At 40.1% G+C, this 122,204-nt stretch overlaps 2 protein-coding genes across 8 annotated transcripts; both read right to left on the bottom strand.

Moving 5' to 3' along the window:
• Nucleotides 1-319: 319 nt before the first annotated feature.
• On the bottom strand, nucleotides 320-109,082 carry IDE (insulin degrading enzyme). Of its 7 annotated transcripts, none has more exons than XM_060405006.1 (25): nucleotides 109,042-109,082; nucleotides 64,215-64,399; nucleotides 62,185-62,392; nucleotides 58,940-59,109; nucleotides 45,424-45,546; nucleotides 37,670-37,782; nucleotides 36,945-37,107; nucleotides 36,140-36,232; nucleotides 35,627-35,718; nucleotides 34,615-34,695; nucleotides 32,758-32,861; nucleotides 27,795-27,897; nucleotides 25,775-25,897; nucleotides 23,807-23,889; nucleotides 20,555-20,699; nucleotides 17,984-18,094; nucleotides 16,941-17,061; nucleotides 14,009-14,100; nucleotides 12,934-13,045; nucleotides 11,152-11,319; nucleotides 9,827-10,099; nucleotides 8,814-8,875; nucleotides 4,030-4,102; nucleotides 3,263-3,330; nucleotides 320-2,606 (listed from the first exon to the last, which is right to left on the bottom strand). In XM_060405006.1, exons 2-25 carry the CDS (start codon nucleotides 64,372-64,374, stop codon nucleotides 2,511-2,513), a joined length of 2,937 nt encoding a protein of 978 aa, XP_060260989.1. In that variant the 5' UTR covers nucleotides 64,375-64,399; nucleotides 109,042-109,082; the 3' UTR covers nucleotides 320-2,510. The 7 variants fall into 7 exon arrangements, with proteins under 7 accessions (XP_060260989.1, XP_027816321.1, XP_014958813.2 ...); XM_027960520.2 differs by lacking the exons at nucleotides 20,555-20,699; nucleotides 109,042-109,082 and adding exons at nucleotides 19,924-20,068; nucleotides 97,632-97,795; XM_015103327.3 differs by lacking the exon at nucleotides 109,042-109,082 and adding an exon at nucleotides 97,632-97,795.
• On the bottom strand, nucleotides 41,092-45,484 carry LOC101102687 (large ribosomal subunit protein eL6-like). Its single transcript, XM_060405008.1, has one exon. It carries the CDS (start codon nucleotides 42,685-42,687, stop codon nucleotides 41,827-41,829), a length of 861 nt encoding a protein of 286 aa, XP_060260991.1. The 5' UTR covers nucleotides 42,688-45,484; the 3' UTR covers nucleotides 41,092-41,826.
• Nucleotides 109,083-122,204: the final 13,122 nt, after the last annotated feature.

Here is a 122,204-nt window from a genome sequence, read left to right on the forward strand (position 1 = left end):
AGGACAAATCTTTCTGGATCTGGGGTCAATGACAACACTCACAGCAAGGAGTTCAGCCTCTAACATCAATATTTCTATTTTACCAGAGTGATCTGCTCTTAAGATTGTGAAATTGACTCAAGAGGTATCAGTAAATCACTGTTACCTAGATTCACTTAAAAAAAAAAACAAAAACAAACAAAAAAAACAACCAACCCACTGCTTTTTGCATTAGGAACAATGAAAAAACAAGAAACATTGTCAAATTGGGATGTTGAGAGGCAGGTTGAGGATCGGCCACCGAAAACTGTAAAAATAATACAAATGCGAACTCCAGAGGTGAAAACCAGGCAATTTATTGTAAACAGGGTCACCCTAGCCCTCCGCCCCTACTGGCTGCGTCACATGCTCTCCCTGCACATCAACTCGTGAAAAAGACGTTTTAAAAAGTCACGGGTAATGACACCTGAATGTGTTTCACAAACCTCCTTTACACTGAGGAAAGAGTAGTGTCCAGGCAGTCTGTTATTGCTCATGGACTACAATTTGGACCTATTTAGCTGAAGGTGTAAGTCAGCCTGAGTGAGCCAACAGTGGCTGGAGGTCGTACGTGGACAGCAGACAAGACTGGAGCACACTCACCAGCAGCCACACTTTCCTGGATACTACCTGGGATGCCTTCCAGAGCTCTTCACGTGACTTTCCCATAAAAATGACACTCAAATTTCACCCCCCACTTTTGTAAAGAGCCAAGCTACCCAATAGCACATAATTTTCCACAGAAAAGGTTTAGGTGGGTCATTTACTCTTCCAGTGGTAGATTTATACACTCAGGACTCATTTTTGATCCCTCTCATATATATTTGCAGTTTGATGAAAAGCTGCATAGTCTACAAATGCATAAAACCAGAAGGGAGTGACGGTGACTCACGCACCTTCTGATGGACAAAGACAAGCTTCGTATAAGGAAGCTCTTGAAGGTAGGGATAAAAAGACAGTTACAGCACCACATTTATCTGACAGTAGAAATGGAGCCCCGCTTTCAAAAGCAGCCTCCACGGTTGTGATTATCATTCTTGCCCCAAATTCAGATTATTTGGAAAAATGGCAAATGAGAAACGTAAGCTGTGAAAGAGACGTGACTCTACAGAAAGAAGTCCTGGCAAATCGACTCTCATGGAGGTAAAATGTCCCTGGAAAATACTATTCTTTACTTCGCCTGAGTTAGTCAACAACAGGACCACTTACTCTTGCTAGTGCCTGTGTGTTTGCAATTTCTCTTTAAGTTTTAATAACAGTAAATATTTCAAAATGGCTGTTAAATATACAGTAACAATTTCATCTATAATTGTATCTCATGAAGAAAAAATATTTTTTAAAAGCTCACGCCAGTCATCATCTGTGTGTTTGTATTTATATATTCAAAAAACAACTTAACACTTAAGGCAATATTAGACTGGGAGCAAAACGGGGATTAGTGTCTCTATGGAGATCACACTATTTAAGAATCCAAGGCTTTCCTTTTTGTACCCCTCAAAAGGTGTCTTTGTACATGTGGCCTTTTATATTCACAATGGGACAAATATTTTGGTTGGAATACTGACTGCGATTTTGCCATAGTAAAAAGTTACAGACATTTAGAATAGCTGATGTTGGAAAAGCATGTCACACACTCAGTGGGATCTGAAGTTGACCCTATCTGTCTTTGTTAAATAAATACAGCAACGTGTTGATGGGAAAAAAGTTGACACTGATGGAACACTGCAAACCAACTATGAATAAGAATGTCAATATAATTCAATCAGAAAGAAACAAATCACAGTAATCCTGAGAAATTCAGTTTGGGACAAAATTGATGTCAGGTAAGTCTATTTCTAGCACTGTAAATAAGTAGGGTGTTCTAGAGTTTTCCAGCATTTTACTAGTTTGAATAAAAAACATGTTCAAATTTTATAAAAAGATTAAAACCATGCCTTAATCAGCAATTTCACTAATAAAAGAAAATTACATTGCTTTGTTCATTATCTGCCAAATGTAACGTTCTCCATTATTTACATGAAACTATTAAGTAGAAAGCAAAATTGAGAATCAATTTTTAAAAATGTATTATCTCTCTATATGTTTTGAAGTCTTTTCTGTCAACCTAGGAGGCTTTTAGAAAAAAGCTAACATATTTTTCTCTGACAAGTGACTATCTTACAGAATAAGGAAGGAAGATTCTATAGGAATATCATTCATCATTTTAAGTATTGTTATATAAGGGACATTTCTCTTAGTAATGAAAACTTTTAAAATATTTAAGAGGCATGTATTTTAAAAATATTCTACATCTATAAGATTTTGTAATTTAATTACTCTGGATTTTTAATATTTCTACATAATGACATTTGACAAGTTTTTTTTTTTTCTTTTTTTCCTCTGTGTCTCTCTAATAGTGAACAAGAAACTATTAAAGTGGCCAAGATGGTTTTCCTAGCCCTTGGAAGACTCAGGAATGCATCCACTTGCACTTTCCCGCTCATGGGGAATCTTCAGAGTTTTGCAGCCATGAAGTTAATATGCGGTTTCACAAGGGGGAACAGCGGCAAACCACGCTTAAACTCAGTCATGTTCTGAATCACTTCAGGCTGCAAAAAGAAAACAACAAACAGTTTTCCCTTAGTGTATTTAAGCAGACTGAACAGGATATAAACTTTATTTTTGCATATACACACTAGTTTCTGCACCATGTATGACATATTATACCTGCTGACTCTCTTCCTGGATCAGTAGGGTCAGAGGGTCTATACAGACCTATGGTGAGAGTTCCCAGTGAGTCTCTGGGTCAGAGGGAAGACCTCTGGCTTCCCCTAGGTGCTCAAGGTCGGGCACATCAAGGGCTCAGGACTGTGGCCTGGGTGGAGTGGCAGAGGCCAGTGTGCCCACCTGGCGAGGGCCTGCTTATACTACCAGCTTCCTCCTCCTTCAAGTAAATGCCAACTGGTCAAAATGATTAAAATGCACAAGCACCAAGGAAAACGCGGGGACAAACGTGGCTGGAGACGACTCACTGCAGAGTAACACAACTGTTCAAGCTAGTAGAGGAGGCCGACAAGGGCAAAGCCACCGGTCCTCCCCGATGGAGAGTGAAGGGACGGCAGCCTGGCCTTTGAGGGTGCCTGAAGCACGTGCCCCGATACCTGGTGCCCCGAAACCTCTGGTCTTATGTGTCCTGGCGAACAAGCTCCTCTTAGGTAGGAAGTCCTCTAACAGTGCAAGCTAACACGACACTTATGTTTCTTACTTGTGGCAAGGCTGGTGCTTGTGACAAATTTATGTCATTTTGACATGGGAACTCTCCAACCACAGGACCTGTTTAAAAAAAAAAAAAAAGAAAGGTTTAATGCTTTGCACTCACTGCTATTTGTACACAAGAGCAAACAAACAAAACCAAACCAGACTCAGCTCACTAAAAAACTGCCTCAGGCCCAGTTCATGTGCCTCTCAGATCCTTTCAGGCTGTCTGCTCCCAAGGCCTGACAGCTTGTCCTGCCTCTTGTCCAGAAGGTCCCCAGTGATGGTTCAGGACCTCACTGTGCTTGAAGAGCCTTGGCTGGAGCTGCTTTACTGCCCAGCTCTGACCTCACTGGTCCCTGAGGCTCTGGCCACCCAGAAGGACCCAGTAAAACCACAAAGAAAGTCAGGGGAGTCATCAGCCAAGCCAGTCAGAGACAGGAGATGGGAAGAACTGAGCAGACAGACTGCTCACCTCCCTCCCCACGTGCCGTGGCCCTATATCGCCCCCTCGGAGACGTCCTGCCAGCGCTGGCGTGCTCTCTGACAGAGCTGCGGCCAGCTCGGCACTGTGCCGTCTGGTGCCGGCGCGCCCCTGCACGGCTTTGTTTCCCTTTTCCCCTAATTCTTGCCTTGACAGAGCAGACCCTGTCTCCAGGTAGCTCCCCTTCTGCACCCCTTTACTTCCTGGTGCTCTCTAAGGGATGTGGCTACGGCATGGGATAGCTATCATGTGCCTAAAGACACCCTTTTAAAAAGTCAATTCTCAGTACTTACAAGAATCCATTTCTCTGGCAAGAACATGAACGGATACCTTATGTCTCCTCGGGGCATCCACCGCCAACATTTCCTGGGTGGAAAGAAGAGCAAGGTCACCCTTTTGCCCCACCAGGGAACGTAAAATGAGGTGCTGTCTTACGACCATAAAGAGTTATCTTGCACACAGTCAGAAACAGAAAAGCTGCGTCCCTTTCTTTCCCCTCCCTTACAGCATTTCCTGCAAACTCTACAAACATCAGGAGGGCAGGCAGGAATTACTCTTAACCCCATCGTACATTGAGAAAACTGGAGTGCGCCTGCTCCTGTGGCCAATAAGCACCTGGACTGGGATTAAAAACCCAGCCTAGTACTCATCAGGGTGTGACCAGGGCTGCATCCAGTGATCTGAAGTGTGTGCGGAGACAATGGCCTGAGCTCAGTTAAGGGACGACCACAATGCCTGCTCCGCAGGAACCTCCCCAGGTTCTGCACCAGGGCACTGCTGCGGCTCCTCCCCTACCAGAAGAGAAGAGAACTGACATCTCTTGACTGTCGCCTTGTATCAGCCTCTTCCCTGTGTTAGACCACTTGGTTTTCTTAAGCTAAGCATCACCATGATTCCAATTCTAGAGACTCAGACTCTAAGACACAGAGACACGTAACAACTTGCTGAGCCACACAACTCATAAGGGGACGGGGCCAGAAGTGAGGCATGTATGCGTGTTCTCTCAATTCCACCACACTGCCTGGAGGGACTCCCCTTAGTCATTACCAAAAATGCCAGGAGCGGCACACTGGCAGGAGGATCCTGTGGGGAAGTGTCTCCTCACTCTTCCCTTAATGACAGGGCCATATTTATGTCTTTTCCAAAAGGGGGACTCCAGTTGTGATGAAGCTTCCCCTGATGCCTCAGCCAGAAGTAATGTTTTGTATCCTTAGAGGAAGAGACTAGCAGCAAAGTCAGACTGACTCACAGTTATTTACGGAACAGTTACTGTAAGCCTGGTCCTGTGCAGCTGAAATGGAAGCCTTGCTGAAGCTGCATAGCAGAGCTGGCAGAACAGCCTCTTTTAGGAGCTCAGCCCAGGTTTATCTCATCTGAGAGCATCTTACTTACTGGAGTCAAGTTTGCTTCCAAAGATGTAGTCTTTCTTTGTTTTAATTTAAATTTATTTAATTGGAGGAAAATTGCTTTAAAATATCATGTTGGTTTCTGCCATACATCAACATGAATCAGCCACAGGTGTATATACATATGTCCCCTCCCCCCCGAGCCTCCCCCCAACTCCTACCCCACCCCACCCCAAAGATGTAGTCTTGATCTCTTTTCACCCAAACCCTCATTGCCCTCTTAACCTATGTCGGTTAAGAACATCCTCCTCAGTTTCAGACTGTTCAATTTCCTAACCAACTTTGGACAATCCGCATTTTTCTAAAAACCAACCAATTGCATTTTCTTGCAAACTCTACTCTAAGGAACACTAGAGCCCCAAGAGATATTTACAGGTATTCTGAAAAACAACAAAAAGTGTCCATAGTGAAATCAGTTTAGGAAATATTTTGTTAATCAAAACTAAACAAATATTGGGCTAAATAAATCTTTACTGTGGGGTTCCTAGAACTTTTTTTTTTCTGCATTGCACGGTATACAGGATCTTAAGTTCCCCAACTAGGGACTGAACCCATGCCCCTGCAGTGGAAGTGCAGAATCTTAGCCACTGGACCACCGGGGAAGTCCCTCTTGGAATTTTTTAAAACCTAACATGCTCTGTGATTCCCTAAGAATGAGAATAAAGAAGAGTCATTCTCAAACTTCCATGGTCACAAAACTCCTTTTTCTAGGCACCCCATTAGTGTCTTACAGAACACAAGTGTATTAGGGAAACCCTGTTCGGGACTTAGCATAAGCTTGGTAATAAATACTCTCACTTTTTAAGACAAGAAAGTCATCTTATAACCGTTATTTTCACAAATTCAACAATCAGGTACCACTTGTAATTTCAAATAATAGAATTTGTGGAAGCAAAGACAAATCTTCATTTCTTCTGGAAACATCACAGTATATTAGTTATCATGCTTTTTGAACACACGTAACTAATAAACATCTTAAAATAAAAGTCTTAGAAACCAAAAAGTGCTGAACATGAGCATCCTCTTTTACAGGCAAAATGAGAACAAGTAACCAACCTCACAAAGTGTAACTGTCTTAAATAGTAAATCAATCACAATAGCTACTTTATAACATCAAGGAGGAAAACATACTCTTATTTGAAGCATTTTGATTAAACTATTTAAAACCCCTAAAGCTGAGTATTACTAATAAAGTGATAACAACAATAGAGACTATTTAATAAATGCTGCTAAGTGCCAATCACTTTACATACCTCACTTCAATGAATACTCCAATTAATCTCTATTTCATAAATAAGGAAGCTTATAGAATTTGGCCAGGGTCACAAAACTAGCTAGCTGGTGATGGAGCTAAGCCCTGCCGTTCTGAGCAGAGCTCGGGATGGCTTTCTGCCTGGCAGCCGACACGTGTCCTGGAGCCCTGCTCCCACACCCAACTCTGTCCCTCACAGTCCTACCGCACTTCTCTCTTCACAGACACAAAGACTACTTGCGGTTATACTGAGTTGGACGAAAAGCATAAGATGTTATGGGAAAAGCCATACAAATTTTTTGGCCAACCCAATATATCAGAACAGAATCTTATTTTATATAGTTTTTATTTTTAAAATATGTGTTTTTACTACATACATACACATATACAGATATTTTAATAGATTTTATTTTTTAAAGCAGTTTGGGTTCACAGCGAAACTGAGTGGAAGGTACACAGGTTTTCCAGATATGCAATATTCGTTCATAGGCCTAGCCTCCCTCTTGTCAAAATACATGTCTTTTAAAAGACTATCACTGCAAAAGAGCAAGAGTTGTTTAGATGAGAGTCGTTTTGCTCTACACAATGCAAGGGAGCTAAAGATGATGGTAACTTGATCAGTCAGCCATCTCCACAGTCAGAAATGGCTCAGATCCCATTGCTGAGAAAGGTACATTCAAAATACTGTTAGGAAAACAGTAAACAGTCATTTACTGTCAAATTTTGAACCTAAAATTGCAACTTTCTTTCTTCTTGCTAAGGTGTTACTAACTGTATGAGTATCTGTTTGCACATACAGAGACCAGGAGCCTTGTCTTTTGCACAGGCTCTGGGGGGGAGAATAGGTATAATAACTGGTAGACGGTGCAAAGTCACCCTTTCCTCTACGGAACTATCGGCACTTCCGACTCAGGAGTCGTTTGCTTTTCCCCACTCTCCCACACAGCACCAACAGCAGGGGATTAGAAATGATTAGCCTTCACTGCACAATTAATTTCACAAAGTCACTCTAATAAGAACTACAAATACGACTCCTGTATTGACAGCTAAGAGATACCCCTGAAAAATGACCTTGAAAAGCAGATACTATCCCTTCCAGAGATGACAGCACAAGGCAGGACTGAACTCCTGATGAAAACCGTTTGTCTAACAAATCAGGTATGAACCAGGAGATGTGGCTCAGGACACCAGCTAAGGTATAATTCTAAGGCACTATGGTAATTACAGAGTAGAATTTTGTTCCTTGCCCTAAAAAATAGACATAAAAGTATTTTGCACAAATTAGATGCCCCAGTATATTACAAACAATATATGTAACCCTTTAGGTACAGCTCAATTGCTACAAAAATTTTTAATCTCTGCACTTAGCATGGTTATTACACACATTCTATGCCCATTTAAAATTTATGCTACTCTTCTATAAATTCTGTTACGGTGGGGAAAATTTAGACAGTATGAACCTCTTAGAGCAGCACTGGGTTAACTTTAATGGCAGTACCTCTCTTTTCTCCTGATAAACTTTATTAGGCACTTAAAACTTACAAGATCTCTAGTGTGGAATTAGCAGATATAAATTACTAGACAAACAATTAAGATCCTACTCTATAGCAGTTAACCTGTAATGGAAAAGAATATGAAAAAGAATAACTGAATCACTTTACTGTATACCTGAAACCAACAGAAGGAAAGAAGAGGAGAGAGGTGATTGCTAAAGGCTTTGGGGTTTCTTTTTGGGGTGAGAAAATGTTTCAAAATTGTTAGGTGATTATGGTTATACCTTGTGACTAATGAGTGACTATGAATATATTAAAAACCACTGAATTACACATTTTACATAAATGACTGTGTGGCATGTGAATTAAATTTCAAAAAAATAAAAAGCAGCGAAGTGCCTTGGGAAAAAAAGGGGAGTGGCCATTTGTTTCTAAAAGGAGCCATGCGTGCATACTCAGTTGCTTCAGTTGTCCCCGACTCTTTGTGACCACATGGAATGCAGCCCACCAGGCTCCTCAGTGACACCCAAATCAGTGGAGAAGATTTATAGTTGGCAGAGACTGGAAAAGACTCTGATTCTCAAGTTCTATTTGCTTTCCTTGTTCTTTCTTCCCGTGATAAGCTCCTCAATGCTCTCTGTGGGTTGGCGTGGGGAACAGAGAGAAAAAACAAGAGGGTAACCTAAGTAGGTGGGTCTGGAAGCTGGGAAGGGCCACCACAGTCCTCGGTTCAGATGGAGAGGACAACAGTACTGAGTTCAATAGGACTGTCTCTTTTTCCTAACAGTAGTAAGTCTCGAAAATACTTAAATCCATAAAAATGCCTTCATAAGTCCTGCCTGAATGGGTTCAAAGTGGCAACACGCAACACAAAGCATGTAACATTTTCTTACTGGTCAAAGTCTAAATATGTAAAGTGAATTTACCTTATAGAATTTGATAATATCTTCCTTGGTAAGTGTCTTCAAATAGGCAACTTCTATATTATCTGAAAAAGAAATCAAACAAGAATTTATTAATATTTCCATTTTAAGCAGCCCAGAATACTACACTAAATGACAATATTCTTCACTCCAACACTCTTAAATATCCATCTTTTTGAGTGATCAATTGCTCCTGCAAGTAGTAAGGGAAAAAATTTCAAGTAAAAAGTAAGAGGATACACTGGCTCTCTATGGGTGAGCTGCTGGTTCCTGGTCTAGTCACTTCAGGTTTTCTGAGCCTCAGTTTCTTCATCTGGAAATTGGGTATAAAAACCACCTAACTGACAATCACATAATACCAGGGTACAGGGCAAATGCTCAGTAATTGGTAATTACTATTATTAACAATGAATCCAACTGCTAGAAAAATTATAGGTAAGGAAACGGAGGCCCCAAAAAGGCAACCTGGCCGAACTTTGGCTTGTCTCTGTCAGAATGAGAGCACGACCCAACCCTTCTGACTTCGAGTGTAGCTGAAGTTAATCTCTGCTCTAAGGTAAAGGACCCTGAGAAGCAGGAGACTTTGGGGAGTACAGCTCTGACAAATCTGGGGAGATCCTTAAAGGCAGATGTTTGAACCCTGATGCCTCTAGGACAGCACTTGTCTCAAGAGAGTTCAACCTGCACATTTTCTGTTTAGAGCTATGAGAAATAGATGCCTACATATCTGCTCAGTCTCAGAGGCATACTGAGTAAAGTGAAATCAGATTTACTATTAGTGCACTGTGATGAGATATAGATAGATTCAGCTCTAGTTTTAGAAAGAGAGAGAGAAAAAAAAAGTTCCTAATAGGAAACTATTGTTACATTAAATATAAGTCCTTTAGAAGTACTACCACCTCATCCCAAACTGTCCTGAAACATCACCTATGAAATGAACACCATTTTGCAGAATGGCATCAACACCCTCAAATGTTTCACTTCCATGCCATGTGGGGGCCCTGATCATGCCTTACCTCTGTCAAAATTGTACTGCTGGGAGATGATCTCCCCCCAGTACTTAGCACACTCTGCAGATAGCTTCTTTGGTTTGTCTAGTCGACGGATTGCTAATGCTTGGATGTGTTTTTGGAAGGCCTCTTCTGTCATGTCCTCTATGGACTTTTCCATGGTAATTAAGAAAGCTTCCACTCTGCTTTCTAGGTAGTGAGGTGGCTTTTCTGACTGGATGATAAACCGCAAGCCCTGTATGCCATTGGCTCGGCGTGGCCCGCTGAAGACGATGTAGCCTGAAACACAAAACACCAGCCAGTCGGGACCACAGCATCTCAGACATGGGTTACTTTTAATCTTTCAAAAATTATCCCGTCAGAGCAAATACAATCTACTTTAGGGCTTTATATCAATCACCTCTGAAGAAATCAGCAATGAAAATATCTTCGGTGCCTAAGGACAGGGCAGACAAGCTCTCTGAAGAACAGTTGGAGGGCTGGAGGTCACAAACCCCTATTCATTAGTCAACATTCCCAAGCGCCTCACTGTCTGTCAGTTAATCCCCTTCAATCCATGTTAAAGTTATTCTCACCCCTATGAAATGCTGGACTCATTTCATCCCCTAACCATTGACCTAGCTTGGTGTCCTTTCACATCCAAGTTCCTTATGTGAACTTGCCTTCACTATTGCATTTCTTGTTAGATAACCTACCCCTGGATTGACTTCACTCAGGCTGCAAATCTTTAGAGACCAAGTAACTGAAGGTCATTTCCCATTGTGAGCTCCTCTGCTACCTCCCATCTGTATCTTTCCTAAACGCACCTGGGGCTTGACTCCTCCGCTCTGCCCTGAACCACACCTCACTACCTTGAGCATCGCCTTTAGAGTGTGAACACTCTTAGCAGCATCTGCCACACTGTACTACGATTATTCCTTACAGGTCTGCCTTCCTGATGAGACTGAGTTTCATGAAGGGAAAGACCATCCAAAATTTACCCATTTTTGCAGTCCAGCATCTATCATGGTGGTAGTTTAAGGAACCCAAAATTCAGTAAATCTAAGCTTCTCTGGATGGCTTGCTTCCCACCTTGTCACCCGCAACAGCCTGCCCTTCGCACCCTTCTCCCCCACCCAAAATGATCTTTATACAGACACGTATGTGAGGTAAACACACGTCATCTCCTTAAGAACTGCTCTGCTGTCCGGGAGACAGTAACTGCTCATCTTCTAGAAGTGGAGTCCCCACAGGCATCATGACGGGGGGCTGCACATGTGGCGGATGTTCCTGAGGATAACAGCTGTTCCTCAAGGAGTGAGGTGTCCTGCTGTACCCCGCTGCCCACTCACCCAGTTGCTCCTTGGTGCGCAGGGTGTTGAAGCAAGGCTCGGAGATGATCTGACAGAAGAGCTCCAGAAACATGTTCTCTGAGGTGCTCTGCATGTCGGTTTGGTAGTATATCTCAATGCCACAGTTATTGTGGACTTCATTCCTCTGCTGATACACAAACCATCCTCCTAGGAAGTTTCAATAAGAGAGTGACATGTTCAAAAACTTCTTTAGGGTTTAAACAAACTTACTGTTTTGTTTGTCTGTATGAAATTGTTCAGTTTGGTTGGTGTCTTTTGGCAGTTCCAAACTGCAATTAATTCATTAAGAATGTGAAACTCAACTTACCCAAGGGAATCCTAATACAGTGATCTGTACTTGGGAGGCCCTCATAAACATTCAATGACTTTAAAGGGCAAAACACTTGTAAAAGACCCACTTTATGACTAAGTAAATTTTAATGCTAATTGAGATCATAGTTAATGAAATCTACAATGCAGAGAACACACTAAATTAGAACTAGCTAGTATCTATAAGACACTCAATAGAAATACAACCTATGTTTTAGAACCATGCAAAACAATTTTTTAAACCACTAGTTGTGCCATTATCTACTTAGCATTCAATATTGTTTACCAACACCCATGCTGAAGGTCAACTCACAAATTTATACATATATGTACAACGTGTAGAGATGCCCCAGTCTGACATCTCACTTTAGGGATAAAGAAACTGAGACCCTGAGAAGTGAGAAACTTATCCAAGGACATACAGTTGGATGATGGAGAGCTGAGATATGCTGATCAAGTCCTTCATCAAAGTTATAAACAGACAGCCATGCTTTACGATCTGATAACTATCTCATGAGCAGTAAATGTGACTAAGCAAATACAGTGTTTAGTAATTGCCTGATTACCACGTTCAATGGTTTCTGAATGGCAGTTCCTGATTCTTCCTCTCTGCCATGCTGTAGTGACTGAGGAAGAAGCTTAAGTTCAAAATGAGCCATAACCTGGTCTGTGATGACTGGCTATGCAAAATAGTAGCACTGTGCTCAAGGTGTCTTGGAGCATTCAACAAAGAGATCCTGAGGTAATGCTTTAGTAGTGACTCAAGCGAGCTAGACACAGACCCCAGCCCTTAGGAAATGCACAGCCTACCAAGGGAGGCGGAGATGCACTTCAATGCCAGTGTGAGAGAAGTGCTGAGTAGCTTGAAGAAGGAAGGTTCAGAAAACTTGTGCCGGGAGGTCAGAAGAGGAAGCAATTACTTTTAGAAAAAAGTTTAAGGAAAAAACCAATGCTTCTCATCACTGGTCTAACATACTTTCCACTATACAATTCTGAACAACATTGAAAATAATGCTTAATGAGTTCTATACCAAAAGAAACCACTGTTAATGCAAAAGTAACCCAACACTGAAAACTCCCATATATTATTGTCAATTCTTTATGTCAATTCCTATGGGCTCCTAATTCTAATTTCCATTTTTTATAAATAAATTTTACTACATGCTTCCCAGTCAATACTTCTCTAGTTTTGTGATTTTTTTTTCCACTTCTTCACTCCTCTATGCTCAATTACCAGACACTTCCAGTATCATTCAATTTCACCTCTTTGGCCCTCCGATAGATAATTTTCTTGCAGAATTATCTATCTTTAGTTATAAATTAGTAGAGAATCCCAGCAGATCTTTACCATAAAATTATATTTTATCATCCAAGTGACTTCAGCCCACCTGTAATCACACACAATATTATGTCAAAGCAGTCCATTCCCAAAGACAGAACATTTCCACTTACTGTCCGGAAGCTGAACTTCTCTGTACCGAACGAGCTGACTTGGAAGAAGTGGTTTCGTATGAGCGTGTTCAATAAGGGTGTCTTCAACCATCTGCATGATTCCTAACGCAGCCTAGAAAGGCAGGTCATGGCACATTACAAAATCACAAATGTATCCTGATTAGACAGCTGCCCATGCAATAGGAAAACAACGTATGTGTGAAATAAACTAACCGGCTTTATCAAAGTGGGTTTTTAAAACCTTAAGTACATTTGATCCTGCTCAAATAGATAAAAACTGAACTTGCTGATATGCAACAGAGTCAGTAAGGTGGTAGTGAGGAGAAAGAGAGACCCGAAAAATCATCGGCACCAATCTCGATGTTGGAGCCGTATCGCTGATGGGAAGTTGGTGTCAAGGGAATGGCCCTCACCACAGATATTTGGGGTTACAGCAGAGTAAAAAAGAGGTAAGCATGAGGCTTTATTCTGAATAAAACTGACACAGGGAAGAATCCTTTCTCAGCCACCTAACGGCACCTGACCTTGGCATATTGTTCTGGAGACAGTGGGGTGGCAGAGAGTATGGGCTCTTGAGACAGACTACCACGGGAATTCTAAATTCCGTTTAGCTTTCCATGTGCGAAACACCTGGAATGTACTATTTAGTTTAATCCTTGTACACAATATACTGATAAAGAAACTGAGCATAGAGAGATTAAGACACTTTCAGAAGATTACATAACTTGTAACTGGCTGAGTCAGGATTTGAATCCGGGCTGATTCCACACTATGTGCTCTTATCCACTATACAGTCCTGCTGTTCTAGAGGAGGGACCATTATTCCCATTTCCTCCAGGGACCGCACAGGGCAGACAGCAACAGAGAAGGCAGCCGTGAAAGTGGTCCAGTCAACCAGGACCATTCAACTCTTCGTATGCCCTCCCCTACCTTCCTGCAGAGGGCAGAGAAGGCCGAGTCAACACTAATGTGGATACAGCCACACTGTGGTGGTTAGTCAGTAGTCTTAAAACAAACAGGGTAAAACTTCTGTTGCAATGCTCTATAAAAGACTGCTAACACCTCAATCACCCACCTGCTTTGTTATATTTCCATGGAGAAGGGCTTCAATATGCAGCCGTGACAGGAGCTGAGGTATGAAGGCCTTAAGGCGAGGAAGGGTGACATCTGCAAACAGGGGTGAGAAATTGTAAGCTCTATCTACGAGGTCTTTAAAAAAAAAAAACAACACTGAGATGACTTGAGACTTACAGAAGAGCTGCAAAGATAGCATAGGGAGTCCCTACATCCCCCTCACCCGGTTTCCTCTAACGTTAACACTTTTCACACCATAGGATGCTGATCAAATCTAAGAAGTTAACACTGGGACACCACTATCAACTAAAAAATCTACTTTATCTGGATTTCAGTTTTTCCACTAGTAACCCTTTTGAACTGGTGGTGTTGGAAAACACTCTTGAGAGTCCCTTGGACTGCAAGGAGATCCAACCAGTCCATCCTAAAGGAGATCAGTCCTGGGTGTTCATTGGAAGGACTGATGCTAAAGCTGAAACTCCAGTACTCTGGACACCTGATGCGAAGAGTTGACTCACTGGAAAAGATCCTGATGCTGGGAAAGATTGAGGGCAGGAGGAGAAGGGGACGATAGAGGATGAGATGGTTAGATGGCATCACCGACTCAATGGTCATGAGTTTGGGTAAACTCCGGGAGCTGATGATGGACAGGGAGGCCTGGTGTGCTGTGGTTCATGGGGTCGCAAAGAGTCGGACACGACTGAGTGACTGAACTGAACCCTTTTCTGTTCGAGGATTTAATCCGCGATCCTACCTTGCATTTAGTTGTCATGAGTCCTTAGTTTTCTCCCATCCTGAACAGTGCCTTGGTCTCTCTTTGTCTTTCACAACCTTAAGATTTTTGAGCAGTACTGCTCGTTTTACAGAAGGCCCTTTATTGGGGCTTTAATAACTCAATTATTAAATTGGATTTATGTACTCCTGGGAAGAACACCCGGGAGGTAATGTGTCTTTCTCACATTGGGGGCACGTGATGCTGACATGCTGTAATACAGATGATGAAAACACTGATCACCTCATTATGATGTTGTGTGCCAGATGTCTGTCCTGTATGTCCTATAAGTCCTGAACCTATAAGTCTTTTGGTTGTAATTAAGTAACTAATGTCTACTTTTCAAGCAACTAGGAGAAGCCACCAGGGAAGCCACCCTACCAATGCCTACTTTTCCCATTATAATTTAAATATTTATTTTGGAGGAAATACTTTGAGACTATACAAATATCTTGTCCTTACTTAACTTTTATCCACAAATTTGGTGTTAGATGGCATCACCGACACAATGGACATGAGTTTGGGTAAACTCCGGGAGCTGGCGATGGACAGGGAGGCCTGGTGTGCTGCAGTTCATGGAGTCGCAAAGAGTCGGACACGACTGAGCGACTGGACTGGACTGAACTTCAGTAAAGAAGAGCTGTCCTTTTTCCGTTAGGACACTATGCTAATTAATGCTTAAATGGATGCTAACGCTAGTGATTAAACTTTAGAGACAGACATAGGAAGCGAATTAACAAGTGCTTACTATGTATGTATGCATTTTATAGACGTTATAAACTGTAAATTATATGCAATTATTCCCATTTTAAAGGTAAGAAAACTGGAATTCCTTGGCAGTTCAGTAGTTAGGGTTGCATACTCTCATTGCCAAGGGCCCAGGTTCAATCCCTGCTCAGGCCACAAGCTGCACAGTGGCCAAGAGGGGGAAAAAGGTGAAGATACTAGACTTGAGAGAATTTAAATTTCTTGTCCAAAGTCATTAAGCTAGTAAGCTGCAAAGCTGCATTTGCATCCTGGCCTAGTTCCAAAGTTCGTATGTGCTCCCCTCCACTGCACTGCCCTAGAAGGCCCTTTCGCTGGACGCCCTCGGCACTCAGTCTCTGTGCCTCTACAAAAATAACCTGCTTACATTTATGCTTTGCCACTAGACTGGAGCGCCTTGATCCAAGAAACCCCACCAAACTGATCATTTTTAAATCTCTAGCACCTGCAGTCTGGTACCTGGTGCCGAGCAGGCAGTCAGTAAATGCTGTTTTAGTTAATGAACTTTATAATCTATATGCCTACCCTGTGCCTGAGGCAACCAATAAAATAATGACCTTCAATACTTTGCTCTTTTTGTCACTGAAGACATCAAAGGCACAGTGATACATAATAAGTAAGGATTTGTCATAAAAGATTATTAAAAATTCAACAGTATTCTTTTTTCTTACTACTGAGCATGTAGGAAGGAAGATTAATTGGTAGTGCAATGCTGAGAAGTGGAAAAGATAAAACAACAATAAAGGATGATATCAGTCTACATTCTTTCCAGTAAAACCCTGAAAGTAATTTCATTCCACTGAACAGACATTCATTAGACACACACTGAGGGCATAATATAAATACTAAATAAAAAGAACAAACGGAAGGCATAATTCACTACCCTTGAGGAATCTAGGACTTTCAGGCAAAACCTCTGAAAATTAGATTTAAGATTTTAGGAAAACAGCAACAAAAGATGACTCTTCAGGTTAATTTACACAGTTTCCATTTTTTAACCAAACTGAATAGATCTACAGATGCTGAAGTATTCTTTCTATGGGATAAGGCTTTTAAGCTCAGCCCTTTTTTCCTTTTCTGAAAACTTCAATATTAACAAGGTAAATTCTTGGGTCAAAACACTGTCATTTGCAGAAATCTATGAACAGTAATAACTAACTGTTGTGGGTCCATTTTGAAAAGAGCAAATGTGGTTAAACTGCCTGAATACAAAAGTCACTTCAAAGGCTACCACTGTTTTTGTTGAAAAAAAGAAAAAGAAAAGAAAGTATACACAGTTGGCTTCTTTAATGGAACTATGTTATTAGAAAGCATAAACAGTAGGTAATAGGATAAACCAAAATGACTTTAGAAAACAATGAAGAAAGCATCAAGCTATAAGTAGAAAGAGTCTCACCATCCAAGGCTTCTTTTAACTCATCTTTAGTCCAGGCCACTTCTGTCATCAGCAAGCGAAGGTAGTACATGGCGTGCTGGTGAGGCTGTTCAGCTCGGAAATTGTTAAGAGATCGCATATACTAGTGAAGGAAGACAGGGGTCTGTTAATTTTATTCCATCCTTTTAAAATCATTTCCAAAGAGCAGCTATAATCAAACTTCAATTTGCATAAATTATGTGCTACTGGGATGTGGGATATTGGCTTCTTCCTCCTTTTTGAAGTTTTGTGATCAGACAAATTCCCCTCTGATCCTTAAGGAGCATGCTTTTCCTTTGTCTAGCCTGCTCCCTTACCCCTAGCATCTGACATGTACTTCCTCCACATGTACAGCCTTCACTGTGGGACCTCATTCATCCCTCAGAAGCTATCCCCAGTTTTCAGGACCTCCATCTCTTGGCACCCTTTATTTCTTCACTACAAGGTCATCCCCAAAGCCTAATCAAGAAACATGGCTATGTGTGTGTATATACATATACTACTGAATCTTCATTTGAAAATTGATGATAATTTCTCTGGGTGTACAATGAAGGTCATAGTTTAGCTTTTAAAGCAGCTATACATCCCATATATCCACTACTGGGTCAGCCATGAGTTGAATTTAAGTGGAAGATACATCAAGCCTAACTAGTCTGCCCTAATGTGACAAAGCTATCATGTCAGGCTGAAGTCCCAGCCTGTAGAATCAAGTTTCTTCTTCAGTGGAGGCTGAAATCTTAAAATCTTCAAGGAGTCCCTGAAAGCCACCAGATCTACCTCAATTTCCCTTCTGAAAGAAAGTGCTGTTCTAGCTCTTGCCCTACAGAGAAGGGGGCCAGGTGTTCCCTAGACTCTCCCAGGCTTTCTTTCTGCGAAAAATATAGGATTTAGCAAAGACAGGATGAAATGACTGATACAGAGTTATGAATGCTTCTCTTCCTCCTCACCTCTTTCTCAAAAATGTTCATAACATGGCAATATTACCTGATGAATTAAAAAAATAAAAATAAGTTCAGAAAACTTACTGCCTCTTTGATAATTTCAAATCTTTTTTCATCAATCTCAAAGGTAGCCATTTTCTCAATGATCTTCTTTAGCAAAATTGGCTGCTTGTCATTGTAACCTTTCACCGAGAGCTACAGAAAGAGTTCAGGATATTAAAAGTCTAAAAATACCATGAAACAACTTAAATTTGACTTTTAAACATTTAGGAAATCCCCAAACCAGGTGTATCAAAATTAAAATAAAACAAATTTAATGAATTTCCTTTCTCATAAATATAGTTTAACATTTAGGAAGATAACATTAACCATCTTTATTTACTAAGACCCAAAAGCATATTTTTGCTTTTCCTAAACAATAACAAGAAAACTTACCTGGTGCCAAACTATGGCAACACACACTATATCATCAAAATTCAAGTTCTCATTAAATCACATTAATTATAGAAAGTATTTTAAGTTTAATGTTCTAAAAGAATTTCTAAGGAAAGGCAGGCTTAAGGTTTTTATAGGTGTGTTAAGAAGGTAAACATCACAGGGGAATGTTATCTAGCAAACTATCAGATATGCACCCAAAGTGTTTATATTTAAATATTTTTAAAAATCATCTTTTAAGAAATCGGGCAGTCCCAATTTTGTACTATGTGGCATTTTGCCACTTTCCTGTCCTGAGCTGCCCAATAAGGATCCATATGTCATACCACTTGCTGGTTTAATGAGTTCTGCTGATGTACCAAAAGCCAGTGGCAAAACAGATGTGAAGTAAGGATACTCTGTATGTACCACCTGGATCTTGCCTGAGGACAATTTAATAGTTCCTGAAACCATAACATTTTGAAAAGTAGGGAAAGCCCATTTTCTACTGTTATATTGCCACATGGTGGCATCCACAGCAGTAGAGAACACGCTGCAACTAGAATACCTCTGGAAGTCTCTACCTGATGAAAACTGATAGGCAAGAACCTCAGCAAGAGTGACGGTCACTGACCATGGAGAGCACATCATGCACTGTGGGCACCGGACTGACAACCAGCAGGAAGCCCGTTTTGTCACAAATTAAAATGATTAACTGAATGGTAATGTGCTACTAAAAGTCAACAGTAAAAAATAAGCCATAGGTGATTACTTTCCTATTTGAGTTTTACTTTGTTCACTGGGCTCCAAATTTCCTGGGTCTCTGAGAATGGTTAAGTTACATACATTCTTATACACTAAACAGAAACTACCAGAAAAATTACTTGTGTGAAGAAAAAAAAGTCACTGCAAATAAAATTTTAAAAATCCAAGACCTTTTGTATAGAGTTAGAGCACACAGCACATGCGCTCATTTTAGTTTTTATGGAAACATACATTTTCAAGAAAAGTGAAGATGAATGTGCCAGAGGAAGAGTGTTAATTTGGAAGTGAGGTGTAGGTTTGGAAACCTAAGAGAAATGATTTCAACAGAAAGGATCTAGTTATTTCTTGTGATGCATTTAATAATCCGTATTTTAAAACACATTTAAAAGCAGTTAATGCTACAAAATAAATTAAATAAAAACGTCAGATGTGTTTGAACACAGGAACTTACTACTACTGTCAACAGAAAAAAACCAACAACAAAGAAGCTTATAAGTAAAACTGAGCACCACAACAGCAACTACAGGTATCTTTCACTTACAGATGCTAATATATTCAAATACATGGGAAGACCAACATGCTTTCAGGATTAACATGTTAAATGTTTCAAGCAGAAGAACATGCAAATACATGTAGCACACATACATGTTCACAAAATGCACTAAACTAGACTAAATCGTTTGTTAGTGGAACTAATACTAACTTGAGTTCTCCAATCATTAAAAAGGTGCAAGGAAAAAACCATCAATCTTCTTGGTTTAAGATGCAGAAGTTAATAGTTTTCCCAAGCTCAACATAATGCTTAAACGGGGTGACGCCTTTTCTTTGGTTTTCATTTTACTTACAAGTATTGCATTCATTCCTGATGCAATGCCATAGCTCAAACCTGAGAGGCGTGCTGCATATGTATACTCTTTTAAATCATCCTTCAATAACCTGATAAACAGGTATGTCATGTTGCAATGGAGAGGATCAGCATAAATGTAGCGACTAACAAAAAGAAAAACAAAAGAAATGCTTTGATACCTCAAGCAGTGGCATGGTAATGAAGAAACATGACCGAAGAGTATGAATATGCAGCCTCGTGATCGGAATCTCTAGGGAAATAGCATAAGCCAGCCTTCTGTCTTACAGTGGCAGGAAGACTTCATTCCCTACTGTCAAAGACCAAGACTTCAGATACAGAATGGGTGAGATCTAAACCTAAGTCAGGGTCCGATTTTGTTTTGAGGAGAAAAATATGATGATCTGATGAAAGATGTTTAAAAAAAAAAAATCAAGGAAAATTTGCATAATATGAATGGTATATTGCTGAATACTTAAGAGCTAACTTAAAAATTAAATGATAAGAAAATATGATTAGCCACAAAGATTTTTTTAAAAGAAATTAAACTCATACCCTCAATCAAAAATGCTTCCATCAAATCAATATAAAAAATGTTGATGAGTGGAAGGCTCTAAGACGTGGGTACTTACATACATCCCATAGATGGTATTTTGGAGGTCATAGCTCAAGCCTGCTAGCTCTGCTGCATATGCATACTCGTTGAGTGAGTCTTTGAGGAGCTCAAGGTACAAATAGGCCATGTTACAGTGCAAGGGGTCCACATAAGCAAATGGGCTGGAAGAAAATGTTGACAGTAAAATAGCTGATTTATTACTTCCCAATGTGATACGGCCTTTCGAGATGGATCAAGGAACTGAACACTGGTTAAAATAACTTCCTGAAGATACGCTTTGAATTCTTGAATCTGTCTCTTCTCATGAGTAAAAACAACAACAACAACAAGATGTCTAACAAAGAAGCTTGAACTATGCCATGTGTACTGGTAGTAGTGAAGAGGGAAAAGGAATTATTACCCCAGATGGCGTGGTAGCACCGACAAGTTAGAAACACTGGGCAGGTGGGGAGTAGGAACAGGACAAAATGCATGTCCACGTTTAGGCTGGTAGGAAAAGGCATGGCCGACAGAGCTGACTGACACAGCATCTGCACGTCCTCTTTCTTCCTCTGAGCAAGCCATACATACCCATGGTGGACAGAAGGATGGGACTGAGAACTTTGCGCTACGATTACATAAACTTCAAAGAGACAAACTGAGACTTGAAAGAGAAAAACTGACACGTGTGAAAATGTTAGCGTGTCTGAGTTTCCACCTAAACCAGCGGACTAGAACACTCTCAGTAAAGGCATAGATAATATCCATCATATAATTGCAGCCAGAACCAGGAAAAAAATATTAACATAGGAAATTTTTTTAATATAAAACAGGGAAATTTTTAAGTGAGAAACATCAACAAGAGAGAGGAAACAATTACAGAGTGCAAGACTGCAGAGATCACCTAATTTTAAACCTTCATTTATCGAATAAGAAAGATAATTTTCCTCATGTCACCTGGGCTGGTAGCAGGAGAGTTAGGATTCGGATTTAAGTCAAATGACCTATTCATTTGACTATGTGACACTGCTTACATTTATGACCAGCAAGTAAAAGATTCCTTCATTCAACAAACATGTACTACATTCTTACTACAATATTACACACTCCTCTAGGTACTGGGAATAAAGAGGGAACAAGTCAGGCAGAGGAGGCAAATAACACATTTAAATACGATACATCAGGTGGTGATGGTGTTATGGAGAAAAATTATGCAGGGTAAGAGGAAAAGGAGTGATAGGTAGGACAGGAAGGCTACTAATTTCTATAAAATTGCTAATCAAGGCCTCTTTGATAAGGTGACATCTGTGCCTGAGAAGCAAAGGAGCAAGCTCTGGGGATATCTCAATGGAGAACTTTCCAGTCTGAGGAAACAGCCAGTGCAAAGGACCTGAGGCAGCCTCTTGGCTTAGTTTGTCTGGCAGCAAATTATAAGTTTCATTTTATCCACAGCACCGTAAATATAACCAACGCACTGAGAGCAAAGCAACAGTTTTATCAAAAGCTGATAACGAAGTAAAAACAGAGGTAAAATGCTTAGCCCAGAGAAATTAATATCAAAGAGACTATCATAAAGCTATACAAACATTCTCCACCTGGCGAATCTAAATAGTACCCTGTCATTTCATTTTTTAAGTATTTATTATACACAATGACAGATCTCCTTCTTTAGGTAAATAGCAGTTCAGAAACCTTACTGGCACAGCTCACAAAAGCAAAAGCACCAAAACAAGAGAGGATCCTCAAGAGGGCTTGTCCCTGTAACCACCCTTAGGTGGAAGTGAAAAGCCAGACAAAGCCAGATCTGGGAGTTCAAAGCCATAGGGCTAAAGCTCAGAACACAATTCCAAGAAGTGTTATGAAACACCAGTCTTGCTGGTGAACTGGAGAGAGTAGTAAACGAACTTTTAAAAGAGAACATGATTCAAGTGGAATGCTTAAATCCTGATTCACTTGTTAATTTAAAACATATTATTTTGTAACCAGATGTTATGTGCTTAAATATGGATCGCAGAGTTTTAAAAACTATATGTACGCATGATACTATCCTACTTCTGAAAAGATTAAAAGGATATATACAAACAGAAAATTTCTATAAGAATGTACAAGAAACTTAACAGTGTTTATCTCTAGAGGGACCAAGACGGATTGGTGGGAAGCAGATATTTTTAATTCTGAGAGCTGTGCTGGAAGTTTAGAGAATGCGAAAATGTCAAATGGTCTCTCAAAAGATATTCTGAAGCCAAACCACAGAAGCCAAATGGCAAAGTGTGGCAAGCTGCTTAGAGTGTTAAAAAATATCACTTTTAACTATTAAAAACTAAAACCAGCTTTGTAATATTTTCTGCCAATAGTAAGCCATAATCAGAAAGTCCAGGTTTGATATTAAAAAAAAAGGCAACAATCTCTGTGCAGCTCTAGATAATCTATGAATCTCATGCTATAAATAAATAATGTTGCTATCTCTACAATCTCAACATACTTGTTGGTGAACTATTAACATTCTACTTAGAGATTCTTTTTCCCTCTTCGGAAACATTTAAAACACATCTCAGCTTTAATTTCATGCCAAGCAAACCAAACAAAAATTAATGAAAAAGTTGATCATCATAGTGAACATTATTAGATGATGATAGGGTTTTTCAATAAATAAATAAATAAATAAACAGACCACTGAATTTTAGAAATATAAAATTACACAGTACAGACTCAGAGTTAAAATCTGAATTGAATGATAACATTATCACACAAATAAAGAAGACAGAGATGAACTGAAGATTTATACTGAGGAATCACTGAAACCGTAGCACTATTCATAAATTTTACTAAACATCTCCTACCAAGTCAGAAATAGAGAACGCAATATCTAAGGACCCCAGAGAATTAAAGGACTGGAAGGGACTCAAGATCATTTAATAACTACTCTTTTTCTGGGCAAGCTCTAGGAATACAAAACCAAAACCATAACAAAAGACTACCCTGGATTATTTCATCTTTTTTCAGTGAACTTCTGGTGAATCTACAGCCTTCCCAGATTCAAAATCCTCAAGGTTAGGAAGATCCTCCTAATAGCGAACATAAATCATTTCAGTTGAAGAGTGTACTCCTCAAAGGAAAGGAAGAATTAACAACCTTGGCTCCTAAAATACCATTTAACAGAAGACGCAGCCTTTCCTGGTCTACACTAAATAATTCTAAGTCCTTTTATTTCCAGACATAGGTACTTAAGGAAGCAAAGAAAACTTTTAGAAATGTTAGGAAGCTTTGTAGCTAGATTCATTTTACATACCTGAAAAATTCAAAGTTCAGACAGGCCTTGGGCAAGAAAAACTTATCATCTTGCTTGAACCAGAGTTTGCTCATAGCTGTATCCTGTGATGGAAACACAATATATTTAGGGAAATATAGGCACATTTGACAAAGATCTTCAATCAAATCTCTCTTCAAGAGGAGGAGGACAGAGGCAACAGCTGAGTTTTGTTCTGGAGAGGCTACTGTCCCATGGCTCTGAAGCACTCTCCAAGAGACAGCAGATGTGAAGCTGGAGAGATGACTGGTAACTCTAGCAGCCGAGAGAAATTACCCTCTTATCTCACCCTGGGTCAAAGAGATGGGGACCCAGCGGAGGAAGAGACAGACAGGAGAAACCAACACCAACTATCCTGTCCCTATCTTTCTCGACGCTAGGAGGCAGATGCAGGAGTCCTTGGGAGGTAGGTATGAGGCAGCCAGCCTCCAAGGTGGGCCACGTGGATCCCGGCTGCAGGAATTCACACCCTTTTATGGCCCTCTCTCCTGCACTAGACCAGGGTTGGTCTCTGTCTGACCAAGAGAATATGGCAGATATGATGGTATGACACTTCTGGGATTAGATTATAAAAGACTCTGCGGCTTCCATCTCGATCACTCATTTTCCCTCTTGGATCTCACATTTTAGGGGAAGCCAAATGCTGTGTCAAGCAACTCTATGGAGAAGCCCATGCAGTGAAGAACTAAGATCTTCCCCAAACCACACAGCTGAACTTGGAAGAGACTTCTCCAGCCCTAGTTGGGCCTCCAGTCGACCAAAGCTCCATCCAACAGCTTGACTGTCTCTCTCATGGGAGACCCTGAGCCAGAACTACCCAACAGAGCTACTTCCAGATTCCTATCCCTTGGAAGCTGCATGAGAAAGAAAAATGTTTGTGGTTTTAAGCTGCTGAATGTTAGAGTAATTTTTTACACAGCAATAGATAACTAATACAGGCAAGGATGAATAAGTAAGCCACTCCCTCAACTCTCTACTCACTCATTCATACCAAATTATATAAAGTCTTAGAGTTCACTTGAAACTACCTTGAAACTCTGAGAAGAGACATAAATGGTTTAGTGTTCTCCTTACTTTATGCTAGGATGGCCTATTTAAAACACACAAAAAATTAGGAAAAGTAAATAAGCTTTCTCTTTGAATAACCCAACCTTTAACTCATTAAAATGTAATTTTTAAAAGAAAAGTGACTATCTCACTAATAATCTAGTTACTTGAGATAAATTTCATAGTCCTAAACACTAACTCTTGTCTCAATGACTTAACGTTAGGTCTTTTGAAGGGACAGAAAGATGTTTGTCTATGGAAGTAAATTTATAAAGAGCTAGTTTTGAAGTTTAGAAAAGAGGATGTGCCGTAATAATCTGATCCCTTTTCCCACACAGTCTACCCAAGGTGCGAGATAATGACATGACAAGAACACCTGGAGAAAGAAGACTCCCTTCTCAGTCATTCATCCCACGGACTTACAGCTCCACTAACTTCATACAGCCACTCTTTCAAAATGAGAAAAAACTGTCTGTAAGGGCAGGAAATCCAACAGCTTCCCCTGGATATGCTCTCTTCCAGGCTTTAGAGATTCTTTCTTATCTTTAACTTTCATGATGCAGCATAAGTCTACTTCCTTACTGGGTCTTCAGTGAACACGGAAAAAAGGCTCTCATCACTGAGTTATATCTTTCAACAGACGAATTAGTCCAGACTTACTACTTTATTTTCTGCAAAGCAAACAATTCCCTAGAGTCTATGCTATACAGCAGTTTTGTTTGTTTTGACATTTCTAGCCTTTTAATTTTTTTTTTAGTTATTATCTCTGCAACTCTTCTGTTATCTCTGGGGTGGGAGCCCCCTAAATCAATATAGTACCAAATGCAAGAAACCATCTTTCTAGTCCCCTCCAAGTAATAGGTCTGTCCCCTAACTTTAATATCACTGATTCTAACATATTACCTTAATAAGAGAAGGGTATGGCGTTGCTTCTTTTTCTAATGATAAAATTTCAAAATTTGTAGGAATAAATTCATTCTTCGTTGGAAGTTTAAATTTCCCATTCAGATCAGCATTTTGCCATTTCTGGATGAAGAGTGAAAAAAAACAAAAGTGATCAGAATCTGATTTAAGGGTTTAAAAGACTCACTTTGCTTAATATCCAGGCAAACAATAAGGGAATAAATGTCAACATTCTCTGCCACCCTACATAGAGGCTACTTCCAAAATCTAGCAATGACTTTTCATGAAACTTGAGTTGGAATCTCTGGAACTAATCAAGGTTTTACACTTATCTATCTATCTCTATCTTTCTTCTTTATACCTCTCTAAAATGATCGGCCGACATGAAGGAACAATCGGAGACTAAGGAACGCGGAGCCTAACGTATGAAGAGCACATCTGCTCTAGCTCTTTAGAGAATTGGAGAATAACCTGCACAGAGACATACGTCCACAACTGCCAGACAACAGGTGGTTAGTCTAAGAGTTACTTTTCAGCTATACTAAGTTACTTGCATGTATGGCTTGAAAACTAGGTTAAAGAGGGTTTCTTTCACTTTACTTCTGAAGCCTGGCCAACTCCTCTCCCAGATGACCATGTGAATTTCCAAGTGGACCAGTATTTCAAGCCTAGGGTTAACGACAAAGTTGAGATTTAAGTCAGCTTAACTGTAGAATAGGACTGATCCAACCTGCAGGCTGGGTCTGTTCCATGGGCTACTTCCAAAAGTTAAGTGAGACTGATCAGGCCACAACTTACGAATTCTGACTTGTAAGACTTTTTATTATTAAAAAAAAAAAAGCAACCAACTGCCAGTGCTTCTGGGTTCAGTAATCTGGTCTCCAGCTGATGTCGCATAGCTGTGCAGCTCTTGCAGTTCTATTTTGGTTCCTGCATCTGTATCTTTTGGCACTGGGATGGTGGGGAAGTTGACCACATTATTTATGAGTAGCAACTTAGGTCTCCAGAATGGCTGAATCATAGGGAATGGTAAGCACTCAGCAAGTAATTTCACCGCTGAGCTTCCAGATCAGTTTGTTTTAATTTCCATTTGGGGCACGTTGGTCATGGTCAGAATTTGAACAGGGGTTTTCTCTTGTTTTGGGGTTAGTTCACACCCAGCACTAACCCATGGGAGATCAGCTACCCTCACAGCTTAGTAAGATGCACATTTGCACTCATTTCCTCCTGTGCTGTGACTATGTCAGAGAAGTATCAGTAACAACTTTCTTTCTTATTCTTTTTTCTATTTCGTCATTACCCTGCTACCTTTAAGAAATGGCTATTGTTAAAGTTTAACCAGTATTTAGTTAGAGCAAGGCTTTCGGATGTCTTCCCATGAATAAAGGACACAATCTCAAAGCTACATACCCAATGAAAACCAAAAAAGAAAAAGTACCAGACAAGCAGATAAGACTCACAAACAAAATCCTGACTCCTGATGCGTAACACCAGCAACATACTATTTACTACACATACCTGTTTTGAAACAAACTGTGATGATCCTATGTTGATGAAAAGAGCAATACAATATGAGGCATAAAATACAGCCCCTCCTAAGGTGAAGACAGCATGAATCCCAGAAACTGCTCCCCACGTGTGTTCAGAGCAAGGTCATGAGCTCTCAGAAACCCGTGCCCCTGTCCTTCAGGTTCCCTGCTTCCATCTCTTGCTGCCTCTCTTGGTGCCTGTGCCTCCCTGTGGACTTTGAGCTCCAATGATCTTTGACTGCACGAGGCTGAGGTCTGTCTGACAGCCCTGCTGGTCTGACAGACATGTGAGGAGACGGCTATAGTGTCATTCCTTCACGCAAATCCTATGCTCCAGCTCCCTACCTCCCTGTTTACTCCTCTTGGGAGGGTACAGACAGTGCTGGGCCACGACTCTCCACACTCTGGGCCGGGAATTGGTTGATCCAGGGAGCTCATGTTCTTGTGTGTCCCTCTCACATGGGGCTTCTTCACAGACGGGTTAACCCTACCTTAATGACTTCGTCTGGTATAGCTTCTTGTTTGTACTGGGTTCCGTACCACTCTTCTGTGCGATCAGTTTTTCCTTCAAAAGATTTGGAAACTATTGCAACCCTAGAAAGAGATGGAAAAAAAAATCTATAAATTCATGTTGTATATATTAAATTTATAGAATCTGACTCATGAAAATATGAATAAATGTCCAAGAATGTGTTGGGCTTCTAAGACCAAGTAAGTTCTATGAGGCTTAGGTGAAATGGCTATGTATGTACAGCAGTCTCTGATCACAGTCTCTGTTACCCTTTGATTACAGCCCATCATTTTGGGTGTGAAAAACTGCTTGCAAAGAGGATTCTTGTTATGAATGCTATTGACTGGAATCTTAAAAGAAGAGTAGCTAGGGAAAAAAAAAAACACGGAACAAAGGTCAGTTGAAAAATAGTCTTTGAAAAAGCACAACAAAGTGACTCCTTCCTAGGAACAGCTCAGGCCCAAGGTTACAAAAATGGCTAAGAAAACTTGTTGGCTCATTCAAAGAACCAAAAAAACTAAAAACATTCTTTCATTGTAACTTGCTAATTTGTACTCTGTTTTTTTTTTATTTTATGCCAGACACTACCATCAATTAACCGTATGTATTACATTCACACTGGCCTTTTTGCTGCCAGGGGAGATGGGGACAGGACCAAGAAAAATATTTCTTTCTCCGATGGGCTAGTAGGAACTTCGCAGAAGAGAAATGAGAAAGGGAAAAAAACAGTTTAGGGAGGGAAGGCAGAGGTAAAATGTCAGAAGATCATAAGCAAAGGAGCCGAAGAAGCTCTGTACCAGTGGGCCGCCTGTCCTAGGGAAGGTTGCTGCCTGTTAATTATCAAAGTTAGAATCATTTCACTCTGACTAGCTAGCTCAACGCCAGACTGGGAGCGATCCTTTTGAATCGTGTCGACAGAGTGCTAGGCCAGTAGCTCGGAAGGCTCGCCATGTAGTCAGCCCTGCTGCTGGTTTCACTTCTTTATGTCCCAGTTCAGTTCAGACAACTAGGTTCACATCTATTCTCGCTTGTTCTCACTTACCCTCCCGGAGGTTAGGTTCCAGTCTCTGAATGTCAGTCTCACAGCTCAAAGTCCACTCCTTTCAATCAAAACTCCCCTCTTCTGAACACCCATTCATTTTCAGAATCCTAATCTCTGTGTTCCAACACCTGCCCATCACTGGATTGCCTCCACTCCAGTGCCTGACCGTCAGAACCACCGTCTATTTCTTATTCATTCTAGATAGAATAGTCCACCTGGCTAGTTGGACTTGGCCTTCTCACTTGCTTCAGGGTAAATATTACAAGCAATCTGACTCACCTATCTGTGAGAACGACTGACTTAATCTTCTAGTTTACGGTATTCCTGATCTGGTCTAGCTGCCACTGACCACTATCTATTCTAGAAAACATGCTAAATAAGAATACGTTCCACAGAAACACAGAGAAGAATCCAAGGGTCTAACAGAGGAAAGAGTTCGCATATTGTATCCATGTTGGCAATTTGAGAATCCCTTATGAGGGGTACAGCTCACATGGCCACATGAAGAGTACGTGATGTTTCTTAAGGACATTTACTCAATACACGACAGAGCCAGCTAGGACTCAGTCATAGAAACTGCTTCCACTCCTGTTGATTTCTCAAAGAATGAATGGATTAATTCTTAGGGGGACACCTAAACAAATGTCTTAGGAAGTAGAATTACATGGTAGAGAGGTGGTATTCCCATCTTCTCTTCCATGAGATGCTTGATTTTGAAAAAGTTTATTACACAGATGGCTCTGATTTCCCTGAATGACAGCCCCATGTATCAGAATAATGAACAAGGGATTGATTACAACTTATGAAGACTGGAGCATTCATTCAGCAGTGGACTTGCCTTCTGGAACAAGGAAACTTGAAACTCAGTTCTGAGTGAGAAAGTGAAAAAACTCAGGGAAAGCTGCCAAATGTTCTGGAGGATGACTATATGACACAGAAAGAAGCAGACAAAGTAGGTTGATAAGGAAGTTAGAAAAAGGGGAGAAGGGCAATTTACTAGGTACAATCCTGAGGGATCTGCATCGTTAGATACCAAAGTAAAGTGTATGGGCAACAGGTGAAATGTTACCATGAAGCTCCTCAAACTACGTAAATACCAAGTAGTGGCCTAACAAAAAGGGAGACCAAGAGTTAGCATATCATCGAGGAATTAAAAACTGAAATAAAATGACAGAGTATGTATGTATTTTCAAACAGATTATGAAGGGGAAATAACAGAAGAGACAGATTAGACACGTCAAACATACAGACATCTACAAATCAGAGTGTGGAAGCACAAGAGGACCTCAATTAGGAGAAAAAAGGCACAATAACTGAGGTACCCCACAGAGAGCTACAGCATGTTTAACTGCAGAGAACTGAGAAAAACTGGCAAGGACCCTGCAGCACCTTAGACTATCTGCTGGAAACCTAATCATGCTCATTAAAAAAAAAACCTAGTCTCGATGAGTTTTTTCCTAAATGTGGGGGTGGGGGCAATGCTATTCTTTAATTCCATCTACAAAGAATTGGCTACTGATACTAACAGAGGAGGGCATGGCAACCCACTCCAGTATTCTTGCCTGGAGAATCCCATGGACGGAGGAGCTTGGTGGGCTACAGTCCACGGGTCGCAAAGAGTCGGACACAACTGAGCGACTTCATTTTCACTTTCACAGTACTAACAGAGGAGGGCATGGCAGTCCACTCCGTATTCTTTGCCTGGAGAATCCCCATGGACAGAGGAGCTTGGTGGGCTACAGTCCATGGAGGCGCAAAGAGTCGGACACAACTTAGCAACTAAGCACAGCACAGCACACGGTACTGATAGGATCCTTGGAAATATGAGAGAAAATGATCCTTTAGTTTCATACTGAAACTCACAATACTAAGAAAAAGAAACAGTAGGTGAGAATGAATGCTGACTGCTGAGTTCAAGTCAGCCACTTAGAAGCGTTCAGAGGAAAGAATAGCTGCCACTGCTGATGAGACCCATTCAGAAATAATCTTGACATTATTAATCTGTAGACATTAAAAGGCAATAGCATTCCCAAAGGACGAATTCTCATGACACCTTTGCAAATAATCCCTGAGACAGGAAAGAGGGAAGATGGCAGATAATGAGAAGAGGCTTCACAGGTAACTGTGACGAATTTAAAAAAGAATTAGTAGGAACTGCACAGACCTGACCATCAGAAACAAATCCTGGTTGATACCATGACTCTCTTTCAGATCTTGCCAAAATCACAGTTAGGATCTAAATTAGGCAAGTCTCCAGGCTTCAGTTTCATCACTTTTTAAAAGGGATTCAACTAGATAAATTCTATCCTCTTACTAGTAGAATTCTATAATATCACGATATTAAATCATATTTTTTAAAGATACACAACAGAGGAAGAAAAAAGGCACAAAAATCAGTGATTTATTTGTCTTTACGACAGTACTATAATCATCTTAAGTACTATGGTGTTAGAGTAAGCTTTCAGATCTGGCAGTTTTAGCCCTCCAACTGTTCTTTTCCTGTGTAGAAGTGTTCCAAGTACTCTAGGTCCTTTGTAGATCCACATGAATTCTGGAATCAGCTTACCAATAGCTTAAGGAAAAAAGCCTGCTAGGACTTCGATTGTGATTGCATTGAGTCTGTGAATCAAACTGGAGAGGATGGATATTTTAATAAATTCAAGTCTCCTAATCTATGAATAAGGTCTTTAATATCTCTTGGCACTGTTTTATAGTTTTTTGTGTAGAGATCTTGTTCACCTTTGATTAAATTCATTTCTGAATGTTTTATGCTTTTGTTGCTATTGTAAATACTTAAAAAATTTTTCTAATGTTTTATTTTGATATAGTTACATATTTCTATAGTTAGGAAGCTGCAAAAAATAGTACAGGGAGGTCCTGTATCCTCTTTACCCAGTTTCCCTCAATGGTTACATTTTACCTATTATAACATCTAAACCAGGAAATTGTTGTTGGTACAATGTGTGTGTATAGTTTTATGTAATTTTACCACGTGTACCAATTTTGTATAACCACCAATAGTATTTCTTTTAATTTAATCTCTCTACTGTTTGTTGCTATGTCTGAAAAAGTTCAAACAATGGTAACTAGGAAAATGACTGATAGAAGAGTTCTGTCAGAAGATTTTTTCAAAAAGTCCTATCAGATTGTTGATTTTATTCATAAAATGACTGCTCCAAAAAACATATTTACTTAATCACCAAGTTCCCAGAATTCTGGAAATATGTTGTCAAAAGGGGAGAAAAATAAATGCAAAATATGTGCCAATCAAACGTATACCTTTTATTCTTGACTTTTAGAAAATATAGATGAAATTCAATTTTAAGGCAGAAATATCACGTGGTAGCTCATAAGCTCTTTAGGGCTGATCCTCCCCTAACAGAAATATTTCTTAGCCTAAGAGCTCCTCCAATTTTTGATTTCCTGATTAACCACTGGCCAGTCAGAAGCATTGAGACTATAATCCTTACTTCCACTTAAAAAAACAGAGGGTATCCTCACTTGCTTATAAAACAAGATAAATGAGCTGACACTTGGGAGTCAGAGTTAGGATGAAGCCAGATTAAGACAATCTATTATTATATCTCATTCATAATGAAATTATGATTTTTTTTTTTTTTAAAAAAAGCATCTTCATGTTTTCAAGATACTGACTTAAAATAATCAAGATTGGAGGAAGGGTGAGTGAAGAAGTGTGGGTAAAGATCAAAAAGGCTAGCCATGTACTGATTGCTGAAGCTTGGTTGATTGCTGAAATTGCTTCATTATACTGATTCTCTCTACTTTTGTAATCATGCTTGATAAAAAGTTTAAAAGCATTTTATTCACAATTTTAAAATTTCAGATCCCAACTATCACTGAAAATGTAGTATGTAACAGTAAAATCTGTAGAGTGACTCACCGGACATTTTCTGGTCTGAGTTTATCGAGAACCATCTCTATTAAATCTGGTCTAAATTCTTCCAGTAAATATTCAGCTGTGAGCACTTCTTCTAGGGGATAATACTTTTTAAAAGGAAAATAAATACAAAAGTAAAATGTGCAAGACTATGATACAGTTTAACTTATTAAAGCAAACAGATCTTTAACACATAAAATCCTCTATTTTACACCCCCCTCTTCCCTCCAATTAAATTTTATTTCATTGTAAAGATTTCTGAATCTTTTCTCTTTCTTACCACACTTTAAGCAATTTCATATTGTGGGATAATTTTACAGTTAATCCCCAAATACATTTACATTACAGAGAACAAAAGTACATTTTTTCAGGGAACAAGTAATACCTCTAGCTAAAAACTGAGTGTCGATTTTAAAAAATTTGGTGATTAAACGCTGACATCTATAGGATTCTTAATATAAAGTATATATATTTTAATAGAATTTCTTCTTTAACTTCTATGAATGAAATCAGACAAGCATTTAGAAAGTTGTTATGGAGGAAAAATGGCTCATATTTTCAGTTACTAAAGAAAAATAATGTGGAAGAGGCTTTTTAGTAAGGGCAACTTACTGAGACAGACTGATTCATTCATTCAACAAGTATGTAATGAACACCCTACTCTGTGCCAGGCACTGTTCTAGGTGCTGCTGTGGGTACAATGGTAGGTAAGACAGATGCCGTCTCTGTTCTCTAAAGAGCTCATGTTCTAACTGGGAGGAAAGTGAACTGAAAGTGACGTCGCTCAGTCTTATCCGACTCTTTGCGACCCCACGGACTGCAGCCTACCAGACTCCTCTGTCTATGGGATTTTCCAGGCAAGAATACTGGAGCGGGTTGCCATTTCCTTCTCCAGGAGATCTTCCCAACCCAGGGATTGAACCCAGGTTTCCCGCATTGTAGGCAGACGCTTTACTGTCTGAGCTACCAGGGAAGTCCTCTAACTGGGAGGGAGGCAGACAATAAACAAACAAATACTGTCATTATACTGATAAGATGCTACAAAGAAAATTTAAAAGGGGCAGGGTCATGATTGAGAGGTCAGGGAAGGTGTCTCTAAAGGAGAGACATCCGAGTGGAGACCCAAACGAGAAGAACCTAGCCATGCAAAGACTGTAAGTGTTCCAGGCAGAAAAAAACAGCAAATGACAGGGCCCTGAGAGGGAAGAAAAAACTAAATGCCTAAAGATTAGACAAACAGCCAGGAGAGCTAGAGTGGAACGAGAATGAGAGGGGTAGCAGGGGGAGTGATACAGAATTCGGTCAGAGAGGCTGGAGTCAGATGACGTAATGGGTCAGGTAAAAATTTAGATCTATTTCAACTCTGATGGGACACCACTGAAAGGCTTGACACAGAGGAGTGAAATAATCTGGTTTGGGTTTTCAAAAGATCATTGAGGCAGGGAGAAAACACTAAAGCTAGGGAGACGGCAAGCACAGAACTCAGGTAAGAGTCTATGATGGTAATCCAGGTAAGAAAAAGGTAGCTCATATTAGGGTGACACCAATGAGAAAAAGAGAAAAGTGGGTGATTTATAGCTTTCACATAAGTAGCACATGACACACAGTAGAACTGAAAAATATTTAAAGCCAGTAAGCATGATGTCTATGTAATGAAAATATTACAGATGATGATTTTCAGGATGATGAAAATTACGATTTTAAATGTCTTCACATCAGAGTTTACTAGTTGCTACAAAGTCTAAAGTTTTACACTGTAGCTTCACTTTTTATGATTTGTATAGTACTGAAAGTAACATATACAGGATCACTGAAACACTCTATGTGCCAAAGTATAGAATAAAATAACAATAAACTTACATGTAATATTCCTGCAATCTTAGAGGTATAACCCCGTGGTCTCTCTTTATCTTTAAACCTAAAAGCAACAGCATTCAAGTCCTAAAATGAAAAGTTAATCCAATTAGACATAAATTACCTGTTATTTAAAAATACTTTTTTCCTTGGCGGTGGGGGTTGGTTTGCCTCCCATTTTCCTCCATATATAACTATCACACTTTGTGAAAAAATGGCTATGCTTGATTTAGAAGTGTACAGAACACGATTGAAAATAACAAGTACAGGACATGATTCTATCGGCTAAATTGTTGAAACTATTAGTCAAAGAATTAGGAAAACTGTGAAGGAACCCTGTGAGATTCATCAGTTGCACAGATGATGATTTTACTGACCCTCTCAGAGAACTGTAGCCTGATGAGAAGTTACTGTCCTAAGTTTCACAAACAGAGATTATACCTTTAAACAAAATACATTTCAGTCTTGAATAGATCTTAAAGTAGATGTTAAAAAAAAATACTCTTAAAAGAAGCTTTTAAAAATTTAAAAGACAAATACCTTTTGTTTTATGCAAAAAAAGAAAGAAAGAAAAGGACAGGCTTTTCCCTACGTACAACAATAAAGTCACTTTTAAGAACACAATAATATATATAACAATTCACTGTTCCTTTGAGAGTTCAATACAAATTTTAGATACAGCTTCAGACAGGAGACTGGAATAAACACTGATACATAAAAGCTCAAGAAACTCCTGGCTTTCTTTTCAGAGACAGAAATGCAATCTATTTGTTTCTTTCCTTTTCCTCCTAAAAAGAGGCTACTTGATGCCTTAACCCTTAACTGTATGTCAGGTAACCAATCAGACTAGTTAAGACTAGGCCTTAACTAAAGCTACTATGCATTTCAAAAGTTTAGAGTTTAAATTAGGAACAATAAAAACTTTAAAAATTTCACTGGGCCTTACATTTAAATTAACTCACATATACTTGTTTCTTGAAAACTTTCCATAAGAAAAATTTTGGCAAAACAAAAGTACCTTGCACTCTTGGAAAACCCATTCTTGAGGTCCTTCTGCTCGTAACTTCTGAATGTATTGAAACATGTGCAGAATTATATCTTCAACATGTACTGGAAAAAAAGTGTACACTTAAAAACCACTCAGTCTTCAAATCCTTCAAAGCAAGGAGCTTACTCCTAAGGTAAGTCAGGTAAGTAGAAGATGATCCCCCTTAGAAATGGACTTCTCACCTCCCTGTGACTAGGTTTAGGGTCCCACATACATGGCCTTCCAAGATCTGGGATTTGTGACAGAAGGGGCAATAAACGAGTAACTAAAAAGCCAAGTACACATTTCACAAGTGCAATATAATGATCAGTTGTTAAGGAGGGAAAATCAGCCATGAAATGGAGGCCAAGTTACAACAGATAAAACGGTATGAATTGAAGTCTTTATAGCTTTACAACAAAAAAACAGATCCAGAGCATAAATAAGTTAATAACAGTTAATCATAAAAAAATCAATTTTCATTCAAAAATAGCCAATACTTACATAATCCTTCCTCAGTCAAGTCCACATTAATGATAAAAAACATAAAACCTCGGGCTCCTTCCTTTTGCCCACCAACAAGAGTATTTACCCAGCCTGTAACATTCAAAGGAAATTAACATGAATGCTTGTGTCTTCTTTTAAGACTAGGAATTTTTTTCTAAAAATTAATTCTATACATTCCCAAGAGACTAGAAGGGCATTCTGCAGAAAAGACTGGGCAAAAATCAGTTCAGAAAAGCAATTTCAGGCACTGCAAAAGATTCAAGGAATTTTGGGGGTTGGGAGTTTTTCTTGGGACTCCTCAAATCATTTCCCAAATCAAGAGTAGACTACTGTGCTTAAGTGCTATATACAGAGTCTGAGTGGAAAGGAACCTTGGAAATCTACTGACTGATCCTAGTATTAATACACCCTTTGATGGATTTGATGGATAAGAGTAGATAAATGTTTCAGCTCATTTCATAGAGATGGTAAACAATATACAATATGAGATTTACTTTTTTTAACCTCTATCTTATTTAAAACATGGGCCACAATATCTTTCGAAATATTTAAACTTCACTGCTCAGTACCAAAAAGGTAAAACAAATTATGAAAAAAGACAAAAACAAAAACCCCAAAGAAAAAAACAAAAGCATATTAACAACCATCACCTCACTCTCTCATAAACTCTAAATAGTCTCATCTGAAAATATCCCTTCACAGGGAAATATTTAGGAGAAATGAGACCCAGAGTAAAAAAAAAAAAAAAAAAAAAGATGGAGATGGGGTACTACCCTCATAAGCTGGGACCCAAGAGACTTACCCTTTGATTTAAGTTCTGATAACAGACTTCCAGGACCTTCATGCCCAATGAGGTGACCAAGATAATGACCGGGATTTGATTTGTAGTATTTCTGAAGGTCAGGTATGGGAAATGTCACATAAAGATTCCTAATATCCTTAATGGGTACTATTTTGTAAAGTTGCTGGGGGAAAAAAACAAACCACAAAAGATTAGCTATGTATAAATCCTACCGAAAAAAAAAAAAATTTACAAACTATGAAGAATACTGATTTTAAAAAAACACAACCACCCTGATTTTCACAGAGGAATCCCAAATTGAGGAGAGAATCAATTGCCAGAGAAAATCATACTGACCAAACAGAAATAAATGACCTGGGCTCTTTCTTAGTGGGATTTCATTACAGTTGGTATGCGGTCCATGTTTGGTCCCCTGGACCGTGTGGCTCAATACTTTTGGATGCTTGCCTTCTGGCACTGCTTAACAGCTTCTACAGTCTGCCAAGGTTATAGCTACCAAAACTACTTTTAGCATGAAAAGATCAGAACGTATTGTTACCTTTTTGGTGATACATGTCCCTAGTATATGTGAAACTGATTTCGTTTGACTACCCAGACAAATATTAAAAACCATACAAATAATGAAACCTCTAAAATATTCTATGTACTCTTTGGCAAACTATATATACATTATGTCCATAAATTTAAAACAGAAAAAAAAAAATACTAGCAATACATGCACTTACTTTAAGATGTTCTTCTTGGAAAGGATGTTCAGGAAATTCTGGCAATGGGACATTTTTGTTCTCTACTTCAGAAAATAACTTTACCACCAGATTAGTCAAGTCATCTAAAGATTCTACAAGAAAACAGACAACAGAAACAGAACTTAAACTGATCATAACACCTAGTGGGTAGTATTTAGAACCTTAGGATTATGTATGTACCTATATAAAATCACTATGTTGTATACCTTAAATGTATACAATGTTATATTTTAATTATATCTCAATAATGCTGGTGGGGAGGACCTTAGGATCTCCTGAAAAATCTCAGGATTACTACAAGGAAAGCCTAAGAATTCTTGAAAAACGCCATCTGATAAGTTGAAGCATTTAGTTAAACCCTACCAGAGCCTGTATAACTTCTGCAGCTATGCAATATTGATAATGATTATACCTCACAAATGTCTGCCTCTTTATAGTTTAAAAAACTAGTTTACAAATATTATCTTGAAATAATTTAAAAATAAACATTAGAAACAATAACAGAATGATTAGTGGCATTTGGAAACCATTTTATCTACAATTTCCAACAGAAACATACTAAACCACTGGCTGATACTCAATAACATTAACTTTTTAACAGTCTAAAACCTATTATTAAAAGTCAAATGTTAGCATCTGTAAGTTACTGATTTTGTGGGAGAATAGTATAAAATGGTGAGAAGAATCCTGGGTCAGAGGATCAGAGGACTTTGATTCTAAGCCAATTCTAACACCAACAAATTATGTCAAAAGAGCATTTGGACAAACTGGTTAAGCACTCCAGGTTCTATGAAACATGAAAGCTGGGGAGGGTGATCACAAGTCTCTTCCAAGGTCTAACATTATATGATTCTGTATCACATTCTGTCAAACTCAAGCAAAGATTTGTAATTGTTGGTAAGATTATATAGCCATGTGTGTGAAATTCTTCTATGCTATCATCTATCTATATTTTTTATACAGAACAGTATTTGCAAAGTTTATAAAGTTACATAGATGAGATGTTCACTGCAGTATCGTTTTTATAAAAACAATAAAAACTGCAAGTGACTGAAGCATCTATCAATGTGTACATGTTACAAGACATCTCTACATTGGAATTTTAGGTAGTCATCAATGAGAAGGAGATCTGTATGGGCTAACATGAAAATATCTCAAATTTCTGTTAAGTGAAAACTACAGATTTCAGTGTCGTGTAGTATAATCTCATTTAATTTTTTAACAGCTATATATCAATCTAAATCTATTAATGAAATTCTACTTTTGGAATTATAACAAAAAATGATTTAAGGTAACTATCTTTGAAGAGGGCACAGTGCTCATAAGGTGGGAATAGGAAGAAGAATTGATTTCCATTTTTATATATTTCTGTGTGGGACAAATTTTTTGGTATGCATATGTATTACTATTATTCTAAAAAAGTGGAAAAGGTTATCTTTTTATAAACAAGATAACCACTCACCTTGATTCTGTCTCCTCAAAAACAGGTTATTTATAAATGGTATAAACATTCATCACTTATTACTGTCAGAAAGCATTTGAATCAAATAAGAAATTTCCCTTGATATTCTATGACCCATTTTGAACTTCTCCATGAACTCTGTAATAAACACTTAATCACTATTTGACAACTGTCTAGATACATAGTGTGAAGCTCTCTTTTAGGTCTATGAATGTGGGTCTATGAATATGTGCACTTTATTTATAAAACATATGCATTTTTACTTCAATTTTTTGGACTTGTATGAAGAACCTTAACATGTCCAGAACCAAATAAAAGGCCCAGCCTGTGGCTGCCTGTTACATGACAAGTGAACTCAGGAGTGAAGTGGGTATATCTTGAGTAAAAGATGTCAGATGTTGACATAAAGAGACAGACAGATGGGACATGTAACTGGAAACAAAGGGGGGTGGCCAACAATGATTTGTCAACCTGAAATGCTGATGACAGAGGGGCCCTTTACAGCAAGATTCCACTAGGGTATGCCTTTCCTTTTCAAAGCACAAATTCACCATGTAGCTTTTTAAAGGTAAGGCAATTGTACCACAAAGCAATGTCTGTCTTCACCATTAGGCTGCGAGCTACCAGAGATCAGGGAACTGAGTCCCATTCATCTTTATATTACCAGGACTTGGCCATCCTAGGGCCTCCACCTGACAGCTACCTATTTGTCAAGTGTCCAGGTACCTGGTGCTGCCACAACTAGAGAGAGGACCTCACGGGAAAACAGAGAAAAACTTTTTTGTCCCTTTGTGACAGAGATTCTGCCACCTGGTTACTCTTCCTCTTCCCTCCTCCTAGAAGAAGGAGCAGACTATTAATCCTCTAAGAGATCCTGCTTCTTCCACATACCACTGTACTATAAGGACACCTCTCCCAGACCTGTCATCAAATCCACTCAGCTGAGCATAGAACTCAAGTCACACCAGACCAAACTGGAACAAAGAAACTCTTTGTTTCTTTCAGATGCTCATCTGTCACTTCCACTAAACCAAGAACACTGAGGGCAGGGTTCATGTCTGAGTCATCTGTTGTCATTACTTGCCCAGTAAGTGCTTACTGAAATCACCTGTTTTATCTCAGGAGGACATGAACAATACGCTTAGAAACCCATTCCCAGGACTAGGCTCTAAATACCAAGTGAATTTTTCTGTTTTTTTTTTTTACACTCCACAGACTTACCTACCTTTAGAAAGAACATAGAATATAACACACACTTTTTTGTTTTTTAGCCTTCTCCTTAGACCCATTTTATATCCTCATTCTATTATCAAGTTAAAATAAACATAGGAGCTTATTTTCTACCTACAAAAGTAACTGTTGCCAATTTAGAAAACTTAGAAAAACAAACGAAGAAAAAAAGAAAACAAAAGTCTCCTACAATCTCATGATTATGGAATGCTACAAACAGCTACCATTTATGGAGTATATGCCACAGCCTTTGACTGTGTGGATCACAATAAACTGTGGAAAATTCTGAGAGAGATGGGAATACCAGACCACCTGACCTGCCTCTTGAGAAACCTGTATGCAGGTCAGGAAGCAACAGTTAGAACTGGACATGGAACAACAGACTGGTTCCAAATAGGAAAAGGAGTATGTCAAGGCTGTATATTGTCACCCTGCTTCTTTAACTTATATGCAGAGTACATCATGAGAAACGCTGGACTGGAAGAAACACAAGCGGGAATCAAGATTGCCGGGAGAAATATCAATAACCTCAGATATGCAGATAATACCACCCTTACGGCAGAAAGTGAAGAGGAGCTAAAAAGCCTCTTGATGAAAGTGAAAGAGGAGAGCGAAAAAGTTGGCTTAAAGCTCAACATTCAGAAAACGAAGATCATGGCATCCGGTCCCATCACTTCAAGGGAAATAGATGGGGGAAACAGTGTCAGACTTTATTTTTTTGGGCTCCAAAATCACTGCAGATGGTGACTGCAGCCATGAAATTAAAAGACGCTTACTCCTTGGAAGAAAAGTTATGACCAACCTAGATAGCATATTCAAAAGCAGAGACATTACTTTGCCGACTAAGGTCCGTCTAGTCAAGGCTATGGTTTTTCCTGTGGTCATGTATGGATGTGAGAGTTGGACTGTGAAGAAGGCTGAGCGCCAAAGAATTGATGCTTTTGAACTGAGGTGTTGGAGAAGATTCTTGAGAGTCCCTTGGACTGCAAGGACATCCAACCAGTCCATCTTAAAGGAGATCAGCCCTGGGATTTCTTTTGGAAGGAATGATGCTAAAGCTGAAGCTCCAGTACTTTGGCCACCTCATGTGAAGAGTTGACTCATTGGAAAAGACTCTGATGCTGGGAAGGATTGGGGGCAGGAGGAGAAGGGGACGACTGAGGATGAGATGGCTGGATGACATCACGGACTCGATGGACGTGAGTCTGAGTGAACTCCAGGAGATGGTGATGGACAGGGAGGCCTGGCGTGCTGCGATTCATGGGGTCGCAAAGAGTCGGACACGACTGAGCGACTGAACTGAACTGGGGTGTCACCAGGTGCTATGCACTTTTTCTGCATTGTATCAATTAAACCTCACAACAGATATGAGGTACCACTTCCATTTTATTTTATTTTATTTTTTGAAATGACAAGTTATTTCATTAGGTTCTTTGCAAGAAGTTCAGAATACTAATTTGTGAGGATAAATTCCATTTGTGAGAGCAAACACAGAGCGGAGGTAGCCCTGGAGCTGAGGGACAGCTTTGATTCTTCGCAGAATTTGGGAGTCCACAGCTTTCTGATCAAGCTTGCGCTGCTCTGTGATCTCGTATTTCTCTCTCTCTGTGTCGAAGATCTCACCCTCCTGGTGTCTGGGTTTACGCAGCTTCTTCTTGAAGTAAGTGTCAGTGAGATATTCTGGAATTTTCACACCACTGATATTGATTTTGGTGGAGGTGGCAATGACAAATTTCTGGTGTATTCTACGCAGAGGAACTCGATTGAGGGATAGAGGCCCAGTCACAAGTAGCAAACCACTGTCCAGCTGCTTCAGGAAAACGACCCTCTTGCCTCTGTGGCGCCCAGTGAGGATGATCAGAATGGTCCCAGGAGTGATGCTGGCACGCAGCTTCCTCACATGCTTACTGAAGGGTTTTTTGCCATGACTCAACAGTTTCCGAGGCACATCTTCAGTAGGGTAACACCTAGGCATTTTGCAAAGTTTGACCACTCGGGTACCACCATTCTTGTCGCCACCAACTAGTTTTGTGACAGTAGCAAGAACACAAACCTTCTTTTTCTTTTCGACGTTGGATTTAGGTGCTGAATATTTTCTCTTGTACAAGGCCTTTCTGGAGTACATGGCTGATCGGGAATATCTGCCAATTCCTTTGACCAGGACAGGATTTAGGCTGCAGTGGGGCTTCCCCTTCTTAACCTTCTTCACCTTTTCCACCTTTTTAGCCTTGTTGCCAGCATCAGCCTTCTTGGCTTCAGGTTTTTTCTCCTTAGTATCTGGCTTCTCAGCCTTTTCATCCGCCATCCCTGCAGATGTCGACTTGATACCCTCTCGGCTAGGGTGGTGAAGGATTGGGATCTTGAAATCTAGTCCTGAAGAGACACACCACTATTCTTACCATTTCCATTTTAATAATGCAAAAACTGAAGAGCAGGGAACAGAAGTAACTTTGTTAGCTCACAGATACACACTGGGTAGGTGGTGTGTTAAGAATTCAAACCCAAGCTCTCAGACTCTAGAGCATGAACTCTTAACTACTACAGCACATTATTACATTTCTGGTATGTTTTTCTGCGTTGTCTTATGTCTCCCATTTACGTCTATTAGAGTTTTTAAGAAATCCCCAAATGGGATCATATAGCACACAGCATTTTTATAGAACGCTTTTGTTTTCCATTTAATACATTATGAATATTTCCCATGCTATTAATACACTGTCATAAAACTGTTTATTCATTCAATATTTATTTACTGAGCACCTGTGATGTACCAAGCACTAACCCAGACAAATCAGTGAACAAAAGAGTTTCTCTTCTCAAGTGGCTCACATTCTGGTACAGCAGACAACAGAGAATACTTAATATTTCTTTAAATATTAAATGTGTGATAATTTTAAAAGATAAATGTTTGATAAATGTTTTAAAGAACAATAAAGCAGCTGGGAGGTAAGAAAGTGAGAGAAGGGATGCTATTTTCTGTAAGATGTTCTATGATATAGCTATAAGATCACTATTAATCTCCTATTAATGCACATTTAGCTTGCATCTAACTTTTTACTAATAAATACTATACTGAAATATCCTTGTACATCACCTGTTTGAACAACTCTGATGATTTTCTTAGACTGCACTTCTAGAAGTAAACATGTATTTTTTAAGGGTGATGCATCTTAAATTCTCCTCTGTAAAGTGTGGAGGAATTGCATAAATTGTATACACAACAAACACAAAAGAATACCTCTCTTCATAATGGGCATTAGTTAAAACAAAATCCAAACCAAGATTATGGTAATTTAATAGGGGAAACAACATATTATCAGTAATTTGCACTTTTAGAATCAAACCTTTGTTGCTTTCTCATAGTTTTCCTAGTTTATACTCATCTGCCTTTTGATTTTTTAGTTTTCTGAATCTTATAAGGTCAAATCTCTCACTCTTGTCCTTTATACTTCCTTTTCTTGCTTTTATATGCGTAGAGCACCAAAAGTGAAAGTGAAGTCGCTCAGTCGTGTCCGACTCTTTGCAACCCCATGGACTGTAGCCTACCAGGCTCCTCTGTCCATGGGATTTTCCTGGCAAGAGTACTGGAGTGGGTTGCCACTTCCTTCTCCAGGGGATCTTCCCAACCCAGGGATCAAACCTGGGTCTCCTGCATTGCAGGCAGACGCTTTACCATCTGAGTCACCACGGAAGCTTCAACTTCCAATGACTGATATTAATCTGTATTTTCTTCAGGTCTCCATTTAAAATCTCCTAAGCTGAAGCTGGACTGGAAGAAACACAAGCTGGAATCAAGATTGCCGGAAGAAATATCAATAACCTCAGATATGCAGATGACACCACCCTTATGGCAGAAAGTGAAGAGGAGCTAAAAAGCCTCTTGATGAAAGTGAAAGAGGAGAGTGAAAAAGTTGGCTTAAAGCTCAACATTCAGAAAACGAAGATCATGGCATCCGGTCCCATCACTTCATGGGAAATAGATGGGGAACGGTGGAAACAGTGTCAGACTTTATTTTTGGGGGCTCCAAAATCACTGCAGATGGTGATTGCAGCCATGAAATTAAAAGACGCTTACTCCTTGGAAGAAAAGTTATGACCAGCCTAGATAGTATATTCAAAAGCAGAGACATTACTTTGCCAACTAAGGTCCGTCTAGTCAAGGTTATGGTTTTTCCAGTAGTTATGTATGGATGTGAGAGAGGGACTGTGAAGAAGGCTGAGTGCTGAAGAATTGATGCTTTTGAACTGAGGTGTTGGAGAAGACTCTTGAGAGTCCCTTGGACTGCAAGGAGATCCAACCAGTCCATTCTGAAGGAGATCAGCCCTGGGATTTCTTTGGAAGGAATGATGCTAAAGCTGAAACTCCAGTACTTTGGCCACCTCATGCGAAGAGCTGACTCACTGGAAAAGACTTTGATGCTGGGAGGGATTAGGAGCAGGAGGAGAAGGGGATGACCGAGGATGAAATGGCTGGATGACATCACAGACTCGATGGACGTGAGTCTGAGTGAACTCCGGGAGATGGTGATGGACAGGGAGGCCTGGCGTGCTGCGATTCATGGGGTCGCAAAGAGTCGGACACTACTGAGCAACTGAACTGAACTGAACTGAAGCTGAAGCTCTAACACTCTGACCACCTGATGAGAAGAGCCAATTCATTAGAAAAGACCCTGTTGTTGGGAAAGATTGAAGGCAGGAGAAGATGGGGATGGCAGAGGACGAGATGGTTGGATGGCATCACCGACACAATGGACTGAGTTTGAGCAAGCTCTGGGAGATGAAGGACAGGGAAGCCTGGCATGCTGCAATCCATGGGGTCTCAAAGAGTCAGACGCAACTGAGCAACTGAACAACAAGCTTCTTTTTAGAACACAGTGAGTTAAAAACAAATTCCCCTCCACATTTTCTCCAAGAAGATCATCTGCAAAGCCTCTGAACAGATAATAGGAAATATCTTATATCTTTCCTTCCAATACTTTGAAAAAGTCAAAACGGGAAATCAGATAATCCAATTCTACGAAAAAATTTTAAGATTTCTTACCTCGACCTAAAACACAAATAGCCATTAAGTTCGATGAATAATAAGTAGAATGGAATTTCAGGAGCTCTTGTCTTACATCAATGCCTTCTTGGTTCGGTCTAGTCTCTAGAGTATATTTGTTACCTAAAAGGAATGAAAAACATTTCTAAGAAAAAGCAAAATATGTGAATTTTAAAGCTTCATAATTATTACTAACATTGCTTTAAGGTAAACTTAAAAAAGTATGTTTGACCATAACCTGGATAAACAGGACAGTATAGAACAAACTAGTAAAATTTTATCTATAGAGCTTTCCCTCTGGAACTTGAAGTACTTTATAAAAATTATAGTTCTTAAAATTCCTATGAGGTGGTAGGTATTATGAGCACTTACAAGACAAAAATGAGGTCCACATGGCCTCCATTCACACTTACTTTAATTTCCAATCCCCTAGGTAGCTCCAAAATTAATTGAACATAGTCACGGAGGGATCTTTTTGAAACTTGCCAAGTTACTTGTGGAAAGAAATGTACTATTCTTGGCTGAAGCATTAAATTTGTGATATGAATTCTCATGAATTTGATCTAGACTGGTAAAAATAGGATGCAATGCCATTCTTGTAAGTCTCAAGCGATGTATACAGAGTACCACTATGAGATCTATTATGAAATTTAATAACTAATTCAATTAGGATAAAATGTGCATGTCAAGAGCAAATAGTCAAACTCTCTAAGTACTACATTTCTAATAAAAATCTTGCCATTTAAAGGCTGGGAGGTGGAATTTCAGTAATTGGTATCTCTCTAAAAATGGCATCTTGACTAGAAATATCTTAAAATCTAATATAGTAACTTGTATTGTTCCCACTTAAACTACTAAATGGGCTCCTGGCAGAACATATTCTCGACGTGTTTTTCCCCCCCTTGGGTTATTATAATGGCTGATGAATTGGCATTTAGAGAATCTCTCTTTCACTAAACTGGGATCCAGAGAGAGCCACCAGATGGCGTTCTCAGATCCAGTCTTTATCCTTGAAGAGCTGCATTGTACTCTTAGCCAAGATTCATGCCCTGAATGCTTCAATCAACAGATCTAGTGGAGTGTGCAAGAAACAGTCCAGCAAGTACTCAGTAACCTTTTTCTAGTTAGAAAGCAATCAAATGTACTCATATTCACTGGCAGCAGCCTGCTAATCAAGTTTTCAGGTTCTTCACCAGTCCTCTCAGTTTCAAGAAAGATCCAGCTCCACTCCAGATCTGCTCTACTTGAGGTCCTAAAACATCCCCTCATTCTACCTGAGGGATCCAGATGATCTAAAAAGTATCCAGAGTCCTAACTCCTCAGAGAAAGACAGAAAGAAAAGGACAACAACAACAAAAAGCTCCTTTTCTGGGTAATGGTTAGAAGTTCTCTCATATTAAGGTGAAATTTGAGTATATACCTTCCTTTTTTACTAAATGAAGGTTCTAGAAGCCTCAGTTCCAGGGAGACTAGGCCCTAGAGCTTCATTACTCGTTTACACTGCAAAGCACAGATTCTTAGAATATGTGCATTAAAATCGACACACTGGGACACCCAAGCTTGGAGAAATCACGTTTTATTTCAAGGATATAAGTGTGATAGCATTAGACAGAAATCACATTTTCAGTGTCAAGTGTGATCTGATGTGCCTATTCACAATCTGGTCAATATATTGGTTTTTAAAACAAAACCTCAAATCAAAATATATAAAGACAAAGGGTATGGCCTCTGTATAGAACTTAAAATTCTTTCAGGTTGACTGATTCTAGCTCATTCTGCTTTGATTTTAATCTACCTGAATATCTTACCATTCTAATCCCTACCTTTATCTTTAGGTTCATTTAAGAACATAGAGATAGGGACTTCCCTGTTGGTCCAGTGGCTAAGACTTTGTGCTCAAAATGCAGGGGGCCTAGGTTCGATCCTGGGTCAGGGAACTAGATCCCACATGCCACAATGAAGATCTAAGATCCTGCGTGCCACAACTGAAACCCAGCACAGCCAAACAAATAAATAAACATTTTAAAAATAAAAACAGATTAAAAAAAAAAACAACACAAAAACCAACACAAAGATAAAGCATGAATATACCCTGAATACACTAAGATATGTATCACTGGAAAAATACTGACAATGCCAGAGTAAAAGGAGCCAGAGGACCACAACAGAACACTACACTGCAGAAAGAATGAATAGCCCACAGTTCATATGCAACAGTGTGGAGGAATTTCACAACCTCCAGGTTTAATGCGACAAGCCGGACACAAGACACAGAAACACTGTATCATTTATGTTAAACATAAAAACAGGCTGAACTAATCTTAGTCATAAAAAGTCAGAATAGACGTGATCCTTAGGTAGGTGGATAATGAATGACTATCGATGGGTACAAAAAGGTGTTGGTAATCTGTCTCTTGACTGGTGTGGTCTGCTGAGGTTTTTGAAAATTCAATGAGCTGTATATAAATAAGAGCAGTATATTCATTCAATAGATTTTTCAAATAGCAGCAAAAGTAAAATAACCACAATAATTTATCAGAGCCACACATACTTTTCAGTATATTTATTATATCAATATTTCAACAACAAATTAAGAGAAAAATGAGCCAAAGGGGCTATTTTGTAAACAGCAACCTGGCTCACCTAAAAGCACAAAAATCTAGTGATTCTGTATCTCTGGCCAAACGGCTAAATAGAGACTCAATCACATTTGCTCTGAAAAGTGGCTTTTAGCCACAAAGATTTCATTCTGTGAAATCCACATATTCATTTATTTGCTACCTAGATGTTTCCAGGCTTTCTAATATGTAATGATAGACGGGAACTCTGGTCCATTTGGGAACACAGCCCAGAATGCCAGTCCTGTATCCCAAGACGCTCCTGAATTAGAAAGAGGAAATGGTCTCCACTATGACTCTCTTGGGGTCAGACAGTCAGCTCTTAATACATTGATAGAAAAACATGAATACTAGGAGTAAATGGGCCAAAGAGTCAGGCTAGTTATTAAGTTGATTAACCCTTTTATTAAATCTTTTAAAAGTTTTTTAAAAACAAGAAGGCTAGCTAGTGGAAGTTCTCAAGAAATAGTTGAGGAAATGAACAGAAAAGCAGGACATAACACAGAGAATACTTAAATTACTGAGCAGACTCTGTTACTATCAGAGCCATCATCCCCAGGTAGGGAGGAGCAAAGAAATAAGCACTGGCTTTGGTGTGAGCAGAGCTATCAACTAATCCAGGGTCAATCGTCTTCTGGTTACATGACCTCGAACAAGACTTCCTTAGGCTCAATCTGCTGTCCTGACATTGGTAGACTTACACCAAATTAAAAAAAAAAAAAAGTGTAAAATAGTGTAAGACTAATATTTAACAACCAATTAATAGAATAAGAGTCTGATGACATACCAAGCATTGTGGTGAAACAAGAACTCAGATGCTGCATAAGGGAGTGCAAACTGGATCAACTACTGTAAGAAACAATTTGGCAATATCTGTGCAATCTAAAGATGTACATATCCTAATACACAGTAATTCTACTCCCAGAGTTTACTCCTAGAGCCCTAGAGAACTCTGTGTACAAGAAAACATGTGTAAGAACGCTTATAGCAGCACTATTGAATCACAGGAAAAAGGATAAAGAATAGTAATATAGTCAATAAATTTTTCAGAAAGCAGCAAAAAAAATTTATCAGAAACACACTCACCAATATGGATAACTCCTACAAATACACATTAAATGAAAAAATACAAGTGGTAGAGATTACTTACAAAATACCGTTTTTATAAAACTAAAAAACTATACAACACATTGCTTAGAAATAAATGCATTACTTGGCAATGTTCTCTCTTGGGAGCAGGGAGGAAAATGCAATTGTGGAATTGTGCAACAGACGCTCAAACTATACTTGTCTGTTTCTTCAAGTAGTGTGTAAAGAATGACCCCGGCAAAGCTTTTGTACTGATGTCTTTTATGACAAATAATAAATCTGGAAAAACATTAAAGAATTGAATATAATACTTGATGTATAGCAGAAAATTGACAACCAGTAGAAGCTACTTCTGTTATGATTTGAATTGTAGGAGGGACTCCTGGCTCCTGAATATAGCATAGGATCCGTGTCATCAAAGTAGGGAAGAAAGCTCAGTAAATGGTCCAGATGACCTTCCTCTGCCTAAGAATCTACATGTGGACAGCAATGTGAATATGGCTGGGATAACAAATACCAGTTCAGTCTCTACACATATATTGTCCTCATTTAGCACTAAGTCAGCAAGGGCACTTCTATCCAATTAAAACGCTGCTACACAAATCTTGAATCCTACCTTTCTGGCTCTGTCACCATAAGAGTAAGCTCCAGCGGAAGACTGAGGCTGTCAGGGTTGCTGACTCACTGGGACCTTCCACTCTGGGCCTGCTAGGAGAGAGCACTGGCTTGGAGGTTGGGAGATTCAGGGTTTCTCATCCTGACTCCATCATCTTCTAATTAAGCAACTCTGGAAAAGTCTACAAATATCTCAACATGGATACATGCCCAGTTGTTAAGAAAAAGGGTCAAACCCTGACCCTAGCTGTGAGGCACAGGCAAGTTTCTTTACCTCCCTAAGCTCTGCTTTTCTTATTCATAAATAAGAATCATGAGAACCAATCTCATAGGATTGCTATGAGGATTAAATGAATAATCTGTGCTAAGGCTCAGCATAGCATCTATCAGACAATAATTACATAACAGGAACCTGGGTTGCTATGAAGTTTATGAAAAGTGATGAACGGATATTTAAGAGAGTTTTGTATATTGTAAGATCAGTAAATTTTACTCTATGTTTTCATTACAAGAACTATGTGTTCTCATCCACTCAGTTGTGTTTGCCTGACTGTAACTCCCTGCTATAACCCACCATGGGGTTTCCAGGCAAGAATAATGGAGCGAGTTGCCGTTTCCTTCTCCAGTTCTTCTTTTTTTAAAAACTCAGTACTAATGTATATGAGTGCCGATTCTCAAGTAAACAGAATGTATTTTCCTGGAAAATTCTAAAGCCAGCCAAATAATTCTTACACTCTGTGGGAAAGACTGAGTTCGAAGTTTTAGAAATATGTTTGAGAAATCAAAGCTGTCTCCAACTATATGTCTCATAGGTTCTCAAGGAAAAGTCTATTTGTTAGCTCTAACCATGAAACTCTGAACTGTTCTCTGAAAACCCAAGATCCTGAAGGTTAGTTTAATATATCTACAGTTAGTTACTTGGAATTATTATAATTTTTTTTAAGCTCTTTCTTCTTGCTATAGTAATCTTCTAAAAATCCTGGAAGAAACCAAAGTCTTTGGAGATCTATAAATCTTCCTAAAAAATTAAAAAGGACAATTCTTCTGCATCTGGGTAAGGACATGCAAGTGTGAGACATGAGTTACTAAAGAAAGGGGACTTGAAGTGAAAGCCTCTTAAATGCCACAATAAAGCAACTGTACACTTAAATTTCTAGTTTTCCATAGACACATTTCCTAGCAAGGGAAAAAAAAAGGTACTAACGAAAGTCATGGAAAAACCTGGAGAATAATAAATGACTAAGCGGTCTAAACCATATCAAATATTTTTATATCTATGAATTATCATGATACTAAAAAAAAATAAATTAGTCATCATTCAAAGATGCCAGGGAACCAACTCAGTATTTTGAAAACTGGTAAATAAAGGGAATGAATCAAACATTTATCTTGCTTTTTCTATAACTGTACCACTGGGGAGCCAAATAGCAGAAAAGGAGATTTTCTTTTTATAGTATACTCAAGCAAATCAATATGAGAAAAAGTAACAGAATTAAAATTACAGGGGTGATGCATTTGAGGACGGTTGTATGAACATAAACAGAGAGCAAACTAGACATTATATGCCCCCCGACAGAAGAACACATCACCATCTATGAAGCCTTCTTCAAAAACAGATAAACATGAATCTAATCAGGCCTCTATATCCAACTGCCAACTTGTGGGAATACAGAAGAAAGAGGAATATATTAAACTACGTTGCTGGAAATGCAATCATCAAAAGCTAGGCTATGAAAAGTCCTACGTAACAAACATCCTGATTTTCAATAAATAAATTTCAGGTAATCAAAGGGAGGGAGTGGAGGAGAGAGATGACTATTTGAAACCAATAGACTATTTGAAACTTAAGTGGATCCTAATTCAAATCAATTTTAAAAATTAAAACTTTCATCAGACAACTAGAAATTTGAACATTACTGCATAGTTGGTGATATTAATGATAATGCTACTTTTACCATGTTTTTTAAAGAGAGTCATTATCTTTACAGACATATATTGAAATATATGCGAGTAAAATGATATGATGTCTGGGATCTGTTCAAAATGATGTAAGACGGTGACTGGGAATGTGGGTCAGACAGGACTGGCCAGGGGCAAAGTGATGCGTATGCAGGGTTCTTCACAATATTTTGTCTACTTTTATATATTCCAAATTGTTCACTTAGAAAGGAATGGAGAGAAGAAACAGAAAAAAGCAAGTAACTTTTACTGGGGTCTAAATTGTGTGTCATTATCATCATCCCAGTATACCATGAGGTGTTCACACTCCCTTCTGGTTGATGTTTCATAATATTTTTGGTTCTAATCCATTTCCTTACTCCTTCCTACAAAAGCATCCTTTATTATGGCCAAACTTCTCTAACTCAGGTTCTCCAAATGACACTGGGCTCACTCCTTGGTCTTTGCCTCTCATCATGATTTTGGGGGTTAATCTAACATTATCTCGATTCCTGGGTTGGGAAGATCCGCTGGAGAAGGGATAGGCTACCCACTCCAGTATTCTTGGGCTTCCCTTGTGGCTCAGCTGGTAAAGAATCCACCTGCAATGTGGGAGACCTGGGTTTGATCCCTACGTTGCAAAGATCCCCTGGAGAAGGGAAAGGCTACCAACTCCAGTATTCTGGCCTGGAGAATTTCATGGACTGTACAGTCCATGGGGTCGCAAAGAATCGGACACGACTGAGTGACTTTCACTTTCACTAACATTATCACAAGAAACACAGACTTGAACTTCGGGCTGACCTGGTACTGAATCCCATAACCTACAGACGCTTCTACTGCCAGCCTCCCTCTTTTCCCTCCTCCCTGTGTCCCCCACAAGGCTATGAAACGTTGGTCTACTTATTCTGTCAGTGTTAATCTTGGCATCTGTCAAACGGGATGATGAAAATTTCAGTACTGTGGTGAAGGTTAAGTGAAATCATATTAGGTAAAAATGCCTGCCCAGCGGGTGGCACTTAATGCTCAGACAATAAATAATAGTTCTTTTTCCTTTTCTTCTAAGAGTGACTCTTCCTCTGCCTAAGACAATCCTACCCACCCTTCAGGAAAATTCAACCTGCACCTCCTCTGAGATCCTGGAGAATTTAAATTTCTAGGCAATCATAAAGCAGGAGGAATAGTACAGTGGTTAAGGGCACCAGCCCGGGTTCTAGCAATCAAAAGCTGAGTGACCCTAAGCAATTTAATCACTTCTCTGAAGTCTTAGTTCACTCATCTATAAGACAGAAATAATAAGGGCATGTACCTACTGGGGAGATTGTGAGAATTAAGTTAAATAATCCAGGCAAAGTGTTTAGTGCAGCACTCAGTAAAAATTGGCAAGAAGGAAAAAAGAGAAAATCAAGTCTGAGATTATACTCCAGTGAAATTCTGAGTTTGACTTGCCTCTCCAACTAAACTAAAAGTATCTTTAGTGCAAAGACGTTGATTTACACCTTGCATTTTCTAATGCACTTTACATATAGAAGACCTTTAAAAAATTACTTGTCAACAGAGAAAGAGAGAATCTGAGCATATGTATAATACCGTACTCAGATTCATATAATCCTTTGTGGTATGTGCTACAAAGCATAATTGTCACCTAACAATTAAGAAAGAGAAACATCACCTGTATCTAAATACAGCCCCACCCTGTATTTCCAGGTGCCCTCCCACTTTGTCTTTGATTCCATTAAGGAGTGCCTGTTTTGTTTCCCTCACCCACATCCTGATTTTTTTTCTATTTCCTTCTCTGACTAAACCCGCTTGCTCCCACAGGGTCTGTTGGGTTAGGTTTAGAGAAACAGATCACTAAGAATAATCAGAACTAAAATTTTCCTTTCCTGTTCCAAACAACTTTAAAAAATTCAACTGCTTCTGCTTTCATTCCATGGAGAGGCAGAGGAAAAAAAGATTTTTTTAAGGCAGCAGGGCAGAGAAAAGGCATAAAATTTATCAGCAACTGTGGAACTATAACTAAAGGTATATGTGAGTGACAAATGAAGGAGCAAAGGGAATGTCATCACCAACCAGTGGTTCAGCTTAAAGAGGGAACAGGAGAACATCTCTAATAACACTGTCCTACAATCACCGCATCAAACCCACTGCATCAAGTTGTGGCTGCCCCTCACAACTTCATGGCAAAGACTTTTTCAAAATTTTGCTATTTTTCACAGCTGTGTATGGGTGCTCTGTCGCTCAGTCATGTTTGACTCTTTATGACCCCATTGACTTGTAGGCCACCAAGCTCCTCTGTCCATGGGATTCTTTTTGGCAAGATGACTGGAGTGGGTTGCCATTTCCTCTTCCAAGGGGATCTTCCTGACCCAGCAACTGAACCTGCGTCTCCTACATTGGCAGGAGGATTCATTACCACTATGCCACTGATCCTCTATCATAATGTAATTATAGAATCTCTCATTTACTGAGTACCATTAGGACCAGACTTTTGACTAACCACTTTACACCAACCAGACATGGGAGGAAACTGAGGCTTACAGAAGTTAAGAAACTGGCCCACTCTTGGCTGGTCAGTGGTAGAACAATGATTCAACCTCAGCATGGCCCGCCATCACAGTACAAGCCTTACATCACTGAGGGGGTCTGCTATTGGGAGGTGGGATTCCTGGCCGAAGTCTGAGGCTAGAGAGATCACATAGTGAGTTAATGAAGACGTGTGTGGGGACAGATTTAGCACATAACTACAAAAATGACTTTCAAACAAAGGAACTGACTCTAAATAGCCTTTGCCTATTTCTCTTTCTCTAGTGAACTGCTTTTATCTTTCACTTACTCACTTATAGAAATTTTTATCTTTTGCTTGCTTACTTACTTACAGACGTTCTTATCTGCTATATTGCTTTGCAAAACTTTTCACTGTGTATGTGCTTGTCTTTTTTGTGTCTGTACTGAACAGAAATTTTAAGTTTTAATGTAATCAAATTTATATTTAAATATATGCTTTACCATTAAAAATATGGTTTGTGATATGTACGCTCGAGTACACTTTTCCTAGCCTAATATTTCTTAAAAAATATTTTCTTCTAAAGGTTATAGAAAGTTTTTTTCTATAATTAGGTTCAATCAACCCAGAATTTATTTTTGTGCATGGTGTGAGATGAGATCTAAGTTTATTCATCTCTCCATGAATAAGTAGTTGCCTTTGCACCAGTCATTGAAAGGCCCACCCTTTCCTTACTCATCTGTCACGTGCCTCTGTCTTATGTCTAAGTTTCCAAACATTTGTGGATATGCTTCCAGGGTTCATAATCTGTTCTCCTGTTATCTTCATGTATTTTTGCATCAATTTCACTACTCTAACAACTGAAGTCTTGGTACCTGGTAGAAGTAGTGTCTTCTTTGTTGTTCTTCAAAATTATCTTAGTTATTCTTGGCCCTTTACTCTTTCTTTTAATTTATAATCAGATTATAAGATTATTAAAAAGAAAAAAAAAAACAACCTCAGGCTTTCAAATTGCACTACACTGATTTTAGATAAATTCAGGGTGAAATGTATCTTGTAACATTGAGTTTACCCATCCATGAACATGGTTTATCTTCCCATTTACTCAGGCACTCTTTCATATCCATTATATATTTCTTGCTCCTCTGTTAGTGTTATTTCTAAATACCTTATAGCGATTTTTATATTTCTACAGGAAATATAAAATACTACTACAGGAAATAATATTTCCTGTAGTATTTTCCTAATTGATTAGTATCGATACAAGAAAAGGGGTTTCCCAGGTGGCACTAGTGGTAAAGAATTCGCCTGCTAATAATACAGGAGACTCAAGAGACCCAGGTTCAATCTGGAGGAGGCCATGGTAACCCACTCCAGTATTCCCGCCTGGAGAATCCCCATGGACAGAGGAGCCTGGCAGGCTACAGTCCATGGGGTCACAAAAGAGTCGGACACGACTGAAGCAACTGAGCACGCACCCACAATACAAGAATGCAATTTTAGCGCTTCTCTGCTCTTGACAACAGTGGTGAATTATCTTATTTTTGATGATTGATCTGAAGATCTTGAATTTTTTATGTAATCATATCATATGGAAACAAGAAGTTTTCTCTTTCTTCCTTTCAACCTCTTACTTATCACTTTTTTCCCTTGACTTCCTGTAATGACTAGTACCTATAGCAGAGCTGAACAAAAACAGTGATTAGAAGGTATTCTTTGTTTTTGTCTTTCAACAGAAATCTCTTTGAAACTTCAGAATTAATCATGATGTTTGACATAGGCTTTTATCAACTCAAAGAGTTTTTTGTTGTTTTGTTCATGAATGAGTGCTTTTTTGTTGCTTTGTTCATGAAGGTGTTTTAACAAATGCTTTTCTTGAGTCTACTGAAATGACTGCCTATCACTTTGAATTAAACTGTGGAACCCACTCGATTGTGAGGAAATAAATTTAATGTACTGAAAGATCTAAATTAAAAAAAAAAAATATATATATATATATAAATATATATATATATATATATATATATAACAGAGGGTACCAGACTACATCTGAAAATATAAGATAGGTAATGTTTGGTAAAACTTTTGTTCCAGTGGCTTACATGTGCCGTGAGTAAAATGTACTATGGGTTGTATAAAGAAAAGTTTGAAAGCTACTGACCACTTTTTCAGTACATGAAAAAGTACTGTTAAGGACAAGCATTTTATTGTAAGGTTTTCTTAAAAGCACACAATGCTTGATCTTTGCTCATTTAAAAACACCTAGCTTTAAAGTATTATTAACATTAAAATAATAAACCACATTCCCCAGATGGACAAAATGGGCCACATTCATAGAATCATCTGAAGTTACTAAAAAATAATAAAAGTAAATTAAGTATGATTTCTGACAAGGTTTGTTCTGCAAGAATAACTTTAAGTAAGGGTATTTATTAAAGCTTTTATCACATTTTCAAACTTGTCTGTGACCTTAACAATGGACAAAACCTCTACTCCAAAAAAGCTCAACATTAATTTATATTTCTGAAATCAACAGGTAACTTAGTGTTTGCATTACTTACATCACATTTTCTGTACTTTTGTACCAAGTCTGGCTAACTCACCTCTCAGCTGTTTATATTACTTCATACTTTGTTGACTAACTGCCTAGCCTTGTCACAGGTTATGAGAACAAATATGTTCCCAAATTCCACCTCTACATAATTGATCATTCAATGTTTTTCTTCACTTATCACTCCTGATACCTTAAGATATCTTAAGACTGTTTTGTGTTTGTGCTCAGAGGCAATACTGCTCACCTTATTCACTGGATTTATTTCTGGAAGATCTGTGGCTGCTTCCTGATTATGCTGACTGTGATTTATCACCAGTGAGACCATTTTAAAGGAGGCAACTCCCCAAAAAGAGTTCTAACACGTTCTGACAATAGCAGCATTGTTGGTGGAAGCACCTAACCTGCCAAAGGGACTATTTAAAGGACAACAATCATTGGATGTAGTGATTTTGAAATTTGGTTTTTAAATTCATATTCCCTCAATATATCATGTATGCTCATGTCCTCTATAAAAGCCACTTTTCAGAAAATTAATCATTACGTAGACATTTTGAGGACCACAATATTCACCTTAGCAATGATACACGGTGCCAAGTGTTACAAGTCTAAAGAATACAGTATCGCTGCTTCTAATTGGAATTTTTATAGACTCCTATTTTGCTATGCTAGCTCCCTGGTTGCCGCTGGATATAGTAGGATGGTATTCAAACTGAAAGAAAGCTGTCTTTTTCAAAAGTCCCCAAAATAAACTTATAGGCATAAATTTAAGTACACTAAACAATCTATTTTTTATGCTATTTTATAATCCCCAAAGCAATGTTTTAAAAATCACAGCAACCTTTCATAATGATTACATCTGGTAAAGTGGGAATGGCAACAGTTGATAAAGGGCAACTTTTTGTTTTTGCTTTTTTAAAACATACTTTTGTATTATTTAAATATTTTAGCTGCACTTTTTAATGAAAAACTGAATAAAGAAAAAAGGGTACAATTATAAAAAATCAGGTATCTCCAAATTTATTTTATGCTACCCCCTGTCATCCCATCTCAAATCTACTAGGATGTTGCAGCACTTTGACAGCAGAGACCTTGTGTGTCTTCTACAGTCAGGCCTGGAGCAGACACCATGCATTTATCTATCTGTAGATAGTACAGGCGGAGGCAATGGGAGTAGGGGATTCAATAAGCCTTGAAGTGGACATTCTATTTATTCAGAATAAAGAGCTCTAGTATCTCCTCTCCTTGACACGCTGGTTAATATCTACTCACAACTCTTAACTGCTCTGCTCTTGAAATAGCTAGACCCCTATTTGTATGGGATGGCCAGAGGTACCCTCTAGAGGGCTAAATAACTGGTTAGGCCAGTGTTATTACAATTTCGAGAATATCATTTCATATATTATATTCAAAGTCCAATGCCAGAATCCCTCTGTTGTATACCTGAAAATTACATAATATTATACATTGACTACACCTCAATTAAAAAAAAAAAATCCAATGCCAAGAGCCCAACTCTTATTGACATCCTTTTCTTTGAACTACTAGCCAAAATGTTACTCATCTGTTAAAAGAATGATTACTATTTCTAAAATCTAAATTTAATTTTTTACCTTGTTATCCAATAAACTTGTTTCATATTTTGTTACTCTTCCTTCTCCTTAGCCTATCACCTTCTGCACAACGCTCAAATACCTACGCTTTAACCCTTTTTTTAGGTCAAATAAAGGTGTTTTCCCAAAGACCTGCCAAACAACATATATGTAGGGGTATGGTTTAAGAAATTCCAGGGCAGGACTTCCCTAGGGGCCCAGGGGCTAACAATCTGCCTTGCAATGCAGGGGACACAGGTTCGACCCCTGGTCAGGGAACCAAGACCTCATGTGCCACAGAGCAACAAAGTCTCTGTGTTTCAGAGTTGACTCACCACAACTAGAGAGTCTGTTTGCTGCAACAAAAGATCCTCATGCATGATGCAACTAAGACCCGACGCGAGCAAATAAACAATTATTTTTTAAAAAAGAAAGAAAGAAAGAAAGACCAGGGAGGAACAATGATATAACAACCACTTATCAGCTCCAAACTCTAAGGAGTTCTGCAGTCTTCTATCCTAAACTGTAAAATACAATACTGGGCAAAAAGGCCATGGTTTAAATGAGGTTAAGGAGAACTAATGCATTAAAGCTGCTGCTGACAAACCTGTTCCAAATTTACTGAAGGGATGTTTGGGATTCCCTGTAGCTTTTTCCAGCTGAAAGAGTCTCCAGGCATCGTTCATCACATTCTTCTCATGTTCTGAATCAACTGCATTCACCTCTCTGTCTTTGCAGCTCTCATCAAACAAGGGGCACAGGAAAAACTGTGCAAATCTAAGGGTGTGAAACATAATTAACAATTTGAAAGTTGTTATTTTAAGAGTGGCCTCAGAAAAATGTTTTTAAAAATGTTTGAAACTTAGGAAATAGGAATTCTACAGAATCAGAGAAACTAAAATTGCTACAAAGAAAAAAGGAACATAAGTTCTAAGTAATATAAGAAAAAAATATTAGACATATGTAAATTCAGAGAACTCTACCCTAGATATGTCATCTAATTAGTGAAAATATAAAAAGATTAACCTCTGATTTTGACGATTCCCACCTGTTGTTACCATATCACCAAGCAATTCACCAGCTGGGTATCCTAAAATTCAACTCAATTGATACCATGAGATCTCACAGGTCCTACAAGGCTCATCCCTCCCTCTCACCCCTTCCCCTCTGTCCCTAACTTCAAACACCAACCACAGGTCCAGGTTGTCACTTGGGCTTCTGACCAAGCACTATAGATCATAGATCAGAGGCTCCCACAACCACCTCCTTGGGTGCAATTAATATTCTAGATCAGCTACAGGACTCAGAGAAACATTTTACTTACTAGATTACTGGATTTGTTATAAAAGGATATGATTCAGGAACAGCTAGATGAAAGAGATGCGTAAGGCAAAGTATGTGGGAAGGGTATGGCGCTTTCATGCCCTCTAGGTAGGCCACCCTCCCCACATCTCCACGTGTCCACCAATCTGCAGGCTCTCCAAACTTCAACAGAATTGAGTAAATCACTGGGCACTGATGTCTGAAATCAACCTCCACCTTGTGGACTGAAAGTTCCAACCTTCTAAATACAGGGCTGGTTCCCCTGGCAACCAACCTCTAGCCTCAAATTATCAAGGGACTTTCCCAAAGTCACTTCATTAAAATAACAAAATGCAACTTTATGGCTCTCAACACTAAGGAAATTCCAAGAGTTTCAGGAGCTATGGTCTAGGATAAGGGACAAAGACCAAATATATATTTCCTAATATAAATCAAAATACAACAATAAAAAGTCAGGGCAGACTTGCAAAACAGTGGGGCAGATTTATAAGATAACAGCAATCTAATCTATCTATTTAAGATTTGCAATTTGAGATGTCTATAAAAATCTCTGTTGTACAAGGCTAATTCTCCAAGAAAGGAAAACACAGCTGATAGTTCTCAGGCAATAAATATTAAATATAGTTTTAAGTGCAATTTCACTAAGACTCAGGCATTTTAGGACAAACTAAGTGACCTATTTAAAAGGCTCTATTTGATTATTTTTCCTTAAGAACTTTATAATTAGTGAAAAAAATAACAGTATGAAAAACATGACAGTAGTTTGACTAAGATATAATTATGGACTTTTATGAAATATGAAGAGAATTTTTAAAATTTAAAAGCACTGGTTTGACAAATAAAATGGCATGTAACTTTAACATAAGTAACCTATTATATTTTTCTTGAGGTTGTTCCTTAATGTAGTACCAAAGCTGAACTGAGATTCCTTTAGTTAATAAATTAACTCTCCTACACCAGGTTGCAATTTAAATCATGATTTCATATAGTAATTCTTAAATTTAGACCCCATCTTATAAAAACAACATCCAGAATTCAGATAAAGCCGAGAGAAGAGACTGTCTGAATGGGACTACTATTCAGTGGGCCTAGAGACTCCTGGGTTTATAAACATCTCAGCAATTGCACCTCACACTGCAGCCATCAAAAGAAGCTGTTACCATTACTTGGTATTATTTTAAGCACATAGTGAATACAGTCCTGTGCTAAGTACTTTACACATACCAACCCAAAGGGAAACTCTATCTGGAGCCTATAATTAATGATATATGGAAACAGATAATTCTGGACATATAATCACTTTTACCTACCTCAATACACTCAGGCTGGGAAAAGTACCTAATAGCTACATACCATAGCTGGACAAAGCTACATAAAGTGTCATGATTCTGACACAGTATAATCAGCACTTTTAAAAGATGCCCTACACAAGTAGCTTTTTTTTCCCACTCTGATCCAAGTAACAGACATCCTCCATCATACAGAGATCTATTATATGAACATCTGCTGAGGCATTTGTAAAGCAGGAAATTAAATTCGGTGTATGATCCCAAGGAACTCATTAATGGAAGTCTTCTGGGAATACATACAAAAGATGATTACATCTCAAAGCTGCTGCCTAAAGACTGAAACATACGCTAGAGTAAGTAAGAAACAGACTACTCTGGCCCAGTCCTATATCCTGAACCCATGCCTTTGTTCTCCTGTTAATGTTCTTTGTGCTATAGAACAAATTCAAACTATTAGGTGTGGGGGGAAAAAATGACTATTAATTTAAATAAGCAATTAAAGCTGAGAATTAAAAACTGTGAAATCAAACTTCATTATAGGTCCATCAAAAACGCTGCAGAATTACACCTTCTTGGTAATACAGAGAACTATAAAAATTCACCAAGGGAAAAATTACACTTTGAACAAACCATGAATCAAATCACTGATATAATGAAAAATTAGATACTGTTAGCTGCTTAGAAAATTGACCAAGAAATTTAATTAGCCTAATGGAGGCTGCTCCAGAAAATACTTTCACGAAATATCCCCAGGGTTGAAACAGCAGGTCAAAACATTCTGTATCTACTCAATATCCTTGAGGAGTGAGGAACTAAAGGAGAACAGAATATTTAAGTTCTTGTATTCTGGAACAGAACTATGTTTGAAAAGAGATCCATGACACGAGTAGTTTATTCCTCATCATATGCTTCATATGCAATACCAGTTAGAATGGGAAAGGCTGGTGAAAATTTTATAAGTCAAAAACACATTCTGTAGTCCTGAAAGCTGGTTTAAAGTCATGCCATTATTTCTCCTCTACTATAAAGTAAACATATAACATCACTCATTATTTTCTGTTCATAAAACCCAGGGGTCAAAAAGTACTGGTTAAAAAACAACAACAACAAACTACTGGTTAAAATATATTGTTAAGCTATAAAGCTGTGAAGACGTTTTTGTAAAAATAGTAAGTATGGTTATTAACATGACAATTTAACAAAGTGAGATAGACAATTCACAGGGTATTTTCAGCATTACCTGTCTAGCGCACCTTCTAGGTGTTCATGAGAAACATCAAAATAGTAATTGGTATGCTCTCCACTAGTGAAGGCATTTGAACTTCCTGCATGCTCGCTGAGAAACTGGCTGTATTCATTTTCTTTAGGGTACTTCTTTGTTCCCAAAAATAACATATGTTCACAAAAATGACTTAAGCCAGCAATATTTGGAGGATCTGACAACGAACCTGAAAGAGAAGGGAAAATATATATATAATAAATCATTTGTTTATATGTTGAAAGATATCAAGGGCAAATGAATCACAGGTGATTTGGAACTTCTGTTAGCAATGGTAACTCCAACCATAATCACAGGAAGTTAGGTACCGGCTACTCTAAATGGTACAACTTACATTCTAGCCCTAGCGCTTGACATCAGTTTGTTGTCGTTGTTCAGCTGCTCAGTTGTGTCTGACTCTTTGCGACCCTATGAACTGCAACATGCCAGGCTCCCCTATCCCCTTCACTATCTCCTGGAGTTTGTTCAAATTCATGTCCATTGCGTCGGTAATGCTATCTAACCATCTTCTCCTCTGCTGCCCTCTCCTCCTTTTGCCTTCAATTTTTTCCAGCATCAGGGTCTTTTCTAAAGAGTTAGCTCTTTGCATCACGTAACCAAAGTATTGGAGCTTCAGCAACAGTCCTTCCAACGAATATTCAGGGTTGATTTCCTTTAGGATTGATCTCCTTGCTGTCCAAAGGACTCTCAAGAGTCTTCTCCAGCACCGTGATTCAAAAGCATCAATTCTTCAGCACTCAGGCTTCTTTATGGTCCAACTCTAATACCCATACACGACTACTGGAAAAACCAAAGCTTTGACTATCTGGACTATATGGACCTTTGTCAGCAAAGTGATATCTCTGCTTTTTAATATGCTATCTAGGTTTGTCACTGCTTTCCTATCAAGAAGCAAGTGTCTTTAAATTTCATGGCTGCAGTCATCATCCACAGTGATTCTGGAGCCCAAGAAATTAAAATCTGTCATCATCAGATTGACATCAGTTACCTGGTGACTTTCAGCAGATACTTAACCTTTCTGGACAGTAGTGTCCTCACAAATCACACTGAGAGAAAGAGCTGAATTCACTGTTTCATAAGAGCTAGAAAATTCTAGCTTTTATATTTTATTGAAGGAGACAATATAGGGTGGTGCTAAGAGCACAAGTTAGCAGGCCTACTAGCTGGGAAATGTTGAGCAAAATGTTTTGTTTCAGTCACTTTTTTAATATATACTTGAGAGTTGAGCAACTTCAAATTAGATAACAATTTGCAAGGCACACTGAATTGTGCATGGCAATCATCATTTGTCCAACTTAGGATGGTTATTATTTTATTTCCCCAATTCTAAAATGCCATTGAATTAAAAAAAAGTTTTTCAGAGAGGGAAAAAACCAAATGTACACATAGATAAGAAGTAACTTGATTAAAGCAGCATTAAATGTGGGAGAAAAGTGCACACAAGAATTTAGGAAATATGCTATTCCTAGGGTATCAAGTGTACATGAAAGTAAAGGCAGTAGAACTGTTACTGTAAAGGATGGGAATGAATCTCCTTGCTGCTAAGTCACTTTTACTGGAAACCTAATACGACACTCCCAGTAAAGGTGTGTGTGTGTGCTTAGTCGCTCAGTCGAGTCCGACTCTTTGTGACCCCATGGACTGTAGCCCATCAGGCTCTTCTGTCCATGGGGATTCTCCAGGCAAGAATACTGAACTGGGTTGCCAAGCCTCCTCCAAGGGGATCTTCCCAACCTAGCGATCAAACCCAGGTCTTGCGCGTTGTAGGTGGATTCTTTACCATGTGAGCCACCAAGGAAGCCTAGTAAAGGCAGGGTGATTTAACATAGACAACTGTAGATTACCAACAGCTGTACAGGGCTACTGTACCCAGTAACATACATCAAACTGGCAATTGCTAGGTCTCTACTGCATAAATATGGAGAGTCCAAATAACTAAACATTAGGTCAATGAAGCTGAACAAAGCTTAATTCACAATTTTAAATTGTACCTATGTGTACATCAAGTGCTGCTGATGATTTATCTGTTGTTGGATCACTGACAAGAAGTACTTTGATCCCATTGGCCAGCTCAAGTCCGCGGTATTCTCGCTTGTCTTCAGGAGATTTGATGATATGATTTCCTATTCTCTTGATTGCTGGATTATTCATTTTGCTGTAAGTCTTTTTTTGGAAACTGAAAAGAAAAAAATGGATTAATTGTTGGACTGTGGTGTCTTTCTGTTTTAATGATCAAGGAGTAACAAGCAAACCCATATATTATCAGAGTAAAAAATGTGTACAACGAAGTGCAACTGACATACACTACTAGTTTCAGGAGCACAACAGTGATCCATTACAAACTGATCACACAATAAGTCTAGTTACCATCTGCCACAAGACCAAGCTCTTCAAATATTACTGACTATATTCCGTACATTCCCACTGACTTATTTATGAGTGGAAATTTATACCTCTTAATCACCTTCACCAATTTTGCCCAACTTCCTCTCCATTCTTCCCGCTAGAAACCAAGGATTTTCCCTCTGCATCCATGAGTCTGTTTTGTTTGTTCACTTGGTTTTAGATTCCACGTATAAATGAAACCATATGGTATCTGTCTTTCTCTGGCTTATTTCACTTAGCATAACATCCCTGTAGGTCCATCCATGCTGTACACACCTCACACACACATACGCACACAGGAATATCACTCAGCCATGAAAAGAATGAAACCTTGCCATGTGCCATTCATCCGCCAAACACTTAAGTTACTTCCATATCTTAGTTACTACAAATAATGCCACAACGAACACAGGACTGCCAATACTTTCCAAATCGGTGTTCTCACACTCTTTAGATAAATACCCAGAATTTGCTAGACTGCATGGTAGTTCTACTTTTAATTGTTGGAGAAACTTCCATGCTGCTCTCCGTAGTGCTTGCTCCAATTTATAGCCCACCCAAGGATGCCCTTTTTTCCACATCTTCACCAACATTTGTTTGTTGTTTTTTGCTTACATTTCTGTGTACCTGTCTTGTGATGACTGGCACTTCTTACTTACATTGATTCATTAGTATTTATTTCATGGTTTCACATCTCAAGATTCAGTTATAAATTCACATTCCAAAAGTTACACTAAGATCCAAATATAAAATGAATAATTCTAGCTTTCAATGCAGAAAAAAAAGTTCGAATTGCTTTTTTAACTTAGAGCAACAGTGGTTCTTATTTTCTCTACACAGTACTGTACAATGGGCTTCCCAGGTGGTGCTAGTGGTAAAGTACTTGCCTGCCACTGCAGGAGACTAAGAGACTTATCCCTGGGTCGGGAAGATCCCCTGGAGAAGGGAATGGCAACCCACTCCAGTATTCTTGCCTGGAGAATCCCATAGAGAGGAGCCCAGTGGGCTAGTCTACAGGGTTGCAGAGAGTTGGACACGACTGAAGCAACTCAGCACGCACACTGTAAATTACACAAAAGCAAAACCACTTGTAGAGGATACAAGCACGTGACAGTGTGAACCAGACCTGTGAACTTACGTGACTGTATATGCGAGCGCACGTTCACATCTTTGAAAGTTGGAAACTTAACTAAAGGTTCATATGTAGGGGACTTACTGTAATGTCTTTTTTTGTTTTTTGTAACAGTCTTTGTTTCAAAACCTGTTTTGTCTACTGTAAGTTTTGCTAATCCAGCTTTCTTACATTTCTCTTTGCATAAAATCTCTTTCCATCCCTTCACTTCCAGTCTGTGTGTGTAAATCTGAAGTCTCTTGCAGGAAGCATATAAATGGGGTCTTTTTTTATATCCACTTGGCCATCCTATGTCTTCTGATTAGAGCATTTAGTTCATTTACATTTAAAGTAATTATTTTTAGCAACATACTTATTGCCATTTTGTTAACTGTTTTCTGGTTGTTTTTGCAATTCTTCTCTGTGCCTTTCTTACTCTCATATTCCTTTCCCTTGTGATTTGATGACTTTCTTTAGGGTTATGTTTGTATTCCTTTATTTTTTGTGTATCTGTTATACTATACGTTTTTGTTTGTGGCTACCATGGGGTTCAGTTTGGTTCAGTTGTAGCATATAACAAACCTGAAAATCTGTCTTGCTAGTCCTCAGGTCATTCTCAAAGACAGCTGTTCCACACACAGCTGCAGCTCTGGTGTGTCCATGGGAGGAGGTGCGCTCAAGACCTTCCTACTCTGCCACTTAATCCAGACTCTAGAGGAGACTTTTTATAGCCTATCTATAGAGTATAATCATTCCTCTCCTCTGTCTTAACCATCATTCTTTCAGATAAATGATAAAAGTATTGCTTTTGTGGAGCCATATTTGTATCTAGAACACATCAATAGGGATTTGTGACCGGACTGGGCCATAAGTTGATAACTGTGCTGACCTAGAAGAGTTTTAAAATACTGATAACTGCTTTCCAACATACTTCAGGGGTATCTACGAGAATAAGTGAGGTGATAAATTGAGAAAGTATTATTATTGGGTCAACCAAAACACTGCTCAGACTTATGATATTCAGAGACAGGGGAGATCTGGACCTCACGGGTCTGATATTCACTTGCTCAGAACCTAGGGAGCAACATCACTGAGGGAAAAATCCTCTGAAGGCCCAATAAAAAGAAGAGACCTGGGTTGTCTTATGAAGGCAGCAAAAGTAAACACACAAAAACAAACAAACGAAAAGCTGGAAGGACCCCAAGAAATTTTTGTAATCTGGTGAAGAGTTGCATGCCACAGTAGGAACAGTTCAACGATCGTAACAGACATGTTAGGTCACTTCTCTTACAAAGAACTTCCCTTTCACTGCTAGTCCTCTCCTTTCTTCTAGAGGAAGGCTGGAGTTAGTGATGGGAAGGGACCCATCCCTTCATCACACCCATAAGTTCGTATGAGTGCAGTGAAGGGGTTTTCCAAATTTGCAATATGTATGTTTTTGAGACTAAGAATAAACACTATTTTTGTCTATGCTGGGGACTGCATAAGAGACCAAAATTGAGCAGGTCAAAATACAAATCAGGGGAAGCAAAAAAATTTTCCAAAACTACAGAGGAAAAAAATGATCCTGTGCTAACACATTTGCTTTTCACCTGGAACACAAAAGAAATGGATCTAACTGCCCCTTGACTGACAAGACATCCAGATTTAAAGGTAAATCAGGACTTCCCTGTTTGTCCAGTGGTTAAGAATTCACCTGCTAATGTAAGGGACTTTGGTTCGATCCCTGGTCCAAGAAGATCCCACATGCCTTGGGGCAGCTAAGCCTGTGTGCCACAACTACTGAGCCCATGCTCTAGAGACTGTGCTCCACAACAAGGGAACCCCGGCTAGAGGGTCGCCCCCGCTCTCCGCAACTAGAGAAATCCTGCTCATGGCACCAAAGAACCTGTGAGCCACAACATGACCCAGCACAGCCAAAACTAAATTAAAAAAATAAAATTTCTAAAAAAAATAATAAAGGTAAAGCAAAGGGGACATAAGCAGGCATGCAACTAATTTTGGATAAAATTTCTTTTCTTTTTTTTGCGTTAGAAATCTCTGGAGATTAAGGAAGGGAAAATCCAGTTTGCTTTTATCGGAATATCTTTCTCTATGAAATCATCAGTAACTAGTCTTCTGGGTAACAACTGATAAACCAAAGAGGTTCACTCTTATTAACAATGTCCCCTAACCTATGGTATAGTGCAGGGAACTATACTTAGAGCTTTGTAACAACCTATATGGGAAAAGGATCTGGAAAAGAATAGATATATGTATAACTGAATCACTGCTGTATACCTGAAACTAACACAACACTGCAAATCAGCTATACTCCAATACAAAGAAATTTAAAAGTCCCCTAGATCCTTTGTTTGGAATTCTGGAGCTCAGTACTATACATCATCAGCTCAGTTCAGTTCAGCCACTCAGTCATGTCTGACGCTTTGCAACCCCATGGATTCCAGCACGCCAGGCTTTCCTGTCCACCACCAATTCCCAGAGCCTACTCAAACTCATGTCCATCGTGTGGTGATGCCATCCACCATCTCATCCTCTGTCGTCCCCTTCTCCTCCCACCTTAAATCTTTCCCAGCATCAGGGTCTTTTCCAATGAGTCAGTTCTTCGCATGAGGTGGCCAAAGTATTGGAGTTTCAGCTTCAGCATCAGTCTTTCCAATGAATATTTAGGACTGATTTCCTTTAGGATCGACAGGTTGGACCTCCTTGGAGTCCAAAGGACTCTCAAGAGTCTTCTCCAACACCACAGTTCAAAAGCATCAATTCTTTGGCGCTCAGCTTTCTTCACATTCCAACTCTCACATCCATACATGACTACCGGAAAAACCATAGCTTTGACTAGATGAACCTTTGTTGGCAAAGTAATGTCTCTGCTTTTGCACATGTTGTCTAGGTTGGTCATAGCTTTTGTTCCAAGGAGAAAGCGTCTTTTAATTTCATAGCTGCAGTCAGCATCTGCAGTGATTTTGGAGGCCCCCCAAAATAAAGTCTGTCACTGTTTCCCCATCTACTTGCCATGAAGTGATGGGACTGGATGCCATGATTTTAGTTTTCTGAATGTGGAGTTTTAAGCCAACTTTTTCACTCTCCTCTTTCACTTTATATATAAAAATATAATACTTATTAATACTCAGCCATTAAAAACAATACATTTGAATCAATTCTAATGAGGTGGATGAAACTGGAGCCTATTATACAGAATAAAGTAAGCCAGAAAGAAAAACACCAATACAGTATACTAATGCATATATATGGAATTTAGAAAGAAGGGAACAATAACCCTGTATGCAAGACAGCAAAAGAGACACAGATGTATTGAACAGCCTTCTGGACTCTGTGTGAGAGGGTGAGGGCAGGATGATATGGGAGAATGGCACTGAAACATGTATATTATCATATGTGAAACGAATCACCAGTCCAGGTTTGATGCATGATACAGGGTGCTCAGGGCTGCAGGGATGGAATGGGAAGGGAGGTGGGAAGGGGGTTCAGGATGGGGAACACATGTACACTCATAGCAGATTCAAGTCAATGTATGGCAAAACCAATACAATATTGTAAAGTAAAATAAATAAATTAATTAAAAAATATATAATACTGATTTTTTTAAAGTACTTTATCGTACTAATAATCTTGCCGTATTTTACAGTACAAAGTAGTTTCTTTAAAAACAAAACAGAAAATATAATGTGAACATTTTGGAGTCATAAGCCCACCATGAAAAATTCAAAAGCCATTTGGAAGTGAAAAGGCATATTATATATGTAATATATAATATGTTACTATTATATATATGATATATATATCACATATATTATATAATAGTAACATATTATATATTACATATATTATATAATATTAAATAACTCCTTTCTATTTCATTAGTCATAAGCTACTTAAGTTCAATATCAAAGACAAATTAAAATGTCTAAATGTAAAGTCTTTAAAAATGGTGTTGTGTTGTTAAAAAAAATTCTCAGGGTAAAAAAAATATGTTCTATCTAAAGCCTCCAAAGAGGGTCACAACAATAATAATCCTGGTTAAGGTGTTTCCCAAAAGACAATCTGTTTGGACTGCAGCAAATACCTCTGGTTCACAGCTGGCTTCAGAAACTTCAATTTGGGTTCAACATACATTACAACCTCAAAAATGAGTTCCAACCTAGCAGCAACATTAAGATTAAATAAGCCATGAGGCAACCTCCATTAAGACCCCCAGCCAAAAGGACAGCATTAAAAGGCAACAGTAAAAAATGCTCCACATGCTCCTTCCTATAAAGCTCCATGGCTGGAATTCCAGGAGCAAAAACCAAAGGCTCTTCATTTTGGTTTCACTGCCACGGCTTATGCCCAAATCCCTCTCCTGCGCTTGTCCCAGCTAGTTAGGTTTAGGGGAACCAAGGGTCACAAATGATCAAAATGCAATGATGAGGATGATAAATAAGCTCTAAAACTTCTGTTCAATCTGCAACCACGGTTAGGAAATGAAATACAGATCACTGTGGTAGGAAAAATTGTCTTATTCTGTAGGAGGTAAAAATTTCATCATAATTAAGATACCCACACTCAACTATATGCTACATTCTGTACTTTTCTCAGGGTTTAATTTCTCTTGTCCAGGTTTTCATTTTGTTAGAGGTGGAAAAAGTGATCAGAGTCCATCACAGGCACATATATAACTCCTTTGAACACTGAAACTATGCCTGTTTAATACTCCTGGTGTGGAAGAGGTGGATTTTTTCTGTAAATCAAAAATAAAAATTAATCCAACTACTTTTCAACATCCATACATGAGATCAACAGAGCTATAAATTCCTAAGCTGGCAATGCTCCCAAGTCAAATATCTGGCTTATTGAGGAAGTTACACTCAAAAGAAACAGTAAGGAATGTTTTCAAACGCCCCATCCCCAGCAATCCATATTCAATCGACACAATCTGCCTTCTACCTATAGCATTTCTATCAATATGTCTTATAATAATTTGATTCTCACCTTCTGGAGAACTAAAGGAGATGATCAGGAACTCCTCCTCTGATGATGAATTCCTCAACAGCTTGCCTGTCTCTGTATTTATACTCAGGAGATCACATGTCTACCCATTTCAGCTCCCTCATTAGCATCTGTTTATTGCAAATGTTCTCCAATATGCATCAAACAAAGAGCAAACAAGCAAGTATCGACATTTAGATGACAAGCTAGTGCTAACTCAAATGCTTGTCCAGACATCTATTTGATATTTTTAACCTGTCAAAGTCAAAATCTTGGGAGTAGTAAAATTACCTTCAATTTTAGAGACATTGTCTTACAACTTCATAAGGCACAGAATTGTCAGTGTTTTGCATTCTGATAAACTGGAGATGGACAGATGTTTAATAATTACAGCATATCCAGCAATTCTGTTCAGAATTTAAAACAATGACTAAAACTACAGATGGTAAAAGCTGGAAAAGCCATTAGGTGGTGTCTAGTTTTCTGTAGTTCTTGAACTGGCAGCACGAGCTCTTCTTGGGCGCTTGTTAAAATGCAAAATTTTGAAAACCACCAGAGACCTACTGAGCCAGAATGTGCATTTTAACAAGATAACAAGGTGAGCTACTTGTAAGGAAATTGAAGATCACTTGTCCAAGATCATAGGGCAAAAAGTTACAATTAGGACTTGGCTCTTAACTCCCAGTCCTCTCCCACCTCAGTGTCCTGATGTCCAAACAGTTAAGGTCCAGACATCACACCATGTATGCTGGCTATAAAGATGATACCAGAGCCCTTGCTCTAAAGGAACCCGACTTATGATAAAGATGAAAACAAGTCATTATTTTTTTAGTGTGGACTAAGTTATCCCCGGGCACTTATGGGAATAATAAGAGGGGCATCTAACCCTTTCTAGGATGGAAGACAGGAAAGAGAGCAGGTGAGTAGAAGCATGCCAAATAAGAGGAACAGAATACTTGAGCAAAAGAATGGTGCTGAAGGAAAAATGTGAAGCATTCAACAACTGTTGATGTTAACAGAACTATAACCAGGACTTCCATTGCAAGATCATGGACTATTACTTAGTCCTAAATTGCATGAATAAATTGCAAAAAATAAATTCCCAAATATAATAGATCAATTAAAAATCCCTATACCAAAAGAAAAACTTTTATGCAAATAATCTTTTATTCAGATGACCCTTTAAAGTCTTTTCTCTCATATCTCTATGTGTTTCACAGCCAATTTAATAGAAGATTGAGAAATTTCACTTTGCTGTTTGCTCCCTAGCCAGTCCCATAGACCCAGACATATTTAAAATTAGACCTGATCCATTTCTAACTTCTAAATGGATGACCTATAAACCTGAACAGGTAAATGATTGGGCTAATAGATTATAAGTCAAAACCTCCCTTCTGTGGAATCCATCCACCCACTCCCAAAACCATAGGCGGAAATGAAGCTTACCTTTGGCTCTCCTGAATGCGGAGGAGGTGCCCAGAGAGAAAATGTCTGGAATCAGAACCATCCCACAAACGCCCTTTCTTGCCCATTCAAGGCAGAGGTTAGTAGGACAGAATTTCAAGCCAGTAGTGGTATGAGTTTTTGATGTCTCACTATAAGACCACATAACCCTCCCAACACTATTCATGTTACTTGATCTAAAAAACGTCTCAGGGAACCATCCATGGCTCTTCAGTTACAGGACCAGTGTATTTCACTTCATGCATCAGAGAGATCATAAACCTGGGTATAAACTAAAATCCTGTCAATGAATCTTCAGTTTTGTTCAGTTCAGTTGCTCGGTCGGGTCTGACTCTTTGCGACCCCATGAACTGCAGCACTCCAGGCTTCCTTGTCCATCACCAGCTTCCAGTGCTTACTCAAACTCATGTCCATCCAGTTGGTGGTGCCACCCAACCATCTCATCCTCTGTCATCCCCTTCTCCTCCCGCCTTCAATCTTTCCCAGCATCACGGTCTTTTCCAGTGAGTCAGCTCTTTGCATCAGGTGGCCAAAGTACTGGAGCTTCATTCAGCATGAGCATCAGTCCTTCCAGTGAACATTCAGGGTTGATTTCCTTTAGGATTGACTGGTTTGATCTCCTTGCAGTCCAAGGGACTCTCAAGAGTCTTCTCCAGCACCACAATTTGAAAGCATCAATTCTTCAGCGCTCAGCCTTCTGTATGGTCCAACTCTTACATCTGTACATGACTACTAGAAAACGACTATATGGACCTTTGTCAGCAAAGTGATGTCTCTGCTTTTTAATACATGGTGTTTAGGTTTGTCATACCTCTCCTTACAAGGAGCAAGTTTTGGTACATACATATCAATGGTTGTTCATTCCAGTAGTGACAAGCTTGGCTATGAACAATTAATAGAGAGTTTATGAAGGTTTAAGCAAATGAACAAAACCTCCATTTTATACCTCTTGCCACAGTGAACTACAGGTTTCTTACAGTTGTAGTTGGCAGACCAACGGTGTTACAAGTATCCTTCTTTCAACAGGTAACTTTCACGTTGTTAGAAAATGTGAGATAGATGCCACTGTACAAAACTAATCCTAACAACTACTTGCATTTTGGAAGTTCTATGCTTTATAAACTGCTCACTGAATCTTTCGATTCTCCCTAAGTGGCAGGTCACAGCAGCTGTCCATCGCCTTTCTCTTCGATCCCAGATGAGGAAACAAAAGCTCAGTGATTAAGTGACTTGCCCAAGGGGATTCACACAATTGATTTGTGGCAAAGCTGGAAGCATGGGAAGGGGAGGAGCAGAAGGTGATGCTTAAGGAAATCCTAAGGAGTTTTCTTCCCCAGCTCCCAGTTACCACCCACTCAGCCCCTCCCTGACCCCATTCTCCTCCCTTAAAATCCAAATAATAAAAACAAGGAAATAAAAATTAAAACAGATCAAAATAATGCTTTAAGGAAAATTTTCAGTTTTTCACTCATTCCTCCCTGTACAAAACAGAGATAGGTAGTGGTGGGAGCCAGAAAGAATGTTTCCAATCTGTCAAAGTGGTCTCTGGGCTGAGAACCATGTTATTTACTTTGCTAATGAAAAATAAAATGGAAGATGTATGGTAGGCTTAAATGTACAGCAGGTTTAAAGAGAGCTGTCTCTCTGTACAGAACTGTCTCATGGATGAAAGGGAATATGAAAATAATATTACAGTAGATGTGGTAAGGTTATGGGTAACTTATTTTTCAGAAGCATACATTCAGCCATGGGAATAGGGAGAAAAAAGGAGAAAATCATGTAATCATCTTGGTATAGGCAGAAAAAGTATTCAATAGCCATTCATGTATTTTTTTTTTAAAACGTCAGCAAACTAGAAATAGAAGATAATCCCTTCCTCTAAAAAAAAATCAACAAAAACTACAGCAATTATCATACTCAATGGTGAAATAATGTATTCATTTTCCATCCCTACAATAAGATGCCACTATCATCTCATCTATTAAACACTGTACCGGTAATTATGACCAGTCTGATAATGCAAGGTGGGGAAAAAAGGATGAGAAAGGAAGGGGCAAAAACACTAACATTACAGGCGACCTGGTTGACCACACAGAAAATCCCAAGAACCTACTGACAATTTCCATTTCTGGGCAGGATATAATATAGGTCACGGCAAACTGATTCAGCTTCAGTAACTAGAAAAAGCCACAAAAACTACAAAATCATGTTTCCAAAGACGCTGGAGAGTTGTGGAAACAGTGAGGACTGGCTAAACTGCAGTTCCAGAGGGGAGGGCCCTCTGAGGTAAGCATAGCATCCTCACTTGCTTTCTTCTCTGGAGGTATCTGCTAATTCTGAAACAGTCTAAAGATCATGCTTGACTCAAGAAGGACTCTACTTGGGGAAGAGAAACAACTGACGCTCTGGGACGTGCGTGAGCTTGGTTTGACAGATTAAAGCCTCAAGATGCCTCAAATTCGCAGCTGATTTTTGCCAGAGGAAATTTTCTAAAATAACACTACATACCAACTAGAATGGCTAAAATGAAAAGAGTTAAAAAATACCGCTGACAGAGAAGTCAGAGGGTAACCCAAACTCTCATACACTACCAGTGGGGATGCAAATGGCACAACCATTTTCAAAGAATGGTGTACTATACACTGACAATATGACCTAACAATTCATGTATTCGATACATGCCCCCAAAGAAACGCATTTACATGTTCCTGGCAATACTATCTATAAGAGTCGAAACTAGAAAAGATCAAATGTCCATCAGCGATGAACAGATAAACTGCGGTATGTTCACACAACAGCATACAACAACGAAAACGAACAATCTAGAATGAAGAACAAAAAAAATAACAGCGAATCTCACTAATGTAAGGTTGGGCTTCCCTGATGGCAGAGCGGTAAAGAATCCACCTGCCAAGGCAGGAGACACAGGAGACATGGACTCTATTCCTGGGTTGGGAATACCCTCTGGAGAAGCAAATGCTAACCTACTCCGGTATTCTTGCCTGGAAAATCCCACGGACAGAGGAGCCTGGCAGGTTCCATACAGTCCACGGGGTTGTAAAGAGTCAGAAACACCTGAGCAACCAGCACACAATGCAAGGCTGAGTGAACTAAGTTAGATGCTACAGAGTAAATACTTTTTTCTCCCACTTAAAGTGCAAGAAGTAAAATCAAGCTATGCCTTTATGTCAGGACGGTGGCTGCCCTTGAGGGTAAGGGGTAGTGAATAGAAGAAAAAGTGAGCGGGGCTTCAGAGATGCTGCTCATGTTGGTTATACAGGTATATTCAGTTTGTTAGAATTCACCAAGCTGAACACGTATGATATATTTCAATTAAAAGCTAAAATAGAGTTTTTTAAAATATCATAAAACAGTAAAATAAAAGAGAAGGGAGATACATGAATCACTCAAGGCTGGAAAGGATCACCAAAAGTCATCCTGGAAATACTACCACTTGAGACTGAGAAGTAGCTATCCATACCGAACAGGTGCTAAACTGAGAAGGCTCATAAGAAATAATAGTTCAATTAACATAATTACCTAAACCTTCTCAGGTGTGTCCTGAGACAATTATTTCTGCTGATGTCATCTAGGCCACAACTAGGAGATCCAGGTAAAGCACAACATCAGTTAACAGAGTCAACAATAAAATATACTAAATTTTTTCACAAATTCTTACTCACTATGTCTGCTTTGAAAGCTAGCTTTTGGTAGTTACTTTAGACCCCAGAGAAGATTTAAAAATAAAATTTGACACTCCCAATAATGAATAGTGACAAGCAATAAGTGCAATCCAAATAAAAGCAAAATGATTACACTTTGAATAAATAAATTCTCTTATCAATAATTTTCAACATTTATACTGAACGACAACTATGAATGCTGGATTTCAAGTAGATGGGTTCTTTAATTTAAAACAAACAGAAAAGGATACTGTATAAAGCAAACATTTCTTCAAACTCAGAATTAATTTTACATATGGATTCTCCTCCTTCATGATCTCAGAAAAGCAAGGACAGCTCAGAGATCCCTACATGTTCTCTAAAGATTAATTCAGATCAGTCTAGGAAGAGTTATAATCTGTAACTAACTAATTCTCTCAAGACAGCCCTCCGAGGAAAGCAAACTACAAACACTCACATTCTACACAGAGTGGTGTATCTCATGGGGACTCAGCTCCAAGATGTACACCCTGAATCTGACAGAAAGACAGCCCTGCCTTCTTCAGATAATGCTGGTTCAGAAAGCTTCTCCTGGCCTCTGCCCCTGTATGATTCTCTATGCTTAATACTGACTCAGTGATCACTTCCAGACAGTGTTCAGTAATACCCTCACCTTTACCAAATAACCTCTTTGCTGCTCAGATCCTGGATCCGACTGAACTCTTGGTCAAACAGGGCTTTGGGGCCTCATCTGGTACTGCCAGTCAAGAGTCATGTGAAACGTTCATGTGGGTGCACTAACTTGACAGAGGCCCCTAAAGCTGCATCAGCCTTGGACACCCCTTAGAGCTTTTCTTCTGTACAACAGATAAAAACAAACTACTCTCAGGCAGTGTCTGGTACATAGTAGACACCCAAAATGGTAACCTTATAATCACCATTATTGTGTTCCTAGGGCGGTAAGAAGCAAACAGACCACCATGTAATTATTTACATTCTTAACAGATATTCATGCAAATTCCAGTTGTATATTGTCATCTCCCTGACAGCCCGGTAAGAGGATGTCACTTTATAAGACCACCAGAAGAACAGGTAAATAATTATCCCTTTATAATCACTATAGGCGAGCCACTGTTTATAATCAGTGGTTCTCAACGGAACCACTTGCTCACCAAGGAGACATTCAGCAATGTGTCATAACTGAACTGTCACAATGGACGGGTGCAACTGGCAACTAGTGAACAGAGGCCAGGGATGCTGCTAAGCATTCTACAATGTACAGGATAATGCTCATGCCCAGATTATCCCGCCCCAAATGTCAATAGTGCTAAGGATGAAAGACCCGAGTTTATAGTTCTGACTTGATCATCCAAAAACAATGTGTAACTGCAACCAATTTAATCCACTTAAAACCAGGAGACAACCTCATCAAAACACAAAAAACTCTATGCATTAAACTCTCACATGTTTATTTTTAAAGGTCTAAATCAGAAAGGGCTTAAATGAAGAGGGGGGGGAAAACTGATTATGAAGGAGAAAGAGAGAAGTCTGTAGAAACCCTGTCCTTGAGTGAGCAATCCAGTGTACAAGTAAATCAGTTCAGTTCAGTCACTCAGTTCTGTCTGACTCTTTGCAACCCCATGGACTGCAGCACGCCAGGATTCCCTGTCCATCACCAACTCCCGGAGCTTGCTTAAACTTATGTCCATCGAGTCAGTGATGCCATCCAACCATCTCATCCTCTATCATCCCTTTCTCCTCCCACCTTCAATCTTTCTCAGCATCAGGGTCTTTTTCAATGAGTCAGTTCTTCACAACAGGTGACCAAAGTACTAGAGTTTCAGCTTCAACATCAGTCCTTCCAATGAATATTCAGGACTAATTTCCTATAGGATGGACGGGTTGGATCTCCTTGCAGTCCAAGGGACTCTCAAGAGTCTTCTCCAACACCACAGTTCAAAAGCATCAATTCTTCGGCACTCAATTTTCTTCGTAGTCCAACTCTCACATCCATACATGACTACTGGAAAAACCACAGCCTTGACTAGACAGACCTTGGTTGGCAAAGTAATGTCTCTGCTTTTTCATATGCTGTTTAGGTTGGTCATAGCTTTTCTTCCAAGGAGTAAGCGTCTTTTAATTTCACGGCTGCAGTCATCATCTGTAGTGATTTTGGAGCCCCCAAAAATAAAGTCTCCCACTGTTCCCATTGTTTCCCCATCTATTTGCTATGAAGTGATGGGACCAGATGCCATGATCTAGTTTTCTGAATGTTGAGCTTTCAGTTCAGTTCAGTTGCTCAGTCGTGTCTGACTCTTTGCGACCCCATGAATCGCAGCACGCCTGGCCTCCCTGTCCATCACCAACTCCCACAGTTCACTCAGATTCACGTCCATAGAGTCCATGATGCCATCCAACCATCTCATCCTCTGTCGTCCCCTTCTCCTCCTGCCTCCAATCCTTCCCACCATCAAAGTCTTTTCCAATGAGTCAGCTCTTCGCATGAGGTGGCCAAAGTACTGGAGTTTCAGCTTTAGCATCAGTCCTTCCAAAGAAATCCCAGGGCTGATCTCCTTCAGAATGGACTGGTTGGATCTCCTTGTAGTCCAAGGGACTCTCAAGAGTCTTCTCCAACACCACAGTTCAAAAGCATCAATTCTTTGGCATTCAGCCTTCTTCACAGTCCAACTCTCACATCCATACATGACCACAGGAAAAACCATAACCTTGACTAGACGGACCTTAGTCGGCAAAGTAATATCTCTGCTTTTGAATATGCTGTCTAGGTTGGTCATAACTTTTCTTCCAAGGAGTAAGCGTCTTTTAATTTCATGGCTGCAATCACCATCTGCAGTGATTTTGGAGCCCCAAAAAATAAAGTCTGACACTGTTTCCCCATCTATTTCCATTGAAGTGATGGGACCGGATGCCATGATCTTCATTTTCTAAATGTTGAGCTTTAAGCCAACTTTTTCACTCTCCTCTTTCACTTTCATCAAGAGGTTTTTTAGTTCCTCTTCACTTTCTGCCATAAGAGTGGTGTCATCTGCATATCTGAGGTTATTGATATTTCTCAATATATTTCTGCTTGTGTTTCTTCCAGCCCAGCGTTTCTCATGATGTACTCTGCGTAGAAGTTGAGTAAGCAGGGTGACAATATACAGCCTTGACGTAGTCCTTTTCCTATTTGGAACAAGTCTGTTGTTCCATGTCCAGTTCTAACTGCTGCTTCCTGACCTGCATACAGATTTCTCAAGAGGCAGGTCAGGTGGTCTGGTATTCCCAGCTCTTTCAGAATTGACAGTTTATTCTGATCTACACAGTCACAGGCTTTGGCATAGTCAATAAAGCAGAAATAGATGTTTTCTGGAACTCTCTTGCTTTTTCAATGATCCAGCAGATGTTGCCAATTTGATCTCTGGTTCCTCTGCCTTTTCTAAAACCAGCTTGAACATCAGGAAGTTCATGATTCATGTATTGCTGAAGCCTGGCTTGAAGAATCTTGAGGATTACTTTACTAGCATGTGAGATGAGTGCAATTGTGCGGTAGTTTGAGCATTCTTTGGCATTGCCTTTCTTTGGGACTGGAATGAAACTGATCTTTTCCAGTCCTGTGGCCACTGCTGAGTTTTCCAAATTTGCTGGCATATTGAGTGCAGCACTTTCACAGCATCACCTTTCAGGATTTGAAATAGCTCCACTGGAATTCCATCACCTCCACTAGTTTTGTTCGTAGTGATGCTTGTTCTTCAAGTGATGCCCACTTGACTTCACATTCCAGGATGTCTGGCTCTAGGTGAGTGATCACATCATCATGATTATCTGGGTCTTGAAGATCTTTTTTGTACAGTTCTTCTGTGTATTCTTGCCACCTCTTCTTAATATCTTCTGCTTCTGTTAGGTCCATACCATTTCTGTCCTTTATCAAGCTCATCTTTGCATGAAATGTTCCCTTGGTATCTCTAATTTTCTTGAAGAGATCTCTAGTCTTTCCCATTCTGTTCTTTTCCTCTATTTCTTTGCACTGATCGCTAAAGAAGGCTTTCTTATTTCTTCTTGCTATTCTTTGGAACTCTGCATTCAGATGCTTTATCTTTCCTTTTCTCCTTGGCTTTTCACTTCTCTTCTTTTCACAGCTATTTGTAAGGCCTCCCCAGACAGCCATTTTGCTTTTTTGCATTTCTTTTCCATGGGGATTGTCTTGATCCCTGTCTCCTGTACAGTGTCAGGAACCTCATTCCATAGTTCATCAGGCACTCTATCTATCACATGTAGGCCCTTAAATCTATTTCTCACTTCCACTATATAATCATAAGGGATTTGATTTAGGTCATACCTCAATGGTCTAGCGGTTTTCCCTACTTTCTTCAATTTAAGTCTGAATTTGGTAAGAAGAAGTTCATGATCTGAGCCACAGTTAGCTCCTGGCCTTGTTTTTATTGACTGTATAGAGCTTCTCCATCTTTGGCTGCAAAGAATATGAGCTTTAAGCCAACTTTTTCACTCTCTTCTTTCACTTTCATCAAGAGGCTCTTTAGTTCCTCTTCACTTTCTGCCATAAGGGTGGTGCCATTTACATCTCCGACATTATTGATATTTCTCATGGCAATCTTGATTCCAGCTTGTGCTTCATCCAGCCCAGCATGTCACATGATGTACTCTGCACAGAAGTTAAATAAGCAGGGTGACAATATACAGCCTTGACATACTGCTTTCCCGATTTGAACCCACTGAACAGTGTGAAAAGGGACAAGTAATAGGATCTGCCTTAAAAGGAGCACAGGCAGGGCACTGGGACAGTCTCTTCCTGATGCTCAGTCAATATTTTACACAGTACAAATTCTTTATGGGAATTACACCTTTAACAAATCCCTTAGGTAGATTCCATTATTCACATTATTAGGCTAGGGACACGCAGTCATTAAATAAAAAGACCAAGATTCAAACCCAAGTCTTTAGACATCAAAACACCATGCTCTTCTCAACCACTCCATTAAGCTAAAAAGCTTAACTTATGTACAGTGACTAGATCCCTAGACTGATACCCACAGAAACGTTCAGTAAGGTTATCTATGGATGTGCTTAGTCCCAGTGGTGTCCAACTCTGCGACCCCACAGACTGTAGCCTGCCAGGCTCCTCTATCCATGGGGATTCTCCAGGCAAGAATACTGGATTGGGATGCCACGCCCTCCTCCAGAGCATCTTCCCAAACCAGGGACTGCACCATCTCCTGCATTGCAGGTGGATTCTTTACCATCTGAGCTACCAGACAAGTCCTATCTCTCAATAGTAGACTATTAAGTCGCCTTTATTCTTTGTATTGAATACTTTTCAGCTCAGTAAAGAAAGAATCTTTTAAGAGATAAAACTCAGTGGACTTGAACGGGTTTGTTGTTGATGTTCAGTCGCCAAGTCATGTCTGACCCTTTGTGACCCCATGGACTATAGCCCGGCAGGCTCCCCTATCCTTCACTATCTCTTGGAGTCTGATCAAATTCATGTCCATTGAATCAGTGATGCTATCTAATCTTATCCTCTGCCGCTCCTTCTCATTTTGCCTTCAGTCTTTTCCAGCATCAAGGCCTTTTCCAGTGAGTCGACTCTTCACATCAGGTAACCAAAGTATTGGAGCTTCAGCATCAGTCTTTCCAATGAATATTCAGGGTTGACATGTAGGATTGACTGGTTTGATCCTGCAGCCCAAGGGACTCTCAGGAGTCTTCTCTGGCACCACAGTTCGAAAGCATCAATTCTTCAGTTCTCAACCTTTTATATGGCCCAGCCCTCACATCCACACATGACTACTGGAAAAACCATACCTTTGACAATATGGACCTTTGTCTGCAAAGTGATGTGTCTGTTTTTTAATACACTGATTCTATTTAGATACAGACTTAAAAACAAAAACTTCTCCCTCAAGCCCCATCTAGGTGGCTGCCTACAACTTTGAACTTATAGCCCTGCTGTTGCATTCAAAAATAAAATAAATACGTAACACTTCTGCTCTTCACAGCACTGGTTGCATTGTTATTGTCATTAGTTTGCATTCACTGAACACTTAACTATATGATGAAGACATACACACTACATGCATTTCCTCATTTCATTCTCACCACAAACTTGTGTGATAAATATTATTATTCTCTTCATTCTGCTGCTGAAGAAAAGTGCTTGAATAGGGCAATAATGATTACCAGGTCACACAGAGGTAAATGGTAGGTTCCAGGTCTTGTGATTCCAGAATCCCAAAAGCAATGCAAGCCAAAGAATAATTATCGACATTCTCGCCCAGTCCTCAAAGGATCCGTATCAGAATGGACTCTTTCACAATACCATCACCAGTCCATAAAAGCAATGTTCAAATATTCAAGGCTATTAGGAAAACAAGTGAACCCACTTTGTGTTGCCTCAGCAGGCAAAACTAAGTCTAATGGTGGAAGACATAAGGACAGTTCCTGACGCTTATGTAACTAATGAACAGTTAGAACATAGTCTTCACTGACCAGGTCCTGTTAGAAGTACCTGATCACCAAGTATTAAAGTAGAGGCTTGAATACTATTCATAACGTGATTCTTAAACTATTTTTTTAAAATATGCTTTCCTCTACTGAAACCTTATAGATATAGAATTCATAAAACTATTCTGGTTCAAGAGGAGCAGAGAGGTCAAGAGTCCCCGTCTCAGGGCCCCTTAGAGGCAGTGATAATATCAAGAATTCCCAAGACTCTGACAAGTACAGTTTACAGAATCTCAACATGAATGAATCTTGAAGACGTTATGTTAAGTGAAGCACACTAGTCACAAAAGGACAAAGACTGTCTGATTCCACTTATATGTGATATCTAAGGTAGACAGAGACAGGGACAGAAGGCAGAATCGTGGTCACTGGGGGCTGAAGGGAAGGGGGAACTGGGAGTTTGTCGGACAGGGTTTCCGTTTGGGAAAATGAAAAAGTTCTGGAGGTGGAGGGCTGTGATGGTTGCAAACAAAGTAATTACACTGATGTGATACAGTTAGTGCCACTGAACTGCACACTTAAAAATGGCTAAAATGGTAAGTCACAATATATGTATTTTTTGCAATAAAAACAATAAAAACAAGCCATTAAATCAGTCAATGTGAATGTGCAAAACAATAATACTAAATAAAATAAAAATACTAATAAGAGAAACTAGCTGTATAAGAAATTAACATAATTATACTGAAAAGAGTGGGAAAGAAATAAACTAACAACTAATTGGGAAATAGTATTTTGATTGGATACAATATAGAAGGAGCTGTATGTAAATGTTATGATATAGTTATCAAAAGTGTTTCCTACAGAGGTATAGGTTAGCAATTATGAAAGTACCTTATATGTATACCAGAACTGATCAAATAAGTAAACAAATTGTAGATAATGAAATTCAGTATACTCAATGTCAGAAGAAGAAATTCTAAATAAGGAAAAAGAAAAGACTAAAATAAGCTTTTTAATACTAAATTAGAATCAGAGATATCAACACAAACTCATGACTTGGGACACATAGAGATTTAGAAATATAAATATGTATATGTATGAGGGTAGCTAGACTATCCACTAAGAGCAATAACACCTCAGTGACTGTAACTGTATCTAATGCCCAGATGGTGATCCTTAAACATCATTGTCCACCAAAAGGAAACAAGCAGTTGACCTCAGGGCAAGGGCAAAGAAAATACAAGATGAGCCTGAAACATCTTGTGGAGCCAAAAGTAAAGAAGTTCTCTAAAAGAGATGGGAGCTTATTGAAAGTACACAGTAGCCAACCCAAAGATGCTCCTAATGGCCAAAGCTAGAACAATTTGTGTAACAAATGATAGCAGCAATGAATTTTAACCAAAAGAATAAATATCTGTGAATCTATACCAATAAAAATGAATAAATAAGTGAACAAAGGAGGGAGAAAGTTATTTCTCACAGAATTTTAATTAATAAATAAAGAGGGAAATAATTACCACTAAGCACAGTAAACAGTGTTGCAAAGACCCACTGCTGGAGGCTAAAAGCGGCTGCACTGATTTGATTCCCACCAGCAGTGAACGAGGATTCTTTTCTCCACATCCTAACATTTTTTATTTGTTGTCTTTTTGATAATAGTCATCTTGACAGATCTGAGGTGATACCTCATCATGGTTCTGATTTGCACTCCTGATGATTAGTGACAATGAGCATCTTTTCATGTGCCTGTTGGCCATCTTTATGTCTTCTTTGGGTAAGTATCTATTAGACTCTCTGCCCATTTTTTGATCAGGTTGTATATTTTGATGTTGACTTGTATGAGTTCTTAGTACATTTTGGATAGTAATCCCTTATTGAATATATCATTTCATTATAAAATGACTTACAATAGCCAAGTTATGAGTAATCTAAGTGCACATCAATAGATGAATAAAGATGAGAGATAAATGTATATGTGTGTGTATATCACACACAATGGAATATCACTCAACTATATAAAAAAGAATAAAATCTTGTCATTTGCAACAACATGGGTGGACCTAGACAGTATTACGCTAAGCCAAATAAGTCAGAAAGACAGACAAATACTATATGATTTCATTTGTATGTAGAATCTTAAAAACAAAACAAATGAACAACCAGAAACAGAATCACAGATATAGAGAACAAACAGGTGGTTGCCAGAGGGGAGTGGGTCGGTGGGGAAAAGAGAGATAAGTGTGGGAGATTAAGAGGCACAAATTCCCAGTTGCAAAATAAATGAGTCATGGGTATGTAATGTACAGTGTGGGGAATATATTCAACAATTATATACTATCTTTGTATGATGAGAGATGGTAACTACACTTACTGTGATGATCATTTAAAATGTATAGAAATATCAATTTATAATGTCATGTAATAGCAACTAACAATGGTGGAGATTAATTACATTTCAAAAACAAACTTCTGGATAAAGAGATCAGATTTGCGGTAACTAGAGGCAGAGGGATGGAGGAAGGCGAAATTGTATGAAGATAGTCAAAAGGTACACATTTCCAGTTATGAGATAAACAGGTACTAGGAATATAATTTACAGCATGATAAGTATAATTAACACTGTTCTATGCTACACATGAACATCACCAGATGGTCAGCACTGAAATCAGACTGATTACATCCTTTGCAGCCAAAGATGGAGAAGCTCTATACAGTCAGCAAAAATAAGACCAGGAGTGAACTGTGGCTCAGAGCATAAACTCCTTATTGCCAAATTCAGACTTAAATTGAAGAAAGTAGGGAAAACCACTAGTCCATTCAGGTATGACCTAAATCAAATCCCTTATGACTATACAGTGGAAGTGAGAAATAGATTTAAGGGGCTAGATCGGATAGATAGAGTGCCTGATGAACTATGGATAGAGGTTCGTGACAGTGTACAGGAGACAAGGAGCAAGACCATCCCCATGGAAAAGAAACAAAAAAGCAAAATGGCTGTCTAAGGAGGCCTTACAAATAGCTGTGAAAAGAAGGGAAGTGAAAAGCAAAGGAGAAAAGGAAAGATACACCCATTTGAATGCAGAATTCCAAAGAATAGCAAGGAGATGAGAAAGCCTTCCTCAGCGATCAATGCAAAGAAATAGAGGAAAAGAACAGAATGGGAAAGACTAGACACTTCTTCAATTAGAGATACCAAGGGAACATTTCATGCAAAGATGGGCTCAATAAAGGACAGAAATGGTATGGACCTAACAGAAGCAGAAGATATTAAGAGGTGGCAAGAATACAAAGAACTGTACAAAAAAGATCTTCACGACCCAGATAATAACGATGGTGTGATCACTCACACTCACCTAGAGCCGGACATCCTGGAATGTGAAGTGAGGTGGGCCTTAGAAAGCATCACTACGAACAAAGCTAGTGGAGGTGATGGAATTCCAGTTGAGCTATTTCAAATCCTGAAAGATGACACTGTGAAAGTGCTCCACTCAATATGCCAGCAAATCCGGAAAACTCAGCAGTGGTCACAGGACTGGAAAAGGTCAGTTTTCATTCCAATCCCAAAGAAAGGCAATGTCAAAGAATGCTCAAACTACCACACAATTGTACTCATCTCACATGCTAGTAAGGTAATGCTCAAAATTCTGCAAGCCAGGCTTCAGCAATATGTGAACCGTGAACTTCCAGATGTTCAAGCTGGTTTTAGAAAAGGCAGAGGAACCAGAGATCAAATTGCCAACGTGAGCTGGGTCATGGAAAAAGCAAGAGTTCCAGAAAAACATCTATTTCTGCTTTACTGACTATGCCAAAGCCTTTGACTGTGTGGATCACAAGAAACTGTGGAAAATTCTGAAAGGGATGGGAATACCAGACCACCTGACCTGCCTCTTGAGAAACCTGTATGCAGGTCAGGAAGCAACAGTTAGAACTGGACATGGAACAACAAACTGGTTCCAAATAGGAAAAGGAGTACGTCAAGGCTGTATATTGTCACCCTGCTTATTTAACTTCTGTGCAGAGTACATCATGAGGAATGCTGGGCTGGAGGAAGCACAAGCTAGAATCAAGACTGCCCCGAGAAATATCAATAACCTCAGATATGCAGATGACACCACCCTTATGGCAGAAAGTGAAGAAGAACGAAAGAGCCTCTTGATGAAAGTGAAAGAGGAGAGTGAAAAAAGTTCGCTTAAAGCTCAACATTCAGAAAACTAAGATCATGGCATCCAGTTTCATCACTTTATGGCAAATAGATGGGGAAACAGTGGCTCACTTTATTTTTCTGGGCTCCAAAATCACTGTGGATGGTGATTGCAGCCATGAAATTAAAAGATGCTTGCTCCCTGGAAGGAAAATTATGACCAACCTAGACATATTAAAAGGGAGCATATTAAAAGGCAGACACATTACTTTGCCAGCAAAGGTCCATTTAGTCAAGGCTATGGTTTTTCCAATAGTCATGTATGGATGTGAGAGTTGGACTATAAAGAAAGCTGAACGCCAAAGAATTGATGCTTTTGAACTGTGGTGTTGGAGAAGACTCGAGAGTCCCTTGGACGGCAAGGAGACCCAACCAGTCCATCGTAAAGGAGATCAGGCCTGGGTGTTCATTGGAGGGACTGATGTTGAAGCTGAAACTCCAATACTTTGGCCACCTCATGCGAAGAGCTGACTCACTGGAAAAGACCCTGATGCTGGGAAAGACTAAGGGCAGGAGAAAGGGATGACGGAGGATGAGATGGCTGGATGGCATCACCGACACAATGGACACGTGTTTGAGTGAACTCCGGGAGTTGGTGATGGACAGGGAGGCCTGGTGAGCTGCGGTTCATGGGGTCACAAAGAGTCAGACACGACTGAGTGACTGAACTGAACTGAATACGATATGTGAAAGTTTTAAGAGTAAACCCTAAGCATTCACATCACAAGGAGAAATCTTCTTTTCTATTTCTTTAATTTTGTATTTATGTGAAATAATGGATGTTCAGTAAACTTACTGTAGTAATCATTTCAGGATATATGTAAGTCAAATCATTATGCTGTATACCTAAAGACTTACACCATTCTGTATGTCAGTTATATCTCAAAAAGCTGAAACAAAAACAACATAGTGGAAGTCTGCAAAGAACAACTGAAAGAATGGAGAAAAAATGAAGTTTTACGTCTTTTCTTGTCAAAGTTCCACAAAGGGTCTCTTCAAAAATTTGTTCCTTTAATCATTTGCTAATTAATCTGTAAAATCATTTAATTCTCAAGTATTCAGAATTCTACAACTCTAGTGCCAGATGGAAAAGTAAAAGCCATTCAGATCCTCTCTCTCATCTCTGTAGATTTATTCTACAGATATGTAGATTCATACTAAAACTCAGATCTATGCTTTTCAGTTTAGGAAATCATTAGATCTTTTAAAAAGTTATCTTGTACCTGCTCTCTTTCTCAAGTAGTTACTAGACTACATGTTTCAAATACTCCAGGTATCTTCTGAATGAAGGAGCAAACCAAGATAGAACAAAATATGAGATTCAGGAAACAGATTTCGGTACAGGAGAGAAACAAAGGGAAATTCCAGGCAACCACTTTGCTAAAGGCCTGGAGCAAAACTAGTCCAGACTGCAGCTGAAGGGAAAGTGTCTGGAAGGAAAGCCTCCAAGGGAAAAACATGGAATCAATAGATCATTTAATAAGTTTGGTCATGTGGGAAATTGTACTAAGTGGCTGTGGGAGCAATTGGAAAGCAGGAATATTATAAGTAAACAAAAAATGACAAAAGGCCAAGACAAAAAATATGAACAAGAAAAAGAATGTAATCAGATTACACTATTTAGCCTGGTAGTGAATAGTATTTGCAAAGTCATAATAATGTAAATACAGAAGACTACTATATCTAGAATTTGTGATATAACTTGTCGAAAGGATGGATAAGGGAAGAGAGTTAAATCTTGATCTAGGGAATTCCCTGGTGGTCCAGTGGTTAGGACTCTGTGCTTTCACTGCCAAGGGCCCAAGTTCAAGCTCTGGTTGGGGAACTAAGATCCCACAAGCTTCAAGGTGCAGCCAAAAAAAATATTAAATCTCCAGCTATTGTAAAAACAAATCAACAGATAATTTCTAAAATTAAGAAATCAAAGAATAACAGTATTAACATATTATTTCAAAACATTAAAATAAATTTCAAAGTAAAAAGCTTAAAGAGTTGAATGTGGTTGCCTATGGGGAGCATAAAGTAAGGGACGGGGTAAGAGAAGGGAACTGCTGATTTTTGCTATAAACCTTTCAGTACTATTGAACTCTTAAAAACTGCCTGTATCACTTTGATAAATATAAAATTTTTTAAACTAGCTATGTATTAAATAGATTCGTTATGTTTTTCCTTAAAAGGCAGGATGTTTGATGTTTAACATGCATGTAGAATGCCATGTGTTCTTCAAGAAGAAAAAAAATCACCAGTTCAAGTACTGAATCCAGAATCTCATTCCTTAAGAAAACCAATTATACACTAGGCTTGCCCCACAAGCCACTTTCTTTTGTAGACAGAAAAAAAAAAAAAAAAAATGAGTTAGCCAGGACATGGAAGCAACCTAGATGTCCATCAGCAGATGAATGGGTAAGAAAGCTGTGGTACATATACACAATGGAGTATTACTCAGCCATTAAAAAGAATACATTTGAATCAGTTCTAATGAGGTGGATGAAACTGGAGCCTATAATACAGAGTGAAGTAAGCCAGAAAGAAAAACACCAATACAGTATACTAACACATATATATGGAATTTAGAAAGATGGTAATGATAACCCTGTATGCAAGGCAGCGAAAGAGACACAGATGTATAGAACAGTCTTTTGGACTCTGTAAGAGAGGGAGAGGGTGGAATGATTTGGGAGAATGGCATCAAAACATGTATAATATCATATGTGAAACGAATCACCAGTCCAGGTTCAATGCTGGATACTAGATGCTTGGGGCTGGTGCACTGGGATGACCCAGAGGGATGGTATGGGGAGGGAGGAGGGAGGGAGGTTCAGGATGGGGAACACGTGTATACCTGTGGCGGATTCATGTTGATGTATGGCAAAACTAATACAATATTGTAAAGTAATTATCCTCCAATTAAAATAAATTTATATTTTTAAAAAATGAGTTGCAGGGCCCATTATGCTGGCCACCGAACTGTTGGATATTTTTTATCCAGTTACTATTGCAAGTGAACTTAGATTTCTGTAACAGAAACCTCAGATAATAAGAAGTATTATCTGTAAAGCAACTATACTTCAATAAAAATTTTAAAAATAAAATAAATTACATACAAAAAAAGGCATTATTACCTTCCTCATAAACTGATCTTGATTGAGGCTTTATTGTTACACTACAAAGGAAACTAGAGATACTTAAACAATGAAAACAATTAAGAGCCCCAATTGACTACAAATGTTGATACATATCAGATGAGTTGTCAAAGGAATATTATTTATTATATATCACTTCATAAAACAACACAATCTCTACTGCCAGCAATTCAATTATACCAGCATCATGATTTCAAATGATTATGAGAACCTGCTTATTCTCAGATCCAAGGCACAGCTAGCTGCTGCTGCTGCTAAGTCACTTCAGTCGTGTCTGACTCTGTGCGACCCCATAGACGGCAGCTCACCAGGCTCCCCCATCCCTGGGATTCTCCAGGCAAGAACACTGGAGTGGGTTGCCATTTCCTTTTCCAATGCATGAAAGTGAAAAGTGAAAGTGAAGTCACTCAGTTGTGTCCGACTCTTAGCAACCGCATGGACTGCAGCCTACCAGGCTCCTCCGCCCATGGGATTTTCTGGGCAAGAGTACTGCAGTGGGGTGCCATTGCCTTCTCCAAGGCACAGCTAAAGAGCAAGGCAAAATTCCTTCTGAGGTTCCAATGGAGATTAGAGCTTTTATCAACATGAGGTCTCAGATTCATGGAGTTAGCAGGAACTTTAAAGATGATCAGGTCCAACAACCCACAATCACACAGCCAAGCTCATGGCAAACCAAGACTAGAGTCCAGTTGAATTGAGCCTTTGTAGGTAGAGCTCTTTTCCACCACACTGTGCTATCTCATGTCCTATTCCTTTTGAAGCCAACTTTGTCCCTGTGAATAACTCAGACCAGGAAGAAATCTTGGAAATACACTACAGCCTCTAATTTCTTTATAATAAGAAACACACACACACACACACATACTAGTTACTGGCTACACTGACATTTAGAGTACAGAAATGGCGAACTGTAAGCAAAAGTTGAATTACATTTATCACTGCTGCTGCTGTTGCTGCTAAGTTGCTTCAGTCATGTCTGACTCTGCGCGACCCCATAGACGGCAGCCCACCAGGCTTCCCTGTCCCTGGGATTCTCCAGGCAAGCACACTGGAGTGGGTTGCCACACTTATCACTAGGGCTTCCTATTTCCAGGAGCCCAGGTCCCTGTCAAATTCATGCAACAAATAATGAATTCCTACTATGAGGGAGACACAGTACTATGTGCCAGGAACACCATTACAGGGGCTCTTGCTCCTTCAGAGCTGCCGGCCCCAGATATAACTCTATACATCCTAAAATAAAGTAGCTTGTAATGCTGGGCAAAGAATCATTATGATTTTTTTTTTTAATCTTTATTTTATTTTGCTCCACTGCTACACCTGACAAACCCGTCCTCTTGGTATGTCTTTAGAACACCAGTCACCCAGCCGGCAGCACTGACACCTCACCTGGCTGGACTTTTCCCACTGCCTACAGCTGAATCATTCCAGAAGAGCCTTTCCTACACTGGTGGTGGTTGTTGTTTAGTTGCTAAGTCATGTCCGACTCTTTGCGACCCCATGGACTGTAGCCCACCAGGTTCCTCTGTCCATGGGATTCTCTAGGCAAGAATACTGGAGTGGGTTGCCATTTCCTTTTCCAGGGGATCTTCCTGACACAACGATCGAGCCTGCATCTTCTAGTTGGCAGGCAGATTCTTTACCGCTGAGCCACCTGGGAAGCCCTACTCAGGTGGTGCTAGTGGTAAAGAATCTGCTGCCAGTGCAGGAGACATAACAGACGCGGGTTCGATCCCTGGGACAGGAAGATCCCTTGGAGGAGGGTGTAGCAATCCACTCCAGTATTCTTGCCTGGAGAATTCCACGGACAGAGGAGCCTGGCGGGACAGAATTCCACGGACAGTTGGAGTTGCCAAGAGTTGGACACAACGGAAGGGATTTAGCATGCATGGTGCTCCCTCCTAGCTAATTTCAAAGTTACTCAGGCCCAAGTTCTTAGGCCTCTTTGACTCTTCCACCTCCTCCCATACCCAATCAAAGCTGCTCCATCTTCTTTCACACATATCTTCTGCAGACACTCTCCTTCCTTGTTATTTGCACTACTTCTTTCTCCTTTGTCGAGCTCTGCCTGCATTTCAACTGTGCTTCCCACAACAGCCAGATTAATCATCCAAAAACACAGCTTACATATGTCACTCTACTACTCAAAAGGATCTGAAGCTCTCTATTTCCTCTAGGATAAAATCTCATCGTCCCTTGACTATATCGTGAACGGGACAATATACTTCTGAGCCTCTGCTAATACCATTCCTTCTATCTAAAATATTCTCTTTCCCCTCTCTGTCCATCCAAATTTTATATTTCCTTCAAAGACACTTGCTCAAATACCATTTTCTCTGTGAAGCCCACTGTCATCTCACTGGTACACGAGCATTCCGGGCAGGACAAGAGTGCAAATAATCTGAGCAAGATGGAGTGAAGCAAGGAGGCTGGTGTGACTGGATGAGGTGAGAGCATTTTGGAAATAACATCAGAGAGGTATCGAAAGGCCAGACCCCACAGGACCTTCTTGACCATTAAAAGGACTTTAAATCTGAACAAAATGGGGATCAACACTTTCCTACGTTCCCTAGCAAAGATACATGACTTGGCAGACAGATCATGCTGCCAGCGGTGACAGGAGCAGGCTACATGTAGAATGGCAAGTGCAGAAGCAAGGAAGCTAGTAAAGAGGCTGTTATAGTAAGCTGGGCACAAGGGTGCAGGCGGTGACTAGAGTCTGAATACGGATACACAGGCTGACTGGATGAGGGACATGGGAACAAAGAAGTAGTTAAGGATGATTCCAAGTTGCTGGCCCTAAACAAGTGGAAGAGCAGAGATGTCCAACTGAGATAAGGGAGAAGACTGTGGCAGGAGCAGGTTTTGAGGTAGAAGATTTGGAGACAGGTTTGGGGTATGATCAGTTTAGGATGTGTATCAGACATCCAAAGGAAAATGTAGGGCAGGAAATTTCTTACCTCAATCTGAAATTCAGGGGAGAGGTTCTGGCTAGAGATATATATTCGACAATCGTCCAAATACACATCCGGCCAGTTTTATAAAACTTCTGTGATGATGGGTATGTTCCGTATCTGCACTGCTCCATATGGCAGCCACAAGACACTTATGACTTGAAATGTGGATAGGGTGATTAGGAACAGAATTGTTAATTTTAGTTAATTTACATTTAAATAAGCACAAATGGGACAAAGCATGTACATGCGACTGGATGAGCATCCTAGTGAATGTAGGTAGAGAGGACTGGGTACTGGGTTAAGCCTACCACATATTGAGATAGGAAATTTAAAAAAAAGAAACAACTCAAATCTCCATCAACAACAGAAGAGAAAAATAATTAGTGACATAGTCACATAAGATTATCTTTCAACATTGAACACATAAATCTATGTGAATGAATCTCAGAAACAATGTTAAATGAAAAGAAGTAACTCAGAGAAGAAAATTTTCCATAAAGGTCAAAAGCAGACAAAACTAAACGATGCACTGCTTAGGAATATATTAAAATTACTAAAACAATAAAGAAAAATCAAGGAATGATTATCCAAATATAGGATAACATCATCTCTTCACGGGAAGTGAGCACAGAGGGCTTCAAAATTACTGAAATTTCCTTAACTGCATGGTGACTACACAGGAACTCATTTTGTTATTCTTTTTCATCCTATATACTCTGACATGTATAATATTAAATAACTGAGAGTATATAAGTGAGGCAGTATATGGTTAAATGTCAAATAAATATTTCAAAACATCTTAAAATCATTAAGTTCAGAAAAAGGAAAGATAACTGTGTGACCTCTATAGTGTCTAAAAAGGAGGAAAGATTTAGTCATATAAAAAAAAGAGGGAAGGGCATTCTAGAATAGGAATGAACAGGTCACATGCAAGAATCAGTAAATTAGTGAGTCTGACTAGAGACGAGTGAAGTTAGGTGGAAAAGTTGGGCTAAAGCCAGCTTATGAGATGCCTAAATGCTGGGTCAGGGAGTTTGGATTTAAAACAAAAAAAAGAAGTTTGGACTTTATCTTGAAATAGGGCAGAACCACTGGTGGTGTCTAAACAAGTCAATAGCATGGGAAAAGTGGTATATTAGTAGGACTAGTATGATGATAAGGATCAACTAATAGAGAGACAGGAGGCTGGGAAAAAAATATAAAACTTGTAGCTGTGAGATGTCACAGAAGATTTAGTATGGCCTGAATTACGATTCTGATGAAAAAGTTTACTCCAAGAAACTTTAGGATGAAAGATTCAACAGTCTGATCTTGGGAATAGGCAGTGAAGGGGAAAGAGATTCAAAGATTACTCCAATTTTCAAGCTAAACTAAGGAAATGATAATACCAACATATGCAAAACTAGGAAAATCAACAGAGAAAACCAGCTTTGAAGGAAGACCACTGATTCATTCATGGGATAAAAGTCAGGCAGTGTGATAGCTTCCCCTCAGGGAACAGCTCATGAATCACACTTCTTTTTAAGTAACATATTCTTAATAGGCAAAGAGAAAATATTTAATACATAGTTCTTTGGGAGGAATAAAAGCTGTTATAGCTTTTAACCCTACAAGAATTTTACAAGTACCATTTTAAAAGAATCCTGTTACAATAATACTGAGTTGCTTTTCAAAATAAACTGAAAGAAGGAATAGAACACCAAAGTAGAGATGTTCCGTAAAATGTCAGAGATGAAGGAGTGAAATTACTCAACCCAATTTGACCGAATGCTCGAGGACAGAATTTATCAACTGGCCCTGGATCCCCACAGCACTGAGCACAGTGAATGATCACTACAGAATATTGATACTTAAGTTAAGGCTGAAGGAACAGACAGAAAAGAGTGAGGGCAAAAACAAGCCAATTAGGAACACCCCACCCAAGCCTCCAGAGCCCAGCATACCTTAAAGGAGCTAACGCTATGGAAGGAGAGTGCTTTAGCCTTATCATCCTGGCTGAAAGGTAGGCTGAGCCTGTGGTACCTAGTTTAAGAGAGCTAAAATACCAAACAAAAAATGGAAAGGATGCCAATTCTCAAGGAAACATATACTGAGTTTCTGCTCCCCACATTACTACCTAATGAGACCGTCCCCAACTCTAACCTTTAAGGCAGACAGTAGAATGTAACTTTTTAAGTGTGTGGCTAAAGATATTCAAGGGCATCACTGATAAAAAGTCATTGTTTTGGTTGAAAGTGGTTTAAAAGTCTGAATCTCATACCACTATTGCTTAAGCCAGTAGAACAAAGAAATACAAACAGAGCTACTGGTAAAGTGAGATGACTGATGCTCAGGTGTTTCAAGCGGTTGCCAGCGACTGGGCAATCTACAGGTTCCCCCAGATTAAGATAATTTGGCAGAGTCCCAACTTATCCAATATGGCTACAAAGGGAACAATGAGGCTGCTTTCTAAATGAATTGATCTTATACAAATGCCTTAAGACCACCTCTTTCTCAACAGATTAGAACAGAAAAGAAATGGCCAAACATTGGCAATTGTTGTTCAGTGCTAAGTAGTGCCCGACTCTTTGAGACCCCAAGGACTGCAGCATACCAGGCTTCCCTGTCATTCACTATCTCCTGGAGTTTGGTCAAACTCATGTCCATTGAGTCAGTGCTGCCATCCAACCATCTCATCCTCTGTCACCCCCTTCTCCACCTGCCTTCGATCTTTCCCAGCATCAGGGTCTTTTCCAATGAGTCAGTTCTTTGCATCAGGCAGCTAAGTATTGGAGCTTCAGCTTAAGCATCAATCCTTCCAAGGAATATTCAGGGTTGATTTCCTTTAGGATTGACTGGTTTGATCTGCCTGCTGTCCAAGGGACTCTCAAGAGTCTCCTCCAATACTACAGTTCAGAGGAAGAATAACAGTTCAGAGCTCATGCTCTGGCACCATACAGACCTGGGTTAAATCTCAGTTCTTCCAGTAAACAGCTACATAACCATATCTTTTAACCCATTCCTATTATGGAAAGTAAGACTGATTACCTTCCTCAAGATTTAAATATATGATAACTTCACATGTTAGTATGTTCCTTCCGAAAACTACACCATGACCCCTTTGATTGGACCTGCATTTTCCTTACTAGCCTCAGCCAGTAATTTTTAGTGAAGAGCTTTCTAGATGGATGATCTCAATCATTGTGCTTTGAATCTCCAATTTCCCTCTCTGAGAACCACTTTACTTTGAAGTTCTGGTTCTTCAACCCATGCTCTGGGCTTCATCAGTGAAAGTGAAGAACAGGAGAAAAACAAAATCAAATTATAAGTAGAACTTACAAACGTTGTAGTTGTGTAAACTTAAAATTGATGCTTTCTTTAAAAATCACAAATTCTGTAGAACCTATTAGCAATAATTTTAATAAGTGTTCTTACACGTAGGAGGCCCAGGGAGGTACCCTGCCTATGTTTAGCACCCCCACTTCCCTCTCTCAACTCAGGGATCTTTCTGTATGCTGTAGCGGAATCTGTGGTGTAGTGGGAAACAGAGAGGGAAAAGTTCCACAGATTCCTCATTTGCATTCGGCCTCCTTTGGAACCATTACTGCTCTCCTAGTTCAGGCAGTAAAGACTAAATCCCAACCAGTTTCAACTCTCTTACGATCCTGCGCACAGCCACCAAATTAAATGCTAGACTAGCAGTCTTCATGAACATCCCTTCCCACCTCAAAAACTCTTAAGGGCTCCCTACCTTTTATTCACTAGAAAGAGCCCAACTCAAATCCAAAGGCCAGGCTAACATCATTCTACTTTTATAGCACAGTTCTTGTTTGCTCCTAATTCCCCGAAGGAAATTCTTTAAGGCTGTGATTAATCTGCTCATTGTGCTCCCAACCCAGACAAATCTGCACGCCCAGGAAAGATTACACCCATCCCCACGCACCTTTCCTTCAAAGGCCAGCCCAGACAGCCCCATCTTTGCCCCGCAACCGTGCTTCTCAAACACACTGCCCAGTCTTCTGACCCTCTCAAGTACACCTCTTTTTACTGGCTATACTCTCGTGGCATCTCAATCCATTCCAACCACTTTGAAGGCAGGCCACGTTCATTACACAGAGGATCATCACTGTGCCCTGCACTTAGTAGATTCAGGGTATTTTTTAAACCAGAGGAGGAGCTCAAATACTGTATCAAAGTAGGGCAAGACAATACTGCCCATCTTTGCCGACTCCCCTTTATTCACAGTAAAGGGTATTATTCAGCGTTCGCTACAACGTTGAAAATTTCTAGTATACACAGAACAGTCATGTGGAGAGAGCACGCCACCGGATGGCAGAAACCTGCGTCCCAATCCTGCGTCTGGCCACAAGCTCTGCATCTGTGGGGAAATCGCACCATCTCTCTGGGCCTCGGTGGTCTCAGGTGTAAAGCGGGGGAGCCACTGTAAGGGCTTCCAGGGTGTCTCTCGGCTCCCACAGTCCCCCCACAGGAAAGCCAACGCTCGGCTGCTCGCTAAAGCGGAAGCAGGCAAACTTTTACACTTCCCAGGGCTGGCATTTCCAAACGGGAGTGGAAACTCAGTCCGCACAGGAACAAGCGGGGCTGAGAGGAAGGTGAGAAGCAGTGTCCCCGGACTCGGATCCTTTACCCCGTGTCCAGGAACAGTCCGCCTCGGGTTCCTGGCCCCTCACAGGCAGACTTCCCCCGAGAGTGGCCCGGCCCGGTGCGGCTCCCGGGAGCGGGCAGAGGTGACTGTCCGCGCCCGTGCCCCGCGCCCCCAGCACTTGTGACACACGCCGGGTGACCCGGGTCACAGCCTCCGTCCGTCCTCACCGCCTGAGGGACGCCCTTCTCTCCCGGGCAAGGCTCCTCGCTGCCGCCCGGCGAGCCGCTCTTCCGGGCCCCGGCGGCCTCGGTGCGGCCGCCCGAGCCCCAGGCCGCCGGGACCGGTGGCGTGAGGGGAGGCGGCGGCGGCAGCTTTAAGTGCTGAATCACCACTTTGCAAACCACCGTGACCTGCGGGCCCCGAGGGCCCGGACGCTCCGCTCGGCTTACCCACAGAGGCGCTCCGAGGGCGGCAGGCGGGCGCCGAGGACCGAGCGGAAGGTGCTGGGCAGCGCGGGGTGCAGCAGCCACGCTAGCCGGTACCGCATACCCCAGCGAAGCCGCCGGGATCACCGCGAACGCTTCCTTCTTGCGCCAAGCCGGCCTCGCTCACTGCGCATGCTCCGTCTGCCGCGCCGCGCCGCCTCCCGGGAGCCTCCGAGCGGCCGCCTCTCCGGGTTTTCCCTGGAGCCCGACAAGGCGTGGACGGCGGGCGGCCAAGACGCCGGCTGGCGGGAGGGACGGAATGTAGCCCGGGAGCTGCAGGAGCCGGGCCACCAGGCTTCCCCGGGCGAAGAGGGACCCTGCTGGGTCACGCCGGATTCACGCGTGAGGGCGGCTGTGTGTCTCTGGTCTGTGTTAGCCGGGCGCAGGGGACTCACGAATACTGTGAGGGCACAAGGGGCCATGTTTGCGGAGGCGCCCCCATTGGCTGTCGGTCCCGGCGGTGCAGGTGCTGAAACAAGGTCCGCCGGCGAGGCGACCTCCCACAAAATGAATCGGCGACTGGCGTGCGGCCCGCGGGCTCCCTCTAGAGCGCGATGGGGACGTGGACGGTGGGGTAGGGGACTGGGGAGGAGTTAAACGCGAGAGTCCCCCAGAGAGAGGCCGGGACCTGGGGGCAGTTTCCACCCTGGGAAACTAGCAACCCTTCAAAGACCTAGGTGGACGTGGGACCGGCCATCGCAAAACAAGGCCTTCCTGGATTTACAAATCCAGAATAAAAACTACCACTCTGTACTGCTGCTGCTGCTGCTACTACTACATTAAAAAAAAAAAAAAGTATGGGTAGTACTACTAGTATTCAGTGTACTTCAGGCACTATTTGTAAGACTTTTTTCTCGATGGCTTTATGATGTTTTGCATCCAAGAACAAGGTAATTGTTATGAATTTAACTTTCCTTTATGTTATTTTACAGGGGTTTTTTTGTTTTTTTTTTGTTTGTTTGTTTGTTTTTTTAAGAAAAGCGCAATTAGGGTTAGTAATTCCCTAACTTGGGGCTTCCCAGGTGACCCAGTGGCAAAGAATCGCCTGCGAATGCAGGAGAAATGGGTTCGATCCCTGCAGACTGCAGCTAGAGAGTAGCACCACCTCCCACCCCACCCAAAGAAAAGCTGGCTCAGCTGTGAAGACCCAGCACAGAGCCCTCCCCCCCCTCCCCCCCCTCCAGAAAAAAGAATCCTGTCAGTGCAGGAGATGTAGGAGAGGTGGGGAAGATCTTCCCCTGGGTGGGCAAGATCCCTGGAGGAGGTAAGGATAGAATTATCTTCAGAATTATGCTTCAGAATTCTTGCCTGGAAAAATTCCATGGACAGAGGAGCCTAGTGGCTTATAGTCCTTGGGATCACAGAGTTGGAAGCAACTGAGAGGCTGAAAACACAAACACAGACACTTCCCTAACTTAAGTGCTTTTAGGTTCCTGATGTGGCAGACCCAAGACTGCAGCCAAAAACAGTGTTCTGAATCCTATTATTGCTTCTAAGGGGAATCAGAAGGATCCCTTAAGTGGATAATTCATCAGTGAGGTTCTTGGGGATCTTTTTTTTTTTTTTTTTTTTTTACCATGTACTTTCAGCTAAAGGTAAACCCCGGAGGGATGAAAACTGAGGTAGCAGAAAGGAGGCAGCCCTCCTAGCGCTGTAAGGTACCATTTCTCAATGTTCCACTCTCGTTCCAGCCCATCTGTTTTAGTTTCTGGTGGCTGCCATAACAAATTACCACCAATTTAGTGGCTTAAAACAACAGAAATTTATTCTCGCACAGTCTGGAGGCCAGAAGGCCAAAATTAAGATGTTGGCAGGGTGGCACTCCCTACAGACAGTCTTAGGGGAGAATCTGTTCTTTGCCTCTTTCAACCTCCTTGGCTTCAGGCCCTGTTACTCCAATAAGCATCTTTACATTGCCTTCTCTGTGTGTCTTTTCTTTTGTCTCTTAATAGGACATTTGTCATTGGATTTAGGGCACAGCAAGGTAATCCAGGATGATCCTATCTCATCCTTAACTTAATTACATCTGCAAAGACTTTTTTCCAAATAATGTTAACATTTACAGGCTACTGGGTTTAGGACACGTCTTTTGGGGGGGCATTATTCACCCCCATCGTTCTAGCCTCTACCCCTGCCTGTTCACCAACTCCAAATCACACAACTGTCCCAGGTAATTGATGCTTTGTTGTTTAGTTGCTCAGTTGTGTCCGACTGTTTTGCAGCCGCATGGACTGTAGCCCAGCAGGCTCCTCTGTCCATGGGATTTCCCAGGCAAAAATGCTGGAGTGGGTTGTTGCCATTTCCTTCTCCAGGGGATCTTACCAACCCAAGGATCGAACTCCCATCTCCTGCATTGGCAGGCAGATTCTTTACCACTGAGTCACCTGGGAAACCCCCAACTGATGCTTAGAACAATATGAACTTGTCAGTGCTCTTTCAACCCCTGTTGAAAAGGCATTGCCTTTACAAAGCTTCCCTTCAGTTCCATTCTTCACATACCCTACTGGAAATAACCACTCTCTAGGGGCACTTACTTGAACCTTAATCTTCCATATGTGTAAGAAGCAATAGATTGGGAATGATTTCTTAGTCGTTTTTGTGTCTCACCTGGCAGCAAGCACATGCTTACACAATGTTTGTCAAATGCAGGTTTGCTGAATCTCATTAAGCCTCTAGGTGTAACTACAATTTATAGGAAATACAGGGGACAAATCTGTTAAATCACACCATAAAGATACAATTGGCAACGTTTAGAATGTTTGTAATATCACACAACAAATGATTTATTTCTTCTACAAATAAATTGCAAAATAAAGAGAGGAAGGAAAAGCCTGTGAATTAAAAAGGAGTTGGAATTGGTGAGCTATGACAAGCTGTTATAAAATTTCAGTGAAAATGCAAAGGGCCAGGAAGACCCAAGCCAATCTTGAAACAGAATCTGGAACATTTACACTACCAAATTTTTCTTTTCTTCTTCTTGTATTTTCTTTTTTTGCTGTACCGCAGGCTTGTGGAATCTTAGTTCTTTGGCCAGAGATTGAACCCAGGCCCTCAGCAGTGAGAGTACAGAGTCCTAAAGTCTGGACTGTCAGGAAATTCCCACTACCAAATATTAAAAGTTACTATTAAGCTTTAGTACTTGAGATAATATGTTAATGGTATGAGGGCAGACAAATAGGCATTGAAAATTATTTACTAGTATCTACAAAAGCTACACATATGTGTATGTTATGACCCAGCAATTCCAGCTTTAGCTGTATACTCATCAGAAATGTGAACATATATCCATGAAGATGCATGTACTAGAATATTCATAGTAGTGTAAGTATTATACAGTCCCCAACTGGGAACTGGTTTTAGAAAAGGCAGAGGAACCAGAGATCAAATTGCCAACATCTGCTGGACCATGGAAAAAGCAAAAGAGTTCCAGAAAAAACATATATTTCTGCTTTATTGACTATGCCAAAGCCTTTGACTGTGTGGTTCACAATAAACTGTGGAAAATTCTGAGAGAGATGGGAATACCAGACCACCTGACCTGCCTCTTGAGAAACCTGTATGCAGGTCAGGAAGCAGCAGTTAGAACTGGACATGGAACAACAGACTTGTTCCAAATAGGAAAAGGACTACGTCAAGGCTGTATATTGTCACCCTGCTTGTTTAACGTCTATGCAGAGTACATCATGAGAAACGCTGGACTGGAAGAAACACAAGCTGGAATCAAGATTGCGGGGAGAAATGTCAATAACCTCAGATATGCAGATGACACCACCCTTATGGCAGAAAGTGAACAGGAACTCAAAAGCCTCTTGATAAAAGTGAAAGAGAAGAGTGAAAAAATTGGCTTAAAGCTCAACATTCAGAAAACGAAGATCATGGCATCTGGTCCCATCACTTCATGGGAAGTAGTTGGGGAAACAGTGGAAACAGTGTCAGACTTTATTAATTTGGGCTCCAAAATCACTGCAGATGGTGATTGCAGCCATGAAATTAAAAGACGCTTACTCCTTGGAAGAAAAGTTATGACCAACCTAGATAGCATATTCAAAAGCAGAGACATTACTTTGCCGACTAAGGTCCGTCTAGTCAATGCTATGGTTTTTCCTGTGGTCATGTATGGATGTGAGAGTTGGACTGTGAAGAAGGCTGAGCACCAAAGAATTGATGCTTTTGAACTGTGGTGTTGGAGAAGACTCTTGCGAGTCCCTTGGACTGCAAGGAGATCCAACCAGTCCATTCTGAAGGAGATCAACCCTGGGATTTCTTTTGGAAGGAATGATGCTAAAGCTGAAACGCCAGTACTTTGGCCACCTCATGCGAAGAGTTGACTCATTGGAAAAGACTCTGATGCTGGGAGGGATTGGGGGCAGGAGGAGATGGGGACAACAGAGGATGAGATGGCTGGATGGCATTACTGACTCGATGGACGTGAGTCTGAGTGAACTGTGGGAGTTGGTGATGGACAGGGAGGCCTGGCGTGCTGCGATTCATGGAGTCGCAAAGAGTCGGACACGGCTGGCGACTGAACTGAACTAAACTGGGAACAATCCAGATATCGACTGAGCAACTGAACTGAACTGAACTAAGCATTTGGTTAAGAATAATTCCATCTTCAGTGAAAGATGAGGGAAGTGGGGAAATATTGGTCAGGAACTGATAATTATTGAAACAAGATAATAGTGAAAGGTTGTTTCTGAACCACGCAAAGACTGGGATTCTTGGCCTCTGGAGAAGAAGAATTCAATCCAGGGCCAGAGACAAGGCTTGATCGCTCAAAGCTTTTGTATAATAAAGTTCTATTAAAGTATAAAGGACATAGAGAAAGCTTCTGACATAGGCATCAGAAGGGGGCAGAAAGAGTACCCCCTTGCTAGTGTTAGCAATGGAGTTATATACTCCCCAGTGAATCCAAAGAATGTCTGGAGGTTGTAAAGACCTCTCTAGACCTACTCCCATAATTTACATTTTCAGTTCAGTTCAGTTCAGTTTAGTCACTCAGTCATGTCCGACTCTTTGCGACCCCATGAACCGCAGCACGCCAGGCTTCCCTGTCCATCACTATCTCCCAGAGTTCACTCAAACTCACATCCATTGAGTCGGTGATGCCATCCAGCCATCTCATCCTCTGTCCTCCCCTTCTTGTCCTGTCCCTAATCCCTCCCAGCATCAGAGTCTTTTCCAATGAGTCAGCTCTTTGCATGAGGTGGCCAAAGTGCTGGAGTTTCAGCTTTAGCATCATTCCTTCCGAAGAACACCCAGGACTGATCTCCTTTAGGATGGACCGGTTGGATCTCCTTGCAGTCCAAGGGACTCTCAAGAGTCTTCTCCAACACCACAGTTCAAAAGCATCAATTCTTCGGCGCTCAGCCTTCTTCACAGTCCAACTCTCGCATCCACACATAACCACTGGAAAAACCATAACCTTGACCAGACAGACCTTTGTTGGCAAAGTAAGGTCTCTGCTTTTCAATATGCTATCTGAGTTGATCATAACTTTTTTTCCAAGGAGCAAGCGTCTTTTAATTTCATGGCTGCAGTCACCATCTGCAGTGATTTTGGAGCCCCCCAAAATAAAGTCTGACATTGTTTCCACTGTTTCCCCATCTATTTCCCATGAAGTGATGGGACCAGATGCCATGATCTTCGCTTTCTGAATGTTGAGCTTTAAGCCAACTATTTCACTCTCCTCTTTCACTTTCATCAAGAGGCTTTTTAGTTCCTCTTCACTTTCTGCCATAAGGGTGGTATCATCTCAATATCTGAGGTTATTAATATTTATTTAAAATTTACATTTTAAGATAACAATTAGCCAGAAGGTTTAATCCAGAGACTGTCCTCAGGCAGGATACATTATTGTTATATAATCCTAAGGAATATAGAGGGGGAAAAAAAAAGGTTTGTCTTTCTTCCTCCTTGAGTATTCCAGACCCCTCTCTTCTTGGGGACACCTAGACTTCTTATCAACCTGCCTAGGAAATGACTATCTCATCCCCGCCACCCCCCCCTTTTATTTTAGGAGAATTATGTTGCCAAGGGAAAGGGGCATCGTTTTCATTCCATAACTACTTCCTGCTGTTTAGGGGCATAGTCCCTAAATTGTTGAGGCAACATATTCTCCTAACCCTCATATTGAGGGTCTCTGATCCAGGGGCCCCAAGTAATAGTTGGAGGAGGCTGTCGTATGCATAGGAGCTTGGACAACCATTTGTAACTTAAAAACTTTTAGACAGATAACCCCATTATACAGTTACAGACGTAAGGCAAAAAAAAGTGAAGTCGCTCAGTCGTTTTCGACTCTGCCACCCTGTGGACTGTAGCCCACCAAGTTCCTCCGTCCATGGGATTCTCCAGGCAAGAATACTGGAGTGGGTTGCCATTTCCTTCTCCAGGGGAATCTTCCAGACCCAGGGATCGAACCCACGTCTCCCGCATTGCAGGCAGACGCTTTAACCTCTGAGCCACCAGGGAAGCCCAAAATAGTCATTAAACCAAGTTAAAATCAAAATGAAAAGTCACACTATGTCCATAGTTACATCAATCCATCTTAAGGTTGTTAGATGTCATCAGTTTAAGAAGAGGCATCACATGATTGTTGAAGACATTCTCAGACTTGGAGAAAGTCTTTTCCTTGAAGTGGAGATGTCCACCATGGGAAGCCCACTGATGAAGAGGGGAGTGCTCTGCAGACCCAGCAGTTAGACTGATTGTGGAATTCAGCGTAGGAGTGAGCCCAGGACAGGAGGACATTGTCTTGAGGGTCAAAGGGCAGACTCAGGATTTTTGGAGTCAGCAGAAGTAGGCTCACAAAGATTATCAGGCCCATCTTTTGGCCCGTCCAGATACTACCATTACGGAAGAGGATCAGGAAGAAAGTGGGCCAGGGGCTTTCAGTAAGCACAGAGTAAGTTGCCCCAGTATCTAAAAGGAAATCAACGGATTGGTCCCCCACATTTATTAATACCTGGGGTTCCTCAGGTGTAATTAGGACAGGAGCTTTTGTGGGGACCCCGGGGCACCTTCAGTCTTGTTTGTCTTGAGAGTCTAATCCCTGAAACCTTCGCCTCTGGGGGCAGTCTCTCTTCCAGTGTGGTCCTTTGCAGACATGGAGCCTGGGCAGCTTAGATGCCTGAGGGCAATCCCGCTTGAGGTGCCCCTCCTTTCCACAGTAATAGCAAGCCCATCCCTTTTCACCTGGGTCCCTCTGGGCATTTTTCTCAGGCTGTCTAAGAATGGTTCTCATAGCCAATGAGAGGGCTTCTGCCTGTCTTTTTCTGCCTTTCTTTCTTTTCCTCATATTCCCTACCATAATAGACTGTCTGAGCTAGGTAACAGATAATCTATAGACTGATTTGGTCCATACGCCCATTTTAATAGCTTAAGGTGGATGTCTGGAGCCGACTGAGTGAGAAATCTATCCTTTAAGATCACTTTTCCCTCTTCACTTTCGGGATCAATCTCAGTGAATCTGCGAAGGGCTTCTCTCAGCATATCTAGGAAATTACCAGGAGCTTCCTTCTCCTTATGTTCTGTGTTTGCAAATTTGCCATAAAGGACAAAATTACTCTGATCTCATCTTCCTTTAGCTGTGTTGTAGTCCCAGTCTGGTTCTATAGTTGGCACCGCCTGATTCCTAGTGGGGAGGGCAGTTTTCTCGTCCTCCCTCTTCCCTACTGATTCATTACCAAACCATTCATCTCCATAAGCAACCACTTTTCCCAAAACTCGAGTTTTTGAGTCGGGAGTCAGCATTTGTCCCAAGATATGCATCACATCCTTCCAAGTAAGGTCATAAAGCAGAGTAACTCCTTTAAAAGCTCTAATATATTTTTCTGGGTCCTTTAAATAGTCTCCCAGATCCTCCTTGATTTTTTGTATTTCTTGATAAGAAAAAGGCTTATTAGCTCTCATAGACTCTTGTAGCACCCAGTGGGTGCTTCATGAAGAGGCAACAGCTTGTGTGGCTGTTCCTCTGTCTCTCTGGCTGCTCTGCGCATATGATCCCAGGGATAGATTGGAGAAACCTGCTTTTCTTTATCTCTTTGTCTCCTGTCTTCCATCTCATCTCAATAGCAAAGTAGGAGGACAGGAGGGAGCTGAAGGACTCACACCCAAATCTATACCCTTAGGACACAAGTCTGGCATATTTCGCAGAGAGAAAAAGGGCAACACATATGCTAAGTTCAGTTCAGTCGCTCAGTCGTGTCTGACTCTTTGCGACCCCATGAACCACAGCATGCCAGTCCTCCCTGTCCATCACCAACTCCCGGAGTCCACCCAAACTCATGTCCATTGAGTCGGTGATGCCATCCAGCCATCTCATCCTCTGTCGTCCATTTCTCCTCCTGCCCCCAATCCCTCCCAGAATCAGGGTCTTTTGCAATGAGTCAACTCTTTGCATGAGGTGGCAAAAGTACTGGAGTTTCAGCTTCAGCATCATTCCCTCCAAAGAAATCCCATCCATACATGACCACTGGAAAACTATAGCCTTGACTAGACAGACCTTTCTTGGCAAAGTAATGTCTCTGCTTTACATTATGCTATCTAGGTTGGTCATAACTTTTCTTCCAAGGAGTAAGCATCTTTTAATTTCATGGTTGCAGTCACCATCTGCAGTGATTTTGGAGCCCCCAAAAATAAAGTGAGCCACTGTTTCCACTGTTTCCCATCTGTTTCCCATGAAGTGATGAGACCAGATGCCATGATCTTCATTTTCTGAATGTTGGGCTTTAAACCAACTTTTTCACTCTCCACTTTCACTTTCATCAAGTGAACTTTTTAGTTCCTCTTCACTTTCTGCCGTAAGGGTGGTGTCATCTGCATATCTGAGGTTATTGATATTTCTCCCAGCAATCTTGATTCCAGCTTGTGTTTCTTCCAGTCCAGCATTTCTCATGATGTACTCTGCATTTAAGTTAAATAAGCAGGGTGACAATATACAGCCTTGACGTAGTCCTTTTCCTATTTGGAACAAGTCTGTTGTTCCATGTCCAGTTCTAACTGCTGCTTCCTGACCTGCATACAGATTTCTCAAGAGGCAGGTCAGGTGGTCTGGTATTCCCATCCCTTTCAGAATTGTCCACAGTTTCTTGTGATCCACACCGTCAAAGGCTTTGACATAGTCAATAAAGCAGAAATAGATGTTTTTCTGGAACTCTCTTGCTTTTTCCATGATCCAGTGCATGTTGGCAATTTGATCTCTGGTTCCTCTGCCTTTTCTAAAACCAGCTTGAACATCTGGAAGTTCACGGTTCACGTATTGCTGAAGCCTGGCTTGGAGAATTTGGAGCATTACTTTACTAGCATGTGAGATGAGTGCAATTGTGCAATAGTTTGACCATTCTTTGGCATTGCCTTTCTTTTGGGATTGGAATGAAACTGACCTTTTCCAGTCCTGTGACCACTGCTGAGTTTTCCAAATTTGCTGGCATATTGAGTGCAGCACTTTGGCAGCATCATCTTTCAGGATTTTAAATAGCTCAATTGGAATTCCATCACCTCCACTAGCTTTTTTCATAGTGATGCTTTCCAAGGCCCACTTGACTTCACATTCCAGGATGTCTAGCTCTAGGTGAGTGATCACACTATTGTGATTATCTTGGTCTTGAAGATCTTTTTTGTACAGTTCTTCTGTGTATTCTTGCCACCTCTTCTTAATATCTTCTGCTTCTGTTAGGTCCACACCATTTCTGTCCTTTATCGAGCCCATCTTTGCATGAAATGTTCCCTTGGTGTCTCTAATTTTCTAGAAGAGATCTCTAGTCTTTCCCATTCTGTTCTTTTCCTCTATTTCTTTGCATTGATCACTGAGGAAGGCTTTCTTATCTCTCCTTGCTATTCTTTGGAACTCTGCATTCAGATGCTTGTATCTTTCCTTTTCTCCTTTGCTTTTCACTTCTCTTCTTTTCACAGCTATTTGTAAGGCCTCCCCAGACAGCCATTTTGCTTTTTGCATTTCTTTTCCATGGGGATGGTCTTGATCCCTGTCTCCTGTACAATGTCACAAACTTCATTCCATAGTTCATCAGGCACATCAGATCTATAGAGTCCCTTAAATCTATTTCTCACTTCCACTGTATAATCATAAGGGATTTGATTTAGGTCATACCTGAATGGTCTAGTGGTTTTCCCTACTTTCTTCTACCCATTTCCCTTGTTTTCTACAGAACCGGTCTAATTGTAAAACAGTATTATACTTAAGAGACCCTCCAACCGGCCACTGACGCCATCCTCCAATGGATACCGTGGCCATGCAATATCACATAGGACGACCAAGTGTGTCTTTAAGCCCTGGGGATCAAATCTATCTCAACTTTTCAGGATACAGTTCAAAGGAGTGAGGCTGGAATTGTTAGCTCCCATCTGTAAGAGAGAAAAAAAAGCGACCAGCACCATCTTTCTCCTGGAGGTGTCCCTCCCTGCTCTAGATGGGGGTGTAGACAGACTTTACACCAAAGCTTTCCTTCCCTGGTTGGACTTGGTCTGTCCCTTACTGACGCAGGCGATCTACTCGTTCCTCCCGGTTCTACCACCAAGACAGGGTGGAGATGCACCAGGGGTCGACCTGATGGCATGCCTTTCTGCCGTCCAGCCCCTCACCATTAAAACCTTGCTTGCCTCTGATGCCACCCAGGGTGCGATCAGAGTAACCTTCCAGAATGCCTCCCAGGCTAAGACCACTGGGGAAAGCGTTTGTCACCTGAGTGCCTGTGCACGACCCTGAGTATATCCCTGACAACAATAAGACTGATACTAACATAAAACAGATGTTCCTTCCAAGCAGCACCACACCAGTATAAGAACCTCCTCTGGTCCACTAAGAGCCAGTGTTACCAAAGGAAAAAAACCCATTGTAGTTCCAATCTGAGTAACCTTTAACCTCAAAGATGCTCTTGTAGCTAAAGCTCCATCTAACTTCTGAACTTTTGATTCTTAGTGAGGCTAGGTGCTTCCTGATTACCAATCCAAGTTTGGGACCTAAATCACAGTACACAGTAACAGCACAGATCACAGGTCCCTTGAAAGTCTATGATGCGACAGATTAGGTTCATAATTCTAATTTCCAAAGATTTATGAAATGCTCAAAGAGACCGAAAAGTTTGACCAAGGAGAGTTCGGTCCACATGCTTTACCCATTTCTGGTCAGTCCCCAAAGGAGACATTGGATGCCTCTTGGCATTGGCAGGTCGGTATAAACCCCTGACAGGTTTTTCCCATAAGCTGTATGAGGTCACCGCAGAACCACAGAGCAGAGCTCCTCACTTGCTTCAAGCATGGCGTTTCATTCATTCACGCAAGCACACTGTAGAGTTAGTAAAGTACAGCAGAAAACGTGTTCACTAGGAGAACAAAGAACTAGAGCTCCAAGAATCCTTACCTTGTCCTGAAGAATCCCAGACAAGCCCCCAAGATGAAAGGTTGTTGCTGAACCACGCAAAGACACCGGGATTCTTGGCCTCCAGAGGAGAGGAATTCAACCCAGGGCCAGAGACGAGGCTTGATCGCTCAGAGCATTTGTGTAATAAAGTTCTGTTAAAGTATAAAGGAGATGGAGAAAGCTTCTGACATAGGCATTAGAAGGGGGCAGAAAGAATACCCCCTTGGTAGTGTTAGCAATGGAGTTATATACTCTTCAACAAATCCAAAGAATATCTGGAGGTTGTAAAGACCTCACCAGACCTATTCCCATAATTTACATTTTAAGATAACAATTAGCCAGAAGGTTTAATCCAGAGACTGTCCTCAGGCAGGATACACTATTGTTATATAATCTGCCCAAGGCCAGGGGCAGTGGCCCTGAGGAGCCACCCCTCGCCCGAGGCCAGGGGCAATGGCTGGGAGGAGCTACTCCCAGCTGGAGGCCAGGGGCGGTACCCGAGGCCAGGGGAAGTGGCTTGGAGGAGCAACCCGAGGAGCAGTTGCTACTCGGGTGTAGGAGGGCCTAGAGGAGCTATCCCACGTTAAAGGTCAGGAAGGGCAGCGGTAAGGAGATACCCCTCCTCCAAAGTAAGGAGCAGCGGCTGTGCTTTGCTAGAGCAGCCGTGAAGAGATACCCCATGCCCAAAGTAAGAGAAACCCAAGTAAGATGGTAGGTGTTGCAAGAGGGCATCAGAGGGCAGACACACTGAAACCATACTCACAGAAAACTAGTCAATCTAATCACACTAGGACCACAGCCTTGTCTAACTCAATGAAACCAAGCCATGCTGGCCAGGCAACCCAAGACGGGCGGGTCATGGTGGAGAGGTCTGACAGAATGTGGTCCACTGGAGAAGGGAATGGCAAACCACTTCAGTATTCTTGCCTTGAGAACCCCATCAACAGTATGAAAAGGCAAAATGATAGGATACTGAAAGAGGAACTCCGCAGGTCAGTAGGTGCCCAATATGCTACTGGAGATCAGTGGAGAAATAACTCCAGAAAGAATGAAGGGATGGAGCCAAAGCGAAAACAATACCCAGCTGTGGATGTGACTGGTGATAGAAGAAAGGTCCAATGCTGTAAAAAGCAATATTGCATAGGAACCTGGAATGTCAGGTCCATGAATCAAGGCAAATTGGAAGTGGTCAAACAGGAGATGGCAAGGGTGAACATTGACATTCTAGGAATCAGCGGACTAAAATGGACTGGAATGGGTGAATTTAACTCAGATGACCATTGTATCTACTACTGCAGGCAGGAATCCCTCAGAAGAAATGGAGTAGCCATCATGGTCAACAAAAGAGTCCAAAATGCAGTACTTGGATGCAATCTCAAAAATGACAGAATGATCTCTGTTCGTTTCCAAGGCAAACCATTCAATATCACAGTAATCCAAGTCTATGCCCCAACCAGTAACGCTGAAGAAGCTGAAGTTGAACGGTTCTATGAACCCTACAAGACCTTCTAGAACTAACACCCAAAAAAAGATGTCCTTTTCATTAAAGGGGACTGGAATGCAAAAGTAGGAAGTCAAGAAACACTTGGAGTAACAGGCAAATTTGGCCTTGGAATGCAGAATGAAGCAGGGCAAATGCTAATAGAGTTTTGCCAAGAAAATGCACTGGTCATAGCAAACACCTTCTTCCCACAACACAAGAGAAGACTCTACACATGGACATCACCAGATGGTCAACAGCAAAATCAGATTGATTATATTCTTTGCAGCCAAAGATGGAGAAGCTCCATACAGTCAACAAAAACAAGACCAGGAGCTGACTGTGGCTCAGATCATGAACTCCTTATTACCAAATTCAGACTCAAATTGAAGAAAGTAGGGAAAACCGCTAGACCATTTAGGTATGACCTAAATCAAATCCCTTATGATTATACAGTGGAAGTGAGAAATAGATTTAAGGGCCTAGATCTGATAGATAGAGTGCCTGATGAGCTATGGAATGACATTCATGACATTATTCAGGAGACAGGGATCAAGACCATCCCCATGGAAAAGAAATGCAAAAAAGAAAAATGGCTGTCTGGGGAGGGCTTACAAATAGCTGTGAAAAGAAGAGAAGCGAAAAGCAAAGGAGAAAAGGAAAGATATCAGCATCTGAATGCAGAATTCCAGAGAATAACAAGAAGAGATAAGAAAGCCTTCTTCAGCGATCAATGCAAAGAAATAGAGGAAAGGAACAGAATGGGAAAGACTAGAGATCTCTTCAAGAAAATTAGAGACACCAAGGGAACATTTCATGCAAAGATGGGCTTGATAAAGGATGGAAATGGTGTGGACCTAACAGAAGCAGAAGATATTAAGAAGAGGTGGCAAGAATACACAGAAGAACTGTACAAAAAAGATCTTCAAGACCAAGATAATCATGATGGTGTGATCACTCATCTAGAGCCAGACATCCTGGAATGTGAAGTCAGGTGGGCCTTAGAAAGCATCACTACGAAAAAAACTAGTGGAGGTGATGGAATTCCAATTGAGCTATTTGAAACCCTGAAAGATGATGCTGCCAAAGTGCTGCACTCAATATGCCAGCAAATTTGGAAAATTCAGCAATGGTCACAGGACTGGAAAAGGTCAGTTTTCATTCCAATCCCAAAGAAAGGCAATGCCAAAGAATGCTCAAACTACCCCACAATTGCACTCATCTCACATGCTAGTAAAGTAATGCTCCAAATTCTCCAAGCCAGGCTTCAGCAATACGTGAACCGTGAACTTCCAGATGTTCAAGCTGGTTTTAGAAAAGGCAGAGGAACCAGAGATCAAATTGCCAACATGCACTGGATCATGGAAAAAGCAAGAGAGTTCCAGAAAAACATCTATTTCTGCTTTATTGACTATGCCAAAGCCTTTGACGGTGTGGATCACAAGAAACTGTGGACAATTCTGAAAGGGATGGGAATACCAGACCACTTGACCTGCCTCTTGAGAAATCTGTATGCAGGTCAGGAAGCAGCAGTTAGAACTGGACATGGAACAACAGACTTGTTCCAAATAGGAAAAGGACTACGTCAAGGCTGTATATTGTCACCCTGCTTATTTAACTTAAATGCAGAGTACATCATGAGAAACGCTGGGCTGGAAGAAACACAAGCTGGAATCAAGATTGCCGGGAGAAATATCAATAACCTCAGATATGCAGATGACACCACCCTTATGGCAGAAAGTGAAGAGGAACTAAAAAGCCTCTTGATGAAAGTGAAAGAGGAGAGTGAAAAAGTTGTCCTAAAGCTCAACATTCAGAAAACGAAGATCATGGCATCCGGTCCCATCATTTCATGGGAAATAGATGGAGAAACAGTGGATACAGTGTCAGACTTTATTAATTTGGGCTCCAAAATCACTGCAGATGGTGACTGCAACCATGAAATTAAAAGATGCTTACTCCTTGGAAGAAAAGTTATGACCAACCTAGATAGCATATTCAAAAGCAGAGACATTACTTTGCCGACTAAGGTCCGTCTAGTCAAAGCTATGGTTTTTCCTGTGGTCATGTACGGATGTGAGAGTTGGACTGTGAAGAAGGCTGAGCACTGAAGAATTGATGCTTTTGAACTGTGGTGTTGGAGAAGACTCTTGAGAGTCCCTTGGACTGCAAGGAGATCCACCCAGTCCATTCTGAAAGAGATCAACCCTGGAATTTCTTTGGAAGAACTGATGCTAAAGCTGAAGCTCCAGTACTTTGGCCACCTCATGCGAAGAGTTGACTCATTGGAAAAGACTCTGATGCTGGGAGGGATTGGGGGCAGGAGGAGACGGCGACAACAGAGGATGAGATGGCTGCATGGCATTACTGACTCGATGGACGTGAGTTTGAGTGATCTCTGGGAGTTGGTGATGGACAGGGAGGCCTGGCGTGCTGCGATTCATGAGGTCACAAAGAGTCAGACATCACTGAGCGACTGAACTGACTGAAGGCATGTAGAGTGAAAAAAAGATTTGTCCTTTCTTCCTCCTTGAGAATTCTAGATTCCTCTCTCCTTGGGGACCCCTAGACTTCTTATCTACCTGCCTAGGAAATGACTCTCTCAATAGATGTATGGAGGATATACTAATGCTATTCTCTATTTTTGTATGTTTAAAATTTTCCATCATAAAGAGTTCCATAATGTATATTAGTCTTAAGTGCAGTAGTATGGTAATAAAATACCTAAATGCAATATGAATTTTAAAAAATGTTTATAGATCAGTGATTTATTAATTAAAAATTTGTTAAAAGTTTTCCTAAATGACTCCTACTTGCTAGTCCTTAATGGTAAGTTTGAGTTACTTTATGTGCAGTACTCGAAATAGTAATGTAAAAATCTATAAGTCATATTTTCTATAGTTAAGAGTGCTCTTGATTTATCCATTTAACAAATATAGACCCAGGCTTTGCTCTAGATGTTGAGGATACCTCAGAGAAAAGATCAGCCAGGTTTCTATTCTTTTGGGGTTGATGGTATACTAAGAGAGATAAACAAGTCAATGAATACTTTATATAACTATATAATGTGATTAAAATAATATTAGAGTAACTATGATGGATCTTCATGTTGTCAGTGCCACCCAAATAACAGTTCTGGGACTTTCCCTCCATCATCACTACTGCCTCTCTGAATGGAGGAAGGTAACAAAGATCTCACCGTTCATATTAAGGGGGTTTATGCATGTCCTGGGCTGTTGAGTGTGCACATGGGACAGTTTAGGTGGACGCTCCACAAAAGCTCAGAGCATGGGGTTCAGGGTTTGGACTACACAGGCGGGTGCCATTGGAGAGCCAGCTTCTGTGGCCCTTTTCTTGGGCTAACTCGCCACCAGATTTTCTCCTGGGATTTGTGTGTGTGCACATGCGTGAGTTTTAACAGTTCCTGACCTCCATTAGCTTCTTCTTTCTACATCCCTTTCTGTCCATCCAATGTACCACTCAGGAGTTGAAAGTTGTGGAGGGGCAGTCACCTGTTTCTCCCTCTGTTCCTGCCTTGCTTCGGGTTCTTCTCAGGGCCTCCCCTTAAGAGCCTAGCTTGAAAATTACGCATACTGAATATTGTTTTTTTCTCTTTGCATTCCCTGATTCTCTGGGACACCCTCTATCTCCAGGAAAAAAGTCCTGAGGTAACAGCTGATAAAGGGAAAATGAAGCGTAAAATTTCAACATCTCCTTTTGCTATGTGGAGAAAGAAGGAAATGGGGTTTCGTTAGAGAGCTTAAGGGTCTCCTTTAGACAGAATAGTTTGGGGAAAGACTCTCTGAGGAAGTGGTATTCAAGTTAAGACTTGAAAGGTAGGAGGGAGCCAATTATAGGAACAGATGAGGGAAAATACTCTAGACAGTGTAAACATCAATCACAAAGTTTCAGGACAAGAGAGAGTCTGAAATGTTCTGGAATTTGACAGAAAAGAGTACTGGGAATTTCTTTCCCTTTCTCTTCCAACTAATCTTTGCTATTGAGATGCTACTATCAGAATGCACTATAAATAGTAACCAAAATTTGGGTTTGGAGACACTCAGTACTTAAGCATTTCAGGACTTTTCTGTTGTTCTCTTTGGCATTCATACCCCATAGACATACAATAATTAAACCTAACATAGGGACTTTTCTGGTGGTCCAGTGGTTAAGACTCCATACTTCCACTGCAGGGGCTGCCAGTAAGATCTAGTCTGCTACCAAAAAAAATAAACACCTAACATGATTCTGGCAGCCATTGAAAATGATAGCTAAAGTCAATTACTCCCAAAATTATTCACTAAAGAAGAGCACAGATGTTGCTCAAGAGCCTTAAAAGGTCATACAAATAAAAATATTTATGAAGACATTTTTAGAGCTTGGAACAATAAGTTAAATAAAAATTCAGGAAGTGAAATTACATACTTAACTATGATTTTGATTGTTAAAAATGTAAGTATAGATATTGGAAAAAATATTAGTAAGACTTGCCTGGTGCCTCAGTGGTAAGGAATCTGCCTACCAATGGAAGAGACAGAGATCTGATCCCTGGTCCAGGAAGATCCCACACGCCGCGGGGCAACTAAGGGCATGCTCCACAACTACCGCAGGGCTCGCAGTCTAGAGCCTGTGCTCCGCAGCAAGAGCAGCCACCACACTGAGAAGCCTGAGCCCCACTGCTAGAGAGGCGCACCCACTCACCACAACTAGAGGAAAGCCCTGGCGACAACGAATACCCAGCACAGCACAGCCAGAAGTAAATAAATAAGTATTAAAAAGGAAAGAAAATCGTCATTAAAAAATACTAATAGTTATCACTAGGTAATGAGAATCTATTATACGCATGTAGGAATTTAAGAAAGAACAGGAAAAAAAATGGTAGAAATGTTCAATGAATACATCAAAATTATTTTCCAGAATTGAAGGAAATGAGTTGCCAGACTGAAAGGATCCACCAAATTCTCAGTTCGGTGGGTGAAAACAGACACATACCAAGTCAGATTATTGCAGAATTTCAGCATGTTGAAGGGAGAGAGCTGACTATTAAGGTTCCAGAGAAAGAGAGAAAAAAGAAGCCACCCACAAATGTTCGGGAGTTGGAATGACTTTGGACTTCTCAGCAGTAGCAGAACCTAGAAAACACTGTCTTCAAAGTTCTGGAGCAACAATGTCCTTGTCCTCATGGTGGCCCCAAAGCAGCAAAGTTCTCAGTCTTAAGAGGCAAGTTGCACAATAGACATATCGGAAGTAACTCATAAATCAAATCAAAACTTGGAGGGCTCTCCCCGTGTGTTTTTCTCTGTGTGAACCCCTGGGCCTTTGCACATCCCAGAGTGTGAGTTGTGTGGGGGAGCTTGCAAGAGTAATCAATGCTGAAGTTTCCAGGTGGAAGCAGAACTCACATTTAATGTCATTTAAATAAAATAATGTGATATTTCTTATACCACTCAAAATCATGGTTGTAAAATCATATCTGCTATCACAGTTATTAGAGTAAAATTTAAGGACATAAAAATTATAGTAATAATCATAGGTATAAACTAATTACTATGGAAAATCAGATGTTCATGAGCTGGTGGTTTATATAAAACTCTATATAAGTTCTCCAGATTACTAATAACTTCCAACAGGTTTCACATAGAAAGTCCAAGATAGTAGCCAACACTTACCATCCTTAAATTGTTCTTCAAAAAGGCCTAGCTCCCTGCTTGGAAGAAAATACAGTGAGAACAAAACACAGATTTACGTTTCAATAAAATATAATTCTACACTAGGACAATAGGATGTCTATTTAATATGCTTTTCTTTATTTTGACGATAAAAGTAAAGCTCTGTGAAATGACCAAAGACACTTTTTAAAAAAGGTTTGGAAAACTATTCTTTGAGAGCAGTTTTAGGTTCACAAGAAAATTGAGAGAAAGGTTCCGAGATATCCCAAACACACCCCACCCGTACATGTACATGGTCTGCCCTATTATCAACATCCCTCGCAAGAGAAGTACATTTATTACAATTGATAAACCCACACTGAAACATCCCTACTACCCAAAGTCCATAGTTTACATTAGAATTCACTTTTGGTGTTAGACATCCTATGGATTTGGACAAATATAATTACGTGTATCCATCATTATAGAACAATACAAAGTAGTTTCATGGCCCTAAAAATCCTCTGTGCTCTGCCTATTCATCCCTCAGTTCAGTTCAGTTCAGTCCCTCAGTCGTGTCCAACTCTTCGCGACCCCATGAATTGCAGCAAGCCAGGCCTCCCTGTCCATCACCAACTCCCGGAGTTCACTCAAACTCACGTCCATCGAGTCAGTGATGCCATCCAGCCATCTCATCCTCCGTCGTCCCCTTCTCCTCCTGCTCCCAATCCCTCCCAGCATCAGGGTCTTTTCCAATGAATCAGCTTTTCGCATGAGGTGGCCAAAGTACTGGAGCTTCAGCTTTAGCATCATTCCTTCCAAAGAATACCCAGGACTGATCTCCTTTAAAATGGACTGGGTGGATCTCCTTACAGTCCAAGGGACTCTCAAGAATCTTCTCCAACAGCACAGTTCAAAAGCACCAATTCTTCGGCACTCAACTTTGTTCACAGTCCAATTCTCACATCCATACATGATTACTGGAAAAACCATAGCCTTGACTAGACAGACCTTAGTCGGCAAAGCAATGTCTCTGCTTTTGAATATACTATCGAGGTTGGTCATAACTTTCTTTCCAAGGAGTCAGTGTCTTAATTTCATGGTTGCAGTCACCATCTGCAGTGATTTTGGAGCGCCCCAAAATAAAGTCTTGACACTGTTTCTCCTGTTTCCCCATCTATTTCCCATGAAGTGATGGGACCATATGCCATGATCTTCGTTTTCTGAATGTTGAGCTTTAAGCCTCCTCTTTCACTTTCATCAAGTGAACTTTTTAGTTCCTCTTCACTTTCTGCCGTAAAAGTGGTGTCATCTGCATATTTGAGGTTATTGATATTTCTCCAGGCAATCTTGATTCCAGCTTGTGCTTCTTCCAGCCCGGCGTTTCTCATGATGTACTCTGCATTTAAGTTAAATAAGCAGGATGACAATATACAGCCTTGACGTACTCCTTTTCCTGTCTGGAACCAGTCTGTTGTTCCATGTCCAGTTCTAACTGCTGCTTCCTGACCTGCATACAGATTTCTCAAGAGGCAGGTCAGGTGGTCTGGTAGTCCCATCCCTTTCAGAACTGTCCACAGTTTCTTGTGATCCACACCGTCAAAGGCTTTGACATAGTCAATAAAGCAGAAATAGATGTTTTTCTGGAACTCTCTTGCTTTTTCCATGATCCAGTGCATGTTGGCAATTTGATCTCTGGTTCCTCTGCCTTTTCTAAAACCAGCTTGAACATCTGGAAGTTCACGGTTCACGTATTGCTGAAGCCTGGCTTGGAGAATTTGGAGCATTACTTTACTAGCGTGTGAGATGAGTGCAATTGTGTGGTAGTTTGAGCATTCTTTGGCATTGCCTTTCTTTGGGATTGGAATGAAACTGACCTTTTCCAGTCCTATGACCACTGCTGAATTTTCCAAATTTGCTGGCATATTGAGTGCAGCACTTTGGCAGCATCATCTTTCAGGATTTTAAATAGCTCAATTGGAATTCCATCACCTCCACTAGTTTTTTTCGTAGTGATGCTTTCTAAGGCCCACCTGACTTCACATTCCAGGATGTCTGGCTCTAGGTGAGTGATCACACCATCATGATTGTCTTGGTTTTGAAGATCTTTTTTGTACAGTTCTTCTGTGTATTCTTGCAACCTCTTCTTAATATCTTCTGCTTCTGTTAGGTCCATACCATTTCTGTCCTTTATTGAGCCCATCTTTGCATGAAATGTTCCCTTGGTATCTCTAATTCTCTTGAAGAGCTCTCTAGTCTTTCCCATTCTGTTCTTTTTCTCTATTTCTTTGCATTGATCGCTGAGGAAGGCTTTCTTATCTCTCCTTGCTATTCTTTGGAACTCTGCATTCAGATGCTTATATCTTTCCTTTTCTCCTTTGCTTTTCACTTCTCTTCTTTTCACAGCTATTTGTAAGGCCTCCGGAGACAGCCATTTTGCTTTTTTGCATTTCCTCCCCCAAACCGGGGCCAACACTGATCTTTTTACTGGCTCTATAGTTTTGCCTTTCCAGAATGTCATATAGTTGGAATTATTTAGTGTGAAGCTTTTTCAAATTGGTTTCTTTCTTTTAGAAACACATTTTAAAATTTCCTCCATGTCTTCTCATTGCTTGATAGCTCATTTCTTTTTACGACTGAACAGTACTAACTTCTTTGGATATAGCAGTTATGAAAAGGACATCTTGCCAGCTTTTAAGTTCTGACAATTTTGAATAAAGCTGGTATAAACATCCACTTGCAGGTTTCTGTGCAGATGTAAGTTTTCAATGTTTTTGGGTATATACAGTCATCCATCAGTTCTCATAGGTGTTGGTCCCAGGACTCTCATGGATAGAAAAATCTGTAGATGTTCACATTCCTTATACAAAGTGGTATGATATAGGTGGTCCTCCATATCAACGGGTTTCACATCCTTGGATTCAACAAACCACGGATCAAAAATCAATCTACAAGGAATTCCCTGGTGGTCCAGTGGTTAGGACTCCACCCTTTCACTGTCAGGGGGTTGGGTTCAATCCTGGTTGGGGAACTAGAATCCCACAAGCTGTGTAGTGCAGCCAAAAAGACAAAAAAAAAAACAAAAACAAAAAAACAAAAATCGATCTACATCTGTGATCCACAACAAATTCTTTTTTTGTGAAGGATGAAAGTCTATGTCTAGAGTCATATTTTTGCCAGAAGCACATATTGTGTTTAAAAATTAATCACTGCAGAGAAGATGCAGAAGTACTTCTGTTTCAAATACCAAAAATCATGCTGAAGAATGTTTTTACTGAGATATAATTTACATGTCATACCATTTGCCATTTAAAAGTGTATAACTTAGTGGTTTCAAGTATATTAACAAGGTTGTGCAAACATCACCACTGTCTAACTCCATAATATTTTAATCACCCTCAAAAGAAACCCAATCAGCAATCACCACTCCACTACATCCTCCTCCCTGAGACCCTGGTAACCACTAATATACCTTCTGTCTTTATGGATTTTCTTATTCTGAACATTTAGTATAAATGGAATGATACAAAATGTGGTCTTTTGTGTCCAGCTTCTTTCACTTATCATAATCTTTTCAAGGTTTATCTGTATTGAAACATCTATCCGTACTTTATTCCTGTTTATTGTAGAATAGTAAATATTCCATTGTTTAGATGTACCACAGTTTAAAAAAATCCACTCATCAATGGATGGACATGTGGGTTGTTTCCACTTTTTTTTTTTTTACTATTTTGAATAACACTACAATTGAACATTTGTGTACAGTTTTATATGGACATTTGTTTTCAAATCTACTGAGTGTATACCTAGAAGTGGAATTCCTGTGTCACGCAGTAACTCTATGTGTAAACTTTTGAGGAACTGCACTTTTGCAAAGTGGCCACACCATTTTTCATTTCTGCCAGCAATGTATGAGGATTCCAATTTCTCTACACTCTTACACTTGTTATTATTCATTTCTAAAAAAATATAGCCATCCTAGTATATGTGAGGTAATAGCTCCACACTGAGATTTTAAATGTATTTGTGGAACAATTACTAATTGTGGACAATATACTGATTGTAGAACAAATATTGATTATTTTAATCAGTGAAAGAGCTTTTCAAAGCCCAACATTGTTATTTCTGAAGTGATTAGTGAGAATGTAATTAATGAATAATCATTATCTCCTACTCTAGCCATGTTTTATGACTTCTCACAAGTATCTAACTCAAGTTATACAACCCAGACAATTATACAAATATTAGATGATTATGTTTGTGAGGAATATAAATGGGTTATACAATAAAACCACTGACAGCTAGAGAGTCCCATATGGCAGCTCACAGAAAGAGAAATCTACTTTTGATAGAAAACAGACTATAGCTACATTTAATTTTATCTGGGATCTTTGTATTGGCTAACCAAAGCTCCAAAAATCCATTAGAATATAAATTCAGATTCCTCATTGGCACTAAGACATTTAACAGAACAACATCAGAATAAATAAGGGACTTTTATGATATCCTTCCTGTGGAAGTTTGAATAACTATGCCCCAAAGATATTCACATCCTAATTCTTTTGAATGTCACCTTGTGAAACAAAAAAGGACTTTGCAGATGTGATTAAATTCAGGAACTTGAGATGAGGGGATCTTGGACTATTACCCAAGTAGTCCCTAAACGTAATCACATGTATCCTTATAACAGAGAGACAGAAGGAGATTTGACATAGAGGAGAAAGCATGGAAGTACTGGAGTGAGGTACCACAAGCAACAGAAAGCTGGCAGCTGCCAGAAGGCTGGAAGGCACAAGAAACAGATTCTCCCTGGAAAGCCTCCAGCAAGAGTCTGGCCCTACTGACAGCTTGATTTTGACCCAGTGAAACTCTGTTCAGACTTCTGGCCTCTAGAACTGTGAAAGAATGTTGCTGTTCTAAAACCAACAAGTTTGCTGTGAATTGTTACAGCAGCTGTAGGAAGCTAATACACTCCCTCAAAAACACAACAAAAACTTGACATAAAATACTTAGAATCTGGAATTCTATGTATAATTTACCTAGAAATCACAAGTCAGAGTAGAAAAAAAACATTTCAGATAAGCAAGTTCTCAAAAAATTTATCTCCTCTGTACTGTTTCTCAGGAAGTTACGGGAGTAAATAAGAGAGTAAACCAAGAAAGTGTACACAGATCAGATCCAGAAACATGATCTCCAATATGCTGCTCAGCATGGCCAAAACAACAGCAACAACAAAAACAACCAAGGGAAACCCTTGGATGGCAGCCAGTACAGGCAGAGAGAGTAATCAGTTCAGTTTGAAACTGATAGATTTCTTTTTTTTTTAAAACTTTTTATTTTTACTTTATTTTACTTTATAATACTGTATTGGTTTTGCCATACATTGACATGAATCCACCACGGGTGTACATGCGATCCGAAACATGAACCCCCCTCCCTCCTCCCTCCCCACAACAACCCTCCGGGTCATCCCCGTGCACCAGCCCCAAGCATGCTGTATCCTGCATTGGACATAGACTGGTGATTCGATTCTTACATGATAGTATACATGTTTCAATGCCATTCTCCCAAATCATCCCACCCGCTGCCTCTCCCTCTGAGTCCAAAAGTCCACTATACACATCTGTGTCTTTTTTGCTGTCTTGCATACAGGGTCATCATTGCCATCTTTCTAAATTCCATATATATGTGTTAGTATACTGTATTGGTGTTTTTCTTTCTGGCTTACTTCACTCTGTATAATCGGCTCCAGTTTCATCCATCTCATCAGAACTGATTCAAATGTATTCTTTTTAACGGCTGAGTAATACTCCATTGTGTATATGTACCACAGCTTTCTTATCCATTCATCTGCTGATGGACATCTAGGTTGTTTCCATGTCCTGGCTATTATAAACAGTGCTGCGATGAACATTGGGGTACATGTGTCTCTTTCAATTCTGGTTTCCTCGGTGTGTATGCCCAGCAGTGGGATTGCTGGGTCATATGGCAGTTCTATTTGCAATTTTTAAGGAATCTCCACACTGTGAAACTGA

Source organism: Ovis aries, chromosome 22 (genome assembly GCF_016772045.2).
Source record: "Ovis aries strain OAR_USU_Benz2616 breed Rambouillet chromosome 22, ARS-UI_Ramb_v3.0, whole genome shotgun sequence".
NCBI classification, from domain to species: domain Eukaryota; kingdom Metazoa; phylum Chordata; class Mammalia; order Artiodactyla; family Bovidae; genus Ovis; species Ovis aries.

Coding starts and splice junctions, on each gene's coding strand:
- LOC101102687 (XM_060405008.1), bottom strand. CDS start 42,687: ATGGCGGATGAAAAGGCTGAGAAGCCAGATACTAAGGAGAAAAAACCT.
- IDE (XM_027960520.2), bottom strand. CDS start 97,729: ATGCGGTACCGGCTAGCGTGGCTGCTGCACCCCGCGCTGCCCAGCACC. Junction 34,696..35,626: donor GGGTTTTCCAAGAGTGCAAG/GTACTTTTGTTT, acceptor TTTTCATTTTAG/GACTTGAATGCTGTTGCTTT. Junction 27,898..32,757: donor CTCAGACCAGAAAATGTCCG/GTGAGTCACTCT, acceptor ATCTCTTTCTAG/GGTTGCAATAGTTTCCAAAT.